Below are 144179 nucleotides of genomic sequence, written 5' to 3' on the forward strand. Positions count from 1 at the left end.
TTTCAGGATATTTTAGAGGTGGGGGCATATTGTAGCCTGAATTTCTGCTTTTTTCTTTGTGTTTATGAACAGCCACAAACTTTCTAAAGGGCAAGGATGATTGTGTCATCCTAGGTTAAATTTTTCTGCTGCCCATGCAGGAAGCAATCTAGTCTCCCCAGATTGATCTATCAGGTCCTGAATGATCTGGCCTCTCCATAAATCTCAAACTCTCCTCTAGCCACTCACCTTCAGACAAAGGAGATTTTCCAGGACTAACTAAGATCTTTTAGGATTCTGTGACTTGGCACACCCAACAAGGAAATCTTATTCTCTCCATATCCCATTACATTTTATTAATCTAATCAGTTAGATGACTGGATAGAGACCATGATGTAGGTATCTTTGTACCTCTAACTCCAAAGGTCCCAGAACCTTCTAGAAATTGTCAGATACTTGTTTTCAGTATGTCAAATATGACATAGTAATTAAGACTTTCCAAAGCATACTTAACCAAAAAGAATATAATATTTTTTAAAGAATATAATATTTTTAAGGCTTTGAATAAAAACCTACTTCCTCACTCATCTTATTGACATACCTGTTACTTGGCTAGGGGTGAGAACAAATTTTTTCACATATTTTAAGAACTATCATTGCAAGTCTAAATGGAGGGGAAATTAACATGCTCCCAGAGCTAGAGGCTGACTGATGACTCCTCACTTGATGCCTGCATATGAAGGGAGGGAGAGCTTGGAGAACCTCCACTGCTTACTAGTAGACTCCATGGTTATATAGTTACACTTACTAGTATGCAATAAAGACATTATGTGAAGTACCAAGCTCTAATTACTTGCTGTAAATGGATGCTGTATTGAAATGACTCATGAGGAATTTTAGCCTTTTATCTTGGCAACATATCCATAAGTCTGCAAAGATTCCCTGGATATATATTATGTGTCTAGTGCAATATGGAACCAAATACCAAATTTTTCCCTACACTGGTTGTCCCCAATATTCAAAAACTAAATGATTTTTCCATAAAAATAGGAAACCAACTCCTTTTTTCCCCCAGAAAGCACAAATTAAGGTAAATAGATCAAGTTGAGGGCCTTTCCATTTTGAAGGCATTATTGAGAAAACCCTGTGCAATTTTGAAGTAATTTACAGATTTTGTACTGTAAGACATACCGACGTCCCCATCACCGCCCTCTCCTGAAAGAGGAAAAATTAATTCTCTTTCCCTGCATCTTGTCTTCCTAAATCCTGCTGCATGTACATGATAGCAATCATCTTTGGGGAGATTTTATCTTGGTAAGATAAAGGAACTTTGCTAATGCAGTGGCATTAATAACTATTAAAGAAATGTAAGCTAAAAGCCAGAAGGGAAATCTATTTCAACAAGCCTCTCCCCAGAGGAATTATCATTCACTTAGAGAGTTAAGACCCTCCCTCACTACTCCATTCCCCACAGGTGGCCTGGCCCTGAGGAGCCCTCCACAAACAAGGCCAGATGGACTGATCAGGCCTGTCTCCAAATTAATGGTGGATTCTCTGGGCTTTGCCTTTCTGATAAGCAAGGGAAGTTGCAAGTTCTATCTTGCAATAGGAAAATAAAGTTGGTTTTCTCAAGGATGTGATGAATCAGCTTTCATAGATTCCTTCTTTGACCTTATTAAGGACACACACAGCAGATAATTTTAATAACGCAGCCTTCAATAGATCAAGAGTATTGCTTCCAAAGACTGAATAGCTGAGAAGACTAATTAATGTTGTTTCTTTGGGGAGGGAGCTGGAAAAGTAGTAAGAAGGTGGAGCAATTTAACCAAAGCTTGGACAATGAAATGCTGGCCTTAATTTTTCTTTTTCTTATCTGGCTGCCTCACACTAGGAATTGAAAGGAGTACATTTAGCCGGGTATGAGGAACCATAACCAGACCACAATCAATGGATTGCTAATGAGAACAGCCAGCCGAGCAGCCACAATAATCACAATCAATACAGAAGGAAATGTGAAAACAGTTTGGTATAGGGTCTTTCTCTAATCACCCCTAGTCACTCCTAATCACAGGGTTTGATGTGTATTCATTCCAGACACCTTTTGATAAGTAGGCAATATCAGAATCTTTTCAAATAATTGCATAATGAGATTATATGGACTACATTGCCTAGGATACATAACATAACAGAGGCTAAGAATCATGTATAGATCTGAAAGGAGGAGCCTTTATCCTTCCCTATGTGCTGGGCTGCATATCTGGCACTTTGGCCAGACGGGTCATGCTGTGCTGTCTGTTCCTAAAACACACAGATAGGAAAGTACTGACATCAGGCCAGGCCTTGAGATATGGTCTCATGGCCCCTTCCCAGCACGCAGGCCTTCTTTCTCAGAAGGCCCGGAAGTCTCATTCCAAATTTGGGAGACAAAGGACTGGAAAAAGTATAAATAAAGAGAGTTTCCTCATATTGGGGGGCCCAGAATTTGAAAGACACATTTTTCTCTGGGCCTCCACAAAATTTAATAATAAAATGTAACTCCTGTAATCTGCGCTGCAGTTCAGCCTCTGCTTCAGCAGGGTGCTGTAAATGTAGTCAGCTGGCCAGCTTAATAAAGGCTCCTAAATTTAAATTCTGAGTCAGTGGTCTATCTCGCTGAGTGAACCCATAACACCTGGTACTGGATATGACAAATCAAGTGCCCAGTTTAACCTTACCAGAAAGAAAGGTTTGTGACCATGGTCAAGAACTTCATATTCCTGTATTCTATATCAGCCCATCTTCATCAAATAAGCACAACAAATTTCGGGACCTGATCATAAGGAACCACTTCCCTGAGTCCAACCATCAGGCTCTCTGATCTCACTAACCTCTCATCTGTCACCAGAGCCCTTTAGAGGAGCCCTGATACCTGGTAAGGAAGAACGCTGGCCCTTCTGATTTGCAGGCTCACCATAGCCTATGGAACCTCACACCTTGTCATGCTGAGTAAGTAGGACTCAGTTGGAGAAAGTTTTAGCCACTAAGAAGGAAGGCAGCTGTCTGGAATAAGCTGAGAAAACATCATCCAGCCCAAAATATGCCTGGACTTCCCCACTCTCTCTGTCTCTGGGTGTGTTGTGATCCCCCTAAGCAACAGGGTGTGGCTTTTCTTTCTTAGCTGCCCTTCCTCTGCCTTTATTCTCCCTTCCCAGACCTGTGAACAAAGGTTCTGGCAAGGTTAAGAAGAATGAGGACAATATTCATCAACGGATACAGAAAGGAAGCCAATAAATATTGTAGAAAAACAAAAAGAAGACACAGAATGTTGTACATGGTCTTTGGGGAAAGTACATATAAAAAGAAACACTGGAACAATAAACCAGAAGCTAATTATCAAATGATTACATGAAATTGGATAGAAGATTAAAGCAAACTTTTCTGAATATATTTTCTGTATTGTTTTGACCTTTGAATTATGTGGATATATTAACTTTTCAAGAAAGTTAAATTAGAAAAAAAAAACACACCTCAAATTGAAAACAAATTGAAACAACTGAATCTAACCATATATCATATTGGTAATAGAAAAAAATATTTCATTCAGAGGACATGAAAACATAGTATTTTGACTCTGAATACTTAGTGTGAAGTATTCTAAGGAGAAAAGAACCACACACACAAAAATAACCTCTCTCAGTAATTATATTGTTTACTGTAAAATTGGCATTTTTCAAACTATTTTTAATATATGCTAAAACAAGTAGTCATATTGATATTTAGAAATTTAAACTTTCATAAAATCTAATATGAATATTTTTAAAAAGAGTAAGTGAAAACACTCTAATGTTAGCATTTTAATTTAAATTATGAATATGAGCTCCTGACTTTTAAAATATATATTGGTATTTAAAGACCCTGGCCCAGCCAACGTGGCTCAGTGGTTGAGCGTCCACCTATGAACCAGGAGGTCAGAGTTTGATTCCCAAACAGGGCACATCCCTGGTTGCAGGCTTGATCTCTCTCTCATCACTGATGTTTCCTTCTCTTTCTCCCTCTCCATTCTTCTCTGAAACCAATAAAAATATGTTTCAAAAATAAAAATAAAAACCCTGAAAGGATCTAGAATCAATGTAATCTCAGCAGCAATGAACATCCTCATTCTCAGATTATGGCGTTGGTTACTGCTCTCTATGAAAAGAAACTAAAGCTCCGTAGCTGATTCTAGTCTGGGAGAGAAAAGGAGACAGGTGAGCCTGGAACCTCTTGTTGGGTCAGAAAGCAAAGGAGCTGCAAAGATTAGTGGTGTCGTGCCAAACAGAACCAGGAGCCAATGTGGAGAGGCTATCACTGGTCAAAATTGTGACAATTTGGACCTCAAAAAGAATAATGACTGTAGGGGATTGAAACAGACTGAATCAATGAAAAGTCAATGAGTGCATAATGATATTATGAAAAAGAAAGTCATGGAAATCTTGTCACCATTTGAGATATGTATTAACACAACTCCTCTGAAAACTGAAAAATAAAGGGAAAAAACTGATCATCTATCTTGTCTTTCTTGCGGGAGCTGGGTTTAGGCTAATAACCCATATAGTGAGGGAAAGCTCTTTTTTACATAGGTATGCCAGCTATAATTAAAGGAGTGGTGGGTTTTTAAAAACATTTTAGAAATTAATTTAATTTGACTGCTCAGGCAAGGATTATCAATTGGTGTCAAAACCAGTAGGTGAATGGTTTGTACAGTTATACATTCATACAGGCAAAGGAATAGCACACAGATAATATTCTAGTCCCAAGAGAAAAAAGTAATTCTACAAAGGAAGGACTAAATTGTCCTTATTTTAATCCAGGGGTCAATGTTGCTATCATTAATGACAAGTCAACCAAATGTTATGTCTTGTGACAGGCTACAATATTGTATATCGAAAATCATCCAGAAACGTTTAAGTTGAATGTATTAAGCCTTTCAACATAACTTCCAGTATATAGCAAACACATATAAGATGTATGTGGGCAAATGACCCCCACAGCCAGACAAATGAAGATTGCAACACATTCTACAGGACAACTGACCTATTTTCTTTAACACATCAGTGTCATAAGAAAAAAATAAAAAGGTGGGGTGCTGTGCTACATTAAAAGATACGAGAGGCAAAGGTCAGCTGGTAAATGTTTCACAACCACGGCAAGTAATGGGGAATCCCCGACTTGCAGTACTTGCTGGTGTTGCTACCAGTACACCCCTGCTAGGGCAATTTCAAGCTCCCCGTGTGACATCAAACAGCTAGCACCATCCCTGGTGCGCAGTAAAGCCAGCTGTCCCAAGCCACTGCTTAGGGGACATAAGCTATTCCACGTGGTCCTGAGTTGACACTGGAGAAACCAAGTGTACAAGTCATTTGAACATTATTTGGGAGGATATTTGATGAGTTTACAATTTAGTAAAATGAGACAATGGACATTATCAATGAGAAAAGAAGCAGGTTGCAGAAGAGTATATACAGCATGGTCTCATTTGGGTGTCAAACATGGTACTTATGCACAGATGGGCTATGCAACCGGTACCAACAGTGTGATTTCCAGGTAATGAGTACATGCTGGTGTTGGGTTTTAAAAAAACTTCTGTAAGATTCAACAATACACCTCTACTGATGTTAATACATGGGGCTGTAACATTATAGGGGTATTTTTTAGAGAGAGATGACAAATGAGGCAAAACTGACATTTTGGAGCAGAAGGTACCATGATAGGTGGTGTTTGAGGAAACTTGGCTGCACTGGTAGAAGCTCACAGATAAAATGGAACTCACAGCTCATCCGTTTTCCCTCCTTTGAGCTCTCGGTGACCCTTGCAGCCCAGACCACCAGGAGCTCCCCCATAGCTTCAGTCTGATGGGGCACTTTTTCATTCGTTTATTTAATCACTCACTTCTCCACTCCACAAACTGTTTTTGAGCCCTGGCTTCTTGGGAGGTTGACAGAGATGCGGGGTATGAAAGAGGATGCCTGTTCGCAGCCCTCAGTGTCTCACCTGGGATTCAGCTTGTTGCTCTTCCTCTTCCCATTACGCAGTGTTTAGAGGTCATTCATTCTTCTTAATTTATGTTTCAAAGTTTAGCACAGGACTATTTCCATACGAGGTACTCATAAAACAATTACTGACTACCAGATGGACTGACTCTGCTTTTGTAACTTCCTCAGGCAATAACTAAACACACAGCCAGTACAGGCTATTGGCTGGTTATCTCCAAATGTTTTTGATCATGTACTCTTCTCCTTACTTTTTTAAAAAAAGTGAGCATTATCTCTCAAAGTATGCACATTTTTATCTATAAATTATATACACATTACATACCACCATGCTAACATAACATGTTTAAATGTTTCTTTCTTTTTTTTTTTTTTTTGACAGCACATTATTTTATTTCCACAACCTCTAGAAAATACTGGACTAAATGAGCCTTCTTGTTGTCCCTTTTCCTCCTCCTTGCTCTCCTTCCAAAATCCCCAAGGACGTGGGGATTGTCTTTACCAAAAGTTAAAGGCAGTTGTCCCAGCCTCCTCCCATTCAGCCCCCTGCATCTGGAGGAAGTGTCATGTGAGGGGTCTTGCTCATGGGTCTTCTACTCACACACACTCACACCTTTTGGGTCTGGAATGAAGCCAGGCGAATGCAGCTCTGTCACCCCCTCTGTAAGTATCACCAGCCATGAGGCGCGTCCAAGCCTCCAGGCCAGGGCTCTTCACATGCCGCAGAGGAAATAACTTGGAGCAAGTGTCATTTTGGCCAAGAGCTAACCGGGTGAAGTTCGTCTGACTGAAATAGGAAGAGCTATCGGGGCTTGTCCATTACCCACGCAGGCGAGACAGGAATAGGAACATCCACTCTGTCACAGCGAGCAGCCGGTGCTTTCGCACTCTTAGGCTCCGGTTAACATCAAGGTGTCTCCGGCTCTAAATGAAATGTCAAATATAATTTGGCTCTGGATTCCCAAGATATATGACTGCCCTTGGAGGAAACTTGATAACTCAGCATGCTTGTGTCAAATGTGTATCTGCCTGATAGGCCACTCTATAAAGCTGGTCCCCCCTCCACTCTCCCTCTGCCACATAACACCCCCAGCCAGCCTGAGGAGCTGCGCCCCCGTCCTCACTTTAAAGCTCATGAGACTTCCTAAAGAAAAATTGTGTGTCTGTGAGGCAGAGGCCAGTGTTCAGAGTTCTCTCTGGGAATTCAATCTTCACAGAATATGACAGCCCAGTATTAAAATGCAGAGACTTTCAGAGTCTCGGGACACAAGTGGCATAGTACACATATTCCCTCCTCCTCCGTCTCCTAAATTCCTCATCTCACTGTCCCTAGCTTGGCATTCACTTTCTTCATCTGTGGGAGAATCAGCCTCAGTGCCAAAATCTAACTGAAAAAAAAAAAGGTAAAGAAAAAAAATACAGTAGCCTGTTTCCTTAAGGCAGGAAATTCAGTGTAAACTTGGAAGCATGAGGGGCTGGCATTTGCTCAGCAGCTATTGGAAAATAGTGATAGATTAGGTAGTGAATGCCATCAAAAGACTCACAATCTGATCCAAAGTGATTTTTAAAAACTAACACGGTAGGTAAAAATTTCTGACAGCCTTCACCTTGAGTGTACATAAACCGTTCAGTGGAATTTGATCTGTAGAAAACGACCTTTCTCATTGAATTCCAAACCACAGTCTGTATGGGGAATGTAAATATCACCATGAGGTGTGTCTCTGGGAGGGCAAGGAGCCTCCCTCTTCCGGACTGCTCCTCACTGAGCATTTAAAAGGAGCCTGGCCCACCCAGGGCCCTGGCTAGATTGCTCATTTGGTTGGAGCATGGTCCCATACACCAAAAAGGTGGTGGGGGCCATGCAGGAGGCAGCTGATCAATGTTTCTCTCTCTCTCTCTCTCTCTCTCTCTCTCTCTCTCTCTCTCTCTCTCCCCCTCCCTTTCTATTTTCTAAAAATCAATAAAACCATATTGAAAAAAAGAAATTTGATCCATTCTCCTTATCAGAGAACTGCCTATCATCATGGAGAGATTAACAGACTTGTTGGCAAAACAATGGAGTCCAGGAGGTGCCTGCCCTTTGCAACCCCATCCCAAATTGCCTGTAATCAGTAACATTATTCCCATTCTTATTCCTTTTGCCTACTTCCCCATGCCTGTAATTTGCCTACTTCCCTATGCAATCTTTGTCCTTCTACCCAATATAAGCAGCTGGTTCATGGGATGAAGGGGTGGTAGAGTAGATTTTTGTGGATTATCTGCTGCCCTCCCATGCTGCTGGCAATATTGGAAAATAAAAACACTCATATCTGATTAAAAAAATAATAAACAAACAAACAAATAAATAAATAAAAGGAGCCTGGCAAAATACTATGGAGATTTCTCAAAAAAATTAAAATGGAACTGCCTTATGACCCAGCAATTCCACTTTATATAACAAGGCTAGGGAATGTCTGTGAAAAAACTCAAAACACTAATTTGAAAGGACATATGCACCCCTATATTCATTGCAGCATTCATTGTGGCATTATTTACAACTAGAGGCCCGATGCACAAAATTCGTGCAAGAGTAGGCCTTCCTTCCCCCGGCTGCCGGCACCAGCTTCCCTCTGGCACCCGGGACCTGGGCTTCCCTCCAGCTGCCGGCACCAGGGACCCTGGCTTCGTCCAAAAGGTCATCTGGAAGGACATCTGGTTAATTTACATATAATATGCAAATTATTCTATAATAATAAATTTTTATTATTATAGATAGCCAAGATAGGGAAGCAACTCAACTGCCCATCAAGAGATGAGTGGATAAAAAAGTTGTGGAACATATATACAATGGAATTTTACTTGGCCATAAAAAAGAACAAAATCTTACCATTGGCAATAATCTGGCTGGCCAAATGCATTGTCTAGGAAGATGGAACCTCCCAAGTTGTCCTTTAGAAAGATGACTTCTCTGCATAACCAGGCCTGTGTAAGGTCCCAGGAGTAAATGACATTTCTATGGGAGAAAGTGATGGTAAAGTGGGTGGAAGAGGCAGCTTTGGAGTCTGTTCCTGAAAAGACTACTTAAAGGGATTGTGCTAGTCATCTATTGCTGTGCAACAAACTACCCCAAAATGTAGTCTCTTCAAATGACTATTTTGTTTGCTCACCCTTTTGTGGGCCAGGAATTTAGGAAAGGCTGAACCATGCGGCATTGCTGGGGGTCAGGGAGTGGGGGTGACGAGGGCGTGAAGCAGCTGAAGGAGAAGGGTTCACATCCAATATGGTATCTCCACTTACTGCTCTGAAGCCTGGGCTGGATGTCTGGCAGCTGATTCTGGCTGGTGGCTGGGAGCCCAGGTGTGGCTGTTGGCCAGAGAGCTGACACTCAGGTATTACCACATGGCTTGGGCTTCCCAGAGCAGGTGGCCAGGTTCCAGAGAAAGCATCCCAAGAGTGAGGGCACCCAAAGGCTCAGGCAGATTCTGGGTGACTTCTTATGGCTGATCTCAGACATCCCGGAACATCATTTCTGCCATATTCTTTAGGTCAACCAAATCACTAGGTAGCAGAACTAGACTCCAACTCTCATTGAGAAGAATAACAAAGACGCTGTAGCCAGTTTAATATATCACAGGGATGTTGAGATGAATTCCACGTGAAGAGAAATAACTGCTGCTTTCTTCACCTCGTCTTTACATAAATGTGGTATAGAATAGATATAATAGTGAAATAAAAGCCAGGCCTTCCTTATGCCCAAAGTTAACTAATTATTATCACAATGAGCAAATCACTGAACCGTTACACACACACATACACATATTTAAGCATATATCTACTTAATTGACACATTTAAAAACTAGGTGATGATGTATGATCTCACGTATTTGTGGAATCTAATGACCAAAACCACTCTATGAAGGTGGGCACTAAATCTTGAGTCCCCTAAAGTATAAATCAGAAAAATAACACTGCCTGGAATAGTTGGCTTCAGCAGGATGTAGCACTGGAGGGTATTTTAAAGGCTGAAGTCCTTTAAGAGGGATCTTCATCCCTGGCTGGTGTTTCTAAGTGGTTAGAGCATGGGCTGTGCACGGAAGGGTCATGGGTTTGATTCCCAGTCACAGGCACACACCTGGGTTGTATGTTTGATCCCAAGCCCTGCCGGGAGCCGGTCCATCCTTGCTGTTTCAAGGGACCTGGCATATATGGCATACTGTTCTTAATATGTTTGCTCACCTTCTTGGCACTATGTGTTTTAACCAAGGTCACCTCTCTGAGAAAGGTTGTTTCCCCAGGTAGGGATTTTCCCCTGAAGTTAGGGAGGGAATAAAACCCCTTAACTAATTGCCTGGCGGGTAATTAATCACTTTAACTACGAACAATCATGCTTAAGCTACATAATCTTTACTCCCTGGAATGGAGATAAGAAACGCCCTAACCTTTGGAATAGAGATTGATAGGATTGGAATCAACTGGTATAAATACAGATGTAACAAGGCAACAGCTCGACAGAACCTAGACACAGAACCTACTCAGAACCTAGAGACAGAACTTAGAAGACAGAACCAAGAGACACAGAACCTAGACACAGAACCTACACAGAACCTAGAGACAGAACATGGCAAAAGATCCTGGACAGAAACTGGCTACAGAACCTGGAGACAGAACCTAGTGAGAGAACCTGGCTGAAGAACCTAGAGACAGAACCTGGCTACAGAACCTGGATAGAACATGGCAAGAGAACCTGACTAGAACCTGGTGACTGAACCTGGCTGGAGAACCTGGACTGAACTTCGCTGGAGATCCTGAACAGAACTTGGCTGGAGATCCTGGCTAGAGATCCTGGCTAGGCTGCTGATCAACTGAACGCTGTCTCCGTGTCATTCCTTCTTTGCCAACTCCGTCTACACCTTTGGGGACCCCTGGACCTGCTGGGGTTGGATCCCAGCACAGCCCTAGTCTGGGTACATGCAGGAGACAACCAATCAATGTGTCTCTCTCACATCAATGTTTTTCTTCTCTCTCTCTTCTCTCTCTCTCTCTCTCTCCGTCTCTCCCCCTCTTTCTCTCTCTCTCCCTCTTCCTCCTTCTCTTCTACTCTACCTTCCATTTTCTTTTTAAAAAATAAATGGGAAAAATATCCTTAGATGAGGATTAACAACAAAGGAAGAGGTCTTCAAAATAGGAAGGTGAGGGAGGCAAAGACACATTTTTCAGACCTTTTGAAATTCACTTTTCCATCTAAGAAAAGCCCCAAGTGAAGACAAGGCTGGGGTTCCCTTTGCTTTCTCATTCTGCAGCCTCCTCCCTGTATTATAAATTGTGAAGACCACTGAACTGGTAAGTCTGGAGTCTTGGATTTGGTAGTTCTTGCATTAAATAGCTCAGTAAGCCAGTAGAGCCTTTTCATCCTTGGAAATCTTAACAGCTGCCTCTGAAAACTAAAGAGAGTGGTTAAGATGTTCTCTCAGGACCCTTTCAGCTCTGAGGTTCTTTGAATCAAATCTGTTCCCCTATAGAATCCTACAGTTTTGTGATTAGACAAATTCCTTAGGAACTGCTGGGTAGAGGTTATAACAGAAGTGGGAAGTGAGGCCATGTGGTTCAGAAAGCCTTCTCTCAGTGTTTTAAAACATGGGGAAGCACTGTCATTGAAATCTTAGGGTTCATGAATAGTGCTTGGTGACTACACACATAATTTGGGGGTCAAAGTTGCACCTGAAAGACTGACATCCAGTTAAAGGAAAGGGGGAAAAGACCATCTAACTTTAATCAATGATGTACTGGGAAGAAGAAGGGCTTGAAGAAGTTAACAGATTGTGAGAGTTCATGAAGATGTAGAATATTCAAAAGAGCCAATTCATTCATTCATTTCTTCATTCTTCCAGCAGATATTTATTTACTCCTTCTATGTGAAAATAATTTAAAACAATGCTGAAAAAAACCTATTTGAATAGTGCTTTATAATGTAAACAGTATTGTATTTTATAGTTTCACTAGAGGTCCTGTGCACAAATTCGTGCACCTGTGGGGTCCCTCGGCCTGGCCTGTGGGATCAGGCTGAAACTGGCTCTCCAACATCTCCTGAGGGGTCCCAGATTGAGAGAGGGTGCAGGCCAGGCTGAGGGACCTCACCAGTGCACAATCAGAGCTGGGAGGGATGCAGGATGTTGGCCAGACGGGGAGGGACCTTGGGCATGTCCAACCCTTCTCACTCAGTCCCCATTGGCCAGACTCCAGGAGCAAGCTTACTTACTAGTCAGAGCATCTGCCCCCTGGTGGTCAGTGCACATCATAGTGAGCAGTTGACTGGCCTTAGCATATCATTAGCATATTATGCTTTGACTGGTTGAATAGCCGGCCAGATGACCAGACACTTAGGATATTAAGCTTTTATTATATAGAACTGCCTTAACTCTGTAGGGAATAAACGGAAGATTAGCATTATTCCTGCTTAAAAAGAAAACAAAGCTCAGAGAGGTTGAGTTGAATAAGTGTTATAGAGATAATTCATTGGAATTAAAATTCAGGTTTTCTAGTTCAGCTGGTGTGGCTCAGTGGTGGAGCATCAACCTATGAACCAGGAGATCTGGGCTTGATTCCCCCATCAAGGCACATACCCTGGTTGTGGGCTCGATCCCCAGTAGGGGGCATGCAGGAGGCAGCTGGTCAATGATTCTCATCATTGATGTCTCTATCTCTCTCTCTCTCTCCCTTCCTCTCTGAAATCAATAAAAACATATTTTTTTAAAAAATTCAGGCTTTCTTATTTTATTAAGTCACAGCCATGGCCATCTGCTCCTACAAGTTCCTAGTTTTGCCCTATCAAGGGAATGACCATGTTAATGTCTATTTTCCTTCATTTGGCTACTGAGAACATAGGCATTTAGATTGTGTCCAATAGGAGGTGGGAATGTGTACACTCTTCCCTTGAGGTAACATACCCTTAACCCTGGGCCACAGATGAAGAGGCTGAAGTTAGGCTCCTGGCTCTGACAATAGCTTCACATTAACTTCTCTGCCTACACATGCCACACAGGTGATAACACCTGCCCAATCCAGTATAGAGTTTGTTTCTAGTCCCATGTCAGGTAGAATATGTAGAAGCCTTTTGAACACAAGAAGTGAAGCACAAATGTGTGGTGTGGTTGTTATGGTTGTTAGTGTGTGGTTGGGAGCATAGATAATAGCCGATGCTGGCTTGACTTCTGGCTTGGAGATCAAATAAATCCAGAGAAGAGGGACTTGGAGACAATTCCTCAACAAAAAAGCAAAGTCCACCAGCAGCTCCATGCTTAGAAAACAAGGGACAGCTGGTCTCACAGCTCGGCCAGGCAGGGGCCTTGGCACCACTCCTCAGATCACTGTGTCTGCCTGCTGAATCACGTGGGCCTCGCCAGGGGCTAAGCAGCAGCCTCCTTCTGGCTGGAGAGAAGCAGAGGAGGTTGTGACCACCTGTTCTGCTCAGGATGACACTGTACCTCTTCACAATTTGCTGCAAAGGCAAACCGGGGCTAAGCCAGGTCCTGGGCAAAATCGCAGAGTAAAAAAACTTCTGTCTTCATCCTCCCCATTACTTCTTTGATCGCCCCATTTCCTCAAGGCATAGTGCTCCTCGAGTGACCCCTGCTCGCTCACACCTACGACTCTAGTCAAAGCCAGTGTGTGGGGACATCTCTGCTCCCAAATCCACTGAGACTGTACTGCCCCTCCCTTGCCCTGTGCACAGCAAATGGCCAGCTGGAAATCTGGGCTGATAAGCCGCTCACCCTGAAGACCTTAACATGATCAAATTTAAAAGTAACTTCTCTCAGGAATATGGGCATGTTGATAATAGGCTCTTAAATAATTTTCCCCCCCAAAAAAGAAATCATAAGTGCCAAAAGGATTATCTGCAGGAAAGTCAATGGGATGTCAGGATTGATATATTTTTTTAAATATTATTTTATTTTTTTAAAATATATTTTTATTGATTTCAGAGAGGAGGTGAGAGGGAAAGAGAGATAGAAACATCAATGATGAGAGAGAATGATTGCTCTTCTGCCTCCTTCCCGCCCCCTACAGGGAATTAAGCCTGCAACCCAGGCATGTGCCCTGACCAGAATCTAACCATGACCTCCTGGCTCATAGGTTGATGTTCAACCACTGAGCCACACCGGCCATCCAGGGTTGATATCTTGAAGCTAAGGCTTGAATAGGGGCAGAACTCTCCTTAACTCTCCACCAAAAACCTTGCATTTTCTGGTCCTGATAAAGTTCTCTTTAAAAAAATAGAATCATTAAATAAGAATCATTAAATAAGAACCACAAAACGCGTCCCCTCTCGCCCCCCCCCCCCCCCCCCCCCCGGCACTGGAGATCGAGCCTGCAATCACGGCATGTGCCCTGACTGGGAATTGATCTAGTGACCTCTTGGTGCATAGGACAATGCTCAACCACTGAGCAACACGGGCCTGGCAAAGTAGTGGTTTTTAAATATTTTGATATGATGCACTATTAGAAATATAAACATATATTTTAAATCAAACACTGCCTGTGTGTATGTGTATAAACCAAATTTTCATGAAACAATATCTGATCTTATTATGTATAGTGTTCTTTGCCATTGGCTCTAGTTTATCAAAATTGTTTAAATGCTGTCATTAAACTGATTTTATACCTGACTGAAGGTTTATCACCAGGTGTCTAAGAAACCTAATTCTAGAGGAGACCCTCTAAGACAGTGGTTCTCAACCTTCCTAATGCCATGACCCTTTAATACAGTTCCTCATGTTGTGGTGACCCCCAACCATAAAATTATTTTCGTTGCTACTTCATAACTGTAATTTTGCTACTGTTATGAATCGTAATGTAAATATCTGATATGCAGGATGTATTTTCATTGTTACAAATTGAACATAATTAAAGCGTAGTGATTAATCACAAAAACAACATGTAATTATATATGGGTTTTCCGATGGTCTTAGGCGACCCCTGTGAAAGGGTTGTTGGACTCCCAAAGGAGTCGCGAGCCACAGGTTGAGAACCACTGCTCTAAGATTTCTTGTAACCTTTTAATTCAATTATTCTCTCACACTAACTTTTCTCTTATCTCTCAAGCTTCTCCAAGCAACTGGCCACTTACTTAATCTATGTTTAAGCCCTTTGTGTTCGTGTGGAGTGACATTCCAAATCCAGAAAAGACCCACGTATGGAGTAATGTTGGCCACTTCTAACATATCCTACCCACTGACTCCCAACAGCCTCGAAATGCCCTTGCCTTTGTTCTATCTGCTGCCCCCCCACCCGCCCTCCCCCCCTGCCGCCCAATTTTATGCTGTCCTTTTCATTGGTAGAGAAAATCCACTTTCTTCCCAAACCTCAACTTCATATAACAAACCCCAGCCCATGGCAAAAGGTAGCCTCAAGAACAGCACAGGGACCGGGTGTTCCCAGGAGCATGCTCCGCCCCTATCCTTTCAGCCCTGGAGGAGCTGGGCTCTGAGAACATAATGTTTGCACCAGAACTGCCTCCAACAAAGGACAGGTGCTTGTGAAATAGAACTGTGCACCAGAATGGAAAAAAAAAATTGCACTTTCTGATAAAGAAATAACATGTTCCTGGTTTTCTGAAGAGCAAATTGGGCCAAAGATGACCCTCCATTGCTGTGTTTGGTTCGTTTCCCAAGAGAAAAGGAAATTTCTAAAGGTGGTGAATACAAGGAGTTTTTCAAATATGTGTTATAAGAATGTGACCTGCTCATGTCCAAGAGGCCGTTAACTGCCTACTGGCCTTACTTAGAGAATATAGTTTCGAGAAAATATCGTGGAATCAGAAGATAACATTTTAAGTCTTAAATGCAGGTTGATACAAATGGTGACTAAAAACCTACACTCCTCACTGAGGAATCAGCAAAATATACAACATGAGTTAATAAAAGGTAAATAGGTAGAGCAAAGGGTTTTTGTAGGATTGCATAATAAACATGAAATCTCTACCACCTAGGAATTCACAAATGTCAGCTCCCTCTCACCACACGTGTCAAACAGGTGGCCTGCCAACTACAGAACAGCAAAAGGTCAGGGGAGGCGTAGCGGGGACTGGAAGCATCATATTGATGGCCTCGGGCAGACTGAAGTGGGTGGGGTGGGTTTCCAGAGTGCATAAGGAGGGGACTCTGCTGATTATCTTACTAGGGAAATAGTGAAAAAAATAATGTGGGTCAAGTGAAAAATAACAGTTTGAATCTCACATCTGCTTTCCAATGCTGATCTTGATTAGGTTCATTTCATATGAATTTCAACCCCTTTATGTATCAAAAAAAAAAAAAGGTTAACATTGCTTGCCTTTACTATGTAAACTTCACGTTTTATTAAAATAGTTCTGGCAAAAGAATTTTATGAAATTTAAAGTGTCATAGAAATAAAATTAATAATATTCGTTCCATAAACATGTGTTGAGAGCCTGGGCTGGGGTGATTTTCCTGACTGCTTCCTTACAACTATTTGCAATAAAATTAAATGGGAGGAGAGAGATAGGTGAGGTTTTATAAAAGATGATACATACCAGTTTCCTGAATGAGATGTCACTCATTAGTCATAGAATGCAGCAGGGCTGGGGGAGGCATGACTGGAGAGAAAAGAAGACTCCCAAAGAAAAGAAGAAATAACATGAGCAGAGATCTGTAGTCAGTTCAGGAATCACATGCATATGCCTTGAACTGGGGAACTGAGAAGAATGGAACACAGGTTCTGACCCCCGCCCCCAAGGTCAATGTAATGTGGTACCTCCCATAAGAGGGGCGTGCCCAGGATGCAGCAGGTGAGTCAGTCAGTGCATAAAAGTTAGCCAGATGACATGGGAGGAGTAGACCGTATCTCAGACCAGGAGCCCACCTGGTTCGAGTGTATACCATTGCATGTGAAAGCATGTAGCATGCAGGGGGGTGAACATGGCCAGTCTGAGAGAGAGCAAAGAGCCCAGCCTTTCTGTTTTATGTTAATGGGGATGGAAAATTAAGATGGCTTGTGCACGGCTTTCAATACACAACGAATGAGTGTATTCTTTAGCCTGTGAGTGGTGGGGCACAGAAGTCTCCTGAGCAGACAATGATGGTGTTAGGAAAAGTCATTCTGGCACCAGTGAGCTGGACATGCTGAGGTGGAGAAGAGCCAGAGACAGAGAAAACTGGTTAGCTGGCTGCGAAATAAACCAGGCCAAAATGGTGATGGCCCAGACTAAATTCATCAGGAGAAATGGAAGGATCAGACATGTTCTTTCATCTATCAGATGGAGGCGGAGTGTGTTCACAGTATCAATCAAAGGTATTCACTAAGATTTATTTCATTTCATTTATTTAATAAATTTATTTTTTAAATATATATTTATTTGATTGATTTCTGAGAGAAAGGGAGAGAGAGAGATAGAAACATCAATGATGAGAGAGAATCATTGATTGGCTGCCTCCTGCATGCCCCCTACTGGGGGGGATCCAGCCCGCAACACGTGCATGTGCCCTTGGCCGGAATCGAACCTGGGACCCTTTAGTCCACAGGCCAATGCTCTATCCACTGAGCCAAACCAGCTAGGGCGATTTCATTTATTTATTTATTTATTTTACTTCTGAGGTTTCATTTTTATTCTACTTATTTTAATAGATTTTTATTGTTGATAGTATTAGAGATATCTCCCATTTCCCCCTCTTTCAATGTCTTCACTACTCTATTGCCTGTGTCCATGGGCTATGCATATCAGTATATAAGTTATTTGGTTTATCTCTTCTCATCCTCCCAATCCCCCATCAAGATATGTCACAGGAGCAACTCTCTGCTCTTCACTATTCAGGCTGCATTGAAAAGATCAACCTCAGAGCCACCCAGCACTGGGAGCCCAGCCCTGACCTGGACCCATGAGGAGATGGAGGCTAAAAAAGAGAGGACTGTCTTAAATGGGCCAGTATTGGTGGCAGATAAATGAGAACAGCTTCATTCTTGTGACTCCAGTGCACCTCTTGTCACACCAGAATGTCGCCCTAGAAACCATCCATCATTGTCCAAAGTGAACAAGGTACAGAGAGGGGGCGTGCTCCTGAGAGAGGCGGCTGAAGCTCTCAGCTCTAGATTCTCCTTTGCTCAAAGAGAGAAGCACAAGTCCTTCATCCCTGGGGCACAGGCCTCCCCATCACACCTTCACCGACCAATGATCACTGAACCCTGCAAAGAAACAGCCCTGATGCTGGAAATACAAACACAACGAGGTCTAAAATGAGTCCTGCCAAGGTGAGTTGCGTTTTGCTGAGGTGGACAGCTTGGGCCCACTGGTCAGTAGAGTTTGGCATTATTTTTGCTGTTGCTAAGTCGGGAAATACTACTGATAGCACTGATAGCACTCCATGCGTTCTCAGGAACTGAAGCATTGATTTGAAACTCGGTCTCTGTTGGAGGAGATGCCTTCAAGCCTGCCTTGTCAACCTCTCGCTCGGGGCCAGCCACGTCCCTGAAATCTTTAACCGCTGACTGGTCGAATCCAGAGAGCCTGCCTGCCATGGATCGGACTTCGGCAGCCCTGCTGACCAAAGACACTCACTGCTGTGTTACACACCCATATCAGCATTTCTTGAATTCTGCTTGAATTGAATCCCAACTTACCCTATATTTGTAGTCAGGTATTGTCACTGCAGGCTGCCTCATTAGAGTCAACTCGGTTCATTTCTTAGTCCTAACGCTCCTAGTCCAAGGGATTCCTCTGCTCATGTTCCCTTCTGCAATCCCAAAATGCCTTGGAGCAAAACCCCCTGAGAAGGACAAAAGCCCCAGGTGTGGGAGCCGGCATTTCCCAGGAAACCCAGAATAAAATGGGGCCCCCTAGGTATTGGCAGCAAAGTCCCAGGAAGTAGAACAGAGAGGGCAGGTGCATGCACAGTGCAGCGCCCCTGAGACAAGCGAACACCAGACCTGCGTGTGTTTGGATGCTGCTTCACTTTCCTCACAGTGTATTTAATCTGGCTGAACTGTCCCAATTCATCTGTTTGGGTTATTTATGCGGAAGTGTTGAGCTGTTGTGGCATTCTCCACCTACAGCTACCAGGTTTATTTGTGCTTCAACCTATCACCACGGTTCTCAGAGCAAGATGAAAAGTAAAACAGAAATAAACCACCCGGAGCCATCGTAGGGGGGCTCCTCCCTCCTCTAATGAGCCACCACAGCCAAACAACAAGGCTTTCTGATGGTGCACACATATTGCTGTAGCCATGGAAACACACTTAGCAACAAAGAAACCTTGACCTTTCCCCATCTGTTTAGAATCCTCACAATGACACGTTAGCTTCAACATATGAAAATAAAAAAGAAGGGTATAAATGTTACATTTCCTATGATTCCCAGGCAGCGCCTAGCCCAGTGTGGATACAGCTCCTAGATGAGAAGGGAATGAGGCCTTTAGTTTTAGCCCAACTAACACACTGAGGGGGGATCCGGGGGACATTCTACTTGCATTAAGCGAGATGACTCAGATCTGCTCTGCGGCTGACCGAGAGTCCAGAAAAAGCTCAAATACTGGGCCAGGGATGGGCAGCAACAGGAAAAATGCTAGCCAGCGTAAATATTCCCAAGAGACAGTAATGGAGAGCTCTAACACCGAATCTTCTGTGAGGGCTGACGCTTTTTTCCAGGCAGCTGCTGCTAGCAGCCGGAGGCTGGGACAATCGAGACGGATGCAGTCCAGTTCTGTCCAATCCGATAAGCATTTAAGGAGGCTGTCTCTGTTTTCATGGACAGATAAGAACTGGGGACAAAAATACACAAGACAGGGTCTGTCTCTAATAGTTCTCTCTCTCTCTCTCTCTCTCTCTCTCTCTCTCTCTCTCTCTCAATAAATAAAAAGATATTAACTCACTTATATCAATTACAAAAACTCTGTGAAAGGCAAGATGGATGTTGCAAAAGTAATAAGGGAAGGTCAGTGAAGTGTCACTTGAGCTAAACTTGAAGATGGCAGATTTTCAATAACTTAACTGTCATATGAGGAGAGAGATGAGTCCAAGAAGTATTAACTCTTTAATGAAGGAACCAGCAGGACGGCAAAGCCAATTTGAAGGACTGAGAAACGGATAGGTGTCAATTGAGGCAGGGCTGGGTAGAGAACAAGGCAAATATTGCAAACTTAGATTGAAAACTGGGTAATGCCCAACAGAACAATAAAAACATAGCTTGGAGGTATCTTTTCTATACAATAAAAATCATTTGCAACATATAAATCTTCCACAATTTAGCACCCAATTTTAGAGAATCTGAGACCTAATCAAATAATAAATAATAAGCCAAACAAAGTTACCTTCCTCCAGAGTGTGAGATGACCTGTGGGTGCACTTGCTATAAACTGTTCTAAGATGACCTTGAAAGGGATGAGGATTCTTTTGGCCTTAGTTCCAAGTTTTGAAAAACTTTCCTTAACAAGAGTGGAATATGATTAGGAAAGCAACAGTGGAAACAAGCATCATTACAACTGAAGGAAGAGCTGGGATGACAAGGTCATTACTCAACCCTCCACCCAAGTGCATTATTAGGAGAAAAATAACACTCTAGGCTTTGGATGGAATAAGAGAAAATAAGATTCAGTTTTAATCTGAGAAATAGAGGCTGGAGTACATAATCTTACAGGATTAGAAATATGTTGAGAATTATTTATCTCCATTTGCTAAAAATCCTTGTGAATGGACTAGTAATGGGGTAGGCAATCACTTTTGAGAATTACTGACCCTACAGGAAAATAAATAAATCAATAAATAAATCAATAAATAAATCAAGAGCTCCAAACAAAAAAGAATGTACTTGTTGCTGCTCCCCCCTTAGAGAAATATGAAATGCTTAATACTTGCTATTTTTAATTCAGAGTTAACTAATACATTGAATGTAAGCAATGTGTATAAAAATATGTACTAACCTTCAATTCCATGTTTGCAGAAGTTGGAATGGAAGGAAGTAGGGGGAAGGTGGGGAAAGGCAGAGAAATGAAAGAGAGAATATAAAGGAGAAATGAGTGAAAGGCCAGACTAGGAATCAAAGAGTCAAAAAAAAAAAAATGAAGGCTAAGAAGAACAGGGAGGGTTCAACTGAGATGGAATCAGATCAAGTCACAACCAGGAAGGTGCAAGAGACATCAGAGATGAGTTAAAAGAGCAAAGTGAGAAAGTATAGGCCAAAACAGAGCAGTTCAGTAAAACTGGAAATAAAGGCATGTTGAAATTTCCATTGTCTTATTATTCCCTTGCTCTGTGGTTTCTTTGTGACGCTGTTAGAAGGAAGCAGTGACCAGCACTGACCATGATCCAACAACGTTCTGCGGGGAAACCCAGAGGGGAGAAATAGCTCTCTAATCCATAGGGGGTGTCACGTGGTCTGAATGAACTCAAGCTGGACCCAGATTACCTGAGGTGAGAGGTGTTTGCTCCCCATGAAGCTTAGCAGCTAAGAAGAGGTGACTCATGTTCAAGGCCCACCCAGACTTCCACCGGATGGTGCGACCTAAGCGAGTCCCAAGCACTGGCCACCACCTGGTGTGGTGTGGCAACAGTAACGTGCCCAATGGACTTCCAGGACTCATAGAGTTGAATGAAATGACAGATGAGAACACACTGGCAGGGGTTCCGCAGCCTTCCCAGCCCAGGTGTGGCACCTGCTGTCTGGATGGAGCAGGTGAGGGGCCACGCCCTCCAGGCCACACACACACACACCCCATGATGCTAAACCCCCTTCTGCTCTCCTGTTTCTCGGAGTAAACCTTCTCCCACTTCACACTCAGTGCCCAACACAACCAACTCCACCTTGGAGAGGTTAACACAAGTTAGAGAGCGGCTACTGGGCCGTTTTCTCTTTTAATTTCTGTTTAATGATGTATTAGCCAGGGAGCTATCACATCGCCTTAACAGCCTTTCCTGGACGATAAACTGCTTGGCGCCCACCTCGGCCCACAAACCCCACAATTAAGTGGTCGTTTGTCCTCACGAGCCTGGCAGGAACAGGAGTCGGAGGCGGGCTTGCAGGAGCCGGATTATTAAAGTCATAAATAACCTGGGTGCCCCCACCCAGTCCCCCTTCTTATTTACTTCCTTTCTGTTGCTTTGGAGATGGGAAGATGGGGGACTTAATTGCTTGGAAAGAAGTTGCCTATGGACTGCATAGCTCTGTCCTCCCAGAAACAACACAATAAACCTGGAAGGCTCAGGGGTTACAGCTCAATCAGGGCTCTGCTGCCTGGGCTTGGCGCTACCCTCACTCCGCACACGAAAATGCTCCAAGAAGGTGCTCCATGAGGCAGAGAGCCACCTCTAGGGCCAAGCAGAGGCCCTGGAAGACCAGGTTCTTATTCACCTTGTTCCGTCTCCTGCATTCAGTTTTTGTTTTTTTTTAATATATTTTATTGATTTTTTACAGAGAGGAAGGGAGAGGGATAGAGTTAGAAACATCGATGAGAGAGAAACATCGATCAGCTGCCTCCTGCACACTCCCACTGGGGATGTGCCTGCAACCAAGGCACATGCTCTTGACCAGAATCGAACCTGGGACCCTTGAGTCCGCAGGCCGACGCTCTATCCACTGAGCCAAACCGGCTAGGGGCTGCATTCAGTTTTTAATAGGGTGTTCATTTTTAAAAATCATTTGGCAAGTATTATTTTAGGCATAGAAATCCCTGAATAGTACCTTGTATTTAATATTCTTAGATGCCATTGTTTTACTCAGATATTCTATCTCACCTGATCACAGATTTTAAATTGGTATCACAAAATATACATGGATGGCTAAATAACAGTTATCTAGCCAGAGCTCATCTCTCTACAGCATTCTTACATCCAAAACATTATATAAAAGCATTACATAAAGCACAGTTTTCTAGAAAGTGGAAATTGATGTCATACATATGTATTTCACTTTACACACAATCCTCACAAATGTATGTACTTTCCCAGTCCTCAATCTAGAAAGTAATAATCCTTCCGACAGGCTTATTTTTAGGGACCACTCAGTCCCTCCCTACTTCCCTTGTCCAAATTTCAGCTTGTGAAACTCATGTAACATAAAATGAAGGGAACATTTCCGTGGCATTTGGTACATTCACAGTGTTATGCAATCACCACCTCTATCTAGTTCCAAAACATTCTCATCACCCTAAAATGAAACCCCATACCCATTGCTCCTCCTCATCGCCCCTCCCCCCAGCTGCTGGCACCCAGTGATCTGCTGAATTTATGGATTTGCCAATTCCATATATTTCATATAAATCTCATAACACGTGACCTTTTGTATCTGGCTTCTTTTATTCAGAATAATGTATACAAGGTTCATCCAGACTGTATTGTGTATCAGTACTTTATTCCTTTTTAGAGCTGGATAATATTCCAGTGTGTGGATATACCACATTTGTTAGACATTGTTTTTTGTTTTTCAATTTTTGACCATTGTGAACAGTGCTGCTATGAACATTTGTGTACAAGTATTTATTTGAGCACCTGATTTCAATTCTTAGGGTAAATACCTGGGAAAGAAATTGATGAACCATATGCTAACTTTATGTTTAACTTTGTGAGGAACTGACAAACTAGTTTCCATAGCAGCTGAACCATTTTTCATTCCCACCAGCAGTGGACAAGTGTTCCAATGTCTCTAATTTTATTTCACACACGATTCTCACATATACGTTTGTGTACTTTCCCAGCCTCTTGTCGAGAAAGTAGTAATCCCACTTGAGGGCTCACTGTTAAGGACTAGTCACTCCCCTTTTACTGGTATCGATGTGCCTACTTATACCAGCCCACAATTTGACCCCAAATCTGAACATTCCCATTAAAACTTAGGCAAAGTTGCTGTGAAAAAAACTTTGGTTATTTTAAACACTAAGTTCTAAAAAAGGCTTTTCAAATACGCAAGGTCCCCAACATTTTTATGTACCTATTCCAACCTCCATTCCAGACAAGCTTGCTCAGTGCTGTCACTATTATACTCATGGAAAATTGTGCTGGAGGCAACTGGAACGAGAGGGAAACAATTCTGTACAGAGAAAACAAAGCCCGGCTATTTAAAGTCAAGGTAATTGTTAACTTCATCATGTAACAAGGTAAAAAGTGAGAAAGGGAACAATCAGAGTATATTATAATCATAAGAATGTAAATACAATTATTAAGTTAACCAAGTCTCACAACATAATATCAAACATGTCAAGAATACAAGTGAAAACCACTCTTCATACCAAGGACCAGGACAAACACAAACTGAATGATAAAAGACAATCAACAGGTACCAACAGTGAGATGACTCAAACTTTGGAATTATCTGACATGGATTTTAAAGCAGGCATAATAAAATGTCCTCATTTAACAACTATGAACACTCTCAAAACAACTGAAAATGAGAAAATCTCGTTTTTGTAAGCCCGTATTTTGTCTAGGATATCAAAGTTCTTTCTTAATACCTATCTCTATTTTGAATCATGTAAATCAACGTTTTACAAAAAGTCCAATCTCCAGAAATTTACTTTATAAAATGTTGCCTCTAACATGTGTCTTAAGATTTGCACCATGATCCTAACGACGCTAAATTATGGTTGAGCAGAGAGAAGTTAAAAAGACTCGTGGTTGGCAAACTGTGGCTCGTGAGCCACATGTGGCTCTTTGGCCCCTTGAGTTTGGCTCTTCCTAAGCCTTAGGAGTACCCTAATTAAGTTAATAACAATGTACCTACCTATATAGTTTAAGTTTAAAAAATCTGGCTCTCAAAAGAAATTTCAATCGTTGTACTGTTGATATTTGGCTCTGTTGACTAATGAGTTTGCCGACCACTGAAGATTCTAGACGAGTGTTCACTGGGCTGACTGGGCACTTCAAGTCTCTGCAATGTATATGTTCCATGCCAGCAGGCTACCTCAGGAATGTCCTCATGGAGATGACAGAAACACAAGAAAGAGCAAGGCCTCTCGAGTTGTAGACTTAGAAGCACCACACTTGCACTTCTACTTCATTCTATTACCCAAAGCCAGGCACATGGTCAAGTCCAGAGACAGAGGCAGAGGACACTTCAAAGTTAAATGCCCAAGGGGGTGGATGCAGAGAGGGTAAAAGATCATTCAACCCATCAGCAAGACCTATCAATTCTGCCTTAGAAATACTTTCCACACCTGTCCAATACTCCTATCTTATTGCTACCACTACTTCAGTTCACCATGATCTCTCTTACCTATCACCACCTGATTGCTCTGTCCAAATCTTTCCTGTCCATTCCTTCTCAGACCATTCTCAATGCAGCAACGAGAATAAATTTAAAAAGAAAACCTGCTCTGACCACTCATTTAAATAAGTCTGCCAAATGGTTTCCTATTGTTCTCAGGATAAAGGTGAAAATCCTGACTAAGGCCTGAATTGTTTTCAATTTTCAATTGAGGGGTTATTTTAAAGCACATAGGTGAACCTGGTGAAAGGGAGAAAGAGTGCAGAGGGAGTGTGGGAAAGAGAGGCTTTGTAATGACTTCCATGTGAGGACAGCCTGGGACCCCTGCTCAAACCTCATCTCCATCCTTTCTTTCACTTTATGGTTGGAACACATCATAATTCCCCAACTTGTACACTATGTCAAGCCTGAGGGGTTTTACTTGGACTTCTCTGATTCCAAGTAGAGAAGTAGATTTCTTTATTCCTCCTTTTGGTACGGCCTCGAGAGAGCGAGAGAGCAGTTTTCGGAGCAGGAGGGAGAGGAGGAGGGAGAGGATGAATAACAATGTACCTACCTATATAGTTTAAGTTTAAAAAATTTGGCTCTCAAAAGAAATTTCAATCATTGTACTGTTGATATTTGGCTCTGTTGACTAATGAGTTTGCCAACCACTGCTTGAGGCCATACAATGAGTCTTTCTTCTTTTAGTGATTTAGAGGGGAAACTTTCAGGCTTCTAAACTAGAAAACCAGCTCTGTTGACAGTGGGCAGGGCCCCAGGCCTCTAGCTTAGTGGGCAGCGCCATCTAGTGGCAGCACTTTGTTTCTGGTTTCAGTGTTACTAGCATTAGCTGGCTGGCTTCAGAGAAGTCACTTAACTCAAGCATCAGCAGTCTCCTGCATAAAATTGGGGGTTACAGTGCTGGTACCTTCTCAGCTCCTGAGTAAAAAAAAAAAAAAAAAAAGAAAAAGTATATATATATGAAGTAATGCAGAGCCTCGGGGTCTTTATTATTAGTTCATAGTTTTGCTGGAAAGATGAAAGTTAGTTTTTGCTTTGATGCTAACAGAAAGCAGAATCCTCAAGGTCCTGTGAACTTAGATAAGTTTGGCTGAAAACTATTGGTTTTCTCTCCTGCTAGAACTGTGGCATACGTTAACCTATTTAGTGCTTCTGAAAATGTATGAAGTGACTGCCCAGGACCTTTCTATGGTCTGTGGCCCACATAAACCAATTACAAAGGAAAATTATGGGCCCAGCTCTGATGCCATCACTGGTAAAACTCAGAGGGGTCCATGGAGGGGACGCCATCCTCAGTGAAAAAACAGACAAAAGCAGAGTTGGGCTTCTCCCTGGCTTGGTAACAAGGTCCTGCCCAGGACTCTACAGGGATTGAGGTGCCCTGTCTGAGGCCCACTAATTGCTTTTCCTAGCCTCTGGGTTCTTCTGTTTCTCACTCTCATTCATATTCAAGACCATGATCTAAAACTTTGAACAGATATGCAAAGTGTTTCTTAAATGCAGACAATTGAAATAGAAATGTCCCTCCCTTGCGCTATTAATTATTTTATAGCTTTCCCTAAGCGCCCTTTGTATAAATAGTGACTTAAATGGTGACTATAAAGTGTGCAGGGGATTCCCCCCCCCCCTTTTTTCTGTCCCTGCTTCTCAGTTGCAAGTTCCATGGACACCCAATCCTCCCCTCTCCGAGTATATGAGGAAGAACCACATCCGAGATACACTTTTCTTTTTTTAGTGAGGTTATAAAGAACCTGAAGACCTTTCAGTACAACCCCTGCCACTAACTGCCCATGTGACCTGGTTCGGTGGCCCTCACACTTCACTGTAGCATGGAATTAACTAGCTAACTCATGAAAAGCATCAGCAGACCCTGGTACATAGTCAGTCCTCAATAACAAATACTTGAACAATGACAAGCTGGCTGACCAACTTGTTAGCCTGCAAGGAAAAAATTCCCAGACATCAATGCTTCTGACACCATTGTGATAACCTTTTTAAGTAACAGGAAAGGAGTGAAAGCCCAAATAATATAGGCATGCCATTTACACAGCTTTGCCAAAAAGCTTCCACAAAAGTAAGTCCCTCCCTATCTTGGCTCCAGGATGCCTGGCTCTTGTGACCCCTGCAGCAAGGGGCTGTGCTCTCCTGTGCCCACAAGGCGCGTGGCCTCATGGGCTTCACACGCAGACTGATGGGACTTTAATCTGGCCTGAAAGCTGAACCACACCCACCTAGCACATGGAGACTGGACATGGGCCTTATTTCTGACATTGCTGAACTCCCAGCTGCCCCTTTTCCAGGACTGGTATAATGGGCAGGGGACTTTGGAACCCAAGAAGTGTAACTTCAGCAAATAAAGCCTTCTTCCACATTCCATCCTCCCTTGCCAGTCGTAAAAAATTCACTTTCTGAAGATAATGCAAGAGCCTCAAGCCCACTGGGGTCTGAGAAGTCTGGCCCATTAATTCCTCCAGTACAGCTTTGAGTTTGTTTTCTAATCCCCAAAATGCGTCCTCTGGATGGACGTTATTAGGCAGCCAAGGTGAGAACTCAATGAAGTGAGACTCTATCTCCACTTAGAACTGGAAGGTATCAATTAGCTATTTCATAATAGAAAAATCTTTGCTTATCTAAATTAGACCAGTTTTCTTTTTTTAACCCCAAACCAACTCGCGTGTAAATACTTGTATGTATGTATAGCCAGAACTGTCCTCTTATTTGAGCCTTTCTTGCCCCCAGGACGGAGAAAGCAAGTGTGAGGTGTTGATAATCAGCAATATAAAGTGTTGGTTATTCACTATAAGCCAGGAACATTATGTGCATCTCTGAGAGTCTTAAAATTCTTCAGTCCTTTTCCATTCTACAGATTGTGAAACTGGGTTGAATACCTACAAAGATGACACAGCCAGCGTGCTGCAGAGCTGGGTTGGAACTGAATTTTCTTGGCTACGAGTGGGTTCTACTCTACATTATTCCTCAAGAAGAGGTATAGCAGAGGTCATCCACAAGGGTCTGAGTGCTTCACCACCAAAATTCTCTCTCCCTCTTCTTCTATCCTCTGCCCAAAACTCCGTCATTAGAGAAGACAGTGCTGTTATCAGGGGAGAAAGACATTCAAGTGAGATAAATGAACCCTTAATCTGAGGACTGAGGCTTACTGTGGCTTTAAATCCCTTGCCTCACTGAATATCACTTTTATCACCTGTGAAATATACATAATAAAACCGGTCCTTCTGATCAAATAGGGCTTTTGTAGTTTAGAATGAAAAATCAAAATGAGGTAATATACACAAAAGCACTTTTTCAGCCAGGTTTGCTTTTATTGTAGAAATTCTTTAAGGAACTCCGTTTCTTTAAATCTTAGATTCTTAAGTTTTTAAAAATGTCCATTTAAAACTCAATAGGGGAAGGTGCATTTTACATGATAACCAGATGACAGCAGAGCACAGAGGATTAGGATACAGTTTAGTCCTGTAACCTGGAGGTAACGAGAGAGAAAGTGAGAGAGAGAGAGAGAGAGAGAGAGAGCGCGCGCGCTCCTATTTCACTAACTACTTATACCCAGCATTGACCCCAAAAGGTCGCACATCTCAAGTGCAAGCAAAACCTAGGACTGGCATGAAAAATACCCCCTGAGCTTTTCATCTTCATTTCAAATATTGATTTATTTTCCAAATAGAAGCTGGAACACCAAATCAACTAAGAGCACCCATCTGATAAAAGATATGCAAATATGTTTATAAATATTACAGTATCATCTATAATGTTGACAGGTCAGATAAAGGCACCAACCTTCAGCTAAAACTAAATTCTAAGTACAGGATGAAGATACAGAGTTTTTACACACACGCACTCAATCTACTTTATTTTCAGCTCCATAGATGGTTACAAATTGCATCTATTATTCATAGACTCCCCAACCCCCACCCACCTTCAGACTCCAATATTGAAGGAACCTCCAATATTTGAATTTTAAAAACCAATAGATTACCAGATTTATCAGAAAGTATTCTAGATGTGTTGCAAAAAAATGCAAACAAAATTCTATATAACAAAAGCCTAATATGCAAATTGTCCCCTCAACTGGGAGTTCGACTGCTTGCTATGATGTGCGCTGACCAACAGGGGGTGGAGCGGGACATGTCAGCATCAGCGGGCAGCAGTGGAGGCATTGCTGGCTCTGATGGGCCCCAATGAGAGCAGGACCATGGCGGGATGGTGGAGCAGGTGAGTGGGTGGCACCAGGCCAAGGCAGGTGCGAGTGGGGGACTAATTGTCCTGCCAATCATCCCACAGATGGCGACCAGCAGTAGTGGTGAGGGGTGGGGCTGTCCCCAGCTCCTAGGCGCTGAGGGAACCGGGTGGGGGCCTGGACCAGATCCATCACCCCACAGACAGCAACCAGCAGCCAGTAGGCCCTGATCGCCCGATCGGGGCCGGGCCCTGGGCTGGGACGAGGAACTGGGGGTGGGTGGCAGTGACCAACCTCCCACAGCACCTGGACAGCGGGCTACCTGGGGGTGGGGTGACGGGGATGGAGGTGCAGTGAAAATGCAGGGTGTCCACGGAGCTCGCTCTCACTCCCCCTGCTACCCTCCCCTGGGACACCAGGGCTCACGCTGGGGAAGCCACAGTGAGGAGCCCACCCTGCACTCGTGCATCCTCTTCTGGGTGAGCCAGGCTGCAGCCACTGGGATCGCAGGGGCCAGTTGGGGCTCCGTGGGTTTGTGAGCGCACTGCCTGCCCAGCTTCCATATGCGGTGCCACTGGGTGGCTCAGAGGCCCACACTGCAACCCGGCCCGCAGTGTCCAACTGCACTCACTGCATCTCCACGTGAAGACTTGAGTGCCGTGACTCAGGCGAGGGGGGCGTGTGAGGGCCTGTAGGCCCAGGTGCAGCCCAGGGGCCAGAGGTCAGCTGGGACCTGCCCTTCCATGCCAGATGCTTGTGGTTTGATCACTGGCCAGGCCTAAAGACCGCATCTGTGCACAAATTTTGTGTACTGGGCCTCTAGTTTAAAATAACAACAAAAACCTGGTTAAACATTTGCCAAGCAAGAGTCCACCCCTGAAGCAGCAGCCCAGGGCGACCTCCTGCTTTCCCCAAGGGCTCCATCCACCATTCCTTTTTATCTCCCTAATAAATGAGATGTAAAACCCCTGAAGGCAGTGGGAGGGCCCAGATAGAGAAGGCAGAATGTCTGCACAAAGGTGGCCCTAGGATTGATCTGACAAGCGACTGCCCGGGCAGGTCTCCCTTGGACAGGCCAGCCCTGAGCTAGAAGTCCCTGGGAGATGATGGTTTTGCACTGACTTTCTGAAAGGAAGGAGCCTATGGAGAGAGGTCCCAATTTGCAGTTCTTTTGTTCTTTTGTTTTTCTGAGCACTGACCTCTAGCTCCCTCCTGTCTCCTTCCTTCTCTCCTCCCCCACATAATTCCATGCCTTGAATCAGAATAAAAATAAAGAATAATCAGAGTCAAAAGACCAGAGGGCCCATCTCTGATGACTTGTGTGGCTGATGAAGCCTTGGGCTCCAGCATATCTGACAAGACATCGATGGAATCGATGAGGCTAAATGAAAATGTGCAGAACATCCGTGTTTTCCATGCAGCCATTGGGAGAGAGGAGGCCCAGCCAGCAGGGTCTGGAGGAGCATGTAAAGGAGGAACTGGCCTGTGAGGCTCTGGGACAGGAAGCCAGCAGGAGCCGAGGGAAACCCAGGCATGAAATGAGTAGAAAGAACACGCAAACCAGGTAAACACTGAACACAGGGCTTCTTTGTTTAGGTTGGAGGGGTCTTTTATGAGATTGTCAAGAATGTGCTCATTTTATAAAGTTGGAAAAGATGGGAACCCTAAAACACGGTAGGACTTTTGCTGAATGGGCGAACGTATGCAGGTGAGTCCGACATTTAGTGCCACGGGTTGAGGCCTCACTGCCAGGCATTACCTGGGCTGGGTATGCACACTCTGCACCTTTCAGTAGCCTAAGACACCACACAATAGCAATTCAGTGCCTGACCTGGGCAAATTCAACTGCTGACAGGCAGACACTGACTGCCCTGGGCTAATGGGTTGGCATGTTCATTCCTATTGGGCTTCAGTCAAGTCACTTAGACACTGTTCGAAGCATTAACCAAGATTTAAAAATTTTTCCGAGTTCACTGAATGGAAGATTAATTACTGTATATATTGAACCAGGCTTCAATGCTTCTTTAAATCCAGAGAACGTATAATTTGAATATTCCACTCTGACAATTCAACATTTCATCTTCATGAAGCCTCGCTCAAAGAAATTTCAATAATGCTGTTTTGAATTAGCGACTTCCTGGCCAGTTAATAAAGCTAAAGTACTTAAGTCGCCCACTACAGTCCCAAGTCTCCTGTTCAAGACTGATGTTCTTTGTTCCTCCCACCTCCACCTCCACCCCTCTACCTCAAGCCCACTGAACCAGAGGGTTCATCTGAGTGGCACAGTAATTACGATAATAGCTGATACTTACATGGCAATTACTACGTGCCAGGATCTGTTGTAAGTGCTCTACGTGCATTAACTCATTTAACCTTCACACGACACTATGAGGTAGGGGCTATTATTATCCTCATTTTACGAGTCTAGTGGGTCTCTAGAGTGGCTTACTCAGGGGAACCACAGTCAAAGGAAAAGGGGAGAGAAGAAATGTCCTTAGTTCAAGGACATTTACTCAGGATTGGAGGGATGAAGAGATTCTGAGCCCCGCTGTGTTTCTCAGTGAGCTTCTCCTGTGGTCTGGCTTCTCCTAATCCAGGCCTGGAACTAAGTTTTAAGGGGATGAGACAACAAGTAAAGCCTCTCAGGGTCCTTGCATAAGGAGAGTGCTCAGGGGGACTGGTGTCTCGCTCCAGTCTAGGAAACTCGGAGGACAAGAGGTCAGTGCATGACTTTGGAGGAAGAGTAAGACGAGTCACTGCTTTGGTGAGGCAAAAAAATGCTTAAGAATTTTTCATGTACTAGAGGTGGCCAACACAAGAGAGAGAGCTGGGCTAGAACTATGTAAAATTCCACGTAAGAAAACTGCCAGGGATGATGGAGGGTTCCAGCAAACAAAGTGCTTTTGAAACAAACTGCCAAAGAGAAGACTGAGGGCAAGGCCGCTGACCAGAGAAAGTCACTGGCCACTGGTAGTCCCTACGGGAGCCTCTAGAAGTCCACCCAACTATGCATGCTCCAGAAACAGCCTCAAACACTTAGTGGACCAGAACATCACAGCTATGTCAGGGCAGTGCTTTTCAGGTAATGACTTTCTAGGCCCCTTACTCTCCTCCCTCCTTGTCTCCCTGGCAGAAGGGTCAGAAACGGTATTAGCCAGGCAGTAAGGGAAAGGTCTACAGGAGAGAAGGTGGATGCATGGTGATCCAGAACTCATCTTCCCATCAAAAACAAAATTCTCTGATTGTCTCAGAAATGGTATGCCTTCTCACCTGGGAGGTTTCATTCCTTTAGTTACAGACCCCTTTGCAGTATTAATCTTCCTTCTTTTGACTCATTACCATCATCTTATGGCTCTATTATTGTGTATGTTAAAAAAAAAAATCATCCCTACCCAACATCCTTTCCTCTGTCCCCTCACTTATTTCCTCTACAGGAGATGCAAATGTAACAAAAACACCCCACTTTATTAAGTGCCAATTAAAAATCCATAATTAAAGAATTACAAGAATTCAGAAGGTTGGAGAGGTCACTTTCAACAGGGTTGTTTTGAGAAAACTTTGGAGAAGATGCCAATGAACTAGAACTAAAACAAGAACAGAGATAAGTTAAAAGCTTGTAGGCAACAAAAATGATTTAAATATGTAAAGCAAGGAAAAAGCAAGGGAGAGAATGGAGCTTGCCTATTAGTTTGGGCATAAACTCTCATATGAAGCTATGCCAAGGACTTTTCATCTTTACCAATTCTCTAATCTGCATGTGTACTTTAAAGAAATCACAGTCCAAGTGCCTCTAGAATGTCTCCTAATTACATGCTTCCTTTCTAGGTGGTAACTCCACTCTAGAGACAAACTCACAGATGAGAATTTAGGGACAAATAAACATTATAATTAATGGCATTCTCTGAAATGGTGACTTAAGTAAACCTTCTTAATCTCCTCTGTCACTTGATATTTAATATTTATTTAGCACCGAGAGAATCAACTATTCTTTTCCTTTCAAAACAAAGTCACAAGACTATGCAACGTGTTAATTTGCAAGGATTATTATTGCATTGCTCTTCTCAGTTTTTGTTTATTCCTTTTTCTCAAAGTTGCATGAGGCAAAAAAGCTAGATGGATTAGTGGGACTTCTAGTCTTAAAAGACAAAAAAATCACTTGGTTAAAATCAGAGAAGATATATTAACAGTTCCAGGGGAACTATTTCAAAAGTCATTTAAAAACTAAGCTGATTCAAAAAAGATTGACTTCAGAAAGACAGTTTATGCTTAAACGTATATGTAAAAATACCTTGGGCTCCATACTGAAGGCTGCTGCAGGTTACTCTTTGGCTGCATTTTCATATCCGACTTTCAGTATTTACAACCTAGGAGAACTGGGAACTATAGTTTAAAAAACAACAACAACCCAAAACCAGTATTTATAAGAGGAAATGAATGTCTTATTTAAAATGAACTGTAAAAGAATGAGCTATAACATGTAAATCTTTAAGTATTGTAAATTAGGTGAAAACAAATACTGTGGACAGAAGGGAAGGGAGAGATAAACAAAACAAAAAAACTTCTAAACTGAGACATTAATCCAAATTCATATAACTGCTCTCCTGATGTGATAATGGAAAAAAAGGATATTTCAAACTCAAAGACTATAGTGTTTTACTATCTATACTAATAAAAAGGTAATATGCTAATTAGACCAGATGTCTTCTGGACGTCCTTTCGGACAAAGCCACAGATGCGAGGGCCGAGGCAGACCGCCACGGCTGGGAGGGCCCATCACAGAGCCCCGGCCAAGTGGGCAGGGCCTCCCTTGGTGCAGCATTGATCACAGAGCCCTTGCAGGGTGGGCAGGGCAGGCAGGGCCTCCCTGTGGGCAGCGATTAATGGCAGAGACCCGGCCTGGTGGTAAGGGCCTCCCTCTGCTCTGTGATTGATCCCAGAGCCCCAGAAGGGTGGGCAGGGCCTCCCTGTGGGCAGGGATCAATGCCGGAGCCCAGGCCAGGTGAGAAGGGCCTCCCTCTGTGGGGTGATGGATCACAGGGACCCCAGATCGATGCCCCACAGAGAGAGGCCCTGCTCACCCTGCCGGGGCTTTGCGATTGATGGCAGCCAGCACAGAGGGAGGCCCTGCCCACCCTGCTGGGACTCTGGGATCAGTTGCGGAGGAGAAGAAGGCCATTCCCACCAGGCCTGGGCTCCACCATTGATCCCCACCCACAGGGAGGCCCTGCCCACCCTGCCGGGACTCTGGGATCAATCGCAGAGCAGAGGGAGGCCCTTCCTACCGGGCCCGTTTTTGTTGTTTTCATATCATGTTTTTGTTGTTTGTATATCATGTCTTTGTTTTTGTTACTGTTTGTTTATAAATTTATATATTATTTTCATATACATTTTACTAATTTTCTTTCATCTCTGACACTTCTATTATAGACAAAGGGCAAATAGCAATAGTAAAATATTTCCTCTAATTCCTTTTCAATGTGCATGAATTTCATGCACCGGGCCACTAGTCCTATATAAAAGGCTAATATGCAAATAGACCAAAAGGCAGAATGACTGGTCACTATGATGTGTACTGACCACAAGGGGGCAGACGCTCAATGCAGGAGCTGTCCCCTGGTGGTCAGTGCACTCCCACAGGAGGAGTGCCGCTCAGCTGGCTCATGGCTGGTGAGCGCAGCGGCGGTGGCAGAAGCCTCTCCCGCCTCTGCTGGCTGCAGGTGGGCAGTAAGAAGCAAGGGGTCCTGGACTGTGAGAGGGCGCAGGCTGGGCTGAGGGACCTCCGCCCCATCCAGTGCACGAATGTCATGCACCAGGCCTCTAGTTCCAAAGCATAAAATTTCTCCCAAACTCTCATATGTACATGAGCCTAGAATTAGCTTCTCACAACCTAGGTTATTAATAATGCGTATATTTGAAAATAAATTATACAATATTTTAAAACAAAACCCTTCAAGAACATATATAAGCACTGACATTCAAGGGATTCAGACACCATGTAACATTTAGGATATATGGTATCTGGAAGATTAAACATTCTTGCTTGCTTGTTACTCTGAAGTCTTCATTATACACAGGTTGCTTCTTGGGGGACACCAAACCCAGTTTCATTTTCTCCAGTACTATAAAAATTAACAACATAAAGAAACAAAGAGAACATAATTAGCTTCAATGTTCACAAAGAAAAATAAACAATAGTTGTCTAATCTAATAAAAGAGAAACATGCAAATTGACCATAACTTCGCTACGCCCACCAGCCAATCAGAGAGACTATATGCAAATTAACCCAACCAAGATGGCGGCCAGCAGCCACAGAGCTGGAGCAAGCAGGAAGCTTGGTTGCCCCGGCGATGGAGGTAGCCAAGCTTCCCGCCTGCCCTGGCCAGCTGTGGCCTCCACTAAAGGCAACAAAGTTTCAATTATAGAAGATAAGTAAATCCCAGATACCTGCTTCCAGCCAGCCTCCACTGGGAGCTTGGGTGGCTGGGGGCCATGGCCAGCCTGCAAACAGCCATCAGCCCCTCACCCAGGCTGGCCAGACCCTCATGGGGTGAGGGTCCCTGCTGGGGGGCTTGACCAGCCTGCAAACAGCCCTCCGCCCCTCACCCAGGCTGGTCAGGCACCCCAGCAGGACCCCCCTCCCTGAAGGGGGTGTGGCCAACCTGAAAATGGCCCTCAGCCCCTCACCCAGGCTGGCCAGGCACCCCAGCGGGACCCCCATCCTGATCTGGGACACCCTTCAGGGCAAATCAGCCAGCCCCCACCCATGCACCAGGCATATAATAAAAGGGTAATATGCAAATTGACCCTAACAGCAGAATGACTGGGAATGACTGGTCACTGTGACACACAGTGACCACCAGGGGGCAGACGCTCAATGCAGGAGCTGCCCCCTGGTGGTCAGTGCACTCCCACAAGGGGGAGCTCTGCTCAGCCACAAGCCAGGCTGACGGCTGCCAGCACAGCAGTGATGGCAGGAGCCTCTCCCGCCTCCTTAGCAGCGCTAAGGATGTCCGACTGCAGCTTAGGCCTGATCCCCGCTGGCAAGTGGACATTCCCTGAGGGCTCCTGGGCTCCCAGAGGGATGTCTGACTGCCAGCTTAGGCCCGATTCCCTGGGGAGCGGGCCTAAGCCAGCAGGTGGACATCCTCCAAGGGGTCCCAGACTGCGAGAGGGCACAGGCCTGGCTGAGGGACCCCCCTGAGTGCATAAATTTTTGTGCACCGGGCCTCTAGTAGATTTATAAGATGCTTAGAAAAAGATAAACACATACTTTTTACAGAAAAAAACAAACCCTTAGCTTATTCTAGTCCTTTAAAAAACAATCTTCAATAGCATGTCTCGGTAGTTGGGGGGTCGACCTATGAACCAGGAGGTCATGGTTTAATTCCTGGTCAGGAAACATGCCCTGGTTGTGGGCTCAATCCCCTCTTGGGGGGGTGGTGAGCGTGCAGGAGGCAGCCAATCAATGACTCTCTCATCACTGATGTTTCTCTCTCCCTCTCTCTCTCTCTCTCTTTCATCTCAGAAATTACAGGAAAGGAAAATTAAAGAAATGATTAAAGACCCGAATAGGCTTTGATGACACAGTGGACACTGGGTGAGGGGGAAGTCCAAGCAGACTGACTTTGACCTTAGGAAATTAGAAATATTAGTAACTGTGTTAAGAAGTCAGGAAGGAGTTCACAAGGAGAGGCATGTGAGAGTGGAGAGGAAAGAGGCCCAATTTTTATGTTTGCTAACCATTTTCCTAATCATCATTATGAAATCTATAATTTAAATGGGTTTTAAATCTGAGGTTTTCCCTCATCAGACATTTGTATGAAAGATATTGTTAATAGCAAGTCTACAGATACACCTTTTCAGTGTGTGGTATGCATTGCTTTTCTCAGCCTCAAAATCCTTCCCTAAAACTTCACCATGCATCAAAACTTAACACGCGTTAAGTCTCAGTTGGCATGGCCTCCACTAAACCCAAAGTCATTTGCAAGAAGGGCTTATAATCATCACTGATCACAAAGGACGAAGACACCCATGTTGACATTCCACTAAGAAAATGTAAGTGGAATATTTGAGTTAACTGTGCATGAAACATGTTCACGTCAGATGGCCGGTGAGATAGCAAAAAAGGCTTCACCCCCCAAAACATCCCAGAAAAGTCAGGAGCTGGCATGAGGAGTGTGGCTCCATGAGGACTCTGGGCAGTAGGTGGAGAAGCTGGAGGAGTACGCTTCCCTCAGGGAACTGACCTGGGCAAACTTGTGAATCTGCTCCACCACTGCAGCAAACAGGGCGTGGACACTCTCGTCAATCAGACTCTGCATGTAATGCACCGCCTCCTCGTCCGACAGGTCCAGGCGGAATTTATCCTGCACCTACAAGGCCACAGTCTGTTAGTCTTCTGAACAAAGAGAACCAGGCATATTTCAAAGACACAGAATTAAATGGATGTAGACATTACACTGCAGTATGAGTTATTTCTATGCCAAAGAAATAATTCATGACTTATAAGGAGTTCTGAAAACTGCTCATTTGAGTGTGGAAGTTTACTGCTTTTGCTATATGCTCTTTTAAAAAATGTTTTTATTGATTGATTGGTTTTAGAAAGAGAGGAAGAAAGTACCAGTTATGTCAGAACTCAGGGTTTTTGATGCCAATTACTATTTTCCACAACCAGAGAAATTTCATCTCTGACACTGTTGGTGCCCTTTAGAAAGTTTGTAATTCAAGTTAAAAAAGCTATCCTGGGGCCGAAAAAACAAGGGGAAATGGGTTGTTAAATCTTTCATATATGAGAAGTAGACTGTGATGTTCGAGGATGTATAGAAATTACCTTTTTCACAGTTTTATCTGGTTCAAGAGCAATATCTGGAATGTTTGCATCCACCATCAAGGAAAATAAGTTCAAAATTAGATTAGAATACCTAAGGGTGATTGGGGAAAAAATAACAATTATTAGAATTTTGCAGTTCTTCTCATATCAACAACACCCCTAGAAACAGTGGTACCTGGATCTCTATAACAATTACTGTTACCCCGAAGGAAAATGGAATGTGAGACTATTCACCAGCTGTCTCAATGAAAAGCAAGCCTTGAAAAAATATCTTACTCTGGGGTCTGAATATAATACCATTTCTAGGTCCTACACTATGGAACAAACTTTTGGAGTAATCACCTAATAATCACTTTTTTTTCTTCAGTTTTCAGGGATTACATTCTTTTTAATGAGGTGTTAAGAGAATCCCTTTTATACCTAATTAGCATTTGGCTAAGCAATGAATATCTGCCTTTGCTAAATGACGACAAGGACCTGCCACTCTAAGACCACCTCAGTGCCAGGGGAAAATGCATGAAAGGGAAACACTGCCATCCCACTAATCATTCAGGAGTACCCTCCAGAGACATGAATCACCACTCTAGAAACCAGTGACTGGGCTGAATAGAAGCAATGCTAAATGAAGGAGAAAATAGCTAGTGCTCTACAGTATTAAAAATGAGCAAGATACTTAAATATCATCATCTTTGGATTATGCTGACCCCAGCAGGAACTACAGGTTTATCCTCACCAGTCCTCAAACTTTCACCTTACTCCACACAAAGAGAAGGAGTGCTACTACTCCACATGCTCATCCAGAGGTGGAGCGGGGGGACGGAGTACATGGGTGCACAGAAGCACAATCCACCTCCTGCTCAGACCCCCTCCTGGAACAGCCATGCTCTCAGTGGCCCCTCAGCACTCTAGTGATGAAACGAGGTTCAGGTTAGACTTTGGAGGTGGGTGTGAGTAAGACAACTTTGGTTTCAGAAGAAGGGCCAACACAGGTGCCCTGCACTGTCCTCTCTAGGGCATGGAGGCCAGGATGCAGGAGGTGCAGAATCCTCATTTCAGCCATCTGCCTATCCATAGTGTGAAAAAGCTCAACCTGTGACATAAAAACCATTTACTGCTGGAACTGTGATGATAATGGAACTAAAGATAAAAATGACTATACACATAAACCTCAAATTACCTAATATAAATATTTTATATTGCCCATGAAAGCCAAGAGGGACTATAATGAAAATTTCTACCTTGATATAATCCTCTCATCAAATTAGGCCCTAACTCACTGATTCTCTTTGGGGAAAAAAAAAAAAAAGTATAATGATATCAAAACATTTTTAACGTAGCTTGAAGTTACTGGTTTCTTGTGAGAACTGATAAAAAGCATATCACAGATGTCACTTTACTTCTACTCAAATAATTTTATTCATTCAACCAACAAATATTTACCGAACACTCACGCTATGCACTGCTCTAGACACTAAGGACATAGTGGTGAACTGAACAATCAGGCTCCTACATTCACGAAGCTCACATTCTGGAAGAGGTTGGGAGCTCATACAATAAGCTGTTTAAGAAAATAATATCATACCTGGGTGACTGATACAAGATTTAAAAAATAAAGTAAAACAGGAAATGGTCAGAGATTGAGGGGTGGGGAGTCACCTTAAGGAAGTATGATTTTATTTTAAATGCACTGAGAAGCCACTGAGTTTAAAGAGTGGAACAGCACACCCAGATTTGCATTTCTGAAAGTTCCCATTGGCCACCTTGTGGGGAATAACAATGGAGGCAGGGGAGCTTTCACAGACTCCAGGGTAAGAGAAACAACATGGAGTGATGGAGCTATATTCTGGGGTGTAGTGGGTGACACACACGTGGAGGTGGGGAGAGAGAACAGGGACTGAATCTCTCCGAGGATTTAGCCTAAGAAATGGGAATGCGTGGTTACCCATCAAAATAATAATGAATGAAGAACAGGATTTAGGGCAGGGAATCAAGAATTCCATTTTAGACATACTGAGTTTGATATGCCTACTAAATTCTCAGCAAAGATGCCAAGTAGGCAGTTAGGTATATCTCAGAGGAGCTATCAGGGCTGATGGGATTAGTTTGATGTCATCAGCATTTGGATCCCATTTAAAGTTACAAGTCTGGATTAAATGCTTATGGAGAGAGTTAAGGGAAAAAAGATCAGAACCCACAGACTGATAATGAAAACTGTAGACATTCATTGTGCAGAGGTAGACACAAGAGGACAGGAACCAGCAAAGAAGAAGTGACCAGTAAGGAACAAAGAAAACAGAAGAGAGGGCTACACCAAATATAAGAAAGGTTTTTAGAAACAGAGACATGGTCAGCTATACCAAAGATGCTAGAAGCAAAAATGGCAATAGACAGACCTGCATATCTTGATGAAATTAGTTTCAACAGCCGAGTAAGACTGGCAGCCTTACTAGAGAAGGCAAAAAAGGAGGCAAGTAAGTGGAAACCGAAAACGGAACTTTCTGAAGTAGATGTTTGAATAACTCTATTTTTCTTGCTCTATAAAATGAATTTACCAAAATTCTCTCTGCGGAGCAAACCCACTTACCTTCGCAGGTGGAGGAAAGCTGTGTAGCACTGCTTCCGGAACTCCTGGTACTGCTCGCTCTGAGTGCCCCCCATGCCTTCCACCATCTCTTTATTCAGCTTCATTGGAGGAGGAAGAGGCTTCGGATCCCGACCCAAGATATATCCAAAGTCTATGTGGAAGAGTTTGCCTAGGTGTTGATAAGAAACACATTTGTTTCCATAATTATCTTAAGGAACTAGGAAGTGGATATGTCATACATTTGGTAAAGTGATTTCTCTTCATAAAGTCTATCAGTTCATGACAAAGTCTAGTAAATTGATGACCCTCTAATCCCAGGCTTGGGAGTAGCCTTCAGAGCATATCTTAGTTCATTAAACTCACATTCATCCAACTAAAATTATGCTTAAAATCATCCCACAGTAATATTAAAAATTTAAATCCTACTTTTAGATCTCCATAATCCAGTTAGCAAAGCCTGAACAACTTCAAGATGTTAGTATAAATAAGTATCTTGTAGCAAGTTTCTCATGCTAACATTTAAGCGAGCTACCCTTCATATAGCAGAAGACCATTTCTTTTAAGTATTTCTAGGACAAAGCCACAATCCCCTGCCAAAAAAATCCCTTGTATTTCACATTATACTGTTAGCTTCCTCTGAAACATTTCCAACTAATCTGTGTCACTCGTTACCTGCAGACTAAGAAACCAAGCACAGTGTTCATGTCAGCCAAGAGCTGAATACAGCTGCACTGCCCATGAAGACAAGCCTGGAGCAGTCATCTAAACTCACAGATCAGGTATGTAAGAATAAGATCGTTCGTTCACTTTACAGCAGCAGTCACCAACCTTTCGGATCTCACGGATCACCAGTAGTCCGTGGACCACCGGTTGGCAACCGCTACTTTAGAGAATGCTTCACCACAGAATTCATAAACATCTTGTGATTTACAAGAAGTTGTATAAGGGAGGGATGCTACTATTTGTTTTCAAACATTTCAGCTAAGTGTATATTAAAATTATTTATTTACTTATCTTTCTTCTCCACACTAAACTGTTAAAGAACCATTAAGAGTCTTATAATAAAAAACCTTGTTTCATTTATTTTTGTTATAGTTCTAAAACCTGGGATAATGGAGAGTCAATGTAGCTATTTTGCATTTATTTAACCAAAGTCATCTCAATTTCACATTTACAGCTTAGACAACTTTCAATAACATTGTTGATGTGAGAAATTTTCTTCTAGAAATCTGAAAGTTCTTATAATGGGTCGTTTTGTTTTAAAATTTCCTGCCTTCGTTTCCATGAAGATCTATAATAAAAACAAAAAAGGCTGCCATGGCCGGGTAGCTCATTTGGATGAAGCACTGTCCTGTACACTAAAAGGCTGTTGGGTCGATTCCCGGTGAGGGAACCCACAGATGTTTCTCTCTCACATGATATTTATCTCTCTCCCTACAATCAATAGAAACATATTTTTGGGTGAGGATTAAAAAATAATAACAACGAAAGAGGCCAAATCTGGATCCCCTGGATGCTACCTTACTAGTAGTACTTTAGTGTTATTTCAGTGTTTGTGATTGAGTTAGTATCCAACAGCAAGGCAACTTTAATTGTTGCAGGCTGATACTAATAGAAGCAGGATTAGTTCTACCTTGAAATTACATGGCAGCATCTTGACAATGGAGGTTATGAAGTAGGTTCAAGTAGAGAAAAGCGGTATAAGAATATTCACATGGGCTATATTAACAACACTCTGAACTCAAACTTCCACTATATTATCCGTACCATCGTCACACTGCAAGTGACAACTTCAATTTACTTTTGTCATATTAATGTTGCTAGATTAAATTTGCAAGTTTGTAACATGATTTAATTCATAAATCTGTTTTTTAGTTATGGAAAAGAACATGTACAAGAAGTTAATACCAGGTTTTATGTGGTACATATTTAAGATTATAAAATGTAGTATGTCAACACAGGGGGTTTCATTTCTTTTTAAAACAGTTTTGTGTATTACTCATAATTGAAAAACACATTTCAGAATTCTAAAATAGGCTCCAGAGGTCTCTAAACATAATGAAATCAAGTTTTTGGAAAATCTCGAGTTCACCAAATTCCCAAATGAAGTCCATGATTCCAAAAAGGTAAAAAACTAGTTTTAGAATAAGATTTGGTAATTGCAGTACTCCCTGGGAAAGCATCATCTCCTAATCTCTAACTTTATTTTTATTGTTGGCTCTATGACATCTGCTTCCCCGCTTTTGCCCACCTCCACCTAGCCCCACCCCTCCTTCCCTCTGGCCATCACCACTCTGTAGTCTGTGTCTATGGGTTATGCATATACATTCTTTGGCTAATCCCTTTGCCTTCTTTCATCCAGTTCCCTCCCTCCTCTCTGACAGCTGTGAGTCTGTTTCATGTATCCATGCCTCTGTTTTTATTTTGTGACAGCATGGATGGACCTGGAGATAATGATGCTACATGAAATAAGCCAGTCAGAGAAAGACAAATACCACATGACCTTACCTACATGTTGAACCTAATGAACAAAATAAAAACAGAGGCATCTCCTAATCTCTTAAGGTTCAAGGGAATAGGCTATCTTTGAATTGTCTAGAATTTGGTGAAAAGTCCATGATCAACTTCTGTTAAGGATTTTACTGCCTTCACCTAAATACAGGGTGGGGAAAAGGTGGGTTTACAGTTGTTCATATGGAACATAATACAATGATTAATAAATCATAATACAAGAATAAACTCTGTATTTCATATACCCACAACTGCAAACCCTGTATATAGCCTCTGTCCAACTAAGCTAAGCACTTCATTTTGTGCTTTATTCTCTTTCTGGAGTTACCATTTATTTTCTGCCTTGTTAGACAAACACCATTCTACCCTTATTTGTACAGGTATAGCTAAAACTCCCTTGGTTTTATTTAATTATGTAAGTGATGCTTTGTTTTGTTATGAGTATAATTCTTAATGGTACTCAGCACTTGAGCAGATAACCTATCTGACCAAGCTTTGATTCAAAACTGCACCCTTAGTGAATCACGACATCCCAGTATCAAAAGCTATCAGCCATCACACTTGGTTTATTTAATGTGCTCTCTGCTTTTAATAGGAAACCCAGTCCCGCTTTTCCTCATTTCATTACAGGCATTATTGGAATTCCAATGTCAACTATGCCTCGCTGCTTTCAAATGAAGAGTATATTTCTATTCTTCTTACAAGAAAACTCTCAAGGAACAGGATTACTGCTTAATTATAAGGCATAAAAGATTCAGTATCTAACAATGAAACCATTATTATGCTTTGCAAGTTCATAGAGTCATGTATTTTGAAAAGAGGCTATTAATGCTTCAAGAAAATGTACCTCTTAAGTAGCAAAGGGAATGAATGGCTCTTTTAAAGTTAATACCTGTAAAGGAAACTTGTAAGGATTTAAAAAATGCACTTCAAAAAATTAAAAGTTTAATTAGGAAATGCAGGAAGATTATTCAAATCTATTACCTTAAATAGTCAGGAGGTAAAGTGTATATAAAACAAACTGAATGTTGACTGTAATTATCTCCTATATATAAGGGGTAAGAGGAGTTAATTAAATTTTCCTGTTATTTGCATAAGTGACAAGAACTTATTTCTAAAATTATAGTTCAAGACATTTGCAGATCTTGGATTATACTACTGAAATTAATAATATTTAATAGAGTTTTTAAATTTCCATTTTGTCTATCTAATTAAAAAAACATACAGCAATCATTAACATTTTCTTTATAAGATTTCAGTAAGTATGAGAAGACTTCTTGATATTAAATATTCAAGAAACTTTCAAAAGATCAGATTTTAAATAATGTCTAAAAAGAAAACTATTCACATGAAGTTAAGTCCTTCTCATTATTTAAATAACTAAAGTAATAAAGACTTAAAAAGAATTTATGGCTAAAAAGTGAAGGTCTTATGGGCCTGGCTCTGTTTTGTATTGAGGAAAATCAATCAAATTGGTAGATAACAGTATGGCCAGAGTTTACAATGAAAGTTTAGACAGGAAACAGATTTTCCTGGAAACCCTAAGAATGGATAAAAATGACATTAAAAAAACACACAAAAAAACCCTAGTTCATTTATTCATTGTAAAAGCACTTACTGAGTGCTTACTAAATACATAAAAGTTTTATAGCCCTTTCTCTCATTTCCCAGAAAATAAACAAGCACATTGAGAAAATAAGTCTGTAGTTTTAGGTTTTGCAGCATACTTAATCTACCAAACTAACTTAAATACAAACAGCTGAGGAGGCACCACTATTTGATTAGTAACTAAGTTCTTTCCATATCAGAAGATTCTGAATATCATAAACTGTATTATGTCTTGAGGAAAAAAATAAGACAAATAAATATAGTATATTTTTAAAATATCAAGCTTTACTTTAAAACACAGAAAGAATAACATTAAATCAACGAGCAAACTGTTCTCTTCTATAACTTCCTATGCTACTAAAATTAAGAGCCACTCAAAAGAGAATTTAAAGGCGGTAACTTTAAGATGTTTGAAATTTAGAGTGGTAAAGATAAGGAAATAAGTTAATTATTTCCTTATCTCTAAAACTAGAGGCCTGATGCACAAAATCTGTGCAAGGGGCTTGGCCCTTGCAGTCCCCGTGGCTACCCCAGCTTCATCCGGAAGGTTGTCCAGACGGTCGTTCTGCTGTTTGGCCGTCCAGTCTAATTAGCATTATGTTACTATAGATTATGATTCCAAATATCAGCTACATAGTCAAAAAATGGAAAGCATTCTTACTTCCTGATGGTAAAGCAAACTAAACCATAAAAGCTAGCCAACCTCAAGAATTATTTATTACTAGAGGCCCAATGAATGAAGATACATGCAAAAACAGGCCTTCCTTCCCCTGGCTGCCGGCACCAGCTTCCCTCTGGCACCCGGGACCCGGGTTGTTTTGCTCCAGCTGCCGCCAGGCACCCAGGACTCCGGCTGCTTTGCTCTAGCCACTGCCCCCACCCCTGATGTGTGTCAGCTGGGGCTGGGGGTGGCATGCAGTCCCCTCCCACCAATCTGCGTGCGCAGCTCCTCCTGAGCCAGTTGTGATGCCTGGCTAATTTGCATATTACCACTTTATAGACTAGAGGCCTGGTGCACAAAAATTGGTGCACTGGGGGGGGGGGTGTCCCTCAGCCCGGCCTATGCCCTCTTGCAGTCTGGGACCCATTGGGAGAAACGCCCTGCTGGCTTAGGCCTGCTCACGGGTGGCAGAGGGCAGGCCCAATCCCTAGGTGCAGCCCCTGGTAGGGCTCAGAGCAGGGCCGATTGGGGAGTTGGGGCGCCTTCCCCTGTCATGCACAGAGCAGGGCAGATCGGGAGGTTGTGATGCCACCCTCAGTCACGATCAGGGTAGGGCCGATTGGGGGGTTAGGGCACCGCCCCGTAACACTCAAGGCAGGGTCGATGGGGAGGTTGCGGCACCACCCCATCACGCATAGAGCAGGGCCAATCAGGGGGTTGGGGCGCTGCCCACTGTCACGCACAGAGCAGGACCCATCGGGGGGGTTGGGGCTCCGTACCCTGTCACGCACAGAGCAGGGTCGATCAGGGGGTTGGGGAGCTCCCCCGTCACGCACAGAGCAGGGCCCATTAGGGAGTTGGGGAGCTCCCCCCGTCCCTCAGAGTAGGGCCGATAGGGGAGTTGGGGCACCACCCCTGTCACACACAGAGCAGGGCGGATCAGGGGGTTGGGGCGCCGCCACTGTCACACTCAGGGCAGGGCTGATGGGGAAGTTATGGCTCTACCCCGGTACACACAGAGCAGGGCCCATGGGGGCGGGGTTTGGGGCGCCACACCCTGTCACACACAGAGCAGGGCTGATCTGGGGGTTGGGGCGCTGCACCCTGTCACACATAGAGCCGCAGGGCAATCAGGGGGTTGGGGAGCTCCCCCCATCAGGCACAGAGCAGGGCCGATCAGGGGTTGGGGTGCCTTCCCCAATCATGAACAGTGCAGGGCGGATAGGGAGGTTGTGGCCCCGCCCCCTTTCACACACAGAGCCGCAGGGCGATCAGGGGGTTTGGGCCGCTGCCCCGTCACGCTGATCCCGGTGCTGGGAGGCATATTACCCTTTTACTATATAGGATGGAAGCCTGGTGCATGGGTGGGGGCTGGCCGGTTTGCCCTGAAGGGTGTCCTGGATCAGGGTGGGGGTCCCCACTGGGGTGCCTGACCAGCCTGGATGAGGGGCTGATGGCTGTTTGCAGCTGGTCACATACCCTTCAGGGTGGGGGTCCCCACTGGGGTGCCTGGCCAGTCTGGGTGAGGGGCTGAGGGCTGTTTTCAGGCTGGTGGGTGACTGAAGCTCCCAACCGCTCCTTTTTTTCTTTTTATTCTGGGCCAGCTTTAGCTCTGGCTCCAGCTCTTAGGCCTCTGCTGCTGAAAACAGGTTTCTGGCCTTTGTTTACCTTCTGTATTTGAAACAATGTTGGGATCCTGCTGGCTGAAGCCCGCGGACTAAAGCAGGTTTCTGGGGTTTTGTTTAGCTTCTATATTTGTAACATAGTTGCTTAGAGTTGCAGCTCAGAGGCCGGCAGCGGCAGGTGGGGAACATCGGAGTCCTCCGTCACTGAAGCAAGCAAGCCTCATGTTCGCTTCCAGCTGCCTGGCTGCCGGCCGCCATCTTGGCTGGCAGTTAATTTGCATATCGCCCTGATTAGCCAATGGGAAGGGTAGCGGTCGTACGCTAATTACCATGTTTCTCTTTTATGAGATAGGACTAGAGGCCTGTTGCAGGAACATTCCTGCAAGAATAGGGCTTCCTGCGGCTGGAGCAAAGCAGAGAAGGGAGCAAAATCTGCTGAGGCGGGCTTTGCTCCCACCCCCAGCCACTGCGGCTGAGTTTGCCCAACCTGCCCCCAGCCACTGTGGCTAGGTTTGCCCAACCTGCCCCCAGCCACTGTGGCTAGGTTTGTCCAACCCACCCCCAGCCGCTGCTGCTGGGTTTTCCCAACCCGCCCCCAGCTACTGCGACTGGGTGGGTTTGCCCAACCCGCCCCCAGACACTGCTGCTAGGTTTGCCCAACCCACCCCCAGCCATTGCTGCTGGATTTGCCCAACCTGCCCCCAGCCGCTGGTGCTGAGTTTGCCCAACCCGCCCGCAGCCACTCCCCCTGGGTTTCCCCTCTCGTTCCCAGCTGCTGTAGCTGGGTTTCCCCTCCCACCACCCGCCTCCCGCCTCCTGCCTCCCGCCTCCGCAGCCTTGGCTCCTTTACTGTGTCTGGGCGGCCTCTACTTTGCTCCCTTCGGTAGCGCTTGGCTTCCATGTTGTCTTCAGTCTTTGCTCAGAGCCGGTATATGCAAATTAACCGCCATCTTTTAGCTTCTATAATTGAAACATTGTATCTTTTGGAGCTGTTGCTTCAAGAGCTCAGAGCTGGATGGCGTCAGGCGGGGAACCTTGGCTTCCTCCATCGCCGGGGCATCCAAGCCTCCTGTTCGCTTCAGCTGCCTGGCTGCTGGCCGCCATCTTGGTTGGCAGTTAATTTGCATATCGCCCTGATTAGCCAATGGGAAGCGTGTCGGAGGTACAGTTAATTACCATGTTTGTCTATTATTAGATAGGATGCGCTCAGTACCATGGAAAATTCTATTATGTATCTAATTCAACCCTCACAACACTACTAGGAGAGAGGTTCTATTATTATTTACACATTCAGAAGAAAAGACTGAGTCATAGGTATATTAGATAACTTACCCATAGTCACAAAATGGTAGAAAGGCAATTTAAACTCAGATAATCTGACTTTGAGACTGACATATTAACTAATGCAATGCAAGACTAAGAATTAAAAATTCCTAAGAATTAAAAAACAAAGTGAATCAACTTCACATAAAATTAAAGGATGATAAATAAGATCAGGATAGCAAATATATTTAAAAATTATGATTAGGATAACAATAACTATTTTTCTTTACTTGGCTCAAAGGGTTATTACTTTGAAGTGTCAAGATAGACAAAAAAGCCACCATTCCTCACTATAGAAAAGTGTAAATCCAGATTAGAAGGGCCACCCTTAGGACTTAACAACTAACTTCTTTGGAGTACCATTTAGCTCCTTGTTTTCATTTGTGAATGTTTTTCCGTTATTTACATATTAATTCTATATATTAATTCTATTATAAAGTCTATACCATAAACAATGAACAGGTTTTTCAGTTATAGTGGTCCTTTTTTTCATCCCCTCAAATTCTCAAATATAAAAATAAGTCTTCAAAGAGTTGGGATAAATCCAAATCATGTTTCATTTGAGTCCTGCCACAAATGATTACTCTGAAAGTTTCCTCAAAGGACATCAACTCAAAAAATTCCACTTGCTTTTTCCCATGTCACACTTACATTTTAAAATTTCTTGTTCAAATAATGCTATACCAATGCATTAATAAGTGAAACACAGTTCACTCCCAAATTTGCTTCAATAAAACAAGGTTACTGAGCACATGGCAATACACTGACAAAGGAACTGACAGTGCTTTATTTTTATGGTGGATACATAGCGCCCTCTGCTGCACAAACTGAAGAAATGTCAACCAAGCTAAGTTGTTAAGTCCCAAGGTTATCTGAAACCAAATGAAAAGCATGGGGCTTCTTGAAAAGCAATAACTGAGACTCATATTTCACTTTTTTTTCAAATTACCATTGTAAAGATTTTAAAATTCCCTTTATACAGTGATGTATCTTCCTCCACACAATCCTAAACTTCTCAGTCTGACCCTTTCTGTCATCTATATTTATTCGATAGAACAATGTATTAGGATCAAGTCCCCAAAAGACCCCAGTGAAATGACATCTTGGTATCTCCTTTCTCTCTACACCTTTCACACCAGAGAACTGAACATAGATGAATCAGTGGAACTCTGATTATAATTTTAAATCAAAGCTGAGTTATAGTGTTTAAACTTGCGCAAACTGACAAATGAGAACAGAAGGCAAAAGGTGTTATTTTTTTAAATGGGAGAAATCTTACTTTTCATTAAAAAATGATCCACTAACACCAAGAGACTGTACAGTTACACAAGACAATCTAAAGCTCTAAATGGTTAATATGTTATAGTCTGTATTGAAAGTATAATGGACCCAAATATCCAATGGAAGCTGCTTCAGGGTATTCAAGGCATTTTTTAACTATAGGCACAGAAATGTACTTCCTGCAACAAATGACATTTAAAATGCACTCTGAATAAATAATAGTTGTCTAAACTACACAAAGTCTTTTTACAACATATATGTAATTAATATAACTTGAAACTGCTTTGAAATATATGAACTGTTAGTAAAAGACACAAATATTTTAAAATAAACCATCATTTTTAAAAGTTGAAGAATGTATTATACTTCCAGTTGCCTAACAGAACCAGACTTTCCTTATATAACCTAATTTCATTCAAGTTAAACCTGAAAATTGAAAACATCTACCCTAGTGAGGAAGACTTAAGATGCCAACTGTATGATATACATCTGGATAAAAAAAATTATAAAGAAGTTAAGAAAAAAATCACTCAAAAAATGCTGTTTTTAAAAAAGACAATGTGCCTTTCACTTAGTACATTTTAAGGAAAGTTTTGTTTTTAAAGGCAAATTTGAAGCACCCTCTCGTGGAAAACTGGTAACAAAAAGTTAAAGCTCTGTTTCTGAAATTCTGTAATTCAATTGCCATAAAACAAGTAACTATAAACTGGGCCCAAAAAAGTAGATTAGGCAGACTCCTCTTTCCAAATGACCCCCTCTCCCAAAACAGAGCAATTCTTAAAGAAAAAAAAGTCTATTATTTATCAATTCCCCTCCCCCCAAATATATCTGCATACAAGATCTGCGAATGTAACATCATAGATGTATGCTACTCTATACATTAAAGATCACATTGTTATAAAATGATTAAGTCAAAGAAACACATGGAATCACCCTGGTAGCTTGTTCCATGTGGTTAACAGATCCAACCAAAAAGAGAACTAAGGAAACAACCCAGAGCACTTCTTCAAAACTACAATTCTCTCCAAACACATGGTAACATTTCATAAGTAGCTTTTGCTAAACTAACAGACTAGGTGACAACTCCCAGGGCAATCCAGCTACAGTCCTTCGGTCTTGGTTATTAAAGCCATTGCCTGGCACAGACAAGGTTCCCACGTGCAAGTTCTACAACAGATGGTTTTTACATTAGTAATTTAAAACTGAGTAGATGAAATACCAGATTATGTGAATTAACAGGGTTATCCATTAATAATTAGACGGCATACTATGTATTATGTAAATTCTTAGCATCACAATTTGGAGAAATACTATCAAAACAGAAAATGTCCTTAACTGAGAGACCATTTTAAAAAATAATTTAAAATCTATTTTCTGAGGAAGGCTAAAAACAGCAGAATTATTTAGCCTAGGGAAGAAAAGGGCTACATAGAAGAACAGATAATTCACTACTGATTTATTGATACTTTAACCAGCTGTTACCAATGCTCTGAGTCATGGTGGCTAGCTGGATGAACATGGTCCCTGCAGGAACCTGCATCTTGAATGGGAAAAGATGAATATAAGAAATCAACACCTTTCATTAGGGTCAGGATTTGTGTTTTATTCACTTTGGTATCCTCAGCACCTACAACAATACCTGCCACATAGCAGGTGCTCAATAAATATTTACTGAATTATATAAAAAAGAAACTTCAGCTAGTGATGACTAGTATGAAGAAAACAAAACAACATAATCAACAGAGAGTAATGGGGAAGGGTGGGGTGGCAGGTATGTTATTTCAGATCGGAGAATTAGAGGAGGATCCTTTTAAGGAAATGCTATGAGAACTTAGACTTAACAACCAAAGTCAGACTTGCAAAGATCTGAAAGAACTTTCCAGGAAGAGGAAACAGGGCGCTGGCTGAGGCAGGAGTGGTTTGACATTGAAACATTCAGACTGGTCGTGTGGGCAAGCCATGGCTGTCACAGTAAAAAGTCAGATTTTACTCAAACAGTTTGGGCAAAAGAAAGCACATAACCTCTTGATCTAGTTTGGAGGTAAGGAGTAGACATGATTTGCTGACAGGTCAAATATGTGAGATGAGGCCAAGGAGTATTAAAAATGTCTCCTAAGTGTGGTGCTTAAACAACTGGGTGGATAAGGCTACTTATTGAGATGGGAAAGCGAGGTGAAGAGCAGGTTTCAGACAGGTGATGGAGGAAGGGGACAACTTTTACAATTAGCCATATAACTGGGAGTTCAGGTAAGCGGTTATATATTTCGGTTTGAAACTAATAAAATAGACTGAGGTAAAGAGCTGTAAGTGCGGAAGTTGTTTCCAGAGATGTTTAAAGCCATGGGACAAAAGAGTTATCAAGAAGTAGGGGGAGGGGGGAGTAATTTTTCCATGGAAAAAACAAAGAGTTAAAGATAGAAGTTAAAGTGAGTTCACTCCAACTAGTGTAGCTCAGTGGTTGAGCACTGACCTATGAACCAGGAGGTCACAGTTCAATTCCAGGTCAGGGCACATACCTGGGTTGTGGGTTTGATCCCCAGTAGGGGGAGGTGCAGGAGGCACTCATCAATATTTCTATCTCTTTATCCCTCTCCCTTCCTCTCTCTCTAAAAATCAATTTATAAAACCAACATAAAGTGAGTTAAGTTTGCTGAGAATTTAGTAAGAGAAAGAACACTTTAACATTCTAACTGGAGTTGTACAGAAAGGGAATGGACTGCCTACACACACCACGACTGTCCACCAAAGGAGGGTTTTAAGAAACAAGGGCTAGATAACCATCTGGAAGATTACTACTAAAGTGATTCCTATAAAGCAGCGGTTCTCAACCTGTGGGTCGTGACCCCTTTGGGGGTCGAACGATCCTTTCACAGTGGTCGCCTAAGACCATCGGAAAACACATATATAATTACATATTGTTTTTGTGATTAATCACTATCTTTAATTATGTTCAATTTGTAACAATGAAAATACATCCTGCATATCAGATATTACATTACGATTCATAACAGTCGCAAAATAACAGTTATGAAGTAGCAACGAAAATAATTTTATGGTTGGGGGTCACCACAACATGAGGAACAGTATTAAAGGGTCGCGGCATTAGGGAGGTTGAGAACCACTGCTATAAAAGATGGGAGTTTCCCCTAGATGGCCTTCAAAGGTACCATATGCAGGGGTGGGGAACCTCAGCCCTCGGCCCATATACAGCCCATGAATTCACTTGGTCTAGCGCTGCCATGGCATTAGGGATGAGTTAACTAAATGTTTGAACAAATATATATATATAACACAGGCTAATTTTTAAATTAATAATTTTGTATGGCCCGAGAATGATGTTATAAATAGCCAAATGGCCCTTAGCAGAAAAAAGGTTCCCCACCCTTGATTTAAAGGGATTTTTAAGACAATGATTTACCTTCACTTATGCACATTATTTTGTTACTAAGGTAAAAAGATTCCAAAGTAAAAGAAAAAAATTACTGGCATATAAAATGTCTATCTGCTAGTAGCCATTATACGTTACCTGTTTTTGTTAGCAAAAGGTTATCCAAGTGCCTGTCTCCAACTCCAAGTATATATGTAATCACACAATATCCAGCTGTAATAACAGTTAAAAAACAAACAAATTGTGAATAACACATGCAAACCAGGTTATATGGAGCGCTGAATACAAAAGCAATGTGTGCTGCTTTAATTTCAAATTGCTTACTACTGTTTTTGATTTCTCACCTAAATTCTCAAATTAAATTTATAAGCTTTGACTCTATGAAGTTTATTATTTGAAACTCAAAAGAAATTACTGTTTGCAACCGAAAAAAACATCGTGTAGAATTTTGTCAAATTATAAAAGCCACTTGTTTCAAAAGTGAAACCAGGTTTCAGGTCTACCATTTCTCATTTATTAGACATGCGTTAAAGATGATGTGAAAAAAAAGTGTCTACAGAAATGCACATAATGAGTCAGTCATCCCACAATCGTGTTGTCTACAAGATAACAAAGTAAATGCAGGGTTTAAAAAAACTAACAAAAAAAAACTTTATAGAAACAATTCTCAAGTGCCAGCCAATAGAAAATAAGAGAATTCATTTAAGCAGTAAAGACATTTATGCAATTCACAATAGGACTTATACCTATTACTATTAATCAAAACCACTAATGACTTCTTTTATCAACAGTTTATATATCTTAGTCTTCTTATAGAGCATTTTTATGCCTCCCCCAAATCCACATATTGGAATCCTAATGCCAAAGTGGTGGTATTATAAGGTGGGGCCTTTGGGAAGTCCTTAGGTAATGGGGGTGAAGCCCTCACAAATGGGATTAGTGCTCCTATAAAAGAGACACCACAAACGCCCTAGCCCCATCCACCACATGACACAAGAAGTCTTCAACCCAAAGATGACCCTCACCTGACCATACTGGTACCCATGGTTGGAATTCCAGCCTCCAGAACTGGTAATATTGTTATAGTAGCCTGAAGAGCCGGAGACACCTTAACACATTCTAAATGTGTATGGATATGGAAATCGCAGAGTAGCCTACTTCCCTTCATTCTAGCATATCAATGGAAGGAAATAGTCTGTCAAACTTACCACAGCTTTTAACATACGTGTCCATTACCTCAGCACTGATCCCATAGGGCCCATTGTCACTTGGTGCGTATTTTCTAAAAAAGTTCTGAAAAGATAGTATTTTACATGTTAACAAATTCAATATAATTCTTAAATACATTAGGCATTTCGAAACTGTAGATAATTACCATAGGTATCTGATCCAAAATTTAGTCTGTAATTATAAAATGTGGATTTTAGGAAGCATATTCCTCAGGAATAAGTCTATTGCTATGCTTACAAACTGTTAAGACAAAACAAACAAACAAACAAAAAAACACACACACATATATGGTTAAAGAAAGAACAATAAATTACTGCTGTATCACCATCCTTAACATATCACTTGTTTCATCTTTCTTCTGAAAGTAAATATGAGGACTGTGGGTTTTTTTTTTTTAATCATACATTCTCCTGAAAATGAACATGAGTTGTTGTTGTTTTTAATTAAGTAAACACTTTTTATCCAGGGGTTCCGCATACATAGATTCAACCAGCCGCAGACCAAAAACATTTGGGGGGGAAAAATGTTACCTGTTGCAAAACCTGAGGCTTGAAGGGTATGTTAGGTGGTTCCCAGACCTCCGATAGGTTTGATTTGGTAGATGGAGTCACAGACTCAACATATAGTTGCAGCACGAATAAGAAATATTATTTTATACAGCATAGGCACAGCAAACCACCCTTATCAGTTATGGAACAGAGGGAACAAACACACTGAAAGCCAAATTTCCTGATACAAGCCAAGGGCTGCCTGTGCAATCCACCGGGCCTTCTAAAGACAGTAGCCTTGGCCTGCACAAAGGGTTAAGCAGTCACTTAATGTTCATAGCGAAAAAGCAGCAGAGCCAAACTTCAACCCCAGGCAGTTTGATGTTCTGACCCCGAGCTTTTAACCACTGTACATAACTGTACCCCAAACATAAGAACAGAGTAACCACTTGCTCTGCCAAGAAATCAGAGTAATGCTTTCCTGCAAATCTAAACTCCATACTGAATTAGGGACACTCTAAATCGAAAAAGACAAAAACACACTGTAGCAAATGTCCTCTATCAAGCCCCTGTTGTATTATCTTTCATCTCAGGCGTATCGATTATTCTGTGAGAATATCGTTCATTTTTCTTACATAAAGAAAAGGAAAAATTATATTTAAAAGTTAACAAAAATAAACCAGTAAGATATAATAAGAACAAACCCATATATTTAAAATGTAAAAATTCCCAATATTAAAAATGGCTTAGTCCTAGGATCTACTTGCCTTTTCTTATATTAAAGGAGGCAGAGATGTTGCAAGAGGAGGACAGGGGCCTGAGAAAATAATTGTGCAAAAATGCACAAGCAAGAGTATCACTAGAGCACTAAACAAAAATTCGAGATAATCGAACTGTTCATTAATGGTTAAATGACAATATTTCCACACTTTGAAATGTAGCCATAAACTTAAGGCATTTTTAATTTGTTCACCAATTAATTACTGATCTCCTATTATGTCCTAATTATGTCTCATATTTGAGAACCTCTATGTCCTAATATGGAAGAATTTCCAAATGTTATTTAGCATTGTTTACTTCTGAGGAAATGAAAAAATACTTGCAGGAAAAAGGGTGATAAAAGGAGACTTTCATTTTAACTTACATACTTTTATACAGCTTGAAATTTTTATAACAAGAATATATTCATGAATTCTATAAATCTTTAAATAAGTATCATACCTGAATGCTTCCTTCTGTATCAAGAACTTCAGCAACAGGAACTGACTGGATAAACTGCATGAAGCCTACACAGAAATAAATGCATAGCCCTGAGCTAAGTTATTGATTAAGCAATAAAAATAAAGGTTCTGCTAAGAATAACCTTCATTTGCAAATGTATACACTACATACCTGAATAACTCTAAAAGATCTGCAAACACTATTTAGATTCATTCTGGTGGTTATCTCAAAGGATAAGGTAACTTTTAAAAAAATAAGCTAATTTAATCTGTATGTTTCTCTAGGCCAATTTCTATAATTGTACACAAGGAACACAAAAACGTAAGAAGCCAAACTTCTTAAATCTGGCATAAAAATTTCTTCTTTCTGTATTCTGTATATTTTAAACATATCAATTAAAAATTTCCCATTCCACATTTAAAATCACTTTAAGAATCTGAAATTGTGTAATATCCATCACCTAACCTTAAAACTGTATTCTGTTCATTAGCTTTTTTATTTAATACTCCATCTTCTACCTTTTAATGGGAATGATAGAAGAAAAGTGTAAATCCTTTAAACTACCAAAAAGAAGAGGGGGAGATAGTATACAGGAGAACAAGAAAAAAAATCTGGTTACAGCAGGAATATAAAACAACAAATACATTAAAAAAATCAAAGTTGAATGATGGAAAGAATTTCAGGATCATAAACAATCATGATCTGGTTTTGGTGAGCCTCCTATCAGCTATTTGCATGCAAATTAAGAGATTGGATACTCTTTTAGAATATGAAATGTCTCATCCATTACTATATCATAAATACGAAATAGTCTTCATTAATTCACTTAAAATTTGTTATTGTTTCTTTACTACATAGCAAGAACTTTGCCAGGTAAAACATAGAGCCTTGACCATGCCTTCATAGACCAAGCTTTAAACTTACAAGCTTGCAAGTTTTATTGGGATAAATACTACAGATGAAAGAGTACTACGAAAGAGAATAGTGTACAAGCATGTCAAACTCACAGCCACTGGGCCGCATGCCTCTTTTAAATAACATTCTTGGGTAGGAGAACTAAATTACAATAGAGAACAGAAGGCATCTGGCAATTTGAGCCATGTTTTGAAGGATAATGGGTTAACAGGTAAAGCTGTGGAGGAAAGAATGTAAAAGATAATGAACACAGCTATGTGAAAGCCTGAGGGCTGAAAGACCACAGTGCATGGAGAAAAGGGAAGGTGGTCAGTGTGGCGAGAGCCCCAGAAGCAGGGGTGAGAGGCAGAGGACAGGCTTCAGGGGCAGGCACAGGGGGAATGTCACTCTGCAGAACTAAGCTGTGGCTTTTGCCTTCATCCCAAGAGCAAGTGAAAGCTAATAAATCAAGTTAAGCAAGATAGTCAAAGACCATATCTGCATTTTTTTTAAAATATATATTTTATTGATTTTTTTACAGAGAGGAAGGGAGAGAGATAGAGAGTTAGAAACATTGATGAGAGAGAATCATCGATCAGCTGCCTCCTGCACATCTCCTACTGGGGATATGCCCGCAACCCAGGTACATGCCCTCGACCGGAATCGAACCTGGGACCTCTCAGTCCACAGGCCGACGCTCTATCCACTGAGCCAAACCGGTTTCGGCCATATCTGCATTTTTAATAAGCTCATTCTGAGAGGAAAATGAGAAGAATTATTAAATTATCAAAAAGATTTGGGCCGAAACCGGTTTGGCTCAGTGGATAGAGCGTGAAAGGTCCCAGGTTCGATTCCGGTCAAGGGCATGTACCCGGGTTGCGGGCACATCCCCAGTAGGAGATGTGCAGGAGGCAGCTGATCGATGTTTCTCTCTCATCGATGTTTCTGACTCTCTATCTCTCTCCCTTCCTCTCTGTAAAAAATCAATAAAATACATTAAAAAAAAAAAAAGATTTGGAAGTGGCTTGGGAAGGGCAGGAAACCTGAGAGATAACTTGTTTCTCTGGGTATCTAAAGGTATGCAACTCTAAGAGAAATAAGACTATGGACTTCACAACAGGCGTTCCTAGGGAATCTCGCTCCAGCTTCCAGAGGATATTCAATGTCAAAAAGCTGTGGATGCTATCAATCCATATAGAAAATCAGGTAATTAGTGGCTTTAATTAGCAGAGCACAGTACAAAGCCGCTCTAGTAGTAACTCTGAAATGATGATTCAGGACACAGATTGCCATGTAAGAAATCACTGTGAATTATAACCAGCTTTGAATGCAAAGAAAGGTTTTAGTTTTTATTCCAAATATGATGTTTAATGATTGGAGAGGAAGAGAGGCAAGGAGAGAGGCAGGCAGGCCAGCCCAGCTGGTCTTCAGTGCTGCAAATGAGTGCCAGTTCTAGCATTTTTAATTCCTTTCAATTAAAAAAGGAGAAGTATACTCACTGACATTGAAATAGACCACCACAGTGTAAACTAAACTTACCATGTTTTGTACTGGTGGCTAATACTTTATAGGGTGTTAACTTCAAATCCAGATTTTCTTTCCGCAGTAGCTGTTGGTCAAAAGGTAAAATACATGAACTAAATGTAAAGATTGTTATGAAACAGTTTTACAGGCAAGTATTATAGCAGTTTAATAAATAAGAGTCAGGAAGTGAACCTAAACTAAGATTTAACTAAATTCCTTAGTTAATTTAACTTTCATCATCAAAATAAATTTATTAAGCACTTACTGGATGGTGTGCCAATTTTTTATCTTAATCTAAATCACTGTCGGTTTTCAATGAACAGCAGACTTCCTCCTACTAATTTATGCAGGTTTTTTTTTTCTGCTCATAAAGTATTTGAGACTCAGAAAAAAAGAACTAAAAGCAAGTATGTTCCTTTAAAATCCTGGGATAGGGATGGGATTTGAAAATGATCTAGTTGACTAAGAGGAAGGAAATTACTAAATCCAACATTGAACCAATTTAGTTGGGAAAAATGTTTTTATAAAAAGAAACACATGCAGTTTCATTTTATCCCCATCTCAAGAGCCATTCTGCAGTGCACAAAACAGCTGAATTTGTTCAAGGTCAGGTGGAGACTGCTGAGCTTTCTGTGTTGTACTTGAGATGTTACAAATATGTCCTGTGTCCATATACAGCATATGTACTAAACCAATTTTCGAAAATGAAATAATGTTCCCCACCAACATAAGGCTATGTTCACCTTGTCCATGAGTGAAATGATTTGAAGAATAAGTTGATCTTGGCGTAAGTCATCCCCATGCTTAAATATAACTGGGTATTTGCCTCCATCTTCTGTCTTAAAGAACAACTGTGCAGGCATAAGGGCACTCTGGAAATAAAAATATTGCTTTCAAATTTGGATATAAGTTAATGTATGAAAACTGACTACGCGCAGAAGAAAACGCTGACATGTAAGAGTTGCCAACAGGTAAACAGGACCTGAGAAACAAGATGGTTGGCAGCAAGAGGCATTAGGGAACGCTGGAGAAAACAGTGAGCTAGCTAATAGCCAGGACTATTGGGCATATGGAGCACAAGCTCTGGACTCAGTCACTAGATTTCATCTAATTAAGTGAAAGATTCTAGTTATTCTAGAATAAAAAATAAAGGTATTTGAGATCACCCTTCATTTCATAAAAAAGTAATTTAAGTCTCAAAACTGCAAAGCCAGTCATATACCTGCCATTAGGATCTTGACTCTATCTGGTGCATTTTAATGCTGTACTGTTTTACCTCATCTACTCCAGTATGTCTCTAACACTACAAATAATCATGGCGAGCACATCTCCTCTTTATCATGCATGGTGCCGGGCTCTTGACCCTCTCTCGTTTCAGACTGCCTTAGCAGCTATGCAGAGGAGGTGTTAGTTTTATCTCACAAGTGAGGAGACAGGAGAAAAAATGTGTGCAAGGTCATCCAGCTCATATGGGGCAGAGCCTGAATCCATGACCATGTCATTACAATGCCCAGCAGATAATGATGCTGCACAGGTCATGATAGGTCCTGTGGCACAACTGGAGAAGACAGCTACCACCAGCTGGCTGTTTTTAACTATCCAAGAGTTGGCTGGTCAAAAGAAAGCCTAGCATGCCCTTCAGGACTAAGGAGAATTACTGTACTACATAAAAATATGAAGGAGAAAGTTAAGCCATAAGAACAGGTTGAGCAATGTTAAAAAGGTTAACTGGGACTCATATCTAACCAAGTGAACCTATGAACTGAATGCATAATATAAGGTTTTCAATTTAACTTTTTAAATAAAAGATCAAATGGGAAAAAAGTAGGTGTGACTCTTATTAAAAAGTAGTTAAAAAAATTAAAGGTTGAAAAACAACCCAGATATATATAAAAATACTTTACACATTTCATACTTAAGTGCCTACTGGTAATATAAGATCTGAAATCAAAGCACTGTTAAATAAAGGGTACCTTTTCCCCTAGCATTACTAAATCAAATACAGATATTACCTGCAGTGTTCTAGCTTTAAAGAACTAGGTTCTAATCATCCATGTTAAAGATCCATCATGATTACCTTGAATAGTGTAGCTGTTTCTGGGATTATTCCTCTAATTTTCACCTGGGGTTCTAGAGGCAATGGGATAAGTTCCACATCTGACAAGTTCATCTTTTCATTATCTCCAAGCAATGCCTGAAGTCTCTCATTCTAGAAGAAGGCAGGAAGGATTAATTAGGTTAAACTTTTTTAAAAAGTAGTTTATAAAACATGGTAAAGACATAAAGACTGATTCCGTTAACTTTAAAGTATCTGCAAAACACCACAAAAAATATGTGCCAAGTGAGAGCTGCCAGGGGCAGCATGCTCTAACAGGAGCACTCCTTGGATTATGAAGAGCTGGACTTGCACATGGTCAGAGAACACATTTCTCTTGCTCATCTGAGAATCAGGAATATACTCAAGCTAGACTTAAAGATTCCATTTTTGTTTTCAAATGATATTGAACCAAAAAGAGAAACTAACTTCATTTGAAGCATAATTTTTGCATGACCAATTATCAAGCAAGAATTTCATGATGCTGCTCCTGTGCAATTTTGGGGTTTAAAAAGTAAACTCAACCCTACCCAACTTGAACCCTACCGTTCATTGTTCATTAACTCTGACTGATCAAACTTCTCCTAAGAAATCATCATTTATTTTCTTCAGCTCACACCCACACTGCATTGAACCAACATTTCATGTCACAGTGAAATAGCTTCATCACTGAGCAACAGCTGTGCTATTTAGACCAAGCCCTTCCATTCCATTCCAAAATAATGTCCATTTCTTTGAATGCTGTGAGAGTCATGCACTCTTTGAACAGGCAAGCTTATTCTTTAAGGGGCAACTTGACTTGTCAGTCCCCGCAGCATAGAGCACTTGAACTGTGATGCTACTGAAAGGATGTGTGCCTCAAAGGGAGAGCTCTGAATCAGTAAGACAGAAGTTCAGAAAAATGTTTAAAGGACCACCAAGACATAAATTAAATTCTTTCCCTTTAGTAAGACCTCAATTCTCCTTTTGAATCGGCAAGTTCAAGTTAAAATCAACTGAAAACTGGTATGAATTTCTACATATCCCCTACAAAAATCAGTAAGTCTACCGAACCAAATGCGCCATCAGACATATCTATGTATTTGAAAACCCAGCGGGTGAATGGTGGAACGACCAGAAGAACCAGTCAACCAGTCACTATGACACGCACTGACCATCCGGGGGCAGACGCTCAATGAAGGAGCTGCCCCCTAGTGATCAGTGTGCTTTCACAGCGGGAGCAGCTGCTAGAGGCCCAGGGTGAGCCCGAGTCTCTGCACCTATCAAATACCTGAGACAATCCAGACTCTGGCCTGACCCCACCACCAGCTGATGCAGGCCCCCTAAGGTGTGTTCTAGAAAGAGTGCGGGGAGCTGGCACAGGCGGATGGCAAGAGGGGACGTGACTGTGGACTCCCCAGGGAGGCTGTCCTAATGACTGAGGATCCTGGAGCATGGCTGCCCTGAACATCCCCGATGGTGTCACTGACCTGGCATCACACATCAAGAACATTTACCGAGTGACTTTGGGGTGCAAAGTTTCTGCCAGGTTCCTCCAGGACACAGAACACGCCTTTACCCAAGACATTACCCTGAAATATCAGCTCACATTAATTGCCCCTTTCAGCAGCCACTCACAGGGCGGGTCCACAGCCACTAGGCCAGCCGTGGGCAACTACGGCCCACGGGCCAGATCCCGCCTGTTTGAAATGAAAAAAAAAAAGACCATACCCTTTTATGTAATGATGTTTACTTTGAATTTATATTAGTTCACACAAACACTCCATCCATGCTTTTGTTCCGGCTCTCCGGTCCAGTTTAAGAACCCATTGTGGCCCTCGAGTCAAAAAGTTTGCCCACCCCTGCACTAGGCTGACCAGGATGAGCAGCGCTCCCACAGTGGGCCAATGCCCGCAGGCCACGCCCCCCCACCAGTGGATGATTCCGTGCACCAGGCCTGTAGTACTAATATAAAGTAATGTTAACTAATTTGAATATCTAGTTATACCATCATAACCAATTTCTAGTTGATGTGCTCATAAACAGTAAAATAGCCAGAAGCAGATAATAAAAGAAGGGCCAGAAATCCAGCCACTTCTTCCTACCTCCATTGCTCTAAGCCCTGGGGTCCAAGCCACCAACATTTCTCATTTTGATTCCTGCAGCAGCCTCCTGCTGCGCCTCTTCTTCAACCTCTGCCTCTTACAGTCTCTTATTAAAAACAACTAGAGTGCTGCTGCTAACAAGAAAGACAGCTCATGTCACTCCTGTTCAAACCTCCAATAGCTTCCACTCTCACTCAATGTTTAAGTTAAAGTCCTTAAAATGGTGTATATAATGTGTTTCCTCTTTATCCTATTTTCTCCCTCTTAACCTTGTGAACATTATTCTATGCACATATCTCTGCTAGCAATTCTCTCTAGACCTGATCCCCTGTCTCTGAACTCATGACTCAATTTTTCACCTTTCCCTCTCTCCACTTGCATCTCACAAGCCTGGAGAACAACAGGAACATGGATTGTGTTGTTAACATAGTAGAAAGGCCTGCCTACTATGGGATTAGGTGAAGCAGGGGTGGGGAATGCCCAGCCCACGGCTGTATAAAGCCCTTGAAATCATTTGGTCTGGCTCTACCAAGGCTTTAGGGGTCAGTTAATTAAATGTATGACCAAACATAGCAGGCTAATTTTTAAGTTGATAATTTTATATGGCCCACAAAAGATGTTTTAAATATCCAAATGGCCCTTGGCAGTAAGAAGGCTCCCCAACCCTGAGGTAAAGATAAGATATCAAGTGAGTCCTTCATATTACGTAGGCTATTGATTAGAAAACAGTGATGCATGAAGAACAGATGCCCAACTGTCCTCATCAAGCAAAAGCCTCGCTGTTGAGAGAAAGATCAATGCACAGGCCATGCATCAGAGTCAAAGCCAGTGCTGTCCGAAACAACTGTTCTGCAACCCTGGCTAAGCCACTCTGGACCTTCACTTTCACAGATAGATTCTAATCTAAATGATCTCTAGAGGCCCTTTCCATGTCAAATGGGTTATATTCTAGGATGCTAAGATTCTAAAATAAGAGCCAATAAAACACTATAGGTAAAATATAGACTCAAAAAATATGGGTACACATCCCAATGCTAATCCTTGCTGAGGACATTGGACAAATTAACTTAATTTCTCTATTCCTACTTTTCCTTACAGCTGGGAAAATAATAATAGTACCTAACTTATAGGGTTGTTGTGAGGATTAAGTCAATATATAAAACTCATAAAATAGAATTCCATAATCAGTATGCTTAAGTGTTCCTATTACTAAAATTAAATAAGTTTTTCATAAAATATATCAACCCAAAAGTACCAAAACTCAGAATTTTATGATATCGAGACATTAGTCATAAATAAAAAGCAAATCCCATAGGTTTTACCTTTTTCTTACGATTTCCACTTTCACGCTGCACTGCCTTCATTAGATGCACCAGCCGATCTACAAACGTCTGCTGTGCAGCCAGCAAGGAGCGCATAACTCTGACAGACTTGTCACCCTGAAGGTATTCAACGGGAAGGAAAATTAATTCTATGCAGCATAATGATCAGGGTTTCTTTAATAGCATGGGCGATCTTTATTTATTCTTTTAATAGCTGCAAACTTCAATGCACAGTGTAATTGAAAAAGATTAATTATCTTGATTCAGAGATGAGAAACCTGCGATCTTAAACAACACCAGCTTTTCCACAGTTGAAATATTAAGTGAGTCTTCAGCAAATACTAGTCAATCAAAAACAGCACGGTTTTTTTTTATCACATACAACCATGTAACAAAATAGAATTCATTCACACAAAATGATTTCACTCATTGATTCAATAAATTTCTGGACGCCTATGATGTCTTTAGCAATGTGCCGGGGACATGGTAGCAACAATATTGGTAGAACTAAAAATCTACCAAATAAAGGGTAAAGTTCTCAAATAGCAACATTTTATATGCTGGCTTAGTAAAATAAAAGTTGTAATAACTAAATGCTATAAAGTCTTAGTGATTCTCAGTTCATAAAATATTATAAAATACAGTGAATTTTCCAATTACACTGGTAAGGACAGCTGGGAAAATATTATCACCCTCATTTTGAAGATGAAAAGATGTAAGCTCAGAGGAACTGAGATTTCTTCACAGAGTGACAAATGCCATAAGTGAGAGAACTGAGATTAGAAAAGAGCACCAATTTGCTAATTAATTATTTGCTATTTGCTAATCAGTTTGATGTAGAGACACTGAGCCTGAGGACTATATAAAAGTTTAGTCTCAAAGAGTTAAATAAGAGGTGTTTTAAATATTTAATAAGATGAAAGATAAAGTAGTAGTATTTCTGAAAATCGCAGATGGATGTGCTCTCTTTTCATTGCTGTGTACCATATTTTCTCTTTAAATGACAAATGCTAAGCTGTGAGCTTTTAAATTTATTTCAATGGATTATATATGATGTACAGTATGAAAATCATGCATCTATACCAACTTGCTTGTTTCATCAATAGCGAAATTTAGAGGGGTTGTCTGCCTCACCTTGGTACAACTGCTGGCTGAACTTTGACACTGCTGTAAGAGTCACAAACACCAAGGGAAAATGGATTTACATACCATCTCTAAAAAATGTTTAAGAAGGAAAATATATGGTGTATGGAAAGTTTCTGCAATATGACCACTGCCAAGCTTTTTGGAACATACTTAGTTTTGAAAATAAAAATAGTAAACAGAGGTAGAAATGGAAAAGCAAAGTGTTGGGGTTTTTGGTTCCATGTATAGGTTTATTCATTGAATCAGGGATCAACAAAATTTCTGTAAAGGGCCAAGGAATAAATTCTTTAGGCCCACTGGGCATACACTTTCCATTCCAACTATTCAACTGCTAAGGTAGTGCAAAACTGGCCATAAAGAGTATGAAAACAAAAAGCATGACTAGGTTCCAATAACATTTCACTTAAGAACACTGAATTTGAATTTCACATAATTTTCCTATATCACAACAAATAATATTCTTTTGACTCTTTTGAACCATTTGAAAATATAAAAACCATTCCCAGATCAAGGGACATATCAAAACAGGCAACAGGCCAGATCTGGTCCAGATTTGTCACCCTATGTTAAATGGTTACCTTCAACAATGCTTGGCTGAATCGTCTCATCACATTCAAGTACATCTCATGGGTCTTTGGGTCTCTCTGCTGAGTATCTTGATCTTCACATTCCACTATCACATACCTTAAAAATACGTTGTCATTCAGATGATATGAAATGAGTCTCAGGTTCATTTTGTAAATATTTATGCCTTTCCACTAAAAGATTAAATCACATTTGCAAAAATATAATAAAATGGGAGTAATGAGGTATTTTATCATCACTCTTTTAAGAGTGGAAATATAAAGGCCAACATGTACAACCATCTATAAAAGGTAAATAAATAACTAGGTAAATAAATAACCATCTATAAAAGGTAAATAAATAAATAACAGTAACTAATTTGCACACTATACTAGATTTTCTAAAAATTTTGGGATTAAAAAAAAAAAAACAACAAGCATTTTTTCCTATACTTTCTGAGGTACAGAATTGCTGGGTCATATGAGAGTTTTAGTTTTAATTTCTAAGAAACCTCCACACTGTTTTCTGTAGTCGCTGCACCAATTTACAGAGGTTCCCATCACAACTTTGTAAACACGACCACATTTATGCACACAGATGCATATATCAAAAAAGTTTCAATGGATTATATATGATATACAGTATGAAAACCATGCATCTATACCCACTTGCTTGTTTCATCAATAGCGAAATTTAGAGGGGTTGTCTGCTCCACCGTGGTACAATTAGCTGACTGTAGAGCTAAAATCGGAACACAGGACATTGGGCTCCTCGGTCAGAATTCTTCCTGTTCTACTCAGCTTACTCCCATATTGTTTTATCTTGAGAAGCCACAAGAAACTTTTCAACCTTGTTACCTAATACTGTTTTACAAATCTCAAGTCACAGCCACCATATTTCCTTGTACTATTTCTGGGAAAGAGTATATTCAGCCATGTAGAAGGTAAATTTCATGAGAGCCGAGAGCTTACCCTTGGCACTTCCATGCCTGGCACCTAATATTCAATATATTATTGTTGAACGAATAAATGACTTATCTCATGGATTTAACCATTATTTCTAAGTTGATAATTCTCAAATAGGTAAATACATTCCTTTTAACACGGATTAATTTTGATTTCATTATGTGGTCTGCTTTTACTTGCAAACTTGCACTATGCCCATTTTATGCATTCACACTTCAGTCAGGTCAATCCCCTGACTACCCCGTTGTGCTTCTGGTCATGTTGCAGTACTGTCCACAAACACCTTCCCGTCTTCACCTTCCCAGTCTACCCATCCTTCCAACAGAGGGCAACGCCCTATCTCTTTCAGGAAGTCTTCGCATGTCCTAACAACTTCTTCCTGTGTGTTTATGCAGCAAATTCATTTACAAATGAGCAATACTGATGACCACCTTGTGGAGGCTCCTTGCTCTCCTAGACCACCAAGTAAACACAATGGTCACAGAGATTTCGTGTGATTGAGGGTATAGATTGCTGCTCAATATAAAGGTCAAGGATCAAACACCTCTCAAAATCATTTAAGCCAAAGTTCTGCTGCACAGAGCAGTCCATATAAAATAAAAATAACAGTACCATTTCCAAATATGAAGTGTAGATTTAGATCATGACTAGAAAATGTAGATTTGAATCATTTCTGAATTCTCTGTTCAGAGCAGTAAGCTAAGTTTTACAACGCACTCTAAGGTATTCCCTTGAAATCTGTCATCTTCAAGTAGAAAGGCAGACAAAACTATTCCATTTCCCATTGTAAGATGACATCAGTGGACTACCTGTGTCCTGGCAATTTTGTTTTGTGGGGTAAATAACCTTTATTACCTTGAAAAGTCTTAAAAGTTAGAGAAAAACATGTCAAAGCATCCAAAGTTTACTTTCAATTCCATCATACTGGAATAGCTATAAAAATAAAACTCTGAAACGATTTATAGATCCTGATGCCCAACATTTCACAGATCGGAGACTATAACTTCTCTCTGTGGCTTAAAAGGTTGACACTATTCATTTTAAGAGGATTGTCTGCACAACAATAGGCCCCTAAGGGTTCAGCTAGAGCAGAAATCCCATTTAAATCACTAGAAAGGGAACAAATGAAAAAGGAAATTCAAAATGTTCAAAAGGAAATAGAACAATTAAAATGTATACCTGACCTACTGGACAGTTTTTCTAAACTCAGTCAAAAACAAGACAGTATTTTGTTTAATTGTCATGGAAAGGGAAATGCCTCATTGTTCTTAAAAAATAATGAGCTTTCAGAATGGAGATCTATTAATTCGTACTGTTTAAGCAAGCACAGTAAATTGAGCAGTAAAAATTAGAGATTATTTCTATAGTTAAAAATATATCAAGTAAGTGGAGAAGTTTTAAATGTTCTCTCAATGTCCAGAGGCTTCAGGCAGGGCTTACCCAGCTGGCTCTTTCTTCCCTTTGTTTGCTCTGCAAAACTGGATAAGGTTTCCTTGTCTAGTGTTTAATCCTAGTGCTATGTTTTATTGAACCAAAATATTTCTCTTTGTGGCTTAGTCTTCTTGTCCTTTACACTGTAGGGTTCTGTGACAGATAAAGGGAATCATGCTTCAAATTAATTATATCTCAAAAAGTGAATTAGTCTTCCTGTGCCTTCCTTTCTTCCTTTCCTTCAACTCAAGAGACCATAAAATAGAGGTATTTAATACTTGCCCTATTTAACTTCACAGGAACAATTGAGAAAAGGTCACTGAAAATACTTTGTAAATGGCAAAGTGCTAGGTAAATGATCTAATCTTCAGGTTCTATCAAGTTCAATTATATGATGACTTTGCCTCAGTTTCCTCGTCCATAAAATAAGTAACCTCACATTCCCACTTTCCATTTCTGTATGCTTCGATGTTTTGGTAAATAATGTGAAAATACACACTCCTAAGGGACTATAAAGCATCATACTTAAACTTAGATACCATAAAAGGCAAGCAGACATTGAACTGAAAAAAAACCACACTCATTACCTTACCCAACCTGATCTTAGATACTGGAAAGTTAGTGAAAAGAAGAGAAATGGTGGTGCTAACAAGCATTCACGAGCATAGTTGTAAAGGAATACAGCTAGATATAAATACCATACTTAGGCTTTTGATGATTGCTCACACGTTATTTTAAACTGACTTAATGTTTATGATATTGGGAGGGGAGGGGCCTACAGAAAATAAACAGTAAATTATTTTCACATACCAGTATAAGTAATTAGCCAGTGTTGAGTTTTTGCAGGCTCTTGATATCAAAAAGGTGCAGAGATCTTGCTGAAAGAATTAAAAGAAATGTGTGTGTGTGTGTGTGTATATATATATATATATAACCAACTGCTATTAACTGTTTAATATCTAAACACATATTTGTTTTAAACATCGGGGTGTCAAAGATTCTTCTCAAATTAGAAGTCTTAGGGAGAAATTTAACAATACATACTAGTGCTTCTGCAAATGCACTTCCGAATGCACTTTTCAGAGTAGCACCAGCCAAATAGGCCTATTTTACCTCAAAAGTCAGTTTACTTATCTAAAAAGATTTAATTTTTCTGAGTTAAGAAACAGCTTTGTAGTGTATCAACCTTAGTATCAAAGCCACACATTTCTACAGTGTAATCACAAACACCAAAAATTACAGTAATGTTCATAAATATGTTAGCAATAAATATTGAGTTCCTTTAATAAAATAATGAAGCCAGTTTATTTTTACATTGCATATGAATCTATTCATATGCCCAAAGCACCAATAAAAAACCTCGAATTGAAGATCATCTGGTGCTTTTTGCTGAGAGGAAAAGTCATAAACATGCATCATAAAACAGGTTATTTAATAAAGTTGTAATATTTGGTTTATTAATCAAAATCAATGCTTTAAAAGCCACCATAGGCCCTGGCTGGTGTTTCCCTGTGGTTAGTGTTGGCCTGCAGACTGAAGGGTCTCAGGTTCAATTCGCAGTCAAGCGCACTTACCTGGGTTGCAGGTTCCATCCTGAGACCCAATGGCAGGAGGCAACTGATGTCTCTCTCTCAGTTTCTCTCTCTCCCCCCGCCCTCTAAAAATCAATGGAAAAAAATACTCAGGTGCTAATAAAAAAAAAAAATCCATGTTCAAACAAACCATTTTAGGCCCTGGCTGGTGTGGATAAGTGGTTAGAGCATCATCCCATGCATTGAAGAGTCTCAGGTTTGTTTCCTGGTCAGGGCACATACTCAGGTTGTAGGTTCGATCGCCAGTTGGGGCACGTGTATGAGGCAACTGATCGACATTTCTCTCGCACATGGATGTTTCTCTGTCCCTCCATCCCCTTCTTCCCTCTCCCTTCCTCTCTACTATCAATGAAAAACATATCCTCAGGTGAGGATTAAAATCAATTAATAAATAAAAATTTAAAAAATGAAAACCACTCTACGGTGTTTATCTGGTAGGATCTCTCCTATAGCAAACTTGAAAAGCTCTGCACTCACCTCCAGATTTTCACCATCTGAACCTTCTTTTGTTTTAGATGCTGGGGGAGGGGAAGACACTGGAGGAACAGGACTGGTTATAATTTGGGAGCTGAAAAAATAATAGGAGATATCACTGATATGTAACATATTCTTTTTGGAACAGCAGATATATTTTGTTTTGTGTTTTTTTAGCATATTTCATCTCAATTGTGTCCGGATAATGTGTCGCTTCCTAAGGTGTGTTCTGTGCAACACCAGAGTCACAGTATGCTTTGGGAAAGAGGCCTCGTGGTCAATGAATATCGATAATAGCTGCTTGGAGATGTGCAAGTCTGCATATTGCTAAATACTATTGTTAAAAAAAAAAAAAGCCCATTTTACTTCAAACAAGCATTCCAACATTTCTCAAACATATTTGGTCACAAAACCACCCCTAACAACTTTGTATCTTTTTAAAAATACACAAATTAGTGACCAGCAGACCATGATTTGGGAAATACTGGATTACAGTGTATATGCTGCCATAAAATCTTAAGCAGACCCTAAGAAAACATTCTAGGTGGCATAAGTAAGGAGGAAGGTAGCATGACTAGAGACAGAAGGCTTCCAATGTATACTGGGAGAAAATGTAAGGGGTATCTTCTCTTAAAAACAAAAACAAAAATTCTCTCTGTTTTTCAGTTCTTCTCCAAATGAAACACAGAAGATAAAAAAACAGCATTAACAATCATAAAAAATTTCAGAAATATAATCTTGAGCCCATGTGACAACTGAAATATCTGGACTGATTCAGGTAATCTGATTTCCAGAACTCATTCTCAAGACTTTACAAAATAGCTTATTATCACTGGGCCTCAAAGTTCTTGCTCAAAGGTTCCTATTTATTGCAAATTTTAAGATCTGATGAAAAACATAATGGCCAAGTAAAAAGAACATGGACTCTGGAGTCAACTCTACCATTTTGCAAGTTATGAGCTTTGGGCAATTAACTTAACTTCTAGTAAGTCACTGATATCTAAATTCTGGATATGAGCATCTGCCTCAGTAGATTACTGTAACAAGGCAATGTATGTAGACTACCTCACAGTGTCTGCTACAGAGGTGAGAGTTCTTAATTGTTATTATTGTTACTAGCTGATCTTAATTCAAGTAACATGCTCTTTATTTAGTATAACTACTAAAATATACAATTTTACAATAAAATATTTGAATCCACTAACATGCCTTCCTTCATTTACTTGAACAGTAAATAGTATTGAACATTATGTGTCAGACACTTTTCTAAATGCTTTATGTGTATTAACTCATCCAATGCTTCAACAACCCTTAAAGATCAGTTACTATTGCTATCCTCCCTGCTTTTAAGATGAGAAACTGGGGCCACAGAGAATATGCAACTTACACAATGTACACAGCTAGTAAGTGACAGAGTCAAGATTTTAACTTAGGTAATTTGACTCCATAGCCTGCAAAAACTGTGAGTGCACATGCCATATTCATTGCTAAAACTTCAAACTTAGTACCAACTAGGATTTTGTACATGTAGGGAAAATGGAAAGAAGACAGTTAGAAAGGAGGGAAACTCTCCGATGTGAAAACCAGTCCTCCCTGGATATCCATACCTATCTATTTCTGCAGAATTTATTCCAGAATTTGATGTACTCTCTGACATTGAACCCTGACTATCCTTCTTGGTAGGTTCTAATCCATTCTTTATATCGTCAAAATTTTCATATTTGAGAGCTTGGACCAGTTGTAATAGGTACATCAATAAATCCTGGAAAATAAAGAAATGAGATAATATTAAAAAAACAAATGCAATATGGTTATAGACATAACTTATTCCTAAATATTATGCTAACAATTCACTTTCTCTACCACTTATCAGCTGTGTTTCCTTTGTCAGATCACTAGGATACCTAATCTTGTGGGGTTTCACTGAGTCTTCATCTATAGATGGACAGATCATACAAGCCTTAGGAATGAGGTATGAGGATTAAATCAATTAATAGAAGAAAGTCACAGACTAGTGCCTGGCACAGAGTAAGTGGCCAGTAAATTCCTTGTTTAAAGTAGTATTCAAAAAGCAAAGCAAACACCAAAACAAACAAACTTTGCCCCACATAATTTTTTCTCATAACTATCAAGTGACATAAGCAACTATTATCACTTGATAGAAAGGAAAATGAGGTGAGAATAATACAGTATGTAGTGTTCCCAAAGACACACACATATATATATAGGCATATAGAGTCAGAGAAAAGACAAAATTCAGATCTTAATATACATCTAATGAATCAATAGTTTTTTTTAGCTGAGTATACATAATTCAGTACTGAAGTAAGGGTCAGAGAAAGGGAAATCATGAGCTAACTTAACCACCATAGTATTTATGCTATATTTTTGAAATTTCAAAAAAAACCCCCAAAAAAACCCTAAAAATTAATTGTTGAACCACACTTAGCAGTTTAGAATGCATGTAATGTTTCTATTATTCTCTACACCTCATAACAAAAATTATAAATGGTCTAGAAAGAGCTCAGTATCTACATGAACACTGATAACTCTAGACACAAACACTTAGCCTCTAAGTTTGAGGGAACAAAAGCCAGACAATCAGAAATAATTATTTACAACTTTTTTATTTAGATATAAACTCACACTGAGGGATTGTGTTGACTACATCATAGAGGCCTTTATCTAAACTTTATGACTCATGTCAAATGTAAAGAATTAATGACTTGAGTGAAATTTCTAATGAATCTAAAAATAAGTATTTTGATATTTCAAATAAATATGTAATAATTTTTTTACTTGCAATACAGTAAAGACAATCAGGAAGGAGAAGATAATATGCCAAATCACAATGCTAAGAACTGCTCTTTAATAGGAGAGTGAATAACATCCTGTCCTGATAAAATTATACAATATCTGAGATTTTCCTCAGGGAAGCTAATGAATGGGAGGGAACAGGGAGGAGAGAGTAAGAGGTGTTATAGATGAAATAAGATTGGCTATGAGTTGGCAATTGTTAAAGATGTGTACTTTAAATGCAAGCACTCACTATACTATTTACTTTAGTGTTTAAACTTTACAATAATTAAATACACACATAAAAATATCAACCTTAATAAAGGCTGAGCTTTGCTTCTTGAAATTCAGATACCACTACAAATTCAAAATGATTTAATTGTGTTTAATAAAGATCTTTGATAAAGTTCTATGGGATCAGCATTCCTAGATACATACTGAGGTTTGAGCATAAGCACTGCAGGCTGGCATAGACTATTAGGTTATATTTGAGAGCATATTCACCCTATAAAAATTCATAAGTAAAAAATATTGCTGGATTAGTCTACCTTATTAGGAATTATTAAAATTCAAGATGCAGCAACTTTATGTCAACACAGACTGTTCCTCCTTCCCTCGGGGCCTGAGATATAAAAACAGCCAGCATCAAGTTTGCAGGCTTTGCTTTCCAGAGGATTCAAAACCACCTTCAGAAAGTCTACACATACACACAACTGTCAGCAGTGGAAAGTTTAAAGGAGTTTGAAGGAGAATAAGATGACCATGCACCTCTGTTTTAGAGGCCCCAAGGGCTTTGCAAGGCTACAATTAAATGGGGCTTGTTGTATACTGACTAATAGAGGGGATCTGAATTATTCCCTAGCTGGTGCTGCATTAAACCATTTTTCATTAGAATTCCTCTTTCCAGACAGAGCAAAGCAAGCTCTGCTGCCAGGTGAGTGTCCTGGGAGAGATTGTCCTATCATGAAACAGATCAGGAAGTAAATTTTCATTTCACAGAGGAGTCCCTGGAGGAATATTTTAATTTTACTTCTGAAAACATACCCAGTATATCCTCTTCTCCCCTGAAAAAATCTCCTTACCCCTCCTTTCTCTCTCTCTCTCTCACACACACACACACTCAGCCTAGGATCGGGCTCTAGTTTAACATGTATCCAAAGAGGAATAATGAATGCTGATGTACCTCATCATCTGCCTGGCGCAGCCGGGCCACAGCATAGCGCCTCACTGTGGGGTTGGTGTAATGGGAGGACAGTAGCTCCAGGGAATCCTCCACGTCCATGGGCTTCCATTTCCCCAGCAGTTCCAGTGCCTGTTTGGCCTCCTGAGGTAGATCCCAATTAACACATTTCAAGAATTTTGTCAAAGCCTAAAATCAGAAAAGATGTTTCAATTAGAAACAACAGCCTATGACCTGGGGCAGGGAAGGTCAAGGGTTATGAAGCAGGTTCCCCTTGGTCCTGATGAAAGAGTGGCAGAGTCAGTGATAGACTCCTTCTGTGAACACTATAGTCATAGATTCAACCCTAGAAACAATGCAGGGCAGGAAAATACAAAAGCATGTTCCCTGTAACTCCACAGATCAAATTACTTTCAAAGCACTATGAATTTTTTCAGTTTCCTTTGACTTTTCTTCACTATGTTATTTTATTTATTTTTAATTTTATATATATATACATATATATACATATATACATATATGTATATATATTTTGATTTTTAGAGAGAGAGGAAGGGAGAATGATAGAGAGGAAGTCATTCATTGGTTGCCTCCTGCAAAGCCCCCCACTGGGGATTGAGCCCACAACTGAGGCATATGCCCTGACCGGGAATTGGACTGGAGACCTTTTGGTTCCTAGGTCAATGCTCAAGCACGGAGCCACACCAGCTGGGCATGCTTTGGTATTTTAAAACACTACAGGCCTCAAGACAAAGTTGAGGCTCATCTCATGAATTCTCAAATGCTTCTGAGACGAGCTGACCACTTTACAACATTTACATGTGACATAAAACAGACAATGAATGAGAAATTCTGAAGCCAAAGCAGGGTAGACTCCTCACCACTAACTCACTTTGAACACTTCTCTAGAATCATTGAGTTTCTTAGATACTCACATACATAAGGACTCAAATAAATGATTGTTATGTCTCTCTTCATAGAAACAGACAAATAAAAATTCCACAGAAACAAGTATAAAAATAGATAAACACAGAAGCAGTAGCAAATATTCTATGATTCAGCTAACTGTTTTAGTAGCTTTCTGAAACCTCACTACTTTAGTTCGGTAGCATACTGAAGTTTTCACCAAACTGTCAGGTAAGTAAATTACCTTGGAGCATGTCACTCATGGTTGCATGCATAATAGATACTCTTTAAAAAAAGGTGCTTACCTGTCAAAAATTCAACTTTTCCAGGAAGTTTTTGGCAACTTTCAGCTCTTCCTTCAGTAGCTGCCTCAATCTTAGTACTTTCATTTAAATGATGCTCTCCTAACTGCTAAATAATTTCGAGGGCTTTCTTAGTTCTACAACTGGAGTCTGCATTCCCCAAGGATAGCTATCTATTTCTCCTGCACACCGTTTAGTCCAATGTTTCCCCTTCCAATAAGAACATGAACTGCCCTAGGAATCACCCATGCAATTACTTTTCATTTCTAAAATATATTTTAGGTTGAATGTGGAAACAAAGCAATGCTTCTTAAATAACTACAGCAAAAGGTTTTCCATTTCATCGTACATCAGCAATCTTAATAGAAACATGTGGCTATGTGCTTATTATAAGCAAATCTTGCAGCATGCCTATATTCAATTCAATAACTGAAACAATCTAACCCCCACATTCTCAGATTTGTAGACTTATTAGTAAGATTTATAGCGTACACTACTGCCAAGACACATAAGGCACTGTACAAAGATTTCCACAACTTTATAGTGTTAAATGTTACAAATATAAACAAGGAGGTAGTAGAATGAAGGAAACAAGAAGAGAAATGATAAAGACAGAAAGCATAAGACTCTGAAGACAGCAATAATAATGATGATACTCCATCTTAAATTCTTAAAGATGCTTTATTGATCTCTGTAAAAGTACAGGATTCAAACGTAATGTGATCCCTAGAGTGCACACACAAGCTTGAGAGCCAGTGTGTTTGGGGTCAAATCCCAACTCTTGGCTCCATCAATTATTAACGGAGTCATTTGGAGCACATTATTTAACTTCTAACTGACCTATTTCATTAGGTTGCAGTTAAAATTAAGTTATTGAATACAAATGTTTAGGACAATAGCTATACATAATAAATACTTGATAAATGTTAAAATTTTATTATCCAATATTTTAACCCATTTCTGATGTTGAGTCAAACATCAAATGTTAACATTATCACACTTATTACCATGTTTTATATTAATAGCAATAAATATTTTTTTTGTGTGAAAAGATGCAATAAATATTTTTGTTAAACTCCCTTTGATCTTAGAATCACCTCACTGGTACTGCCTATTCTTACAATCATAAGCACAATCACTTTATAGCTGTAAAATACAATACTTATCATGTATATTTCTAATTTTAACTCCTACCAACTCAGTTATTAGAAATTTCTACTTTGCTGCTAAAGGAAAACCTATTCTTCTACTCAAGACACTCCTGATACCAAGCATGTGAGTTTTCTATACCGTTCAACTCCCTAATTTTCAGAGGAAACCAACTAGGCATTCTACAATTTAATTCAATTTTGACATTAACACCTGGGGCCAGGCTCACATGATTAATTCCCATTTCAGATGCCAACTTTGGATCCCCAGGTTGCCCAGATTTCTGAATACATTCCTCCAGTTCGATAATTTGCTACACTGGCTCACAGAATTCAGAGAAATACTTTACTTACTATTGTTGGTATATTATAAAGGATACAAATGAATAACCAGATGAAGAGGTACATTGGGCAAGGTCCGGAGGGGTCCCAAGCCCAAGAACTTCTGTCCCCATATAGTCTGAGGTGCCACTCTCCTGTTCATCAACCCAGAAGCTCTATGAATCCCATCACTATAGGTTCTTATGAAGGTTCCATTACATAGGCATGATTTATTAAATCACTGGCCCCTCTCAATCCCCAGGCCCTCTCCCAGAGATCAGGGGGAGGGGTTGAAAGTTCCAACCCTCTAATCACAAGGTTGGTTCCTCTGGCAACCAGCCCCAGCCTCCAGGAGCCACCTCATTAGCATAAACGAGTGGTTCTCAACCTTCCTAATGCCACGACCCTTTAATACAGTTCCTCATGTTGTGGTGACCCCAATTTCATTGTTACAAATTGAACATAATTAAAGCATAGTGATTAATCACAAAAACAATATGTAATTATGTATGTGTTTACCGATGGTCTTAGGCGACCTTTGTGAAAGGGTCGCTCGACCCCCAAAGGGGTCGCGACCCACAGGTTGAGAACCGCTGGTATAAACTCAGGTGTGGTTGAAAAGAACTCATTAAAACATGTTTCCTCTCATCACTACCACTATGAAATTCTTGGGTCTTAGAAACTATGCCAGGAACCAAAGACCAAATATATATTCCTTGTTATATTGTAATATCACAGTTGTTTTTCTAATAAATTCAATTAAAAATCACTTCTTAAATGCTATGGACCACAGATTTTAAAATATTTCATAAATTTAACTGGTTTTGTTGGATAAGTTGTTATAAACTTTCTAAGTGCAACATCAAGTCTAGGCTAGACGGCTTTCATTTGCAGTAATGAAGACTGTGTGCCAGCAAGCCCTGACAGTGACATAGACAAAAATAGGTGGAAAGACCAAATTTAACAACAACAAAAAATAAGTATAACTTTGTAAGAACAAATTTCCACCAATTTGTTTTCTGGGCACTGCTATCTCCTCCAGAAAATCTTTTTAGCCTCAGGAACCAAATGCCAAATAACCTAAAGCACTCTTCCTGGGAAATTGACCTTCTTTTTGTAGATAAATTAAGGGACAAGGGTACAGGAGTATCTGTTTCCTACAAAACCCATTTTAAATTATTACAAAGATACAAATGTGTCTGTGTGAATATGTTCTCTGGTCACTTCAAGGCCAATATATCGAAAAGTGCTTCCCAAACATTGGAAAATATCATCCACTCGGCCTAGTGATCGTAAGAATCCTATATATAATACGTCCTGAGAACTGAAGTTTCATCACCCACACTTCGAAAACTTAAACTCAACTGGTTAAATGAAACTTGTCATACACTTTATATCACTTGAGCATTTTATTTCTTTTGCACGTATCTAGAAGTAATTGAATTTCAGTGGGAAGTGACTACTTTTTAAACAAACACTTTTTCTTGCAAGCCTTTCTATCTGAGGCAGTTCTGCTCTGTAAATCTATTCTATGCTTCTTGAGCCTATACATTCTAACAGTTTAATTCAGTATCTTGCTGTGTATTTTACACAATACTGTGCTGCATTCAAAATACAATTTCTGTGACCAATATTATTCTTCATTTAACAGAGTATCATATCCTAACTCAATTTTTTTTTTTTTTTTTATAAAATACAAAATAAGAAACCTGTGATTCTATTGAGGAATATTTCCTTTCTTGTGGTGATGAAGGGAATAACACTCAAAGCTAGAGTAAATTTTAAAATTCTTCTCTCATTCTTGTTATGGATATAAGGAGAATGAAGATGCTCAACCTCAAAGAATTTCCAAAGGCCTCAATAAAAGATAAAGATTCAAAGCTGAAGAGTTAAGATAAGTTGCAGTTGGATTTTTATCTTTATTTTGAAATCAAGAAAATACAATTGCTTCAGAAAAACAAGTTAAAGCAGCTAAAGACCATCTCATGAGATTATAAAATATACTAGAGACCTGGTGCATGAAACTCGTGCACGAATAGGGTCCTTAGGCCTGGCTGGCGATCAGGGCTGATCAGGTTCCCTGCCTGCTTGCCTCCCGGCCTCCCCCTTCCCTCGCTCCCTCAGCGCCTCGCCACTGTAGCTGGTCACCCGCCATGTTCCATGCCGCCTCCTAGTGGTCAGCATACGTCATAGCAAGCGATCGAATTCCCGGTCGAACTCCCAAGGGGACAATTTGCATATTAGCCTTTTATTATATAGGAGGATTTATTCATTCTCACAGAACTTTAGAACATCTTTCTGACTGATATGACTTCTCCTTTTGTTTCTCTGTTCTGCCCCCAATGCATTTCATAATTTCTGCTGAGGCATGTGCATGATGCTGCAACTATAGAGGATCTCTATAACCCTCTATTTTGTCTTCACTGATGACTTTCTATTCTAACTCACAAATGTGAGCACATCAAGGAGCAGCATTGAAAATCTTTGTGTGGCACAGGTTCCTTAATCTAAGACTCAAGTTTCCTCACCTGTAGAACGGTAACAATAATACCTAAATTGGCCCAGCTGGTGAGGCTCAGTGGTTGAGCATTGAAACCTGAACCACAAGGTCACAGTTTGATTCCTGGTCAGGGCACATGCCCAGGTTGCAGACTTGATCCCCAGTAGAGGGCATGCAGGAGGCAGCTGATAGATGATTCTCTCTCATCACTGACATTTCTATCCCTCTCTTTCTCTCTCCCTGCCTCTCTGAAATCAATAAAAACATATTATCATTAACACTAATACCTAAATTGTGGGGTTTTTATGGGGCATAAAAGATCTTTGGCATAAAAGGCTGTTTAATAGATACTGGCTACTATTATCATATTTTAAGAGTTATTGAACCAATGTTCTAAGAATTTGCAGACTATTTTAAGAACTGGAAGAGACTTAAAGTTCACTGTCATTTAATCAATCATATTATATCTGAGGAAATTAAAGTTAAGGTAGGTAAAATAATCTGCCTGCAGTAAAAAGCTTATTAGTGGCAACACAGAGTCAAAACCAAGTCTGCAGATGCAGGTCTAGTGCTGACTTCATCATAATTTCCTCTCCCCCGAGACTTTATCTGGTCTATGGCTTCATTATGAAAAGCAAATGTCTAGTTCTGACCGAGCCTCTAGCCTGAACTCCAAGCTGGCTGTCACTCTACCAACTCAATTTACACATTTCAAATTACATTTCTCATATTCTCTCTAGCCATATGTCCTCCAGAATTCTACAGTTCCTTTAGTGATGTAAATATTTTGCTAGCCAACCCAGGCTCAAAGAAGTGAGAAGAAAAGAGGCAAATCAACATTTACTCTGCACCTACTATTCACCAGGTACTTGGACAGGTTATTCACCTGTAATATCTCACCTGCTAAGGAGCATTTCATCATTGAAAAAATGAGGAAACTAAGCTTCCAAAGCAATTTGCCTCATCTTACCTACTAATAATAAGTTGCAGCACCAGAAACAAAACTCATGCCTCTGACCTAACCCATTCAGTCGCTATCAATGCATCAACAAAAGGGTACATGTGTCTTTGTGTGTCTACCTCTACAATATTTTTTTAAAATGGACTATCCCATACTAGTATATTGTTCTGCAACTTTTTAAAAAATTTGACAAGAACTCTTTATTTCTATGGCAGTTATGCCTCACCTCGTTCATCAGCAACAAACATTGTAGATACATTTGATATATGAAAACATTCAAGAAACTTACTTTTTCTTGGTTAGTAAGATAACATCTAAATTTCCAAACAAGATCTTGTTCTTCATATGTGAGTTGCTTGGTTGGTGGATAACTCACAATAATCTACAACAAAGAAAAAAAGAACTACTTTTATCAAATATATTCTTCCTCTACATATTCCCATTTAAAATTTTTCATTTACTTAAAATATTTCTATTATAGAACTACTGTGGAAGCATGGAGAATGTGCATGCAGCCAAGTAAGACTTAATTTTACTGTCCTTATCAGTCCAAAAAGGATATTACTAAAGGGGAGAAAAAGATAAGATGAAAAAGTCATACTCCATATAAGGTATATAACTACAGACCTAATTTAATTAAACCAAACCAAACCAAACAAAATAACTAAAGACTCCCCCTTAAATGGGAAAAATCCAAACAAATCTTTCTCTTATCCAGTCACCGTGCACTACCATGCATGTGTGCACACCAAGGCCTCTCTTGGGCAATGCAGCTTAGGGCCATAGCGCCAGCTGTAAGAGTGCTATTGTGTGAAAGTATATGCTATTTGTAGCTCTATCTCCAGGACGGATATATTTACTGAAAGCCCCCAAATAATAATAAAACTACCAAAATTTGAAATAACTTTGGGTTCATTAACCTTCATAAATGAAGTGGTATCACATCGATTATAACCAACATACCCATGTAATTATTTTTATATTAATACTTTATAAATTCTTACATTTAGTTGGTCTCTTGTGGTAGCATTAGGCTTGAGATCATGGTCAGAAGGTCCGCTTCTTAAACTCCGGGCAAGCTTGTGGTGTTTGCTCTCAACCAAGTTCTCCTATTAATTATTTAAAATATTTATCAACGATGTAAACTTCACCAAAAGGGAGTTTCAATACCAGTTAGAAATAGAAAAGTTAATAGTTACTTAAGACCATTTTGTAATACTATTTTATTTTGGTTACAACTTGAGTCTCCTATGTGTTTAAAAATATATCACCATTTTGAGATAATCAAACTAAGCATGCCTTATGCTTCACTAGTGCCCTAATAGGCATGCACATGGCGTTCCAGCTTCTTAAAACATCTATCCCCATTCTCCAGGTATTCAAGGTTTTCATGTTCTCTCGTCATTCAATACCACCTTCTCTCTAAGATCTTCCCTGACAACCCAGACTAAAGCTTCCCCTCTTCCTATGAGCTACTAATACCTTGTGATACCCTGTAGTACTATCACCTTAGCAGTTTTAATTCCAATAGTAGCTTGAGGGCAGAGACAGTGACCATAATAATTAAATGTACATATTTGGTGTTAACGATTTTACCTATGGTCAGAATCATGTTTTATTTTATTTTTCAAATTTTTTGGTTAATCCTAACCTGAGGATATCTTTTTCCATTGATATTTAGAGAGAGTGGAAGGGAAGGAGGAAAAGGAAGACAGAGAGAAAGAAACATCAATGTGAGAAGAGACACATTGATTGGTTGTCCCGCACACATGCCCGGGCCCCCAACTGGGGTCAGGAACGAACCTGCAATCCAGGTGTATGCCTTTGACCAGGAATTGAACCCAAGGCCCTTCGGTGTGCGGGCCAACACTCTAACCACTAAACTACACCCGCCAGGGCCAAAATCATGTTTTAAAACACTGTCTTGGCTAAAGAGACTTTTTATTGCATTTATTTTGGCACGTGTAAATTGTCTATTCATGTCTTTTTCCTAATTTTCAATTGGCTTTTGGTCCTTTGCTCTCCAGTATTTAAGACTTCTTTATGTATTAGATATCCGCCCCTTTGTCTGAGATGTATATCACAGTTTCTCCCAATTTATCAACTGTCTTTGTTTTGGTGTTTTTGCCATGCAGTCAATTTTTTAATATAGTCAAATTTATCAATCATTTCTTTTCCTGCCTCTGAGTTTTGAGTCATCATTACAAAGTTTTTCCCTAGACTGAGAGTAAAGTACCAGAAAAGTTTCATTTTTTAACATTTAAATCCCTGATTCATTTGGAGTTTTTCCTTATGATCTGTGGGAGGAATGGGTTTAATTTAATATTTTCCAAAGGGCTAATCAGTTCCCCAGCACTATGCTTCAGTGATGACATGCCACTTTTATCATGTACTATTTTCCATATTTTCTTGAATCTATTTGTGTATTCAGTTCCACCAGTCTATCTGGGCACATATATATGTAATAGTATCCCACTTGTAATTATAGTTTTACAGTCTGTTTTATTGTCTGATACCTGGTATGCCAGCTAAGTGGCACTCAAAGTTACTTTATTAAAATATATTTCTCTAGTAAGCAATGCTGAACTGAGTTTTTGAGCACAGTGGGTGAGAAGAGTAGTTTGCTTTTTTAACTTTTCTTTTGTGTTTGCTTCATTTAAAACTAACATTTTTTAACAGGGGCACTAGTTCCTTTTTTAAAAAAATACATCATCCATAATGTTAAAGCTTTAACTGCTGATGAACATTTTCTTTAGAAAAGAATGCTCTAAATATACAGACATCTCATTTACCTGACATTTTGGTAGGAGTTACACAAAAGTAATACCTATGATCCCAGTATGACAAAACTTGTTTACTCTTGGCCATTCTGAAGGTACCCACAGAGTACATTTATTTGTGTGCTTCAAATATTCAGAATGTGAAATATAATTTGATTTTATAATGAAAACTCGGGGTCAAATTTAGATATATTGACTCAATTTTATTATGCTATGCATAGGCTATGTGAAGGTATTTAGGGTGCCTGTTTCTAGAAGATTCCCAAGTGACCTTTCTTTTCTAATCTTTTATATTCTTTTACCCTATCTCTTCCTCTAATGTTAGGTCATCAGCTACTACTTCCTGATTCAATGACCTATATTTACCTCATGTTTTCATTTTCCAATGTGCTACCTTTAATCTACTTTAGTCTGACTAGGAAGGTAACTAATCTAATTAGAAACTCATAAAATAAGAATAAACTGGTTCAAAGTGAAGTAGATGCATTTTAAGTATGACTATCATGATATCTATTATGCTGTTAAAAGGATTTTTTTGGCTAGAACTTTCTAAATATAAGGTCTTCTAATTAAAGTTCTGCTGCAAAAGAGGAATTTACTCTTTGTATCCATGAAAGAGAGATTTCAAAAATGCAATAAGGAGGTGTCTCAAAATCATCCAAGACATCATGATTCAAATTGAATAGTTCTAATAGTTACAATGATCCTCCATATTTTGCAACCAACCCAGACTCCCTAAAAATTTCCATCATTGATGCTTTTACATCCTGGTATAAACCAATTCCCCTTCTAGATGACGGGGAGTTGTTTCAAATACAGGCATGCCTTGTTCTATTACGCTTCGCTTTATTGAACTTCACAGATATTGCAGCGTTGTTGTTGTTTTTTTGTGTATGTGTGTGTGTGTGTTGTTTTTTTCTTTACAAATTGAAGGTTTGTAGCAACCCTGAATCAAACAAGTCCATAGGCACCATTTTCCAATGGCATTTGCCCACTTTGTATCTCTGTATTATATTTGGTAATTCTTGCAATATTTCACATTTTCTCATTTTTATTATATTTGTGATCAGTGATTTCTGATGCTACTACTGAAATTGTTTTGGGATGCTAAAAACTCACCTATATAAGACAGCAAACTTAATTGATAAATGTTGTATGTGTTCTGACTGCTCCACGGACCAGCTGTTCCCTATCTCTCTCTTTCCTCAGGTCTCCCTATTCCGACACAAAATATTGAAATCAGGTCAATTAGTAACCCTACAATGGCTTCTCTCACTTTAAATCAAAAGCTAGAAATGCTTACACTTAGTGAGGAAGGCATGCCGAAAGATAAAATGGACCAAAACCTAAGCATCTTACACCAATTAGCTAAGTTGTGAATTCAAATAAAAAGTTCTTAAAAAATATTAAAAGGGTCAACAGTGAACACACAAATGGCAAGAAAGTGAAAACAGCTTTACTGCTGGTATAAAGAGTTTTAGTGGTCTGGACAGATCAAACCAGCCACAACATTCCCTTAAACCAAAATCTAATCCAGAGTAAGACCCCCCTAACTCTATTCAATTCTATGAAGGCTGGAAGAAGTGAGAAAGCTGCAGAAGAAATGTTTAAAGCTAGCAGAGATCGGGGAACCAAAAAACTCCTGTGACTTACTTTATTGGGATATCCGCTTAACCAGTTAATTGCCACGATATTTTGAATTTAATTAAAAAAGGTCCACCTCGTCCTCGCCAGTTTGGCTAGGACAGGTGAATAGAGCGTCGACCTGCGGACTGAAGGTCCCCAGTGGGGGGCGTGCAGGAGGCAGCCAATCAATGATTCTCTCTCATTATTGATGTTTCTCCCTCTCTCTCCCTCTTCCTTCCTCTCTGAGATCAATAAAAATATATTTAAAAATGAATAAATAAAAAAGGTCCACCGCTTGTGTCTATAGACACTTACGGCACACAAATGGTTAACTGTGGTAACCTGGACCCAAACATGCAGTACCTCCAAGGTGTGCCTGTACCTGTTCCCCCAAGTCCTCACTGCACGACTACATGCCTGGCTCTTCATAATCTAAATAACATGGCTCCCCAACACTCACTATCCTGACCTTATTTTTATGTGTTAAAATTTCTGATAAAAATCCCATCTGAACTTGATTCCACATAGCTGAAGGGGATTTATAAATCACTTTTAGGTAACTGAGGTACTTATATACTTTTTAAAAAGAAAGTGTATGATGTCGATCTAAGTCACAATCATTCTGGATTGGAGCATTTTCATAAGAAATTGGATAATAACTCACCATAGACATCTGAGGGTCAGGAACTTTCACTATCTCAAAGCTTGTTAAAATTGGAGATGACTCATCACCATCCTGGATTACAATGTAATAAATTTCCAAAATAAGAAGGTAAAAAAAATTTAACCAAATGGTAAAAACAATACATGTTAATGTACACTCCAATGTACTTTAATTCTATTTAATGAACATCCTTCCTTCCTTTCAAAAATTAATCTCCTTTCAACTACATTTTATTTTTTTTCAATTACATTTTTAAATAAATTATATTTTTACCTTTTGTTGCTGATAAAATATTTCAAGAAAAATAAAATATAACAATACAAATTTGTAATATAGTTTTCTTTTTAGAGATATGAAGTCTGGAAATCAGCAGATGGTTTTTGTCTTTTTTTCTAAAACTGTTTATAATGACAGGAGGTGAAAAATAATATGTTCAAATTGTCAAACTTAGAATAAGAAATCACAGAGCTAATTAAAATACAATACAATGGATCAACTAAAGGACTTGTATGCATGCATATAAGCATAACCAATGGACATAAGACACTGGGGGATAGGGGAGGCTAGGGGACTGTCTTGGGCGGGGGGATAAAATGGACACATATGTAATACCCTTTGTAATATTTTAAGCAATAAAAAATAAAAATAAAAAAAAATACAATACAATGGATAAGTTTCATCACTTGCAAAAACTACTAACTAGATGTTGGCAACTTCAAATAACCACAATTGAGTTTCACTCAGAAGTAGAATTATAAGCGTGGGGTTAATGTTACTCAGATTTATACACAGCTAGAGACTCAGCAGCATAGCTTCTCAGAGGGATAGCTACTCAACACAATGCAAACCTGAATAATGAGAATCAGTCCATTAATTCTTAAGAAATAAAGCTGTCTTATTTTGTTGATATTATCATTTTTTGAAAAATTTTGATCCAATTCGGGCAAGCAAGGTAATTTAGGATAATAAAATGTCACTGCATAAGAACTGGAAAAGACTGAACTAATTAAAGTCAAAATTCATTTTCTGACAATTGTATACCCAACATCAAATTTTCCTGTCAATTTCCAAGTGCTCCTATAATTTCAATTTTAGATATGTGCAACAAAATCAGGAGACTGAAGGAGGGGAAGTACTGTGACTTTACTTTAGCTCAGCAATTGAGTCTTAGAAAACCACGAATTCCCACAGCCATTGTTTAACAGGCTGATTCTTAGTCACAATACCAGGAAACACATTTATCAGCCCAACTGTGACAAGTAATCTTCACTAAGGCTATCTGTCACAAAAGACAGGTGACAAGAAAGTCTATTTCCATTAGATTCAATACACTGGCCCAGCAATCTTTACACTAAGTGGAAATATGACAGGATGGGTACACAGGCATTAATTTATGGACAATTTTTCAAGAAGCAGTAGAAAGGGGTCAAGAACCTTTTCAAAAATACTTGAAATTCTTCTAATTTCTGTTCTGTTATTATTTCATCTATTATCAAAACAGTCTTTCAAAAGATCCTTCACATCTCCAATGTTTTAAATTACCACCTCCATCAGTATGCTTTTGCAATATAAACTCCATATTGGGCAGGGAATAATACTTTTAACGAAATTACATATAGCATAAAGTATAAAATGTAATTTTATTAAAATGTATTGGTGACAAAATTTCATTCACCTACATTTCCCTTTCTTTATATAAGGTCGTTTTTCTAATAAGTTAATAAACAATGTTAGTCTATCTTTCTATTTCCTTTCCCCTCCCAAGAAATATCATTTATAAAATAAAAAGCTGAAACAAGTTAATGTTTCCAAATCTTTTACTAGAAAGAAAGGATATAAGCTTAAGGGGAAAAATATAATATAAAAATATTAACTTGAAAAATACCAGAAAAGTGATCAGAAATTAACTATACAAACCCTATACCTCCATTATAAATACATCCTTCAAATAATAAATTATAGTTATAAATACATATTTTTTAAATCACTTGTGACAGCTTGAACACACTAAAGTTAAAATGTGATTTAAAAGTGCTGCTTCTAATGAACATATGTACTGCATACTAGAGGGCTGGTGCACAAGTTCTTGCACCAGTGGGGTCCCTCGGCCTGGCCTGTGGGATCAGGCTGTAACTGGCTCTCCGACATCCCCCAAGTGGTCCCGGATTGCGAGAGGGCACAGGCCAAGCCGAGGGACTCCACTGGTGCATAATCAGGGCAAGGGAGGGACACGGGAGGTTGTCCAGCTGGGGAGGGACTGTAGGAGGGCTCCAGGGCGTGTCTGGCCCATCTCCCTCAGTCCCAATCGGCCAGACCCCAGCAGCAAGCTAACCTACCAGTCAGAGTGTCTGACCCCTGGTGGTCAGTGCACATCATAGCAAGCGGTTGAGCGGTCTTAGGATATCATTAGCATATTACACTTTGATTGGTTGAATGGAAGACTGGATGACCGGACACTTAGCATATTATGCTTTTATTATATGGGATAAGCTTAGCTATATACTAGAGAAAATATTTTTCTATTATGTCATGTATTAAAAGGCTGTCCTCATTTGTACTGATGTAAGCACTTGTCTTACTATTTCTACAATGATTGCAGATATCTGGTTTATGGTTTTTGAACTATGCATACAGTTACTTTTGTAGTACTTAAATAAAGACCCTTCAACAAGCATTTAAGACACAGGTGTTTTCTAGAGGCTACATGTCAAATCACACACCACTTTCTTTCATGTAATAAGCAGAGCAGAGGAAATCCAGAATTGCATGTTATCACTCAGCCTACTGATAACATTTTCTTAATTCTGTATATATTTTACATATAAATAAATGTAGATTTGTGAAGTCTTTCAGAAGCATACTTATGTTTGGAACACATATGAAATTCCATTACATTATATATAAATACTCAAGTAACAAGCAATCCTTAATGTTCAATAGCATACTACGTAAAAAAAAAAAAAGCATGATCCCCCTTTTTACTTTTCAAATGAATTTTAATTGTTAATAAAGCTATTGCTTTAATATCTTACTTGCCACTTTTCAGAATAATTAATCAAAAAGTTTTTGATCTCTTGCATATTTATTGAATTCTGTAACCCAGAACTGCATTCTATGAATGATCGGCTTTTGTAATCTTGGAGCTACAGGATGATTTGTGCATACATAAACAGCTGCGCCTGACAGCTGTCTTCTGCTATCCTGCAACCAAATAATTCATCTCAGCAGGAACAACAGTAATTTTTTTTAATGTTTCCCCTCCCCTCTACTTTAGAGACCATAACAGTTCCAAGGCAAATACCTTTTCATAATAAACAATGCCATATTCTTTATCGTCGCACTTGACACATCGAAACTCAACCATCAAATACATGAAATTAGAACTTCGTTTTTCACTCTAAAAAAAAAAAGATTTTTATGAAAAATAACCATTTTCAACATTCTCCTAAAGAATCAGTATGTATCGTTATTCCCAATTCAGTAACACATGGATCTATCAGGTACAACTTAGAATGTGACAAATTTTCATTTCGTTATTATAAATGCACTGTTTCATACAGCACTTCTATCTTATACAAAGCACCACTCTTTTATCCAGTACTGTCTACTAGTCACTTACAACTCTCTCCTAAACTTAATGACATCATTGGTTTATTCAGTAGTTTAGATTTTATTAAATAAAATCTTGATGATATTATGTATACACTGCATTAGAACTATTTACTTTCAAAAATAAGGATGTTTTGTACTTCTAACAATTGTAAGCAAAGAACAATTCATCCTTAAACCATATGACAATTCTAACTATATCAATTAATATAATTATGACAAAATTCAAAGTTAAAGTGTGAAAACTAAGGACTGAGGTCATTTGACCTAACAAATATAAACTTTATAAGTTTTTTAAAATTTATAAGTGATCTTGAGATGATGTGCAGGCATTTGTATATTTTTATCAAATTTTTTAAAGTATACTGGAAAACAGTTACTTCCACCTTAACATAAGAAATGTTGATTCTGTGTATAAACTTGTCCCCTTAAAAAAGCAAATACTGCTTAAAAAAGCAAAAATGTTGTTAAAAAAGTGAAAATCAAATGAAGTCTAAAAGGTGGTTAGTCTTGACCCAAAAAAGTTTTTTAAATAGTTATAAATCTACATGTATAAATCATATAAAAGTCTAAGGAGGTCACTTAAATTTTCAGCTTTATAAAGCATATTCTACTCGTATTCATACTGCATATAAATGGTTAAACACCACTAATTATTTTAAAAGGTAATGTCAGGATATAACTTTTACAAGTGTTCATTATAAAAATGAAAAATTTCTCTCTCTCTCTCCACCTACTGAACACTTTTCAAAGAACAGTGATCTGTAGAGGTCTCTATAAGCTAGGCATATCACAAAATTGATACTCCTCTTTCCTAATGTAATTAATATAACTGTTTTTTTTTTTTTTTCTGCTATCTTGATATTGAATGTCAGACCAGACATCTAGTATTTCAGTGTAAATACACAAAAAAGAAAAATAAGTGTTCTAACTTTCAGGAAGTTTCATTGACGTCATCTTTTAAATAAACATATTCTATACCAATACATAAAATCAAGAAATAAGTCAACTACTTGAACCACGCAACTTCATTAAGGGTGCAGAGTCCTATATGCAGTATGTAAAACAAGAAGTATCTAAGTGGGGAGAGAACTTGCTAATGATGATTTAAGGTAACTGAAATGAAGAGGTACCACTGTTGATAAATTTATATAATATTGACTTGAACTTGAACATAATGAGCTGCCAAATGGAGACAGAACACATAAATGAAGCATCAAACTCACAAAGGCTTCACTTATATAGTATTTAATACACTTGCTAAATCCACTACCTACTTATAACACTGAGATATAAGAAAGGCATATATCACATGTTTTCACTTATTAGTATAGAACTCCCTAAACTACACATTATTCAATAGCCCCAATAGATACCTGGCAATAAATCTTGTCAAAAAAAATTCTTGATTTAGATAGCTGAGAGAAAATATTTTTGAAAAACAAAAGGGATACAACCCACCTCATTTATCATTTCAATTTCTCTAAATGTCAATCTGTCCAGCCAATCTACTTTCACCATGTGTCCTTGTCGATGGGCTTTGGTGAGCTGCAGAACAAATATAATGAAGAAAATTTTAACCCAGACCTCACAGAAAGGAAGGCGGGGAGGGGACAGTGATGTCCATCACACCCTTTCAGAATCACACTGGAAATACTAGCTAATGCAATAAGAGAGATTGAGAAGAAAGAAAATTGTCTAAGTCAACAGATGACATGACCATCTATGTAGAAAATATGAAAGAATGTACAAAAAAAAACACCGCTATAACTAATAGCAATTATAGCTAGGTTGCAGAATATAAGGTTAATATACAAAACTCAATTAATTTCTTATGTACCAGCAATAAGCACATGAAATCTATATATATAAAAGCCTAAGCGACCCATACGACCAAACAACCGGAATGACCGGAGGACCGGCTGGTAGCTAGGACGGGCACTGACCCAGGCTTTGCTGCTGGGGCCCTGACAGCCCCGAATCTGGTTCACCTGCAGCCCGGACCCAGACAGGAAGGAGGAGGGAGCCCGATTCCTCACAGATCGGCCGTTGGTTAGCTTGCTGCTGGGGCCAACCTCCCGCGGTACCTCCCCCCAGCCGGCCGGTCCCCGTATCAGACCCAATTGCCGGCCAGATCAAGGGACCCCACCTCTGCACGAATTCATGAACTGGGCCTCCAGTTGAAAGTAAAAACACAGAGGTATGTAAATGATATCTCAATAAAGCTGTTATATTTTTAAGCATCATTTATATTAACACCCAGAAAAATGAAATTGGTAAAAATCTAACAAAATATGTAAAAGATCTATATGAAGAAAACCACAAAACTCTGATAAATGTAATTTAAAAAAAAACACACTAAACAAATGGAGAGATATTCCTGTTCATGAATAGGAAGACTCAAAATTATGTAAAGATTTCCAGTTTGATTAAATTTGATCTATAAATTTAATGTAATCCCAGTGAAAATCCCAGCAAGTTATTTCGCAGATAACAAAAGGACGCTAAAATTTACGTGGAGAGGAAACAATCCAGAACACTCAACATAATACTGAAGGAAAATAACAAAATTTGAGGGCTGACACTACCCAACATCAAGAATTATTATAAAGCTACAATAATCAAGAGAGTCTGGCATTGGTAAAAGAACAGACAAATGTACTAATGGAATAAAAACCCTGGAAATATATCCACATAACTATAGTTAAATAATCTTTGGCAAAGGAGCAGAAACCATTCTATGGAACAAAGTTACTCAGAGTTTCGTCCTATGGGATTTAATCAACATTATAAGGAAATGACATCATTTGAGGATCTGCTATATCTTAAATGGCTTGAAACAATTTTGAGACACCATTAAGTGTTAGAGCAGTATTCAATTAAACACACACACACACACACACACACACACACACACACACACACACGATCACAGTTTAAAAATATCTTCTATATACATAAAAGGCTAAGTGACCGACCGTCCATCCTTCTGTCCCTCCAACACATATGACGCACACTGGCAATTTAAAAATAAATGTTGACTCATGCATGCATGATACATGTAAAGCTCTTGCTAGTGCCAATTGCACACGTGTTTTAATTTTATAAAACTATATTATATATAGTATATTGACTATTTTGACATGTAATTTTTTGCAGTAACATAATTACTGCACGAATCTTTCTTCTCATTAATTCCCTTCTAATTAATGTGCACGAATCCGTGCACTGGGCCACTAGTCTATAAATAAATTCATACATGACACACATATTAATTTATTGAAAGCATATATCAAGCAACATATTAATGACGGTTATTTCTGGGCAGAGAGTTAGAGGTGATTTTTATTGTGTCTGTGCTTTAACCATCTTCTACCATGGTAGAAAATGTGTATTATCTTTGTAATAAGAAAAAATGTTATTTAAAAACTAAAGCTATTTTAAAGAACAATTAATTGTGCAAAGATTGCTGTTGAGAAAACCACCAAAAATTAGCATTTATTAAGATATGCCAAATAAAGTTATTTTACCTCATATTTTAAAACCCAAAGAATAAAAACCCATTTGATTAATATTACTTCACCATCTGAAATGAAAGCCAGGTACTAACACAATTGTTCTCTCAAATTATTTCTTACAAGGGCCTTTCATCTAGATCAGTGGTTCTCAACCTTCCTAATGCCGCGACCCTTTAATACAGCTCCTCATATTGTGGTGACCCCCAACCATAAAATTATTTTCGTTGCTACTTTATAACTATAATTTTGCTACTGTTATGAATCGTAATGTAAATATCTGATATGCAGGATGTATTTTCATTGTTACAAATTGAACATAATTAAAGCATAGTGATTAATCACAAAAACAATATGTAATTATTTATGTGTTTTCTGATGGTCTTTAGGCAACCCCTGTGAAAGTGTCATTCGACCCCCAAAGGGGTCGCGACCCACAGGTTGAGAACCGCTGATCTAGATCCAACTGAAGAACCATATAAATTAAGCAATGCTACCGTTTTTCAACATGTGGTTAATAAAAACTGCTATAATATAGAAATTTATAGGCTTTAGGCATCAAGCTTGCTCTTGTCAAGAAACTTTAACAGGAAAGTTACACAGTAAACGGATTTCTCCCCAAAAAGTAGCTATACAGTAGGGGATATTGTTGCAGATACACATAGGCTTTCTTAGGTAATCTAAGGGGGAAAATAATGACAAAGCTATATATTTTTTACTTGTTTTTTCTGTGCCACTTAAAAAAAACCAACATACAAATAAGCAGAAAAAAATCCATTCTGCTCTGTCACCAGACAGAAAACTTTTAGATTCAGAGAGCCTATGCAAATGTTCAAAATTCTCTCTTGAAGCATTTATAGGAATATATGCCCAATAAAAATGCCTGATATTGCCATTAGGTAAGACTATCTCCCACCAACCCCGTCACATAATCATACAGGACAGTTTCTTGAACTACCTCCTATCTTGTTCTTCTAAATTCCTTTCAGTTAAAGGCCATAATATAACTCTTTCAACTCTAACATTTCCTTGAGCCTAGACTACAACTGAGCTAAATTAATAAATAGTCATTGAACAGAACACCATTATCCCTCAGCTAGTCTATTTGCACAATGCAATATGGTTCACTCATAAATTTCTATTATTAAAAAGTATAATTCTCCTCAATAAACATTAAGACACTGAGTTTTATCTGTATCAAATAAAATGCAAGCAATGCAGTAATTAATAATTCAAGACAAAATGCAGCTGTATATAAGAATTCACTTGAACAACTACTGAAAGTCAAAAAGGAGTTGTACGTGTCTCCTAAGGAATCTGCACACGTGCCTGTGTATTTAATTCTTAGGTAGCATAGAAGTGCTTTCAGCTTCCTGATTAATAAAGTCTTAGCCACAAATCTTCAATTTTACTTTGAAACTTTACATAGAAATCTTACTCAGGAAGAGTAGTCTTTGCCTCATAAAAGTTGCATTCAGCTAAACTTCTCAGAGATTAATCTAGTCTTAAAACCATGTTACCTTCTATTTTTTTCTGGCAGGAATTATAGCTGTAAAGACAGACATAAATCAATATTATTTCAGGGTTCAATCTTTCCCTCTCAAACTAATTGTCTACTTGCTACCATTAATTTCAAGAAAAATCGAGAAGTTTAGACAGTCTCAGACAACAGTAAGCAAACCAAAATGACTGATAGAAAAGATTCTACTATGTATCATCAGGAATACATTTCTAAGAGATTCCCAAATCCTTCTTTAATGACAGAAAAAATGGCAACATACAACCAAATAAGCTATGCTTATAAAAGTTACACATATTATTTAGTAAAAAAAACCTGTAGCTAAGAGGTAATTTCGATGTCAATGTTGCCACTAAGCAAGTTTCATAGTTTGAATAATTTCAGCATCTGTCATCAGAATCTGTTATTATTTTCATTTACAAACATTGAGAAAGAAAATAAAACAAAATGAGACTTTTCTGTCCAATTTAGTCCAATACTGCATTACATATATTGTTTATACCATAACTAGTATCAGTTCATAAGTGAACTGGTTGGAAGTTAGAAAAATAAAGATTATCAAGTTAAATCATTATCACTATGGAAATACTGACTCTTAGGTGAGGAGACCTAATCAAGTACAGATATTACAAAGAATAATAACTTCCCTAGAAAAGCCCTAACATAAACTCAAAACTATCTCTAGGGACTCAGTATTATATTCTGAAAATAGTAAACTATGTCATTAAAAGGAGGAAAAAAGATTTTTAATAGGTCCTACTAAATAATGTGTTCTATTAAATTACTTTTACATGAATGTTTTCTCACATAGCTGCTTCAAGGTAGAAATGTATTCAGAACCCAAGAAGAGTACCCTTAACGTGCTATACTATGAACAAACTGCTCTGAGGTTGTTTCTTTTTCAAAATAGCTAAAAAATGTTAATAATGGTATAATTATGATTCTTATAAACAGGGAGAATGGAGCCCAACTAACCACACTTCTTCAATGAAAAATATTCACAAGTACAGAAATAACTGGTTATTCAATGAGCCAGTGTCAGAGCTATAAATCAGGTCTTTCGACTACCAATCTTTCTACCCAGTTATAATGTAACATTACTATTTAAATCTTCCACCAGTTTTGATAGTTCTATTAATTTTAAAAGCATAAAAAGAAAGGTAATGCCTCTATTTTTCAAAACATCTCCTTGGATAATCCCATGTTCCCCATTTCTCTAAAATCTAACTATAGAATACATACAGAATTTAAAATCCACATAAATCATCAATTTGATAATCTATTCAAGTATTTGTAACAAAAAATGATGCCCAGCTTATAACAAAACTCATTTCTTAAATCATATTTCTAAAAGCCAAAACATTTGCCAACCTTATTTTCCAATTAATCTTTTCCCTTTTCTAGATTCATCTAAATGAACTGAGTAAAAGAGACTTCTTTACCAATACTAACTTTCTAGCTGTTCACACAAAGAAACTAGCAACTGCTTTCTCAGTGTGGCTCCTAAAATGTTTTTATAAGTGCATCAGCATCTGTTCTTCTAAGTTAAAAAAAAAATTGATTTGAGAAAGAGAAGGGAGAGAGGGAGAAAGAGAGGGAGGGAGGGGAAGGGGGAGAAGAAGAGGGAGAGGGAGAGAGAGAAAGGAAGAGAGAGCTTTGTTGTTACACTTACTTATGCATTTATTGGTTGGTTCTTATATGTACCCTGACCAGAGATCAAACCCACAACCTTGGTATATGGGGACAATACTCTCTAAGCAACTGCTAGGGCAGCATCTGTTCTACTTGACTTTTATCCTTAGTAAAGGGTTCTCACATGTCTGTACCCTGAACTTCCTACCATATTGTGCAGACAGCAGGTTCAAGTAATCCTGCAACTAGAAAGATAATGTCAAGAGAGAAAGTCCTTTTAACACTTCCTTCAAAATGAGAGAAATATCTCACACAACTTTCTGGTTCCTTCAGGGAAGCTCATGCTTGATGGTTCACTAAGAATCAGCAGTCTCCTGAAGACTAACTTAATTTCCAAGGTATTGAAAAATGGTGTCCTGTGTAGTAGACACAAATAACCTGATTACCAGGAAGACAATAATATGGTTACTCATCCATTACAAATTAGTAAAATGGCACTCTAGGCCAGTGCTATCCCATCGCACTTTCGGCAATAATGAAAAGATTCCATTTCTTCATTGTCCAATGCGTAGCTTCTAGCCACATGTGGCTAGTGAGCACTTAAAGTGTGATTATGACAATGTAACTATGGTAACATAAAATTCTGAATTTTATTTAATTTTAATGAACTTAAACTTAAATTGCCACATGTGAATTGTGACTATTACAGCTCTAAACTGTAAATAACCATTTGAATTGAATGGCATGAACCTTTCTCAATATAACTAGTTATTTCTGGATGTACTAGAAAAATCCAGCTCGCACTGCTATAAAATGAGGTCTGGAGCCTGAACCAGAGTGACCCCATGCAGGCAATGTGAAGGCCAGGCTAAAACATCCCATCTTACACAACTTCACTGTACCAATGCTCACTTACACACTGTCCAACATTCCCCCACCTATCTGCATCACTCAGACCACAAAACATTTTTCATCTAGTTGTTACTTTCTCTTTGCGGCCTCTTAATCAAATTGACAGAAACTAAAGCACATTCCAAAGGCATCAAGCAGAGATGCTAAAATGAAAAGGAGACAGTAGAGAAGCATGCTTTTGCACTAACCTTTCATGTCTAAAGACATGGATTCAAGTATAAATCAAACACTAAAGCTTGGTAGTCACATCCAAAACCCCAGGTGGATATGCATCCTAGTCATAAAACTCTTAAAATATGACAAGCTGAAAAACAGAGCAGATGGGAACAATGGGCAGATTTGCTCAAGGCCACAATCATTAAAAGGCTGGGTCATGGACAATGAAAGTGTAATGAATGTCCCAGAAGTCTGGCCTTTATTTTCACAAATCAATTAAAACAGAAATATTTATTTATTTATCCCCCCCCCCCCAAAAAAAAACCCCAAAACAGAAATATTTATATTAATAAAAATTATTAGGGCAATTTAGAGATGGGAAAGAGAAAATAATGAGGGAAATGTGGGGGTGGGGGGGTGCGATTGTACTATGTTAATTTCTTCCTGTTCCCAGTAAGTCTAAGAAATCCAGTTATATAAACTAACTAAACCAAAGATTATTCAGTTTTGTCTCCTTTTCTCACACTCATTTTTCCTCAAAGGAAAACTACACAAAATGATGTACAATCATTAGAGAGGTTAATTCCATTAAAATTCTTCTTCTGAAAGGATTTGATTTTTAAATTGTTAAACCTAGAAGTAAGGCTTTTAAACTTCAGTTATTCATATTGTGGTTATAATTCTATTTGCATAGCTGAGCAATAAATCAGAATAAGAATATTTAATCCAGCTTGGGCTTGAGGTTCTTTGTTTAATAATCATCTAACACTATCTTTTCACAGGCCATTTAAATAGTTCATCTTCATTTCACAGTCGTCTTGTGCCATTATCCCCAGGCAGTCAAGACTTAGGCAGTACTATAACTGAATAAACTTTCTTACATTACAGTTTGAAAACTGTCACTATGCTATTTATTTTGGCTCGTGGGTACAATGCACGATAACTATGCTGTCATATTATTAAGATTTATGTACACCTTGTTACTCTTATACCAAATGCCTTCTCAACAATTAGAAGCAGGCATAGTAAATTCACTGGCTGGAAAATCAAAAGTGCAACAGGAAACAAACCATTCCGTTCTATCCCCATAAACCTCATCTATTTGTATACTCATTTCTTGACTTAAAGTGAGAGTGTGTAAAATATAAAGTATTACATCTACAATTTCTGTTCCTTTTGTATAAAAATAGAATCATACGCATACATCTGCTTTCCCAGTTTTTAAAAGTGTATTGTACCAAAAAGTATCTTCAAATAGTATTTAGCATAGTGCTTTGGGAACAGATATTGACAAAATAAGTTATTTTGTTCTGACTTAAGCTCAGATTTGAGCTTAGCTTTTGTATTTCTAAATAAAAACACTTCATTAAAACAATTTTGAAAGATAAAGTCTTCTTACAAAATTCAGTCTTCTTACAAAAACAGGAGTGGGAGTGGAGTGAGGACAATTTAGACTAAGTAATCTTCAATTCCAAACAACGTAAGGTTCTCTAGCATGTAACACTTGGCATCTTTAAGACTATTTCACCAAAAAAAAGTTCATCTTGAAAATATCACCAAAAAGTGCCCATTCTCAATCTGATGGGATTACAGACACAAAAAGCCACATAATGTATGATTCCATTTGTATGAAATGTCCAGAATAGGAAAATTCACAAAGACATAAAGACTAGAAGTTCCAGGGGCTGGAGGGAGGAGGGAATGGGAAATGACTGCTATTGGGTACATGGTTACATTTTTGATGAAAATGTTCTGATATTAAGTAGTGGTGATGATTGCATACCTCAGAATTTACTAAAACTTAAGTTACTGTATACTTTCCAAGAGTGAATTTTATGATATATGGATTATATTTTAATAAAGCTACTATTAAAAAATTAAATCTAAATTAAAAAAAAAATAATCTGACAGAATTCAAAAGGTTAACTTATACTACAATAGACATCATTCAGAGCTTCCCACCAGTTGGAAAAGTTTATATTTTTACCTTGGCAAGGCGGCTCATCTGATCTTCTGAGAGTGTACTGCTTGTTCTGCCAGGAGTTTTTGTGGGTTCTGACCCATCTGCTTCTACATTAGGCCAGACTTTCAAGTCATGCATCCCTTGACGAAACATGCTAGGCAAAAAGAGAATGTTCAGGGTAGAAGTAAATTAATGCAGTTCATTACAGGAAATTTTTAACCCCTAAAGAGAGAGAATTCCACACTAGGAAATGCATGTCTCTCTTGGCAACCTTTAAGCCTCCAGTGAGTTGCAATGCAATTAACTAAGCAGCTAAACCCATATCACACTGCTTTTCACATGCCACTCTTTTCTCCTCAAAGCAGTCAGACTTTTACAGAGATCCTAGAGGTAGACTGGACAAATAGAAGGATCCTAATGGGCCATACACCCTTCATAACTTCAGTGGAGATCTTGAAATAATGGAAACCAAATTGCGACCCAATGAAGGAATGTCCCATTTACAATGCTGAAACAAAATTTAAATAATTACATAACTGTCTACTTTACGTGACAAGTCAGCATAGTAGACTGCACAGTCAAACTGCTGGGGTTTGAATCCCACTTGTGCCATCTATTCCCTAAGTGACCTTGGGTAAATTGCTTAACTTCTCTGTGCCTCAGTTTCCTAATCTATAAAGTGGGATTATAAAGATACCTGAATCTCACAGGGCTATTAGAAAAATTAAATACATCAGCACAAGTAAAAAGTACTTCAATAGTACCTGCCACATAATAAGTATTCAATAATGTTAACTAACGTTATCTTTTTCACTAGGTATAGGTTGATTCTCCTGTCTTCTTTTCTGTAAGAGCAATGCCTGATGGGAAATACAACAGTGGATTTATACAAGAAAAAGTTCCCATGTCTACAAAATATATAATCAGAACTTCAATCTAAGCTTGATCATCTGCTTTAAAGTGAAACACTTTATAACCTTTGATTGTCCTGTTTCCTTCAAAAAACTACTAAGATGTAGAATACAGGTTGAACAAACCCATAAAGCAGTGGTTCTTAACCTGTGGGTCGCGACCCCTTTGGGGGTCGAACAACCCTTTCACAAAGGTCGCCTAAGACGATCGGAAAACACATATATAATTACATATTGTTTTGGTGATTAATCACTATGCTTTAATTATGTTCAATTTGTAACAATGAAATCGGGGGTCACCACAACATGAGGAATTGTATTAAAGGGTCGCGGCATTAGGAAGGTTGAGAACCACTGCATAAAGTACGTTTGGAAAACTGTGTTTCTATAGATATGCTACTGTCGTTTCTGAGTGGTTTTATTTTATTTTATTTTTTTATGGGGGTGGGAGGTAAAAATAAAGAAAGTCTTCTGTTAATATGTTCTTTCTTTTTTAAGTGTATGGTGTTTTTTTTGTGTTTGTTTTTTTAACAAAACTGTTCAGACAATATATCTCCTAAAATAGCATCGCCCCAAAGCTGAAAGAGCAATCTGCCAATTGCGGTGGAAAGAATAAGACTGTAAGTGTGTGCAGGTGAATAGGCAAGCCCAACGCATTTTGTTCTCACATTAAGTATTTTTTAAAGTAAGGCACACGTTGCATATATATTGATGTATTTTCTTGATCTTTAAAAACATTACACTTTAAAAGTTTTACATACATTTTAAAAACTATTATTATCACGCTTTCACTAATGGAAACTTTCTTCACAGATTTTCCTGGAGTAATAAAGAGGATTTTCACTGAACATTATGCAAAGTAATGATGCCATAAACATTTAGACTGGGAACTATAAAGGATAGCTGCAAGCTCATGAGCACAGTAAGATTAAAGACCATATCTGTTGCAAGGTTTAGCTCTAAGGTTGGCAGTAAACAGGTAATATCCAGCAACCATATCTGTGAAAGTTTACCTTATAGGCCCAAAACAAATGCACTGACTTGTAGTAAAGAACCAAAAATCTTAATATTTACCATGTTAGAGATTTCAAAAAAAATTTACATTCCAAAAAACACACATATACAAGCCTTTCATAAAGTTCATTTTCATTCCCTTTCAACCGAGTATTAGATTCAACATCAAGCAGACCTGCTTAGACTCTAAGAAACTAGGTACAGTGAGGCAGCAACATCACTTTAAATGATTACCCTTAAATGTACCTTCAGAAACAAAGGATGGTCTCCCTCCTTTTTCTCCACCTCTCTATACCCCAGTGAATACTTTGACTGGCTGAACTTAAATAAAAAATAAGTATGTTTGGCAGGAAGTCAGTTTACTAAATGATTTAGGTGCCTTGGGATGGATCTGGAGAGAAGATTTAAGGACAGGGGACATGGAGGGCAGGGGTGGTAGCAAGTGACTCAAATGATAAAGTGAACGTATTACTTTCTTTTGACACTAATGGAAACTTTGTAGAGAGTTACACAGCCTCCAGGTGGCAAGCCAGAAGATGCTCAGAGCATCCTGTCCACTTGGGAAATTAAGCCAAGTAGGCAAGACAAAAGGAACAGCACAGCAGGATCCCCTTCAGATGCCTGCAGAGGCCCCAGCAACAGCTGCTGCTGTTGCTCCAGCTCCCATGCCAAGCCACTGCAGCAGCAACTGCCCAGACTTCCGAGTTCACATTTGGAAAAAACATCTGCAAGAGAAATCTGCAGCTTGCCTGTAGTTCTTTGCCAATTCAATCTAACGATCAATCCATTCCTCACTTCCTTAGAAATCTCACAAGCTAGACATTCAGAATGAGGACAATTTATTCTAGCCATATTCTAACAGATTAGTCTTTCAATTATTAATTACACTATTCTCCAAGAAGTACTGCTTCACACTGACTCAAGTATACAAAACAGATATTGATAGTCACAAGACTCCAAATACTATAATGCAACTATTAGGCATTTTGAGGAACCCTTTTAAAAGCTATGAAGGCCACACCAGGACTACTTAGGGAACAAGGTGGGGAGCGTGTGGTGTTATTTCATTGTTTACGAAACATTTGAGGAAACTACCACTTGCCTAAGTCATGAGAATGTGGAGGCACATGGCATGACTTTTAATGGCAGGTGGAAGAAAGTTGCACAGGCTTCTTGCCAAGGTCACCCAGAAGCCTCAAGCTGCGTTCTCTCCCTGGATGTCAGCAGCACCACACACAGCTGTGCAGCAGTACAGTCCATTCTGCACTCTGCTGTAGCCCCTGAACATCCTGAATGTCACATTCCTCCACAATCCAAAGCTGCACAGGAAGGGCAAGGCCATGCTAGGGACTCCCGGGGCTTGTCTAACATGAAACCAAGTTCACCCCCAAGGAAAGGCCCAGGACACAGAGAGAAAAAGGAGGCATTTTAATTGCATAATAGGCTTTCTTTGAATTCCTTTTTCTGAGATGAAGGTCAGTAGAAGCATCAGCCTAGAGGAAATAGGACAGGTTTTTCACATTTCTTCCCCACTGCTCAGAGTATCCACAGAGCTCTATTACTACCTAATGTTATCGTTTGAATAAATGCCATATAGGTGTAAATGAAATATTGATGTAAAACCTTATCTTTACCTTAAATAAAGTGACAGTGAGCTGAATATCCCCTTATATCTGACTAGACATAGACCATTCTAATTAAAGGATTTTTTTGGTTTAGGTATTATATACATATTTGCAAAGCAAACAGATTTACTATCATTTGTGTTTCTTAGGGGTTTTTTTTGCTTAAAGTTGTAATATTTAGTAGCATAGTTATTTTCATTGTATTTATTTTTGTCAGTACCCACCAAAGTTACATAACACTTATTTTCCATGTACACCAAGATATTAAAATTTTGCTTTCAATTAAATGGAAGTAAAAAAAGTGAGCTGGTTTAAATAAAAATACCAAGTAAATAAGACTGAGTGTATTTAATATAGATATATGCAGGAATTCTGAAAGTGGTAAGTCAATGACTCATTTTTGAGAAACCCTGCTCTAAGAGAGGTAATTTCTCAGAATCAGAGCTGCTCGCTAACATGTTTCATTTGTATTTAACATCTGATGTGTTCAGAGAAACCAAGTTTGGGGCAGAAAATTGCCCAAGGAGCCTGGAATAGCTTATCTGCCAAAAAGCACAGAAGCTACTTATGACTACAAAGGACATGGGTCAACTTGAAGGGACTCTGATTGACCAAAAATGGGAGTTTCTGAACATTATAAAGCTTTAAGATATCAATGGAAACATTTCAAAAATGTTTAAGACTACAAGTTCATGAAAAAACTTAAAGACAAAAAACAAAAATCAATTACTTTTGCAGGTTACCAGGGTACCAACTCATTCTTAAACTTGATAAAAGATCAAGTTCTTCAAAGAAAAATTCCAATATACTCAGAAAGAGTAATAGAATATCAACAAAAGGGATAGAAATATAGGTTGTGTTTTTTCACAATAAACTTCTATTATCTGCAAATCTTTAAAAACAGAATTAACAACTGTTCTATTGTAGTCATTACCACTATTAGCAAGTTAATGCTTTTTAACCCTGCTCATTGTCCTTTTTATCACTATTATGACAAAGCAGAAAAACAAAGCCCTCACAGTATATGCCACATAGTCTTTTTTCCTAAAAGAAAGATTCTAATTTCCAATACTATTTTCTAATAGGAATCACGTTACCAGTCACTAACAATAGAGTAATATAAGTTGTGTGTCTTAATGAATCTATCTGTATATCCTATACGAAATTCAGTCTCAAGAATTATGGAATCATGTACCAAACATGTACACACACAGAGAACCAGACTGGCATGAACTTCCCAAAAAGAAAAAGGATGAGAAACTACAACATCCCTAAAGATTAGAAGAGAATGCTTACCCGTATTTTCCAAAGAGCGAAACCGTTGTCCCACCCACAGGCACTGCCTTTCCTGGCCCATACACGTCCCATATAGTCAGGGCCACTTGGGCATTCCGGGGCAGGTCGGGGTACTTCACAGGCAGTTTGAGCCATTCATTCCAGCTATGGAAATAAAGTCAACATGAGCATATCCTATATAATAAAATCCTAATATGCTAAGCATCTGGTCGTCTGGTCAGCCATTCAACCAATCAAAGTGTAATATGCTAATGATATGCTTAGGCCACTCAACTGCTTGCTATGATGTGCACTGACCACCAGGGGGCAGATGCTCTGACTGGTGGGTTAGCTTGCTGCTGGGGTCTGGCCGATTGGGACTGAGTGAGAGGGCTGGACATGCCCTGGAGCCCTCCCGTAGTCCCTTCCATCTGGCCAACCTCCCCCATCCCTCCCTGGCCCCAATTTTGCACTGATGGGGTCCCTTGGCCTGGCCTGCGCCCTCTCACAATCCAGGACCTCTCAGGAAATGTCGGAGAGCCGGTTTCAACCCAATCCCGCAGGCCAGGCTGAGGGGCCCAATGGTGCATGAATTCATGCACCCGGCCTCTAGTATTATATATTTAAAACTTTCTTTTAAATTAACAAACCATGCCAGAAGATTTGGCCAGAAAAAATGCCTCAAAGATTAAGTTAGTACTACAAAAAATAATGCGAGTTACCTTAGTTTCGCTCTAAGCACCTTCAATTTTAAATATAGACTATATGAAAAAGTTAAAAAAAAAAAAAAACTCATAAAAAAACACCGGTAAAAACAAACAAACAAAAAAAAAACAACACCGGTAAATCCTTTAATAAAAAAACTCAAGGCAATATCACTAAGACACAAGAAATATGATAATAGCTAATAATAATCTGGGAAACCACTTAAACCTGGTTATAACCAAACTTGTTTTGAACCAAACTGTGATTTCGTATAAGCATTCCCCGGAACACAGGTTTTGTAGTATGAAAAGAAAAAAATCAAAATTACTGCTTTAACGGGTTTGGCTCAATGGATAGAGCGTCCGCCTGCGGACTGATAGGTCCCAGGTTCAATTCTGGTCAAGGGCATGTACCTTGGTTGCGGGCACATCCCCAGTAGGAGGTGTGCAAGAGGCAGCTGATCGATGTTTCTCTCTCATCGATGTTTCTAACTCTCTATCCCTCTCCCTTCCTCTCTGTAAAAAATCAATAAAATATATATTAAAAAAAAATTACTCATAATACATTCAAAGAGATGCTGAGGATAACAAGGCCCTACAATGTGCCTCAATAAGGCAGAAAACAAAAGCCTTAGAAAGGTTGAAGTAGACTATCTACTACTTTGTAACATGAAGTTACCAGACAGCTCTGGACAGCAAGGTCACATTTTCTTACGTGAGTTTTTTCTATCCCTCAAGTTATTTCATTAATACTGATAATGCTTACTTATTAGTTTTTTTTATGCTTTTAAAGAATGTTTATATATATGATTTTCCTAAAGAATGTTTGTTCTTCATATAGTAATGACAGCACAGCTGGGGGTTTTTGTTGTTATTTTTTTTACTCTTTATTCAGCTCAGCATATTGAACAGAACTTTCAAAAACTTAAAGGACAAATAATTTATATCCACCATATAAATTCAAGGAACTACAGGAAAATCAGAGTTGGCTAGCCATTTAAAAGAGAATCAGTCATTCTTTTCTTCCATAAAAGTCTCGAAAAAATAAATCACACACCTGAAAAAGCTGGAGGAACAAACTAATTTAATTACTATCCACAGGGTGGACTACGCTGAAAAGGAAAATACCAGCAGTGGCATTTTCTGCCAATGAACAAACCAGAGGTTAATTAACACAGGCTACAACTAAAGAAAGTCAGCCAGTGACAATATCCAAAATAAACTGTGAAAATTCTCACGTCTATATTTTGTCCTTTGAGAAGGAAACAATATATATAATCAAGCAATCATTTGCCTTAAATCTTTTGCACTCTAACCCCAGGCTTTAATGAAAGCAATGGTACTTGAACCTGTTTTATATACTGGGCTTCTGCAGAAGAGTTCTTTTGAAGAAAATGAAATCTACAGCTAAAATACAGTTTGAAAACTGTTCTACATATTTTAGGAATTCTGGAAAGATCTGGGCAGACATCGGAAAATTGTGTTTTTTGAATATCATTTTGTTCTCCACCTCCCCATGCATCATCCCTATACCAACCTTCATTAAGCTCAAGACTAAATTCACCTAATAAAACTTCCACAACATTGCGAGATGTAAAGCCTAATTCTTTTTTTTTTTTTTTTAAATATATTTTATTGATTTTCTACAGAGAGGAAGGGAGAGAGACAGAGAGCTAGAAACATCGATGAGAGAGAAACATCGATCAGCTGCCTCCTGCACATCTCCCACCGGGGATATGCCGGCAACCCAGGTACATGCCCTTGACCGGAATCGAACCTGGGACCTTTCAGTCCGCAGGCCGACGCTCTATCCACTGAGCCAAACCGGCTTCGGCCTAAAGCCTGATTCTTGATGGTCTAATCCCACCCACCCCTACCCTCACAGACCACTGTACTAATTCTCTAGTCTGATTAATAGACTCCTAAATCCCGTTTGAATTTTTAAATTATGTTAGGCTGTTAGTATATGTGTCTCTCTAAAGCCATTTTAAATCCATCATGGAACAAGAATATTTAATTTTTTAAAAATTAAATCACTTGCCTACACAATAATTTTCATATATAAAATTTTAAAATTTGCAGAACTCCACATCTAAAAATGAGAATTTTACCTTAAGTAAGTGCTTATAGAAACTGATGTCTGTGCAAAGTAAAAAGCCTATCCTACTGTTACCTTACCTAGCATGAGTTCTTTTTTTTTTTTTTAGTACTTTACTATTTATTTATTTATTATTATTATTATTATTGATTTTAGAGAGGAAGGTGGTGCGGGAGAGAGACACACACACACGCATAAATTTGTTGTTCCACTTACTTATGAATTCTGTGGTTAATTCTTGTATTGTTGCTTCAAAATAACATTGGGTATAGATAAAACAAGATTGGCCTCGAGTGAGTAATTATCAAAGCTGGGTGATGGAGCCTTGGAAGCTTATTATACTCTACTTTTACAGATTTGAAAATTTCCAGAATAACAAGTATATATACAAATATATACGTGTGTGTGTGTGTGTGTGTGTGTGTGTGTGTGTGTGTGTGTATGTGTGTGTGTGTGTGTATTCACAAAAAGACTACTAAAGAAATTACACTATTTAAATAATTGGTTTCAATGCAGCCAGATCACCAGAGCTCAGGCTTCTGCTCTCTCTGAAAAAGACTTCCCAGCCTGATGAGCTGTGCTTGGTGAACAGAGGGTTGTACCCTCAATACCAGAGCCTGGCAGTCCATGTGGCACACCTTACCTTCCATGAGCACTGTGGGCATAAGCTCCTTCTGGAGGTACAACTGTGTATCCTGCAGCTAGCCTACCAGGGTACTGAACAACACTCATGGACTGAGCATTAAAACTGCTCCATATAACCTATCAAATAAGAAGTATCAAGAGGTTAAATTAAGGACTCATGATATTGTGGGTTCTGGAAAAACAGGAACTTCATGTTCACTAAATGTCCCTTGCACCCTGACAATGGTTTGCTAATGTACCATCTCAATAAAACATGAGCTTAAAAAGTTGGTTTCAGCCCTAACCGGTTTGGCTCAGTGGATAGAGCATCGGCCTGCGGACTGAAAGGTACCAGGTTTGATTCCGGTCAAGGGCATGTACCTTAGCTGTAGGCACATCCTAGTAGGGGGTGTGCAGGAGGCAGCTGATCGATGTTTCTCTCTCATTGATGTTTCTAACTCTCTATCCCTCTCCCTTCCTCTCTGTAACAAATCAATAAAATATATTTTTTTAAAAAAAAGTTGGTTTCATACAATAAAAATGTGTTTTTGATTTGGGGGTCATTTTGTGAATCAGTCAAGTTCTCATAAAAATATGTCAATATACTGAATACAAACAAATTTACTTCCATCTTAACTATCTAGGTCAACCAATCCTTACAAGTATTAAATAATTTTTTAAATTCCTCTGTAATCACTACTAAATCATACTTACAACATCTATAAAGACTTTGGAGAACAGTCTGGAACTCACCATATGCAAGAAAACAACTTACTTCCATCTTGTACTAAATGCCTTGTAGGATGTTCTCACTGGCAAGGCCAGAGGCTTCCCTTCTGCAAAAACTTGACAAGTAACATAAAGGTCAGAGCAGGTCTCCTGGTACAGTCCTGAAAACTTCAGCATTGGGTCTTCTAGAACAGCTTTATAACTCTTTTGTTCTCTCTTCCCTTCCAAACTCCCTCTGGAAGTATAAGAACAATAATGTTTAGACAAACATTTTTTAAGCATATAGGCAACAAATACCAAAGTTTATGATTGCATCACAGTGACCTTATGCTACCTAAATATTTTCCTGTATATGAAGTTAAAGTTACTTTTACATCTAGTAAAGGAATCTAAAACCCTAACACACTTATAATCATTTCTATCTTCATCAATATATTTCCCTATCTTAAGCTTCTTAATTTCAAATCCTGTCATCAACGCTTGGTCTACCTTCCAGACATCACCAGCTTTCCAGGCCTTAGTTTCACTTTTATTAATTTCAAGTTGAACACTTATTTATCTATTCTTTCAAGACATTTACTGTACTAGGCATAGTGGCCCAGAAATGAAAGATAAGATAAACAATACAGCACTACAAGGAAATGTTAAGTCCTTGTTTCTGGAGTGAAAACTTACTTTTACTTGCATATTCTTTTTGTATTCTTTCAATTTTTTTTATGTATTTACTACGTGGATGTACTATCTGATCATTTCTTTAAATTAAAAGTGATAAAAGATAAGCACAGGAAACTATGAAAGAGGTAGAAACACCAATTAGAAATCAAAATTGTAACCATGTCCTCATTTTATAAATGAGGAAGCAGGAACTCAGAGATCAAGGATCACAAAGTTACAGAGCTGAGAATAAAAACCAGGGCAGACAAGCTTCAAAGTCAATGTTCTTCCCACCACAGAAAGACACTGTACATCAAAAAGTCTGGGAGCTTGGGGGCTCCCAGTCCCAGAAAGATAAAAAAGAACAGCACAGACCAAAGCAAAGAGGAAGATGGTATGTTTGGAGAACTTCAAGTTGTTTGGTATAGCTAAAGCATAAAGCTCATGCAGGAAGAAGCTAGAGAAGGAAAAGTAGGGGGGCAATGAGGCTAAGCAGTCACCAAATTCAGTCTAATGCCTTACACAATGAACATTCAAAAATCTAACTGAATTATTTGATATGAGAGTACTACAGTCGGATTGGTATTTATGACACCTTTGGCAGGAGTTTCAGAACCTAATGGAGAGGTGTAACAGAAAGCAAGATCAGTTAGATTTTCATTAAAAATTATGAAGGAAAAAGACAGGCTAAGGCTAGAGCAATGGTATAGAAAAGATATTTAGCAAGTAGATTCAAGACAACTTGTGAATGATTTAATAGAGAAGGTAAGAGATGATGTCCCATGACTCAAATTTTTGTGTCTTAAAGTGGATGAATGTTGCTAATAATCACCAAAACAGGGTGAGACAATATAGGAAGTTCAGAGTTAGAGGGGTAGGCTAATGATGTGCTCAATCTGGGACAAGTTACTTTTAAAGTGCTTGGGGACATCTAAAGTGACCGTGTCTTATACGCCATTTAATATTCAATTACAGTGCTAAGAAAAGGAACATCAAAGTGCAAATTGTTATTAAAACCATAGAAATAGATTAAAAGGCGTGGGGAGAAAAAACAGAATTAAAGAATTCACTATTCTCTGATTTTATGATTCTAAAGTGACACTGCCAGCCAAAATAACAACAATGACTGTCTGAGAAGCTAAAAAATGGTTAGTACCAAATTTTACCAAACTTCTGATTAATGTTTTATCTTTGCCTTGAAATAGTCAATGTGTGTATCTGTTAATAATGGATCATTTTTTTTGTTGTTTTTCTTTCCTTTTAAAGTTCCAGAAACACATTAATATGTCCAAGAAATACTGAGAGGAATGAGACTGAAGGAAAAAGCCCTGTACCAGATGATGGTATACGTACAGGACCTGTATAAGCATCTAGGGGAGTCTGATGCAGAAATTACCTTAAATGGGTGTATAAAGTATTATACAAATGGGCAGCGTAGTTGTTGACATATTGTTTTTACCATCACCCAAAACAAATAGCAAAGTGTCAGAGTCTTATGTAACTTCTGCAAAGAAAAAGAAACAGTCACTCCAAGGTGCGCCTGACAACGGAGAAGATGTATTCACTGCAGCTAGGCAGCCCTCTGCCTGAGGATCACTGGTTTACTGCTGACATATTACCAGTGATACTGTGATGAGTAATTTGTGGTAATTTTTGCGTATGAACACACTCCTCCAAGACTGCCTTAAAGTGGACAGAATTTCCGACTCGGTTCTCCCTGCGCCCCACCTCCGTTCCACTGCTCTCATCTCCAGAGGTCGTGCCCTGGTCCTTTCCTTCAACAGCGAAGCCCCAAGCCTTCCCTGCAAGGCTCTTTTCTCCTATCTGCTGGCCCCTTTGCAACTGGCACCCTCATCTTAGACTCGCTCCCCGCGCCGCTAGCGAAACAATGCAGACCGTCCAGAGAGTGACCCCAACCCTCTGGCCCTTCCCGTGCTTCTTGCTCCTACCGCACATCCATGTGCTCATCTCATCCTCAGCTACCACATCTGCCCGTGTCTACAGAACTCTGCAGTCTCTGCTCCACCTCCCAGCCCCGGGTTCAAGGAAAGACCTTCCAATTACCACCTGCGGGGCGACTTGCCCGAGACTAGATTTCTTCATCTGTAAAATGGGACGAGTGACCCCGCAAAAGGTTGCTGTGCACAGCAACAGGCTTCGGAGAAAGTAAAACCGCGCTGGACTTCGGGGCTTAGTCCCACCGCTCTCCTCCTCCCGCAGCGCCCTCTCCACGCCGCGTGCCCCCCTCTGCCCCGGCCACGGCTCTCCCCGCCGCCCCGGCCGGCCTCCAGGCTAATAACCATCTTCCACCCTCAGCCCACAGGCCCCGCCTCCTCTCCTCAAACTCCAGCAATGCCCGCCCCGGCCCCAGGCGCTCTTACATCTTGAGCCGCACGTTGATGTCCAGGTCACAGCTGTAGATGTAGTGGAACTTCTCCGCCTCCCCCATCGCGCCTCCGCCGGAGCAGCACCGACCGCGGGAAGCGAGGCGCTGGAAAGACGCAGGGTTTGAACCAGCTGAGTCCCACAACACGGGCGCTTCCGGTCCCGCCTCTCGGCCGGGGCGGAGCCAATCGCTGCCTGGAGCGCGACCCAACGCGCCGGAACTCCCCGCCCAAGCTTCCCGTGTGCGCATGTGCAGAGCAGTCTTCCGTCTGGCTTAGAGGTAAATAGAATTCCGTCAACACAGCCGATCTGGTTGCTTCCCAGACTTTCAGTATTCTTCCTGTTTGGACAGAACTTTTCTTTTGTTGTTGTTGTTGTTTATCTGTTTTTAAATAAAAAAATTTGTCATTTGAGCTTGAACTGTTCCTAAAATCAATCCGAAGGAAAATGCTTTTCAAAATAATTGTAGCAACTTTCACTGGCTACAGGCTAAACCAGGAAGTCACAAGACTTAGAATTTTGCCAAGTTTAAATTTCAGTGATCTTCCCAAAATTTGTAGATTTAATAAAAAATTTGCTTTCGCAAGTAACGATTTTCTCTTTCTGCTCTAAAGAGTGAAGAAAGAACTAGACAAAGAGCAAAACAAACTTATTTCCAGTTTTGGCATTTATGCTACTTGGGACAAGGCAGTTGGGTGCTTGTTTGCATGGGGTATATTCAGACCCACTGTAGCTTTGAAGACTGAACTCTAGTTGAAATCCATAAACGTCCAGTAATGACTCCAGAACTCAGGTTACTAACCCTCTGAACTACTTGCTTGTCTTTATAATATTTAATATTATCTAAAATTTTAATCTTCATTTCCAACTAGATTCAAACTCTTTGAAGGCAAGAATAGTGTGTCAATATACTTCTACACCTGCCCCTTTAGTGCCTAACACATTAATGAGTTTAATAATTCCTTGTTATTATTATTGGTGAAAAGAATAAAAGTCTCAATTTTCTGTGTGTTTATTTGTAGTGCCTTTCAGGGCAAAAAAAAAAAGGCTAATGTACAATTTTTTGTCCAAAGTAAGTTCTCAAAAATATCTGTGGAAGCAAGATTAAGGAAAAACACGATAGCTATTCTCCTATAACTAAAAGGTGCAACAGAAAGAGAGCAGACTTAATTTGTTCTTAAGTATAACTACCACCAATGGTTGGAACTTACAAAAAAAATGTAATTACAGCAATTAATAAAAATTGAACTTTTGAATCATCAGAGCTGTCCAACAGTAAAACAAATAGTTACAAGTGCCCTGTCTATGGATAATTCCAGCAGTGGGTGTGAAGTTTGATGTCAGGTTTCTCAAACGTGAATAAAACATTGACAATTTGTAAAGAACTCAATTCTCTGCTCCCAATACTGACAAATTACTTTTATTATAGTGTTATTTAATGTCTAAACCTAAATGAAACTTCATAGATAAACATACACATATATTTCTTATGAATTATTTTAAAACCAAATTTAAAAAATACAAAAACTTGAAATTAACAACCTTAAAGTAACACTATCTTTTTGTTAAAATTACTGCATACAACATGAATATGGTATTGACTACTCTTACAATACCAGCTCTTTGAAATGCTGCCGGTCTATTTTACTACATACCACATGGCAGTTTAATTTTCTTGCCTCATTTTCTATTCAAATTACTATGAAATCTTCATGTGTAAGTACTATAATGGCATTTGGCCTTTACTTGGCCCCCAAAACATTTTTTGTCCTAAGTCTATCTCTGTCCTTTTTTCATTAGCTCATAACAGTTAAAGTAAAGTAATTGACACCAACAGTCATGTCTCAAACACAACACAAATAAAAGTATAAAAATGAAATGTCAGTACTTAGTTCTAAGATACTCATTCATAGAATCCAGCATAAACTTATATTAACTTTTAAAAGATAATTATGGAGAAAAACTAAAGTGGTCACAGAAATCAAAACTGGCAGTGCATTTTCTGGACCAACCCTGGCTCAGGAAAACTTTGGTTATTAGATCTGAATATCAGAGTACTCTTAGCAAGGCCATGTCCATAAGGGAAATGGAAGCCTTAGGCACTTCATTATGAAAGGAAAAGCATGATATTTCCTTTCCCAGGTGATCTTTCACAACTCATAAATATAGCATATACTTATACAACACAACACTTTTAGAATCCATAGCACAGACCACTGCCTGTCTTTAGAAAAAAGCAAACAAAAAAAACCCAACCTTTTATACATGGATGTTTCTTTTGTGTAGCAGGCTACTTCATTGACTATTTGGTTCCATATTTAATTCACCTTTGAAGTTGCCATTTTGATTTTGTTTTCTTATGCAATCTTGTTTCAATTTTATGTTTAATTATTCAACTAACAGATTTTAATAATGGTTAAGAATTTTTTTTATAATGGTCCATTCCTTTAAGTGACCCAGGACTCATGTAGTGATAAACAAGTTTGTTTTTGTCAATTTCTGTCACCCAATTAATCCTCTTTAGCTGGTAATAAAAATTGCACTCTTAGCTTTAAAAAGCTGCCATCTATTATTGATCTTTCATCAAGAAAAAAATAAATGTGATATTGTGAAATTGAAATGATCTCATAAAATTGTTGCTCCAATTTAAAAATTGCCTCTAGGAGTTTTCTAATAACTCCAGGTCATTTAGAATCTATTAACGTGGTAGAACAAATAACAGTGAAGAAACTTGAAAAATCCTTATCTCATAAGCCAAGACTCTTAGCCATTTGTCAAGTGACAATGTGGAAAACAATATACTTGAGAATGTCTGCTAGTGATCCTGGAGCAGGAACTCACAGGGCCTGGGTGGTTCCATTAAAAAAATGCAACTTCAGTCATCTACAAAAGGGAAAGATCAAAAGCAAACAGCTTTTCTGATACCTTAGAACACATCTTGCTAACGGATGTACAAAATAAGTCAAGATAAAGTACAGCCCCATATAGACTCAGTTCAAAATGATGGTGGCTTGATGCTAAGATGCTGAGTATAGTTCCCAGGGAAGGGGGTAGGGAGGTGTGCAGTCTCCTTATTCCAGGTGTGGCTGCCTCTCTAATAGCTCTCTGCAAAACAAACAAGGAATGCTATTTTCTCTTTTTCCTGAAAAGCAAAATTCCTCTTTGGATTTCTTTTGGTTAGTGAATACGGGTACTAATGCAGGTCTTAAGTAAAAGTGAATTGGTGCAACTTGAACTTTTGAAAAGTGGGGGATACCCATATTATGATAGAAACTCTTGAGAACACTGAAGGAAGAACAAAATGAGGGATAGGTTTTTGAATGAGCTGATTTAACTAGTGTTGGGGAGGAAGGTGAGGTGCGAGGAGACTTCTCTGAGAATGTGATGTTAGCCTTGCAATGCTGAGATGTCAAAGAAGTTTCTTTGCAGGGGTCGGGGAGAAACACTGGAACTCTCTCAGGGTCCAGTGCAGTTTTGTAATTCACAGAGTTCATGGGGCTAAGAGGGTTTTCTTTGTGTGTGTGTGTGTGTGTGTGTGTGTGTGTGTGTGTGTGTGTTTTAATTAAACATTTCGATTGAAGACAACATAAATAATAATCAGACATTTCTCACACAGGTTTTTTGGTTTTTTTTTGGCTCTCCATTCCAAGGTCTGAGCACTACATACCTGTCACTCCCATATTGAGTGAGGAGGGTGAGGAAGCACAGAGAGCTCAACCCACCAGCATGTTCCTGATAACACATTGGTCAATTTCAGGTATATTATTTTATTTAATTATCTCAATAAATTAGTGGATTAGGTACTGTTCCCCTATTTTACCAAGAAGTAACTATAAAGTGGGTTAGGTGATTTGTATATGATTCTGAATAAATACAGGGCAGAGCCACTGACTTCATAAGCATGATATACTTACCATGATATGTTCCAGAGAAATTCTTGGATTTACTTTTTGCAACAGAAGATAAATTCTAATGGCAGTATCTTTAGCATCCTCTGTGTTATTTAGCACTGCTATTGATCCCTCTTCCTTTCTACAGATTAACTATGTGGATGGAGGAGATTTTGGCCCATTCGGCATCTTTGCAAGTCATCCGTTTATTTAACAACTAGGTTCCTAGTGCACAAATTCATGCACCTTGAAAGGAACTGTAGGCCACGAGGCTGCAGTGGGCACAGGCGTGGGTCTTGGCCCATTCTCTGCCCCCCCTCCTGGTCCCTCCTCCTGAGTCCCAGGACCCCTCTCTGCTGGCAGCCCTGCTCCCACTGCCACCTCCAACAGGCTGACAGCGCCGGTCCTGCACACACCCGCTGACAGCGCCAAGTGATCAGGACCAGCACTGGGCGCCAGCAGTGAGTGTGAACAGTGGCTCTGGCGCTGGCTGCGGGTGCGAGCACCGGGCGGGACCCCGGCACGCGGGAGCAAAGAATTTTCAGTAACCACCAGAGGCTCACCCCAATGACAGCGACCGGTGCCCTGCCTTGCTCTGGCGCCCCCACTCACCTGCTCCACCATCCTGCTGTGGCTGATGCCCGCCATGTTTTGTGCATGCCCCGCCATGTCATAGCGACCTGTTGTTCAGTTGTTCAGTAGTTCCAGTTGTTCTGCTGTTCAGTCTATTTGCATATTAGTCTTTTATTATATAGGATATTTAGTGAGTGCTTAAACTATGCCATGAACTACACCAAGCATTGTTATAGACATTGGCTTCTACAATTTCATCAGGGAGATGATGGGAACACCATCTGCATATGGTACCATCCCAGCATCCCTCAGTGTGTGTTTTCTATGCCATCATGCAATCTGTCCTGTAATAACATAGGCCCAAAGAGCTGTACTTCATTTATTCTATAATATTGGGGAATGATAATGACACCAAACCTGCTGCTCAAAAGCCAATAATCAAGAGACAGGGTCTGATGGAAGGAAAGCAGGTTTATTCAAGAACCAGCAGCTTCATAAAATAGGGGAATGTTGTCTCAAAGACAATCTTAACATCTCAGTGCAGACGGGGTTTTTTTTTTTGTTTTTTCGGTTTTTTTTTTACATGTTGCACCAAATTTTAATTCAAAGGACACTGGAAATTAAGAAAGAGGTCCACCCCAGTCTTTATCATCTAGTGCAGTTACTTTTCTTCTTGTGTATACTCTGCAGACAGGGGTTTTTAGGAGCCAGTAAGGGGAAGGCAGAACAAAGGAAACTGGAGGGTGTTGTGGACTCTCATTGGGGGTGCTATATGCTAGGGGAACAGAAGGCTCTGATAACCATGGGAGCTGGTCAATCTATGGTCTGTTTTTTCCTTCATGCCTGAAGACTGGAGTTGGCTTCCTTTGAGGTTAGTTCCTGGAATCCTTTAAGCAAACAGGCTGTTTATCAGTGGTTACATGTGAATTTACAAGTCATCATTTACAGAAACAATATTAAAATAATGGTTGCATGGGTTTACAATATTACCTTTCTATATTTCTGAGAATTCACTGTTAGAAAAACCATTGTAATGAGTGTATCTTCAGCCCACATTATGTTTGATCTACAATTCAGCCCTGTGTTCATTCTTCACTTTGTGCTTCTACATACAACACAGGACAGATAAGCTGCTGTGTTTTGTTTGTTGTTGTTGTTGTTTTTTAAATATATTTTATTGATTTTTTTTTTTACAGAGAGGAATGGTGAGGGATAGAGAGTTAGAAACATCGATGAGAGAGAAACATCAATCAGCTGCCTCCTTCTCACCCCCTTCTAGGGATGTGCCCACAACCAAGGTACATGCCCTTGACCCAAATCAAACCTGGGATTCTTCAGTATGCAGGCCGACACTCTATCCACTGAGCCAAACCTATTAGGGCAAGCTGCTGTGTTTTTGACAATGCTTATTGCCTTTTCTGTGTGCATTTGGGTTTGTGCATGAATTTTAATCATAGAAAGGTTATTGACCCAACACTCAGACTTGCTTCTTTGAGACATAAGGAAGAGGTGCGATTATTATTATAGACAATAATTGGTGACACAGGTACTTTTTTGAGAATCCAAATGGGATTTTGCTACCTACCCATCTACACTAATAAAAGAGAAACATGCAAATTGGTGTCACTCTGCTACACCCACCAGCCAATCAGGATGAGTATGCAAATTAACCAGACAAAGATGTTGGTTAATTTGCATATGCAGGCACGGAGCAAAGACTGAAGACGACTGAAGTCTGAAGACGACTGAAGACTGAAGAGGCTTGGCTTCTCCATTGTAGCCAGAGCGGAGAAGCCAAGCCTCGCTGTGGCTGGAGCGAAGAAGCCAAGCCTCGCTGCTGTGGCTGGAGTGGAGAAGCCAAGCCTCTATGGCCAGACCAAAGGCCTGGTTCCTGGGTGCCGGAGGAAAACCAGTGCCGGAAGCCAGCGTAAGGAAGGCCTATTGCACGAATCTTCGTGCAACGGGCCTCTAGTATTCTATAAATGCACAGGAAAAAAATGATAGAGATCCTAGAAGGAAGAAATACCCTCATTGTTTGTATACATTTCTGGGGGACACCCTATATTTAGTACCCTATATTATTTTGCACTAAACAGATTGTTTAGTTTGTACTTTTAAAAAATATATATATATTATTGATTTTTTACAGAGGAAGGGAGAGGGATAGAGAGTTAGAAACATCGATGAGAGAGAAACATTGATCAGCTGCCTCCCGCACACCTCCTACTGGGGATGTGCCTGCAACCAAGGTACATGCCCTTGACTGGAATCGAACTTGGGACCCTTCAGTCTGCAGGCTGATGCTCTATCCACTGAGCCAAACCAGTTAGGGCTAGTTTGTACTTTTTAATGTTGACTTCACTGTTTCAAATGTCACCCAGTATAGTACTTAAGAGTTGTCTAGTGTTCCTAAGTGTAAGAAGGTTGTGATGTGCTTTACAGAGAAAATATATGTGTTAGGTAAGCTTCATCAGGTAATAGAGTAGTTGTCCATGAAGTCAATGTTAATGAATCCATAATATATATTAAATAGGTGTCTTTATACAGAAACACATAAAACTAGATTATGTGTTGATTGATGAAAATGTTGGGACCAGAGGCTCACAGAAACTTAACCCTATATTATAGCTAAGAACAATGGTTCCTTATATACAAATTCAGTGTTCATGGCTACTTTATAGAACAAAACTACATAAGTAACCAGAATTGATGGTTATGATGTTGCAGAAAACCCAAGAGACACCAAGTGACACTTGAAAGAAATGGAGGGACAATGTTTAATTACGCCAGTGGACTCAGGGAATAGCTTTCCAAATCTGAGTACCGAAACATGCAGGAGCCTTCATTTTATATCTCCCTGTGGTCTTTGTCCTGCAAATATGGATTATGCTTCCGGTCCTTTTCACAGGGCCTTGCAAGAAGGCCCTCAGGTGTTGGGGGTCTCCAGGCCATATTTGATGGTTTGGCCTGGTGCCAGTGTTAATAATCCTCCCTCCAGGGCAGTGCACTGTTCACACTTTTATGGCCTCTGTAACAGGTTCTGCAAGACCAGTGTCTGGGAAGGAGGTAATGACTTAATTATAGGTTATCAAGAATGGATTGCTGGCATGGATTCCAATTGCTAGCCCCCAAAATATCAGGGTTACATTTGAATTAGCCCTTTTTAGCCTTCTCAATGATAGTATGAAAAGTAATATAGTGTTCCATGGGAGTACAGTAGACTGGCTCTTTACATTTGTAGGGTGTAGATGAGACAAGGACGGTTTTGCAGAGGTAGAAAGGATGAAGCAGAGATCTGAAAGATGAGTAAAAGTTGGCCAAGTGTCTGTGATTGGAAGGAAGAAATGTGTTCCCGGAAGAGGAAACAGCCTGGGTTTTCTTAAAAGGGGATGAATTGAGAGAAACACAGAACACAGCAGGAAGGGAGTATATTCATTTGCCAGGACTGCTGTAACAAAATAGCCTAAACTGGGTGACATAAAAAACAGAAAATTAATCTCATACATCTGGAGGCTAGAAGTCCAAGATCAAGGTGTCTGCAGGGTGGGCTTCTTCTGGGGGCATAGAGGGAGAATCTAGTTCATATCTCTCTAGCTTCTACTGGTTTGATGGCAGTCTTTTGTGTTGTTGAGTTTACAGAAACATCACCCTGATTTCTGCTTTCATCTCTTCATGACCTTCTGCTTGTGTGCATGCCAGTGTCCAAATTTTTCTTTTTGGTAAGGACATCTGTCATATTGGATTAGGGCCCACCCTACTTCATTAGGAAATCATCTTAACTAATTACATCTGCAATGACCCTATTTCTACCTAAGGTCACATTCTTTAACATAAGAACTTTGAGGGAAAACAATTCTACCTATAATTGACAGGAAAGATTACAAAAGAGGGTTAGAGCTAGGAGGAGCGAGGGCCTGGTTAAAGAACACTAAAAACTTCATACTTCAGCATTAAAGGCAAGGCATAAAAAAAGGAAGAACAATGCACTTTCCATTGACATTCCTCCAGATTATGTGGTTTTAGTCTGTCCTAGTCTTTGAGTGATTTTACCACTTTGCAAGTTATAGGCAACTAATAGCAATGCAAAACAATTCCTTCAGACATATCCAAATTGACTTCCCTCCACCATCTTTGGAGAAAGCAATTTTACCTTAATTTACATATTCATGTCAGTATTTTTGAACTAAAAACATAGGCAAGATAGTTTAGTTCTAGTTAATATCTGGAATGAGATTGACAATGTTGAACTTTTTTTGAGCCCTGTGTTCTTGGACAACAGAGAAGGTAAGAAACCTCTACTCTTTGTGATCTGGGAAGATGGTTTACTACGAAGAACCACCCTTCTCCCTATGACTTACATAAAACTTGCTAATGAATCTCTTTTTAAGTTTGACAAGTCCAGACACAGACTCTAAATTTCTATTCTTTGTCTCATAAATAATTAACTAAGCTGTTTTTCTTCACCAAATTAGCCAGACACAGAGAGAAATATTTCTTGTTTAGTGACTTACTGAGAACCCCCCTGATTATAAAAACAATCCCAACTGTAAAATCTCTCCAGCTATAATCTATCTATTTCTCCCTATAAAAGCTTAAGATGAAACCATCCTGCTGAGACACTCTGATCTTTAGATCTGGAGTGTTCTTCCTATAGTTGCAGCCTGAATAAAAGTAATTGTCTTCCTTGTTTGGTGTTTGTCTTTGACAAGAATCAATCAATCATCGAGTCCAAGTACCTCGAAATAGCCCTGAAATTGGAGTAAAATCTAGAATTTAATAATCAACTTGTAGGTTCAGTTAAATTATTATTTCCTGTCAACCTTAGTTCCAATGTCAAATCAATTTGCTTCTCATTTCCCTTCCAGAGCTGAAATCTCATCCTGTAGTTCTTGCATCTATTGCTTGAACATATTGCTATTGGGACCAATAATCTCTAATTAAAAAACCCCACAAACTTCTTATTGGATATAACTATTTATAATTAAACTGAAACAATTTAAAATCATATAAAAAGAAAAAAATTCTGCAGGTAAAATTATACAAATGCTATTTTGTCTTTAGTGGTACTTACTGCAAAAAGTCATTTAGTCATATGAACATTTGATGACATGCATTCAGTATTTGCATTTCCAGATGACTTTAGGATTACTAAAAGTGTTTTTCAGTGCAATGTGCAGAAATTACAGATTCCCATTTTCTATAGAAGGCATCCTTTTAAAATGCACATTTTCCTAATACTGATTTAAATAGTTCTGCCTTGACTTAGAATTTTTCTGTGGTTTATTGATTTTTTTTTTTCTTAGCCTCACAAATGATTTCACCTGGAAAGGAAAAAGACCTCTCTCTCTCTCTCTCTCTCTCTCTCTCTCTCTCTCTCACCTCACTCTTTTTAATTTCATTGAAACAAGATGATATGCATGTTATATGGGTAAGGAAACCAGAATTATGAAATAGCATAATGTATTTTCAGGTCAGTATTGCTATATAAAAATATAAGCTTTATTCATTCAATACATGTGTAGAACACCTAGAATGTGTAAGGGACATGGTTTTGCCTGTTGTTACTTTTTCTTTGATTTTTCACCCCACATTGATTAGCATGGAATATAACCTTTATTTTCTATAATCACAAAAGGTTCCAGGACACCAGGACAGATACACACACACACACACACACACACACACACAAACACACACACACACTCACTCTAGAGGCCTGGTGCATGAAATTCATGCACGGGTAGGATCCCTAGGCCTGACTAGTGATCAGGGCCGATCGAGACCTTCCAGCTGCCAGCCGGGGCCTGCCTTCATTCTACGCTGCCCCCTGGTGGTCAGCGCATGTCATAGTGAGCAATCAAACTCCTGAGGGGACACTTTGCATATTAGCCTTTTATATATCTATATCTATATCTATATCTATATCTATATCTATATCTATATCTATCTATCTAGATATATCTATATCTATATATGTATTTATATAGATATAGATATATCTATATCTCTCTATATATGTAATTGATTATCTTTTGAGTAATTGCCCCAGGTGGGTAACAATGAGCAAATCTTTGTTTTTATTAATATGTTGATCTTTTAAATACTGAGACTTAATAGTAAATTAAGTAACTTTGAGACTGGGAAAACTGTAGCCAAAAATTTTTAAAAGTGAACCAAGAAATTCAGTTTTGCGAGTGTCCCCAGGGAAGAGCAGTGATTAGAAGAAGAAGAAAAAGCAAGCATCTCCCTTTCTGTTTTGTCTTATGTAGAAGGAATGCTAAGGCTCCCTTCTGAAAGTGCAGTAGATTGTTAAGTGAATAAATAGATTTAGAGGAAAGGTGGAGGGAGGGGGGGCAGCAAGTGAAACATCACCACAAGGTGCTGACCTCTGCCTTGCCCCATTTTATGCCTAAGGAGACTGGCAGGCCCCTGACAGATTTGAATCTTGGAGTGAAATAATAAATTCTCTTTTGTCTTTTTCCTTCCCTTTCCACACCCCATCAATCAGAGATTATATCTGCACAGAGGCAGTCTCTATCATTATGAAGCTGGGCGCTTCCTGATGTAAAGCTGTATTTTAACAAAGAGAGAAAAGGGGAAGGTGAGAGAGAGAGAGAGCTAGAGCTAGAGAGAGAGAGAGAGAGAGAGAGAGAGAGAGAGAGAGAGAGAGAGATGCCTGGGGCAGGGTCATTCTCTGACCCCAAGCAATCTTCCTACCCCAGTCCAGGTTAAAACAAACACATCCACCCTATCAGCGGCTACCATGCCTCCTGCCTTTTGAGGAAGAGCCTTTCTCAGGATCCCGCCTAATGAGTGCTGCCTGCCACTCTCAGACAGGCTTTTACAGCGTGAAGAGCCCTTGGAATGCACACTGAGCCGCCCTTCTCTCTGCTTTGCACTTCAAGAACTTCTGAAGCTTCAGGGGAAATAAGAATTCAGGATTTTTTTTTCCTCTCCTCCATTGTGATGAGCAGTGTTTTTCCTGCAGAATGCATTGAAGCACCATGAAGACTCACATGTGGCTTTCAGGTCAGGGGCACTGAGGCCTAAGGCGTGTGGTCTGCTGGTCCAGGACGAAAGCATCAGGAGGTGCGTATCAGTACAGGGCCAGGAGCAGCCACCTGGCCTCCCTCCATGGCCCACCAGCCCTGCCAGGTAAATGAGAGGACCTGCGGTGACAGAGAGGGAGAGAATATTTGGTGGAAAACCCCAAACTGCTGTACCGCAGTCCTCTCTTACCTGCAGTTTCGCTCTCCTTGGTTTCGGTTATCTGCGGTTAAACATGGCCTGAAAATAATAAACGGAATGGAACCCAGCCACATGGCTCAGGGGTTGAGCATTGACCTATGAACCAGGAGGTCACGATTTGATTCCCAGTCAGGGCACATGCCCAGGTTGCAGGCTCGATCCCCAGTGTGGGGCGTGCAGGAGGTAGCGGATCAATGATTCTCTCTCATCATTAATGTTTCTGTTTCTCTCTCGCTCTCCCTTCCTCTCTGAAATCAATAAAAATATTTTAAAAACAATAAATGGAAAACCCCAGAAATAAACAATTTTTAAGTTTTAAATTACGGCTGTTCTGCGTAGTGATGAAATCTCGGTACACACACTCCCTCCCGCGAGATGAGATGCAGCGTCTCCACGTGCGAGCGTAGTCACGCGGAAGCCATCTTGGTTACCAGGTGGAACGTCCTAGCAGCGCAGTGCTTGTGTTTAATAACCTTTCTTTTACTTAAATATCCCCGAAGCCCAAGAGTAGCGATGCTGGCAAGCCAGATATGCCAACGAGAGGCCATAACGTGCTTCCTTTCAGTGAAAAGGTGAGTACAGTTCAGTAAGATCTTTTGCAAGAGAGACAGAGTATATTCATATAACTTTTGTTACAGTATATTGTTATAATGGTTCTGTTTTATTAGTAGTTATGGGCGTTCCTATCTTACTGTGCTAATTTATAAATGAAGCTTTATCACAGCTGTGTACGTATAGGAAAAACATGGTATATTTAGGGTTTGGTTCTCTCTGTGGTTTCAGACGTCCATTGCAGGTCTGGGAGCCCATCCCCACGGATAAGGGGGAGGCACTGCATTGTTTTCCCTTTCTCTGCCTTCCTTGGCATTTCTCACCAGGCCGGCCAGTCCCACTGCAGGGCCTGAGATGTGCTGGATGTTGAGTTGTCCAGCTCTGGGCTCTGACTCTTTCCTAACCCTTCTCCCCTGCAGCCACCCAAACACACACAGCCTCCTCCAGTCCAGTGGGGAGGCTGATCTAGAAGTGTGACCTCTTGTATGAATGTCTTAGAATACAGCTGGGCCCACCTTGGATATTAGAATCTGGATGGAGAGAAGAGGAGTGGACAGGACCAGGTCTTCAATCAATAAAGGCAGAAGCCTAGTCCTGAGATGGGCCATCAGCGGGGAGAGGTGATGGGCCCTGAAGGCAGGAGCTCAGAAAGAGCAGGGAGTTTAAAGCAAGTTTATGGTTTTATTAGCCCCTTCCTGCATAAAAAAAAAAAATACTGAAAAGGATATTTTACATCTGTGTTAATAAAAGATGAATATAATTCCATTGGATCATATTTTTTTTCTGATTTTAAAAGAAATCAAAATATGTTCCTAGTTCCCTAAAAGCAGCACAGGTACTGTGCCTGCTGTGCCCAGTGGTATGTTGCCCTTCCTATGAAGGGGCATAAAGGAGAATAGTTGGACACAACAGTGAGGGTCCAGTGTTTAATCCACCTCCTGTCCTTGAGTAGATGGTGTGTTAAGAGGAAAAATGAAACAGCAGCTTTCAGAAATGAGGTTGAGGTTACCGTCCGATTGCAAAAGGTAGTTCCGGAAGGCCCAGGGAAAGGATTCAGAGAGAAGGATGAAATGGAGTCAGATTGCTCTGGTGTGGTCCAATGGGAATGATTATTCAGGCAGTGACAGAGGACCCGGACTTCGGGTGGTGAGGGGCACATGCCTGGGAGGCTTGTTGTCCTTGGAGCAGTCAGAGTTGTTCCTAAGTGGAGTGATGGTCCCTGAGAGCTCCACTCTGGGAATTCAGTTCACTTGGGTGCCTATTTTAACCTCAGAGGGAACGTTCCCTCCTGCTGGGATGATCTGTGAAATGTCTGAGTGGGCTTCCTGACAGGTGTGGCTCAGTGGCTGAGCTTTGAATTATGAATGGTTCCATTCCTGGGGTCAGGGCACATGCCCAGGTTGCGGGCTCCATCCCCAATGGGAAGAAAGTAAAAGAGCTTCCTATTTCCATTCAATAAATTTGGGAGGCTTTATTGCTTGTCAGGAGCCTCGCACCTGGGGCTAACTTGTCCTTAATTGCTGGTGACCCTGGATGAGTTACTTAATTCCTTTAAACCTCTGTTTGCAAGCCATGTAAAATTCACTCCATTTATCAAAGTTAGTAGTTGCTCAATAAATAATAATTATTTTACCATTGAATGCTTACTATGTGCCAGGTATTTTTCAAGCTGCAGGGGATTCATGGTTATTGTCAAGGAGTTCATAATCAAATGATGATACAGCAAAACAAAGAATTACCCCTCCTCCTCCTACACACACACACACACACACACACACACACACAGTTGTGCATGCTGTGATAGAACTATACACAGTGAAACTATATATACAAGAGCCTAAGTGGCAGGTTGATGCAGGAGCTTCCCCCTGGTGGTCATTGCGCTCCCAGAGGGGGAGTTCCACTCAGTTGACCAGGAACAGCAGGGCCAGGATGAGAGGGAGCGGCTCCTTCCCAGATCCCCACAGGCCACACCGAGGGACTCCACTGGTGCACGAATCTATGCACCAGGCCTCTAGTGCTAAAAATAACTAAATACTGAAAGGAACCAGAGGACTGTGGCAAGATAGTAGCATTTGGTTTAAATTTCTGTATGTGGGGAGGCAGTCATAATTGTTCTGAGGATATCTGCTTTTTTAAAAATATATATATATATTTTATTGATTTTTTACAGAGAGGAAGGGAGAGGGATAGAGAGTTAGAAACATCGATGGGAGAGAAACATCGATCAGCTGCCTCCTGCACACCTCCTACTGGGGATGTGCCCACAACCAAGGTACATGCCGTTGACCGGAATCGGACCAGGGACCCTCCAGTCTGCAGGCCAATGCTCTATCCACCGAGCCAAACCAGTTAGGGCGGACATCTGCTTATTTATTTATTTATTTATTTATTTTATTGATTTTTTACAGAGAGGAAGGGAGAAGGATAGAGAGTTAGAAACATTGATGAGAGAGAAACGTCGATCAGCTGCCTCCTGCACACTCCCTACTGGGTATGTGCCCGCGACCAAGGTACATGCCCTTGACCGGAATCGAACCGGGACCCCTGAGTCCACAGGCTGATACTCCATCCTCTGAGCCAAACTGGTTAGGGCAGACATCTCAGACATCTGCTTTTTAAACCTGAGCTGCTCAATTCCACTCTGAGAAGGCACAGCAGAGTAAAACTGACATCTGTATTCTTTCCTGGATGAGCAAAGCAGCATGGAGGAGGCAACACCCCAGAGGCCTGGAGGTCCTGTTCTGTCCCTCCGTCTTTTCAAGCTGTCCTCTCCACCTCTCCTGATGGAAGTTCTCACCTCAGGTTGTTTGGTCATGGAGGACCAAGGTGAAGGGTAACATGGGAAGTGTTTTCTATGTGGTTCCTGTTTTCTTTTTCTTTCTTTTTTTTTTTTTTTATTTCTCCTTCCTTTTTTTAAAAAAAGTTTTATTTTTGCTAAATGAGCAGGCAAGAACCCCAAACTTACTGTTTCTCAGAATCAACAGTAAAGAGCCCTGCACGGCTGATAATGTTTGGAATTTCTCTCTCTCTGGGATTACAGGCCTTTTCACAATGCTGATGCATGGTTTTTAGCTATGTTAGTTCTATAATGTTAGTTCTGAATGTTTTCATAATATTCCCCTGGTAGTTAGAAGCAGGGAAAGATTTATTTTAAAGGGGAAAAAAAGAGATCATTATTTCAGCCCCAGAGTCACAAGTTAAGAAAGGAAACTTGGAAAGTGTAAATGTAATACTCCCAACTCAAATTCCAAACCACCTCGAGTTTTGCCCGGCTCCATTTATTTATCATTTCAATTACGGAAGAGATCTGTGGCTACAAAGAGCCACATTGTGTCTATTTTCTAAAGAAAGAAGAGGCAATTTCAGGCCATTTATTCTTTAAACTCTTTCATGTGAATATTTTTTTCACTGTTGAGCATTTTACGAAATGAAGAACTGTACCTATAACCAGTTTCTTTTCATCCTCAAGTCATCTGAAATCAGCGTTTTTCATCTTTTGTGATAGTCCTGTACCCCTTGAAACTAATTATTATGTTTACCAATGATAAACAAATTCACTTTAACAAATCATATGAATTTTACCAAAGATCTTGAAAAATTTCACTAATTTACATGCTACAACTATGGCTATTCTCAAGCAAAGTGTTTGTTCAACCATGTTTTTCTGACACATCATTCAAGAAAAGTTAATGTGAAATATTTTTTCTTGTGACACCAGTAAGACCTAAAACAAAAAATCTCTTCCCCCCCCAAAACCCATATGTTCAGGTATATTTTAAAGATGTTGTTTACTACTTCAAGTACAATCTTTGCACTTATGTGGGAAAATCAGATATGTCAGGTAAGAGCCACTCATCAGTAATTCAAAAAAATTACAGAGGCTGTTGAAAATATCACGAGTTCTGGTAAAGCATCTAATAAGAAAGATGTAAATATGTGCTAGAAACGTGGAGTACTCACATTTCATATAACTGTACATTTTATATGCTTTTACAGCATATTGTAACATTCAAAACTAGGATCTTGACTATCTTTCCACCTTTACTGAACAGATCAAAATATTGGCATTCATTTTTTGGGATAAAATTGTTCTTCAAAATAAAAAGTAAAGTCTGGCTGGTGTGGTTTTGTGGTTGAGCACTGACTTATGAACCAGGAGGTCATGATTCCATTCCCAGGCAGGGCACATGCCTGGGTTACGGACTTGATCCCTAGTAGAGGGTGTGCAGGAGGCAGCCAATTGATGTTTCTCTATCATTGATATTTCTGTCTCTCTGTCCCTCTTCCTTCCTCTCTCTGAAATGAATAAAAATATATTAAAATATTTATGAAAATACTTCTAATTGATGGGGGGGAGGCATTCAGCACTACTATGCTTCACTTCTCCCTAGCCCAACCCAGTCAGCAGGACTCAGTGGGGAGCTGAACCTCCACACCTACATGGCTGCAATGAGAGTGAATGAGGCTGTGCAAAGCAGGGCTGCTCTGAACTCTAGTGCCCTTCTCTCCACCTTCTCCCCTCCCACGTTCCACCCTGCTCCTGTCTTCTCTTCTGAAGAGCCTGGTGAGCAGCCAGTCTCTGGCATCTAACAATACAGAGGGAGTTGGTAGAAGGCAGGAATAGTTGGCACTTTGCTTTCTCTCTTCTCATCTGGGGTCAGTGGGAAGTCCAGCTTAAAACTGAATTTACACTCCCACTCGTGGTAATGCTGTGGTGATAGTGTATTCTCATCTTCCAGGGAAGGTGTCAGCCTGGTCAAAGTGAGAGAAGACCTTCCATTCCATGCATCTGCAAAGAGGCAGTAGGAATCAGGGTTCCATTTTTTCAGAGATGGTGTTTGTGTGGTGGAGAGATGGAAAGTGGGGCCTAGAGAAGTAGAACATACACCATTTAGCCCTCTTACTACACAGAAACAGGTGGACTGCCTACTCAAAAACTACCTAGAATGCACAGTTTTATAATATAATTTCCAAAGTAACCAGGATACCTTAAAAAAATCACTTGTCAAACCAAGAACCAGGAACATCATAACTTGAATGAGAAAACACAGTCAACACATGCTGATACTGAGATGAATGATATACTGAGATGAATGACAAAGATTTTAAAGCTGCCATTGTCAAATGATCCAATAAATAATTATGTATTCCTTTGGAACAAATGAAAAAAAACACAAAAATTCTTTAAAAAATATTTGTATTGATTTCAGAGAGGAAGGGAGAGGGAGAGAAAGATATAAACATCTATGGTGAGAGAGAATCATCCATCGGCTGCCTCCTGCACATCCCCACTGGGGACTGAGCCCACAACTTGGGAGTGTGCCCTGACTAGGAATCAAACTGTGATTTCCCGGTTCATAGGTTGATGCTCAACCACTGAGCCACACTGAGTTGGCAAAATAGAAAATCTTGATAAAGAAATAGAAGTGTTAAAAAAGAGCCCAATGGAAATTAATAAAACTGCAAAATGTGTAAGTAGAATGAAAAACTTTCTTGCTGGTCTCAGTGGTAGAGTGGAGATGACAGAGAAGAGATAGGTCAATAGATTTTACCTTATCTCAATAATAGAAAGAAAATGGGCTGTGGGGGAGTAGGGGGAGTCCCAGGAACCTGTACTAAAAATCATGACTGTAGAGTCCCCCAAAGAGGGAAGAGAGTGAGATTGAAAACTTATTCAAAGAAATAACAGATGAAAAATTTCCCAAAGATGGTAAAAGACATAAATCTACAGAGTAAAGAGCTGAGTGAATATCAAATACAATAAATCCAAAGCATCACATCCCCTTTGATGATAGGTATTAGCCAAAAAGAGCAAAAGTTTCTTGGCTAGACAGGAAGGGCACATAATATTACTTAAAGACCCCTATTGTTCTTTTTACAGAAAAACACTCCTTAGAGCAGTGGAACTTTATTAAAGTCTCAAGCTACTCATTTGCATGCTTACTTTTCAAATCTTTGTTTCTCTTTCTTCAGTGTTTGTTTTACAAGGAAATATTTTGTGTGTTCTTTGTCCGGTAAATACTTATTGAATATCTGTATTCTGATGTAGGCACTGTGAAAGATACAGGTAATACAAAAGGGGGAAAAGGCAAATTATTTTCACCTTAGGATTTTGATGGGGGACACTAATGTTGATATGGCCATGTAATCAGAAATGGCAGTGGAAGTTGTTCCCAGTGGAGTCATGGTTTACACTCATGTAGTTTTGGTTCTTATGGGAGAACATGTATTTCTTTGAAAACATGAGCACTAAACTTCTTATTAAGTGACTAGAGGCTTAATGCACGAAATTCACGCAAGAGTAGAATTTCCTTCCCCTGACTGCCGGCACCAGCTTCCCTCTGGCCCCTGGGACCCTGGCTTCCCTCGCAGCCCCGGCTTCATTTGGAAGGTCCTTCAGAAGGGTGTCTGGTCTAATTAGCATATTATGCTCTTATTATTACAGATGGCAGCAAGGACTATTGGATCATGTGTGCCTTTCTATTTGCTGATGGGTAATGACAGACACTACCCTGGAATCGGAAAATTATTCAGATCAGTAAATAATTAAGGATTGGCTTCACAAAAAGATCAACTCCCCACGAGGTAGCTTTGTGCAGGGCTGCTGTCGTTGAGCTACCCCAGAACAGCTACACCCCAGTCAGTTTCTGGTGTCTATACTCAGATGGTGTCCCCATCCTCCACAGTGCAAAGCACCACAGGAAGGGAATGCAGCTATGGAGGGCAAGATCCTTCTTGTGAAGCCCAGGCTCCTGGTGGAGTTAGTGGTATTCAGCCAATCACATTGCTCCACAGGATGTCATGTGATGTGGGGAGACATACATGCATCAGTCCTTCGTCTCTAGTGGCTAGCCTGATCCAAATGATGCTTTCTTATGTTGGTCATAACCCTGTTTATTAAATATTTTTTAAAAAAATCAGTGTAGGTCTGAGGAAACAAAGATTCACACTGCCTATATCCTTTGCTCAAGGACTCCAAACCAAGATAGGTGGAATTACAATTTCAGAACAGGTCTTCCAACTCTCAGGCTCAGGTCCTCTCAACCTCATCCAATGATCATTTCCTGCAGGATTGAATCAAAAGAGGATACAAATTCCAAATGAGAAAAATATATGAAAAATATGTTATTCATAGCTTGAAAAGTTAAACAGAAAACTCTTCTTACTTAAATGTTTAAAGATAGGGGAAATTCCCATTATTGGCCAGATAGAGGCATTACTGTTTCATTTATTAAAGTTATAAGGTCAATGTGTATTTATCTTTAAAATTTGAGGAAATGACTTGATTGCCTTCATTAACAAATATTATTTTTTTCATAAAAAGGATATGCCTTTAACTGATTAAGAAATAGAATGACCATATAATACTCAACTTCTGTAATATCAAACAAGAAATAATCATTATTATACTCTCTGTAGTGGGCAACTGCTGGGGCCAGTCCAGCCCACAAGATAATCTCCCTCTGAGGGACCCTTGATTCAGAGTTAGCTCCCAGCATCCCTGTATGTATGACGTGATCCTCCTTCCTGGCCTATAGCAGAGTGGGCGGTCATCTGACCTATACATGCCCAAAGGTCATCTCTCCTGGGATATGACATAGGCATCTCAAAAAGACCAGTCTGTATCAGGAATTATAATATGTAAGTCAAAGCTGAGAAAGCCAGCCTTGAGAAAGAGAGAGAGACAGAGAAAGAGATGGGAGAGAGAGAGAGAGAGTGAGGAGAGAGAGAGAGAGAGAGAGAGAGAGAGAGAGAGAGAGAGAGAGAGAGAGAACACGAAGATTTCAAAAGAAGTAGAGGGGAGATATTCAGAGACATTACTTCTATCAACTTTACCAGATCTGGTTTTCAACTTTTTTGAGCCTTGGAGGCATTCCTGAATTTAGATTCATTTAAACCCCTCTATATCATTTTCATAATCTCTTCTGTTTGTCGTATATCAGCTTTGTACTTGCAGTTAAAGTATCTTATGTAATGCTTGGGTTTCAGAGGCTCTATATGACCTGGCCTTATACTATATGACCAGCCATGTTCCCCAGTATTTTCTAATGCTTTCTTTACATTTGTCATTCTCCTCTTTTACTTACATGGACATCACATCTCTCCTTTTGGTAAAAGTCACACATCCTAGCTTAGAATGCTTTATTTTCTTTCCAAGTAACAACCGTTCTTGATAAAGTTCAAGCTAAACACTCTTTCATACAGATTTGCTCCATCTTTAGATTCATAGCCTATATTAGTCAGGGTTGATAGGTGATGTTGCAGCAATAAATTACCTTGAAATATCAGTCATTTAACTAATCTTTATTTTTCATTCTACATTTCTAATAAAGGTCATCAGGGATTTTGCTTCCACACAATCACTCAGGGACCAATACCTGTAAAAATAGCTGTGCTATCTGAAACACACAGTAACCTTAATTACCGAAATTAAATTAATTCTTTCTAAATAATTTATGGAATATACTATCCCATTTAATTATGAAAAAAAAGTCATATGTACTCAACCTTATAGCATATTTGTGGACCAAGAACTAAGTGAACAGAAATTCTGAGATTCCAAAATATGTTGTAACTAGAGGCCTGGTGCATGAAATTTGTGCACTGGGGTGTGTGTGTCCCTCAGCCCAGACTGCACCTTCTCCAATCTGGGACCCTTCAGGGGATATCCAACTGCTGATTTGGGCCCGCTCACAATCCGGGACTGCTGGCTCCCTATTGCTCACCTGCCTGCCTGCCTGATTGCCCCTAACTGCTTCTGCCTGCCACCTGATCACCCCCTAACCACTCCCCTGCTGGCCTGATCAATGCCTAACTGCTCTCCTGCCAGCCCGGTCACCCCTAACTGCCCTTCCCTGTCAGCCTGGTCCCCCCAAACTGCCATCTTGTGGCTGTGGGCACGGCCATCTTTGAGGGTGTGGCAGTCAATTAGCATATTCCCTCCTTATTGGCTGTGGGTGCTGCTATCTTTGAGGGCAGGGTAGTCAATTAGCATATTCCCTCCTTATTGGCTGTGGGCTCCTCCATCTTTGCGATGGCATGAGGGTCAGTTAGTATATTCCCTCTTTATTAGATAGGATATTTTAGCATTTATCAATCTTATTTTCTACCCATGCAGATGCAAAGGCTATTTAAGTTTTATTTACAATTATAGAACACTGAATTGTTGGGAAAACTAAAGAAGGGAAACAGGTGGCAGCCAGTTTGGGAGAAAATTTTCTCTGCAGATTTTTTTTTTTCCCTTCCTTTTGAAAAAACAGATGCCAAGGCCATGTCAATATTCAGGTCTCAAAGATGACAAATGATGCATAAATAAAAAATAATTCTGTTTGGTCACCATAATGCAGCCAGAGGAATATGCTAATTTATGTAAGTTGTATCTTTAAGTAAGATTAAGAAGCTATTACTATAATAATTCCTATTTCTTTGCTTATGTCTTAGAGGGAAATAAACCAATGTAAGAATTCTGCTTCTGCCTGCATTGTACCTTGTATTCCTCATCTGCTAATCCCTTTCCCCCAACTTCTGCTTTACCATCTTTAGGAAAAGGACATTAGTGTGAATGGAAAGGAGGTGGGAGAAGGGGTACAAAATGGTGCTGCTAGAAGTAACAATATGTCCATCTTATGAGGATAAAGTCCCAAGTCCTCTGGCTTTCCTGGGACTACAAAGATGGGCTTCATCTATTCCTTAACACTGAATCCACCATGAGCTATATCTGTCCTTAAAGGAAGATGGCTGAACTCAAGAGCCTTTCACCTGCCAGTCAAGCTGGGAAACAGTTGAGTTATGGGAGTGCAGGGCCATTGTTGTCTTTTATTTTCATTTTCTCTCTATAAAAAAGCCTCTCTTTCACCCTCTAAAAGTGACTGATGTTAAAGAGTTGGTTGTGTTGAAACATGAGAGAGAGCAAGAAAGAAGTGAAATAATCCCTCTTTAAACCGATGAAAAGGTTTTATGGCAGTCATTCTGCAATGACAACAGAAGTGACTGTTGACATCTGGGGAGAATAGGACATTCAAAATCAACGTAGAGCTGGACGGTGCATAATAGTGTATTATAGGGAATGGACATTCATAATGCTGACCCTATTTCATGAAGAAAAGGAGGGTATGGTCACTATTCTCTGCTTCAGAAGTCAGAAAAATAAAGCATTTTCAAGATATTTCTATCAAGTGTGGTTAAGGAAAACACAATATGGGGCTTGGCTGCCAACCTGTTCCAGTTATTGTGTGGTATTTACCTATATGGAGTAATTCTTTTCTTAATGATGACAGGTGTATATATTATCACTGAATTTTGATTTCCACAAACAGTTTTCCTTACATCTGCTGAGAAAGAGAATACATATTGTATTTAGAAATATAACCCAAGAGAGAAACAGAAGAAAAATCAATATTTGGCAACAGAAGTCTTAGGTTCATTATTGAATAAAACTGGAAGAAATCTCATAAAATTCTATGAACCAATCTCATGCCTTCAGATAAAAAAAATGTCTGAAAGCATCAGGACAGTTTATAACACATTCTCTTCTGGAAGTCCTCTACAACAATGTCCCACGTATTTTCTTAGAGCTTTCTAAGGAAAGCCCCAAATTATAATAATGATGATAATCAAGATATACTTTAAAAAAAACTAGCCCTAAAATTTCCCCCTTGAACTTTTGTATAACAGCTTTGTTGCGATAAATAATATACAAGAACATTCACCTTTTTAAAGTGTACAATTCAGTAGTTTTTGGTATATTCTGAGTTGTGCATCCCTCGCAACTAATTTTAATACATTTTGCTTGATATTTTATGCTGCAAGATAATTACTACTTGATTGATGACTTGTTCTGATATTTCAGATGCAGATGGCAATTCATTCATTCTATTCAACAAACATGTATTTAGTTCCAAATATGTGGCCAGCAGTGTGCTTAGGTAAGGTGATAATAATGCCATATCTAATACTTGTTGAGTACCTATTATATGCTAGGCATTGGGATAGGTTCTTTATATCCACCATTTCATTTAATTTTCCCCAAATCCTTATAGGGTTGTTGACCCATTTTTATAAATGAGAAAACCAAGGCTTAAGAAATTAAGCAATGTGCCCAATGCTACCACACTTGTAAATGGTAGGCACTTGATCAATCACACATATTCCCTATGTCAGTCTAGGGAGGGAGGGAGAAGGGCAATGCTAAGACCCCATCAGAGGCATCTGAGTGTGGGATCCTGGGGAGGTACCAGACATCATAAGGATGTTGGGACTTGGCAGTCAGGGAATTGAAAGGTAAGCATCGGTAGCTTATTTAAAATAGTGCGTGTCACTAAAACTGCTGTTAAATTTAAATGTTGGAGGTGAGTAAAGTAGAGAACAAAGGACTGTCTCCTGAAATGAAAAAAAAAAAACAACTTATGTATCTATCTATCTTTTTTTCTTTATTTGTTACTGTTAATTCACCAGAGACTTTATGATAACTAGAGGCCTGGTGCACAGAATTCATGCACGGGGGAGGGCGGTCCCTCAGCCCGGCCTGCACCCTCTCCAATCTGGGACACCTGGGGGATGTCCTATGTCCAACTGCCTCTCGCAATCCTGGACCACTGGCTCCTAACCTGTCTGCCTGCCTGATTGCCCCTAACCACCTCTGCCTTGCCCTGCACCTGGGACCCAGGATTCCCTCCTCTGGCCAGTTGCAGGCACCCAGGACCTGGGCTTCCCACTCTCTGGCCGGCTGCACCCAGGACCTGGGCTGGCTTTGCCTGGGCCAGCCGCAGCCACAGGGGACCATGGGTGGGCAGCTTTGCCTGTGCCTCAGCTGCAGGCACCCAGGACCACGGGGCAGGCGGCTTGTCCCTCTCCTGGACCGCAGCCTGGATGGTCCCCATTCCTCTCTCGCAAACTCATTTGTGCCTGGCTGGTCCCATTCCTCTCTCATGAGCTCATTTGTGCCTGGCTGGTCCCCACACCTCTCTCCCCAGTGTTGTGTCTGAGTCCTTAGGGTGTGAGGGTGTGATGACCATTTGTATATTAGCTCTTTATTATTTACTAGAGGCCCGGTACACAAAAATTTGTGCACTCGGGGGGGGGGGGGGGTCCCTCAGCCCGGCCTGTGCCCTTTCACAGTCTAGGACCCCTCGGGAGATAACAACCTGCTGGCTTAGGCCTGCTCCCGGGTGGCAGAGGGCAGGCCCAATCCCTAGGTGCAGCCCCTGGTCGGGCTCAGAGCAGGGCTGATTGGGGAGTTGGGGCGCCACCCCTGTCATGCACAGAACAGGGCGGATTGGGAGGTTGTGATACCACCCTCAGTCACGCTCAGGGTAGGGCCAATTGGGGGGTTGGGGCACCGCCCCCTGTCACACTCAAGGCAGGGTCGATGGGGAGGTTGCGGCGCCACCCCCTGTCACGCACAGAGCAGGGCCCATCAGGGGGTTGGAGCGCTGCCCTCTATCACCCACAGAGCAGGGCTGATCAGGGGGTTGGGGCGCCGCCACTGTCACACTCAGGGCAGGGCCGATGGGGAGGTTATGGCTCTACCCTGTCACACACAGAGCAGGGCCCACGGGATCGGGGGGTTGGGGCGCCTCACCCTGTCACACACAGAGCCGCAGGGTGATCAGGGGGTTTGGGCGCTGCCCCCTGTCACGCTGATCCCGGTGCCGGGAGGCATATTACCCTTTTACTATATAGAATAGAGGCCTGGTGCATGGGTGGGGGCTGGCTGGTTTGCCCTAAAGGGTGTCCTGGATCAGGGTCGGGGTCCCCACTGGGGTGCCTGGCCAGTCTGGGTGAGGGGTTGCGGGCTGTTTTCAGGCTGGCGGGTGACTGAAGCTCCCAACTGCTCCTTTTTTTCTTTTTCTTTTTATTCTGAGCCAGCTTTAGCTCTGAGGCTCCAGCTCTTAGGCCTCTGTTCCTGAAAGCAGGTATCTGGTTTGTTTAGGTTCTATAATCGAAACTCTGTATCAACTCCAGCTCTGAGATCCCAGGCTCGCTGAAAGCAGGTTTCTGGGGTTTTGTTTAGCTTCTATATTCATTACAATGTTTCTTAAACTGCAAGCTCAGAGGCCGGCAAGGCAAGCGGGGAACGTTGGTTTCCTCCGTCTCTGAAGCAAGCAAGCCTCATGTTAGTTTCAAGCTGTCTGGCTGCCGGCCGCCATCTTGGCTGGCAGTTAATTTGCATATCTCGCTGATTAGCCAATGGGAAGGGTAGCGGTCGTACGTCAATTACCATGTTTCTCTTTTATTAGATAGGATGATAATATTTTTCATAAAGAGCAGGACAGTGGTCCATAAACTGTTGTTTCCAGGCTCATGTGTTGGAAGCCATCTTCTGACCTACATTGCTTTGCAATGGGTTCTGAATGTGGTACAAATGGATTCAATCAATACTAGCATCTCTGTTTTTATTAAAGGTGAAATATGACAAAGAAGACTCATGCTTGTCAGCAAGGCTACTTAGCACTTCATGGTTTTCCTTTTCAAATGTGCTACTGCAAATATTAAACAGACAAATGATTCTACTGTGATGTGAATAGAAGCCACACAGCTGTAACTCCATGGACTCTGTGAATATGTTCCCTGCAATGTCAATTAATTTTGCTTCCTGAAGCATATTCTTTCATGTATAGTTTCATCCATGCTGTGTGTTCTGCCTGAAATGATTAGAGGCCTGCTAAACTGGATAAAAATAACAAATTAAAAACAGAAAAAAACAACAAAACATAATGGCTTTTCAGGAGTGAGGCCAGAACTCAGAGTCTGTTTTCTTTCCATTTTCTGTGTTTTAATTTATAGTGTAAATTAATCGCCTCTCTCCCACCCCTGGATAAGAATGGTCTTTTGCACTCTATTAACCCCAGGTTCTAGAGAGAGGCAATTTCCTAACAGGTGAATTAACAGTAGATAACATTACTTCAAATGCCAACTCATTTAATGTATAATTGAAAAAAAAAATTTAGGAGCATGTAAGGCAGTGTCTTAACTTCTTAAAAAAAAACAACATTATAAAGAGCCTTTACAAACTAACTGTAGACTCCCTACCTTCCGAGAGTGATTTGCCTATTAACAAAGCACAAGAACTCCCACTACCAGTACATGAAGAAATAGCCCCCAATTTCCAATTACTTTTACCGCTGACAGTTCACTGGACTGTTAAGACGCATTCGGCACTATTGTGTGGATGTGGCGAAGCCAGGCAGCCGTGTGCACCTCTCTTTTTGATTATGCTGTAATTAGACTATTCCACTAATGGAAGGAGGGAATAAAGTTTCTAGAGAAAATGACATCTGGTGAAGCTCACTTCAAAAAAAAAAATCACTGGCACAAAAGAATAAAAGAGTAACCTTTTTGTCATGAACACTGTGTAAGGTTTTATGCGTTAACTAAGCTGCATTAAAAATGAAAAGTTGGAATCTCAAATTAGCACAAGCATAATTGTATGTTTGCTTGCAAATAATAAAGCAAATAGGTGATTCAGAGAAGCTCATTAGTCAATAATAAGGCCTTTCAGAGATGCACACAAGGGACTTTCTGGATGCAAGCAAGCATCTCTAAGAATTCCGGATTCTATGCTTCTGCTCTGTAAATTCATTGAGGATCCCCTGACAGTATGCTGAGAGTGGAAGCTTGCCCTTTTGTCCTTGAACTGGCTTCACCTGAGAGCTCAGCTCTTCCTGTAGGTTATTAATGTATAAGTCACCCTATAAAAGTTCTCTTGATTTATTTTTCTGGTGGAGAATTTAATTCCTTCTCCTCTTAAAATTAAAAACTCAATTTAGTCTCTCTGCTCTTTCACTGTTGCCCTGACACCCACAGTCTCTTTCTCCCCTTCTCTCCTTTTCTTCCTACTTTTTTCTCACTCAGCTTCGAATTTTTAGTATTTTGTGTGAATGTGACATTTTCCTTTTACCTATAGTCTTTCCCTATTCTCTCTCCCCAGTGTGAATTGAAAATGGCAATTCTTTATTCAGTGCACTGCAAATGACTGGCAATCTATTACAGGTACAAATATAACCAATGTCTCCCTTTTTGGTCTTATAAATTCTTCGAAGCTTGGGTGCCCTTTGCAGTTTCTCCTTTTTTGTTGTTAACAGAAATAGCAAAACGAGTTTGGGGGATGGAAAATGTTGAAATTATAGTTAAATGCATTGCTCTGATGAAAGAAAATTTTTATGTCTCTGGATTTTTATATATCACTGATTCATGTCTGATTTATACCTGATTAACTGTCTATATAATAGTTCTCTGGTTCTACTTCTCTTTTATATGGCATTTAACAAACATTATAATTTTTAGCCTATTTCCATGGTGACCATATTTTTCAAACAAAACTTTAGGATCCGGAATTCGACAAAATATTTTTGGGCCAATTCTGCCATTGAAAAGCATGTTTAGATTTCTATTGTGAGATTGCAACAGACTGGAATACTGAGATATTTTCTTGTTTATGGGACGATGGATCATTTAAAAGGAGAGCCCAGGATGGTTTTCAGCATAGGGCTGTGATATAGGCAAAGTAGAAGAGTGTTATGTGCAACTTTTAACATACCAGTTATATCTTCGTTATTTCCTCTCTCAAGAAAATGTATTTGAAAGAACATGAGTGAAAGTGATATTGTTCATGGCAGAGACTCAGAGATACTCTGTTTTATTAAAAATCACAGTTTAAAGTTTTTTCCCTATTAATTTCTAATTACTTACATGGCACAATAAGATTGATCTTAAGGTCCTTCACAGCTGTTGTGCACAAATGAGTATGCCATGACACCTTGGTTGAGAACTGGTGATTTAAGTTATGGTCCCCTGTGTCAAGGAACATAATGTAGTTTGAAATTATTTGTGATTGTCAATGGAGAAAAAGGAGGGGAAAGGAAGAAATGACAATTTAAAAGGGCCCATTTCAAATATAAGATTTTTCATCTTGCCTGTCTTGAATGCCTCTGCCATTGACATTATTACTGTCATTAACGTCATTCGTGTGATAACCACCATCATCAAACCCTGCAAATCTGGGACTCACACACACAAAAAGACACCATGTGTCTCTACTCTTGAGGGCCTTTGTGTTGTCATCGCACATAAAAAACACATGAAACATTAAAGAACGAACAAAAATTATTTTAAACAACTACATGTAAAATGTATTTTCAAATTTTTTAAATTACTCTAAAATAAATGTTCTTAGACTTCTCTATACAAACTTTATACTGCATACCTCATTCATTATTAAGACACTTAACATGTAAACTAAAGTTGAAAAAGGAGAAATTGAACAGAAAAAAAAATAGAGCCACCTCTCTTTATGAAATATTGGTGTGAGTTAAAATTTTGTAAATAAGAGGAGCATTTTAATTGAAACACGCTTTTACATAAATGGGACTGCTCAATTGTAAACTAACCTTGCAGCAAGTTATCTATTAAATAGGACACATTTTTTTGTTGCAATAGAAATAATTGCTTCTCAAACTTTTTAATGTATGTTTTAGAATTTTTTAATTCATGTTTTCTTACATTGGGTTTTGTTAATTTGACATCCATTCAATGTGCAATCTTTTGGCTTCATTGTGTAAATGGGATTTGTGTAACAAAACACATACTTGAAGAGGGTTCTGATTTCAATTTGCAAAAATGTCAATGGATCTTATAACACTTGTGAACCAGAATATAGGTATATATTTATGAAATTATTTAGAACCTCAGACCTGGAGTGTTGATATACTTTTTAAATATTATTATTGATTTCAGAGAGGAAGGGAGAGGAAGAGAGAGATAGAAGCATCAATGATGAGAGAGAATCATTGATTGGCTGCCTCCTGTACACCCCACACTGGGGATGGAGCAGCAACCTGGGCATGTGCCCTGACTGGGAATCAAACCATGACCTCCTGGTTCATAGGTCGATGCTCAATCATTGAGCCGTGCCAGCTGGGTGGGAGGGTTGATATTTTATGCTCTTAGTTTACAGCACACCATCACCATGAGTTAATGCAAAAAACTCTTTCATGACTCTACTCTGCTCCTATAATTATACCTTTATTCTATATATATCTTATTGTGTTTAATATATACCTTTTTTGCTTGTCTATGCTTATATAAGATGCATGTTTTAGTTGACTGTATGTTTAATGTCTCTAAATGGTGTTGGTATAACATTCTGTTTTGTTTTTTACATTAAGCACTATCTATTAAAGATCCATATATTTTGCTGTGAACATGGATTGAATGTTTAAAAGTTAGTAAGGAGCTGGTAAGCAAGTAGACCTGAATCTATTATAAAGAGAAGTTTGGGGACTAGATTACAAAAGCAGGTGTGGATCAGAAACACAGACTGATACCTATAACATCGTTATAGTGTATGGTTAAGTACCAAAATATGAAGTACCTGGTAATAATTGGTAAAATTTAAGAGGAGAAGGAAATAGGTAAGGGGTTGAGAAATAAAAGAAATCTGGAAATCGAAGGAAGAGATATTTGAAAAGGCTGCAAGGAGAGACTTAGGTGTTGGAAGTGGGGCAGGGGAAGTGGAGTGGAAAGAGAACAATGAGAGTAAGGCATAAATTTGGACACTGCATGCTACAGGGGAGCGAGAAATAATTGAAATGACCCTTGAGAGAGTTGTAGCAAGATTGCAAAAGTGGTTTTGTTGTGGGCTTGCTCTTTCTTCATTGTTCATATGTCCTTCTTTTCACTGATGGCTTCTTTCTCTGCTGTTGAAGACAGTGGCTAAGCTCCAGCCCACATCCTCCATATGAATGGTGAATCAAGAAGAGTATGCTTTCTGACCTAGAGGCTGCTTATATCTAATTTCATGGGTAGACTATTTCTGGTTCTTTCTGGGATGCCTATTCTTTGGACCACTTGCTGAGGACCTGGGAATGGAATACCACAATTGATCAGGTCTATACCACATGCCTAGGTCTGAGAATGAGGAGCAAGCAAGTCCCCATGGCAGACAATCCCCAGGAGACATGCAGATGGATAAAGGGGACATTCCCACCCAGGAAAGAAGGAACTAGGCAGAAGAGAGCAGCAGATACCTTTTGAAGTTTCCCTAGGGGTTCTCACAGCAGTTCCAAGAGGCAGATAGGACAGGAATTACCATTCTTGTTAATAGATGGGGACACAGTGGCTGGCCCAAAGCCAAATAATTTGTAAGTTGTTGAGCAAAAACTTGACCAAAAACCACTGACGATTTCAGAGCAGGAAAGTGAAATGATGGAAGTGCTATTTAAGGAAGATTAACAATATAGAGATAAGCCCTGATAGTTAATGTTTTATTTCTGAACAAAATTTTCTTCTGTTCTTTAACTTTGCTTTTTCCCTTGTATATTCATATAGCTATGACTCATATGACAGTTCATAAAGGGTGAATTTCAGAAAATCAATGCCAAAAGTTTTCATTATACAGAAAAAATAGCATATATCTAGATCTTAAGCACATACACAACTTGCATACACTCATGCACACAGTCCTATTGTGTTTAATGAGAGTTTATTTTGTTCTGGGTGCCTCCCACATACTTTACATACATTATCTCATTTAACCCTCACACAGTGTCCTTATGATGTAGGCTCTATTGTAATTTACAGTTATAAAGTCACAGAGAGGTTAAATAGTTTGCCCAAGTTCATGTAGATAATAGGTGGTAGAGCCAAAATTTACACACAGCCTGGTTGCTAAAACAGATGTTCTTCTTATCCACTAAGCCATCCAACTAAATAATGTATGCATATGCAGGCAAAATGTGTGTATATTTTACTATATAGATATATTTCACATAATTTATTTGTGATTGCTAAAGCCAGACAATCTGTAATCAATCTAAACAGCATGTTTATTCCATTGGAACTCAGGAAATTCCTTAATTTAGTGTTCCACTGTTCATTAGAATAAATGGAAACACACAAGCCTGGAACAATGTAAATTTAATGGCCAATAGGCGATCAACTCCAATTCTTTTTAAATACATAAACCCTAAATTAGTCATGAGGGAAAATTTCAGATGTCAAACAGTTTGATGTTCACAGTGCATTGCCTTTTATACCATTTCGTGACTTTCTCTGTTATATATACACCTTTGCCAGAACTTAAATCTTCCTAAATGTATTTTTAAATGTTTCATTGCAAATACAATTGTTCTTGAGTCATAATGTAAAAGATCAGCACTTGGCAGTTGGAAAATAACATTTTGATGGTAGCCGAGGCTTGGGGAAAAAAACTCTACCAGGGATCCTGTCAGCATTCAGCTGACAGAGGCTACTCCTGCTTGTTTCAGGGGAAGATTTTCAATCTGTCTGCAACTAGCTGCCAAAACTTTTGGATGAATAGGGAAGAATACAGTCAATCACCCAGATGTTTCACCTGTAGGAGGCCATGCAACCAGCTACTTCGAAACAACCAGGTGTCCGGAACATGGAGACAACACATCTGGAAGAGGTGTGTGTGTGTGTGTGTATTAACTTTTTGAGGGGATATATTGATGCCATTTGAAACAATTATTAACCCTTCTTGTAACCAACTCTGAGATAAAGTATGTATGATATAGTTTAGGGGAATGTTTAAGTATAGTTCATATTATACGTTGGTCTTATTGACAAAATGTAGATAATCCTCTCTCAGCATATATATGAGTGGATTATCTAATTCCCTATCCTATTTAGATATTGCATATTGAATGCTTCATCCTGGTAATGGTTCATTAAACAATGTATCCAATTCTAGTTTTTCTTGGCTTCCCCACATCTCCATCCCAACTCCTAACACTTTGTGAAGATCATCTAGTCCTAAGTGAATACAAATGACCAGTAAAGATAAGAAAACCTGCCCCACCTCCTTAGTAATGCAGAGAATGTGCATTAAAGTAATGATACTTGTAGAGCTTTTAAATGAGGGTGGCGAGGGGTGTGTGTGTGTGTGTAGTTGAGCAGTATGGTCATATGCTTTTTAAAGGTTTAGCTCAAGATGTAAATCATAAGGTTCTGAGATCTTGAAAAACATGAACAAAATGGATGCTTTGGGGATATCAGAATCCTAATCCTAGATGGATAGAGGTAATGGGCAGCTTGTGAAGACAGGGACATAGGATCAGGGTAGAAGAAAGATGTACTATTACTGAGCTGGGGCATTAAGGAGGGAGAATAGAGGAGTGTGGATTGGGCTTGGTGTACAGGCTGAAAAGCACTAACTCCACCCTGCGGAGCCTGGTGATATGGCCTGTGGTGATGAGTCAACTGGCAGTGGGGCCCAGAGGGAGGGCTGTATTTTGCAGCTGATGTCCTATAGATCCTTGGACACATGGTGATACAAATGACTGAGGTTCAGATATTATCAGTGTCCCCCGCTCCAACAGCAGGTGTTTGTAATGGGCTTCCAGTTTTATTGTCTTACAACTGGAGACAGGATTCCACGTACAAAAATAATGCTGTTATTTAGAAAAGTACCTTGTCAAGATTCAGAGTGATCTTCATTGTGTCTGCAGGAACCCAAGCCAAAAATGAAATACCCACATGGCTCTGAGTTCAAAAGATAAAGACACTGAGACAAGAGAGGGAAGCAGGGAAGAATCAGTGAAAAGATGCAGGGCTCAGGCACCATAGATGAGGTGGCCGGTAGAAAAAAAAATCCTGGGTGGGTTAAAAACAATTGAGTGAACAAGTTTACTTGAAAGGCTGGCATTTGTTTTGAAGTTATTTGAAATTCTATAATGTAAGCTTCCCTTTGCCTTTCTCAAGATTATTGATAATGTCTGATGGGATTTGTAATGAGACCTGAGAAAGGGGCTTACTACCTTCCTATCTGAGTTGATAAGGTGTAAATGCAGAATATATATCTGAGAAGGTGAGAAGCAAGACCTTCAAGCAAGAGGTCATTATTAGGATATCCCCCCCCAAATTCCCAAGAATTTAGAATGTGGAAGGGCTTTGTATTTCCACAGGACATTGCATGAAGTTTGAGCCAATTAGATAAGTTCTAGATACAATTTCTAGAGCAGGAAACCATGAGCTGACATCTAGGCTACTGTGTAGGTATGGAGCTCTATTCTTTTCTTGTTAAAATAATAAATTATTTTTCTCCATTAGGAAATAGATTTAGTGTAACAGCTGAGCACTGTGATAAATTGTCTGCAACTAGTGTGGACCATCTGGCTGTCATGAATAGTCTTAAATAAATCGAACCAAAAGTAAGAAATCTAAGGAGACAGTAGTTTCCATCTTAA

The 144179-nt window shown here is 39.7% G+C and overlaps 1 protein-coding gene and 1 non-coding gene across 4 annotated transcripts; both read right to left on the bottom strand.

Moving 5' to 3' along the window:
- Nucleotides 1-28719: 28719 nt before the first annotated feature.
- On the bottom strand, nucleotides 28720-110860 carry PIK3C3 (phosphatidylinositol 3-kinase catalytic subunit type 3). Of its 3 annotated transcripts, XR_004969926.1 has the most exons (27): nucleotides 110704-110860; nucleotides 107715-107903; nucleotides 103535-103678; nucleotides 98713-98842; nucleotides 90453-90539; nucleotides 88684-88779; nucleotides 85383-85454; nucleotides 81317-81421; nucleotides 80602-80694; nucleotides 74178-74363; nucleotides 71806-71960; nucleotides 70202-70292; nucleotides 68943-69010; nucleotides 65751-65856; nucleotides 64027-64143; nucleotides 60603-60734; nucleotides 59269-59397; nucleotides 58541-58610; nucleotides 56108-56172; nucleotides 54377-54461; nucleotides 53307-53381; nucleotides 40772-40940; nucleotides 38188-38278; nucleotides 37604-37729; nucleotides 35330-35475; nucleotides 33645-33736; nucleotides 28720-32940 (listed from the first exon to the last, which is right to left on the bottom strand). XR_004969926.1 is itself a non-coding variant. In XM_036321924.1 (25 exons), the coding sequence occupies exons 1-25, from the start codon at nucleotides 110769-110771 to the stop codon at nucleotides 35461-35463; spliced, it is 2664 nt and encodes an 887-aa protein (XP_036177817.1). In that variant the 5' UTR covers nucleotides 110772-110860; the 3' UTR covers nucleotides 35249-35460. The 3 variants fall into 3 exon arrangements, 1 of the variants encoding a protein (XP_036177817.1); XR_004969925.1 differs by having other exon boundaries at nucleotides 28720-33736; XM_036321924.1 differs by lacking the exons at nucleotides 28720-32940; nucleotides 33645-33736 and having other exon boundaries at nucleotides 35249-35475.
- A 4891-nt stretch (nucleotides 110861-115751) lies between these two features.
- On the bottom strand, nucleotides 115752-115882 carry LOC118663923. The gene has a single exon (XR_004970216.1). It is a non-coding gene; the product is annotated as a small nucleolar RNA SNORA81 (small nucleolar RNA).
- Between the last annotated feature and the right edge of the window lie 28297 nt (nucleotides 115883-144179).

This window comes from Myotis myotis, unplaced genomic scaffold, assembly GCF_014108235.1.
Source record: "Myotis myotis isolate mMyoMyo1 unplaced genomic scaffold, mMyoMyo1.p scaffold_m19_p_9, whole genome shotgun sequence".
NCBI lineage: Eukaryota > Metazoa > Chordata > Mammalia > Chiroptera > Vespertilionidae > Myotis > Myotis myotis.

Excerpts from the sequence above, each read along its gene's own strand:
- PIK3C3 (XM_036321924.1), bottom strand. The coding sequence starts at position 110,771 with ATGGGGGAGGCGGAGAAGTTCCACTACATCTACAGCTGTGACCTGGAC. Across the intron at positions 69,011-70,201 it reads CAGATGGTGAAAATCTGGAG|CAAGATCTCTGCACCTTTTT; the intron begins GTGAGTGCAGAG and ends TAATTCTTTCAG. Across the intron at positions 40,941-53,306 it reads CCTTTTGCTAACAAAAACAG|GCAAACTCTTCCACATAGAC; the intron begins GTAACGTATAAT and ends ATCAACACCTAG.